The 144,179-nt window shown below is 42.2% G+C and overlaps 2 protein-coding genes across 2 annotated transcripts; one reads left to right on the top strand and one right to left on the bottom strand.

The window, feature by feature from the left end:
• Positions 1 to 29,036: 29,036 nt before the first annotated feature.
• OS9 (ER lectin-like protein) lies at positions 29,037 to 100,675 on the top strand. Its single transcript, XM_087400727.1, has 9 exons — positions 29,037 to 29,315; positions 60,985 to 61,064; positions 77,708 to 77,911; positions 78,129 to 78,200; positions 79,194 to 79,309; positions 86,316 to 86,382; positions 86,485 to 86,594; positions 100,012 to 100,168; positions 100,272 to 100,675. Exons 1-8 carry the CDS (start codon positions 29,222 to 29,224, stop codon positions 100,151 to 100,153), a joined length of 885 nt encoding a protein of 294 aa, XP_087256853.1. The 5' UTR covers positions 29,037 to 29,221; the 3' UTR covers positions 100,154 to 100,168; positions 100,272 to 100,675.
• Positions 100,676 to 117,436: 16,761 nt separating this feature from the next.
• Positions 117,437 to 118,187, bottom strand: LOC147882338 (uncharacterized). Its single transcript, XM_087400265.1, has 2 exons — positions 117,980 to 118,187; positions 117,437 to 117,897 (listed from the first exon to the last, which is right to left on the bottom strand). The coding sequence occupies exons 1-2, from the start codon at positions 118,050 to 118,052 to the stop codon at positions 117,464 to 117,466; spliced, it is 507 nt and encodes a 168-aa protein (XP_087256391.1). The 5' UTR covers positions 118,053 to 118,187; the 3' UTR covers positions 117,437 to 117,463.
• Between the last annotated feature and the right edge of the window lie 25,992 nt (positions 118,188 to 144,179).

Raw genomic sequence — 144,179 nt, forward strand, 5'->3', positions numbered from 1 at the left:
TGCCCCCCCCCCACTACTATCGGGGGGGGGGGTCCAAGGGAGGCCGATGACATCTATTTAGGTCCCCCTTAGTGGGGGTTTGGGAGAAGTTCCCCCAAAGCCAAAAATACATGACAATTGGTGCATTAATTGTGTGATCAAATACTATCAAAAGGCCTCTGGTTCACATAGCATGAGAGTAGTGGATATACTGCTTGTATCTAGATCTTCTCACTTACTAGATAAGAAAAACGCAGGACTGGCTATTTATCCATGGACGTAGCTCACACTAGGTGAACCACATATATCGGTGTCTCTCTTTCTCTTTCATTCTGTGTGCTTTCTATATCTCGTATTGTTGCTCCATTATCACATTGCTCCTAACAACAAGTATCAGAGCGTTTGTTTGAGCAATGCCAATTTGACTCATTTGGAACAAGGTTCCAGTGGATGTAATGATAGAACAAGGCAAGTTTAAAATCAACAATTTTAATGGCAAGAACTACTAGCAATATTAGAAGATGTAGATTGAGGATTATCTGCAATACAAGAAGACCTTTCTTGCTACTAGGCAAGATCGCTAAGAATCCTACGAGTACGTGAGTCAAAAACTAGGAGGTTCTTAAGACAAAAAGGCATTAGGAATGATACAACTGTGTCTATCAGCGTTGGGGGCTTGATGAGCACATTGGATACATTGTAAAAAAAACCATGAGCTTCTAACAAGGTATTTCTTATGAAGCATTTATTCAATCTGAAGATGTTGGAAGGTAGGTTTGTAGTAGCTGAGCATTTGACTCACTTCAATATGAATACGAGCCAACTAGTTCTATAGGAGTAACCTTTGATGATGAGGTTTGAGCTCTCTTGATTTTGTGCTCATTCCTAGAAAGCTGGGATGGCTTGGTAATAATGGAGGCTATAGGAAAAAAATTGATAGTTATTGTTTATATAATTGAATTCTTAGCAAGAAGAAAACTCCAAGAAGACCACAAGAAAATCCTATGTCAGAGAGGATGAATAAAAAACTATGGATCATACAAGAAGCATGAGACTACACGTAGGGTTTCCCTTTCAGCTTTAGGCTCAAGTAGTGAATACAATTGTTTACTTCATAAACAAATTGCCTACAAGTTCCTTGGATGGTGGCATTTCAGAAGAGACATGGACAGGTGAAAAGGTCAACTATTCTTTTTAGAATGTTTTTGTCATGTGAAGCATTTATCCATGTTGATAAGGAATTGAGAGCAAAGCTTGAGGCAAAATCCAAGAAGTATGTTTTTATTGGATATGGAGGTAGTGATTTTGGTTGTTTATCTGTGGGATTATGAAAGTAACAAAATCATTAGGAGCAAAGATGTTGTATTCAATGAGACTATTATGTATAAATATCACTTGTTTGCAGAAAAGGAAAAAAGAAATTGCAGACACAAAATTCACAACTCTTGATAAAGTAACAGTAGATGATATTCCAAAGGTTGCAAAAAATGAGAATACGTAGCAATAACAGTAGCAGCAAACCTTAAATTCTTATAGGTGCACTTAGAAGGCCTACAAGGATAAGTAGACCACTTGAGCGATTCTCTTCTTCTTTCAATTAGGTTCTGTTGGCTGATTTTGGTGGACCAAAGAAGCAATGAAGGTAGAATACAAAAGGGAGCAAGGCATGAAATAGGAAATGGACTCTTTGCTACAACTAGACTTGGGATTTGGTTTGCTTGCCTATGGGAAAAATAGCACTGCAAAATACATGGTGAATGAAGAAGTTGGAGAGAAAAGGGGGTACAAGGCAAGGCTTGTTGTAAAGGTGTTTGCACAAAAGAAAGGTATAGACTTTCATGAAATATTCTCTCTTATTCTTAAAATGACTTCAATCAGAACTATTTTGAGTCTTGGTGCCATAGAAGACTTGCATCTTGAACAATTAGATGTGAAGACATCTTTTCTTCGTGGGGATTTAGAGGAAGAGATTTATATCCAGCAACCACAAGGATATGAGGTCAAAGGAAAAGAGGAATTGGTATGCAGGTTGAAGAAAAGACTATGACTTAAAGCAAGCTCCAAGGCAGTGGTATTTGAAGTTTGACAGGTTTATGGTAGAACAAGATTATAGTAGATGTCATTCAAACCATTATGTTTATTCTTAGAAATTAGACAATGGCAGATACGTGATCTTGTTATTGTATGTTGATGACATGCTTTAAATTGTAGGCTCTAACATGTAGGATATAAATGTGCTCAAGAGAAAGGTTGTAAATGCATTTGCAATGAAGGATTTGGGTGCTACAAAGCAAATCCTTGGCACACGAATAACAAGTGATATGAAAAATCACAAATTGACATCTTAGAGTGAGTACATTAAAAAGGCATTGCAAAGGTTTGAAATGCAGAATGAAAAAACTATTTCTATGCCTTTGGCTAATCATTCATAAAACAACTACAATCAAAACTATTTTGAGTCTTATGCCTATAGAAGATTTGCATCTTTTCTTCAAGGGGATTTGGCAGAAGAGATTTATATGCACAACTTTTCTTCAAGGGGATTTGGCAGAAGAGATTTATATGCACAAGTGTTAAAGGTGCCTCCAAGATCACCAATAGTATTTGTGGTGTCTCCAAAAGACTGAAAAACACCTACACATATCCACTCTTGGCAATGGGAATTCTAGGGTCGAACTTAAATCTGACTAATGTCAGAAAAAGAAAAAGGTAGTACAAAACATATAAAGAACCAAGACAACTATGTAGAGTAGAAATATTGCAAATAGTTTGTATTTTAGTAGATACCAACAACAACCCTGATGCAAGAGATGATGATCAGCTTATAATAGCATGACTTCAGTTGGGTAAGAGTCAGAAACATACATAGTTCCAAAAATGATGTGGTGGATAAGGCCCCTACTACTGGTTGTTAGGGACAGTTATAAATTTCCCTACAGTTATAAAATTATCCACTACTTACTATTGTAACCCCCCTTTACTAGAGGTCTACTAACCCTCCTTGGTTGAGGTCCACATGGGTGGAGAGGTCATCCTCAACAACAAGCCACAAGGATATGATGTCAAAGGAAATGAGGAATAGGCATGTAGGTTGAAGAAAAAACTATGTGGCTTGAAGCAATATTCAAGGCAGTGGTATTTGAAGTTTGACAAGTTTATGGCAGAACAAGGTTATAGTAGATGTCATTCATACCATTTTGTTTATTCTCTAAAACTAAAAAATGGCAAATACATGATCTCGTTATTGTAGGTTGATGACATGCTTATTGCAAGCTATAACATGCAAGATATAAATGTGCAAGAGGAAGTTAGAAAATACATTTACAATGAAGGATTCGGGTGTTGCAAAGCAAATCTTTGGCATGAGAATAACAAGAGACATAAAAAATCACAAATTGACATTGTCTTAGAGTGACTACATTGAAAAGTTATTGAAAAGGTTTGAAATGCAAGATGCGCAACCTATTTCTACATCTTTGGCTCATGACACAGGAGGAGATTGACTATATGTGAAGGGCTCATTAAGGGCTTCATATCCATCAGCAATAATTGGTAACTTGATGTATGCAATGGTATACACAAGGCTAGATATTGCACATGGAGTGGGAGGGAGCAAATTTATGACCAATCTAGGTAAAGAACATTGGATGGCTATAAGGTGGATTCTTAGATATTTGTGAGGTACGATTGCTCATGCATTATGTTTTAAAGCTTCAAACATTTCTCCACAAGGATATGTTGATTCAAATATGGCAAATGGTAAATATGGACGAAAAAGCACCACTGGGCATGTTTTCACTATCTGTGGAATAGTAGTAAGCTTGGTTTCAAAGTTGCAGAAGTTTGTTGCACTTTCTACAACAAAAGCAGCATATGTTACTGAGGCTAGTAAAGAGATGATTTGGTTGCAAAGGTTTATGGAGAAACTTGGGAAGAAGCAAGAAAATTGCAGCTTGTATAGTGATAGCCAGAGCGATATTTACCTTGCAAAGAATTCAGCCTTCCATCCAGGAACTAGACATATATAGCTCAAATATCATTTCATCTGATCTATTTTGGTGGATGGATAGTTGAATCTAGGAAACACACACCCTAACCAAAATCTAGTAGACATGTTGATTAAGGTGGTAACCAAGGAGAAGTTGAGCTCTTGCTCAAATTCAATTGGAATTCAAGGATAAGGAACAATATGAGAGAGAGCCAAATCCAAAGAATTTGAGTGAGTGTAGTAACAGTGGAGTTGCTATGACCAGTGTCCAAGTGGAAGATTGTTGTATGTGGAACCTGATTTTTTTTTTAGAGGCTTTTTTGGGCAGTGGTTTGGACCCAGGCATGTTTATACCCACTCTACGATGGGGGTGTGTGGGGGGGGGGCAATGCCCCCCTACTACTATTATCGACAGGTTTCAAGGGGGGCCGACAATGGCTAGGCTCCCCCTTGGTGGGGGTTCAGGGGTAGTGTCCTCGAAGCCAAAAATCCATGAAAATTGGTGCATGAATTATGTAATCAAATTTTGTATAAAGGCATGTGGCTCACATAGCATAAGAGCAATGGATATACTGCTTGTATGTTGTATCTTCTCACTTGCTAGATAAGAAAAACGTAGGACTGGTTGTTTCTGGTGGACGTAGCCCACACTGGGTGAACCACTTATATCAGTGTCTCTCTTTCTCTTTCATTCTATGTGCTTTATGTATCTTGTATTTTATTCATTTCACTTCTCGCATTGTTAATCTGTTATCGTGTTGCTCCTAACTAACTGGTATAAGAGCGTTCATTGGAGCAATGCCCATTTAACACATTTGGAACAAGGTTCCAAGTTCAAGTGGAAGCAATGAAGGAAGAAGGCAAGTTCAAAATTAAGAAACTCAATGGCTAGAACTAAGTGCCTTGGAAGATGCACATTGATGATTATCTATCCTAGAAGGATCTTTTCTTGCCATTAGAAAGAAGTCTGCAAGAATGTCAGTCAAAAACTGAGAGGTTCTTGATGGAAAGGCACTAAGAATGATTTGATTGTTTTTGGTAGCATCAGTGGCTTTCAACGTCCTTCATCAAAAGACAACCCTTAGACAAAAAAGGACTTCATGAGCACATTGGATACATTATACCAAAAACCATCAACTTCTAGCAAGGTATTTCTTATGAAGCATTTATTCAATCTAAAGATGCAAGAAGGTGGATATGTAACTGATCATTTGGATCAGTTCAATATGAATACATGCCAACTAAGGTTTGTAGGAGTAAACTTTGATGATGAGATTTGAGCTCTCTTGATTTTGCGCTCATTGCCAGAAAATTGGGATGGCTTGGTCATGGTTGTGAGTAACCGTGTCTCTGGGTCAGACACTTTAAAGTTTGATGATGTTGGTGGTGTTCTCCTTAGCAAGGAAATGCAATAGAAAAGAATAGGTGAAACATCAAGTAATGCTTTGAATCTTGAGAATAGGGAAAGACAAAGGGAGAGAGGAAAGAGCCTAGGACATTGCGACAAGTCAAGAAGAAGCACATCCAAATCTAAAGGGAACTCGGAGTGCTGGCAGTGCGGGAAGAGAGGACACTAGAAGGAATACTATCAGTTGCAAAATAAAAAGGAAGGAGATGGAAAACAAGAATACACAAAAAACAAATGTAGCAGGTACTATGTTGCAAGATGAGCACGTTGGATACATTGTACCAAAAACCATCAGCTTCTAACAAGGTATTTCTTATGAAAGATTTATTCAATCTAAAGATGTCAAAAGGTGGGTCTATAGCTAATCATTCAAATCAGTTCAATATGAATACAACCCAACTAAGGTCTGTAGGAGTAAACTTTGATTATGAGGTTTGAGCTCTCTTGATTTTGTGCTCATTTTGCCAAAAAGTTTGGATGGCTTGGTCATGGCTACGAGAAACTCTATTCTTGGGTCCAACATTTTAAAGTTTGATGATGTTTTTGGTGCTCTCCTTAGTAAGAAAATGTGATAAAAAGGCACATGTGAAAAATTAGATAACACTTTGACTCTTGAGAATAGGGGAAGACAAAGGGAGAGAGGAAAGAGCCAAGGACATCGCGACAAGTCAAGAAGAAGTAGCTCCAAATCCAAAGGGAACAACAAGCTAGAGTGCTGGCATTATGGGAACAAAGGACACTTGAAGAAAGGCTATTGGTTGTGAAAGAAAAAGGAAGGAGATGGACAATAAGAGAATATGTAGGAAGCAAATGTAGTAGGTATTGTGCTGCAAGATGCCTTAATTCTATAATTGGATAACATTATTGATGCATGGGTAGTAGACTCAGGGGCTTCATTTCATGCTACACGTCACAAGAAATATTTTCAAGACTATGTTGAAGGTGATTTTGGAGAATCTCAATTAGGTGATGATGAAGCATTGAAGGTTGTTGGAAAGAGCAGGGTGTTGATAAAATTACAAAATGAAAACAATGGTTGCTAAAGGAGGTAAGACATGTTGCTGCTTTAAGAAGAAACTTAATTTTAGAAGGACAATTGGATGATGAATGTTGCATAACCACATTTGCAAGAAATTTTTGGAAGGTCACTAAAGGATCAATGGTAATAGCAAAAGGAGCCAAGGTAGGTACGTTGTATTTATGTACTGCTAATGCTTACTTCTCTATTGCTTTAGCTTCTACAGGAGGAAATACATCTTTGCGGCATCATACGATTGGACACATGAGTGAGAAAGGGATGTCAATTCTTCACTCAAGAAAGTCGTTGCTAGATTTGAAGCAGGTTGATTTGGGCTTTTCTGAGAACTGTGTTTATGGAAAACATTAGAGAGTCAGATTTCTCAAAGTTGAGAAACAAAAGGAAAGAAAAGTTAGAGCTTGTGTATACAATGTATGGGGTCCTGCTAATGTATTATGTCTTGGATGTTCTCACTATTATGTTACTTTTATTGACATTGCAACTAGAAAAACTTGGGTTTATTGCATTTTAATAAAATATGATGTCTTTGAAACTTTAAGAAATGGATAGCTTTCGTTGAGAATGAGGTAGGAAAGAAGTTGAAGGGTCTCAGATTAGATAATAGAGGCGAATGCGATGGCAAATAATTTGATAGTTACTCTTCATATAATGGAATTTGTAAAGAGAAGACAACTCCAAGATCACCACAAGAAAATCCTGTGTCAGAGAGAATGACAAAATAATCATGAAGCATGCAAGGAGCGTGGCACTACACGTAGGGTTTCCCTTACACCTCTGGGTTAAGACCGTGCTTATGCCTATTTATTTGATATAAAAAAGCGATCGAATTCTTTGGATGGTGTTATTATAGAAGAGGCATGGATAGGTAAAAACAAATTGAGAACAAAGCTTGACGTAAAATCCAAGAAGTGCATCTTTATTGCATATGGAAGGTAGTGAGTTCTTTTATTATTTGTGGAATTATGAATGTAACAAAATCACTAGGAGCAAAGGTATTGTATTCAATGAGACTGTTTTACAGAAAGATCACTTGGAAAAAAAGAAAAAAGAAAAGGCAGACACAAAATTCACAACTCTTGATAAACACAATACTTGAAATTCCAAAGGTCGCAAAAAATAAGGATGTGCAACAACAGTAGCAGCATCATGAACCTCAATTCTTCTAGGTGCACTTAGAAGGTCTACGAGGGTAAGTAGACCACCTGAGTGATTCTCTTCTTCTTTAAATTAGGTTCTGTTAACTGATTCTACTGGACCATGAATGTATGAAGAAGCAATGCAGGTAGAATCCAAAAAGGAGTGGGAGCAACACATGAAAGAGGAAATGGACTCTTTGTTACAAAACCAGACTTGGGATTTGGTTTGTTTGCCTATGGGAAAGTTATTGTATGTTGATGACATGCTTATTGCAGGCTCTAACATGTAGGATATAAATGTGCTCAAGAGGAAGTTTGCATTTGCAATGAAGGATTTGGGTGCTGTAAAGCATATCCTTGGCATGAGAATAACAAGGGATAGGAAAAATCACAAATTGACATCTTAGAGTGAGTACATTAAAAAGGTATTGCAAAGGTTTGAAATGCAAATGAAAAACCTATTTCTACACATATGGCTAATCGTTTCAGATTATGCAAGGATATGTGTCCCAAGACATAGGAGGAGATTGACTATATGTTAAGGGGTTCCATATCCATCAGCACTTGGTAGCTTGATGTATGCAATAGTATGCATAAGGTTAGGCATTGCACATGTAGTGGGAGTTGTGAACAGATTATGAATGATCCAGTGGATTCTTGGATATTTGAGTGGTACGACTACTCATGTATTATGTTTTAAAGATTCAAACATTTTTCTACAAGGATATGTTGATTCAAATATGACAGGTAATAAATATGGAAGAAGGAGCACCGCCAGGTATGTTTTCACTATAGGTGAAACATCAATAAGCTAGGTTTCAAAGTTGCAAAAGGTTGTTGCACTTTCTATTGCCGAAGCAAAATATGTTGCACTTACTGAGGATGATTTGATTGTAGAGGTTTATGGAGGAGCTTGGGAAGAAATGAAGAATATGAGAGAGAGCTAGATCCTAAGAATTTCAATGAGTGTAGTAACGGTGGAGCTTCTTTGATCGATCTCCAAGTGGGAGATTGTTGTATATGGAACATTATTTTCTTTTTAGAGATCATTTTTTGTCTTGCTTTGGACTCAGAAGTTTATACCAACAGGTTCTATAGGGGGGCATTGCCCCCTCTACTACTATCATCAAGGGGTTTCAAGGAGGCCAATGGAAGCTATTTCAAGGCAATGCCCCCAAAGCCAAAAATACATGAAAATTGGTGCATGAATTATGCGATCAAATTTTGTAAAAAGGCGTGTGGTTCACACAGCATGAGAGAAGTGGATATATTGCATGTACGTTGTATCTTGTTGCTTGCTAGATAAGAAAAATGTAGGATTGGTTATTTCTCCATGGACATAGCCCACACGGAGTGAACCATGTATATCAGTGTCTCTCTTCCTCTTTCATCTTGTGTGCTTTTTGTATCTTGTATTTACACATTCTATTCCTCATATTGTTGGTTCTTTATCATGTTGCTCCTAACAACATGAATCCCATAGGTATAGTTCACACTATAATATGGCATTAATGAAATGCTTTTCTATTGTGCATGCTTTTAGTAAGAGGAAAGTTTAGGGGAAAAAACCATATTATGCATTTCACTCTAGTTCGTACCTGAAAAGTAGCGAAAAAATCCCTTTACACTTTGCATGAAAGAATGGCACCCCCACCATGCCCATGCTTATGATACCACAATTTCATAGCTTCTCGGCTTGATAGAAATCATGAAAGCGAATTGAATGAGGTTTCTCACCCAAGAGGTGGAGTTCTTATAGACTTTTCAAAGGAGCCAAATTGTATGAGGTTTCTTGCCCAAGGGGTGGAGTAGCTATAAACTATTCAAAGGCACCAAGCTATTTTCATGCAATTTCTTTTTAATTTATGGAAAACTACCTAAGCAGATGATTCATTCACCTTGATATACTAGAATATAATTGGTTACTTAAGACCCACTTTTACACTATTGGAAAAGGAGACGTCCATTTATAAATTCCTAAGATTTGGTGACAAACTTAGACCAAAATATCTTTGCAAGATCTCTAAAGAGGAGGAAAAGTATTTAAACATTAGACCTATATGAATGAAACTTTTTTCCACTAACACAGTCCATTGCATTATATTCTTCAAATTTAGAATTCTCTACAATGAAAACCCATTTAAAGGTCCTAGTACTCGGCTCATGGGTCAAGAGTAAAATGATTTGGGGAATTTAGAAGGTGGAAGAAGAGCATTTGGTTGTTTCATTGTAGTAGGAGATAGCTACGAAAAGAAGACATCTTAAACACTACCTCGTAGTAGTTGTAGATAGATGTGGAAAAACGTCGCATTACAAAGGAAGCAAAAGAGAAAATGTAAGAGGGAACATATCACCCATGCCATCACACAACTAGGCCATGTTGTAGAAAATAAAATCAAGGTGAAATATTTGTAGTCATTGGTGTATGAATTACAACCAAGACTACCATCATGGATGCCAAAGGCAAGTTAACAACTCTTTCTTATAGATGTTGAAGGAGTCATTACATTGAAGCATTTTCAATGAACAACACTTGGGAAGATTGTCAATAGCTACCTCTATTATTGCACAAAGTATGAGGACATCAACCTATGGAGTTCACAATTCTTCCCAAAAAGAAGGCTTTGAGAAAAATAACAATTTCTACAATAGAATTAATACAAGCATTCAATGGGATCTCATGTTGGCAACACAAAGGGAATTTACAAGAGCATGATGGATGTCGTACAAAGCTATTAGTGTTTTCAATTCTCACATAAATAAGCAGTATAAAATATACATGTGCATACAAGTATACATAAATTGAATGTAAACCCCTTGTAAATCCTTGTTAACATATTCCATATTACATCCACATTATTTTGTCAATAGTGATTGGTTGTAGTTTAATATCTTTCTTTCAATATAACTATCACACTTCTTATCAAAAAGTATATATGTTTAGGTGTGGCTACCTAATGGTTCTAGAAGGTGCAAATTACTACAGGATTGCCATCAATATTTCCTCATCACCATAAGATATTGCTCAGATATTACCTTTTCTTATGTTATTGTTGGTACCCCCTTATGAAGAGTTAAAATAGCAAGAAACAAAGGTGAGTCCAAATGAAGGAATAAAGCTAAAGCCAAAGATGAACAATGAAGGGAGCCAATAACCAAGTGCTAAAAAAGGGAAGATCAGTTGAAGAGAGAGGTGATTCATTCTCCCAATTCAACATAGTGTTCACTAAACCAAGATTATCATTTCTAGAGTGTGCCAAGACAATCAGCACGGGCTATTTATGAGAGCATATGGGAAGGTACCAATGAAGATAAATAAAGGCATGTGGTACCCATCATTCCCTATCAATAGAGAATGTATATAAGGGAACGTACAAGAAGTAGATAGGGTCATCTTATTGCCACTTCAAATAGTGGGTATGTTGGGTTCGGCCAAACAGCTAGGCCTACTATGATTTCATGATAGAAATTTGTAATATAAAGAATATTTCTATCTTTCAACTATCTTTAGTACTTCCAACCCATTTCTTACTCTCTCTTTCCATTTGTTCGAAGAAATTAGTTGTACTTGTTTGCAATTTGATGCTTCATGCATTCATTGGAACCCAAGTAGCACTCAATTCCCATCTGCTCACATTAATTTGGTAATACATCAAAATGGTAATCTAGCTTGCAACACACAAAAAAGACACAAATTATAATAGCATGACTAGATGGACTATTAACTTATTAATCACAATTTGGTATTGACATTTTTGGGTGGTCCTACTACTATGGAATGAAGTTGTCTATAGTGGATGATTCTATGAATTGATGGGAACAAAGAGTGAAAATCAACTCATAACAATGTATATTATTACTAGAGGATGCAAGAGCACATCATTGACAAAGATATTAGTAGCAAAGAGAAAAATGGAATGTAGGATTACAATTTGGACTATGAACAAAGAAGAGACACAAACCAAGGAGGAAGGTGGACAAATTGAGCAGTTTGAGGCCAAATACACCATTGAGGAGAAAAGAGGGGAAGACCAAAAGAGTCAATAATATACCTCTCAAGAATTGGTCAAATTTTGGCAAGAATTGGGAAGTAGATCTCTACTAACCTCACGAATGCAAAGAAGTCCAAGTTTAGTAGAGCAAGTTCAATAGTGCAAGCCATAATGCAAAGAAGTCAGGACTTCTAGTTGTTAATGTTGAGCAATGATCCTCCATTTCTATTCATTGGGTTTCTTCCTCTATCTCTATTGGAGGCTATAAACTCTTATTCAATTAGTCTCCTTTCTTGGCTTGAATTTGCCAATGTCCTTAATTCTTCACCTAATAATACTGATCATAGTTTTTTTAGTATTAGCACGAGCACTTGGATTTCTATGCTTTGAGCCAAGTTCTCATATACTTCCCCAACTCCATTTAGGATGTCATAGACTATTCTTTTAGGTTTCATAGTATCTCTTGTTGTGTATTTATGTCTTTGAGCCTTGATACTTATGCATGACTAGTTTTATTACTTGTCAGAAGCTTTGATTGATTTGATTCCTTTAGCCTTAGTATAAAAATTATCAAAGTATTATTCAATTCATAGACGTTTTCAAACAAATTGCATACTTATTTTGGTGTTCTCACTTATTCAATTGTCCAACCAATCTAACTCTGCTAAAATCTCAAGATTGATGCTGTTGCAAATGGCACAATGAAAATAAAATAGGTAAAAAATGATGTCTTAAAATTTTGAAAAGGTCTTAAAATTCTTGGTATGCCTTTGGAAATGTTGCCTTATACTTGCTAAACCTAATGGTGAAGTCACTCCAAAGTCAAGAGTCTGACTGAATTTTGATCAAAATTAATCAAGATATAGCAAAAATTTCCAAAAATAGTGTCCCAAATTGATGTCAAAATATGCAACAATAATGATCTTGTCCAAAATCAATGTCAATATATGCTACAATAATGATGACAAAAAATGGTCTAATTTGCCCAAAATATAATACTTTCATGTATGGAACCATGGTCTAAAGTGATTCAAAATTAGACACATACTAGTCTTGGTTAGGGCGACCATTAGTCCCAATTAATGACAAAGTTCATGGAGACAATATGTCTTAGTTAGTCAATGATATTTGGCCTTTTTGGAGTTGGTTCTATAAACTAATCTAGAGGTTTAAGTTGGCCTAACCATCCACTAAAACTACTATCAAATCAAATTGAAAAAAACGCATAGGGCAAAATATGCAAATCATTGCATCTACCTAATCTCCATCTTCTATTTATCTTGTTGGTTCCCTTCCAAGACTGCTTTTGAGAAATTTATCAGACTATGTAGATATTTCCTTTAGGGAAGCTCTTACAATAAAAGAAGAATAACCAAAGTCAAGTGGTCTTACTACATGACACCAAAGAATGAGGGGGTCTAGGAGTCATAGGCATTCAACAAGCCACATTCAAACTAGCATCCTCATGGGTGATAAAAGTAGTTCCCTAAGGTAGATTGGGCTAGCCTCCTCCTAAGAAATTTCAAATTTCTCATACCTGTAAGGACTCCTAAATGGAGAAATTACCTCAGACTCTCTGCCTTGTGCAACCCCAAGCCTTGTCAGACCAATGGTAGTCAGCTTTGAAGATCACTCTGGCATGCTTCTGAACAAGTCAAATGACAGATAGTCTTCTCTAGCAAAGGTACTTTCATGGGCATTGATTCTATATGGGTTTCAATTTTTTCCAAGCAGCCTCCCCTTAATGATGCACATTTGGTCAAATCTTGGGTCCTCTTTAAGAAAGAGCTACAGACATGGGGACAACTTTGGCAAAAGTAGAAATTCAGGTGGAAAACCTAGCCTGAGATTAGAAGGGTGTTCAGATTATCCAACTAGGATTAGGTTCTAGTGATGGAGTAGGATTCTTTTGTGGCAGTAAGAAGTTACTTGGAAAAGTGGTCACATCCTAAATCTTGCTAAAGATTTTAGCAGGGTGGGGAGCTCTCACCTTTATGCTATACCAACCCCCTTCAATGACACTGAAGAGATTGCTAGAGCCCTTAATCCAAAATGCCATACCCAAAAAGTATGCCACTCTCCTCTAGGTCATTCTACATAAAGCAGTTTGGACCAATTGCAGAAGTGAGAGGATGGGGAAAGGGACATGTTTCTATGAAAGATGCCCCTCAAACAAAGAAGATGTCTTCCACCTCTTCCTCACTTGCCTTGAGGCTAGGAAAGTTTGAAAGTATGCACAAATGCAGGTTCAAGAACCCATAAATTGGAAAGCAATCTTACTAGGGGACTCATGCAAAATGCCTTGCTCATCTTGGATCATCTTGAGAGCACATGCACTTTGGTCTATATGGACTGCAAGGAATGTCTATCTCAGAATGACTCTGTCAATGCCCTTGATTCTTTCTCACACTGGTTCAACAAAAATCTTTCCCCCATTCAAAAGTAATGATCTAATTACTAACATCTCTACTTATCATGTGAGCTGGTCAAGCGCCTTCTTGATTGACAAATCTACAACTATAATGAGGCACTCTCCCATCTGCAAGAAGAGGCAGATAAACTACAAGGCATTTAACAGTGGCAAAGGATTTTCAGAGCGCTTGCAAAACCAGGACATCCCCCTCTATTCCCTATTAAAGAAGAAGCTCCTTGAAAGACTTAGGATACACTTGCAGGCTTCCTCATGCCTTTTTTGTTCTAATATAGATCTTTTGTTGAAGGATCTGTTTTTTGTTTCTTTGCTGGACTCAAAGGATGTACAATGTACAAATCTTCTATAAATATATAAACAAATTTTTTTGGCAAAAAAAAAGAGAGAGACTCTATGGTGGGGGAGTATCTTACACAGTTAACTAAGGTGTGGGTGTGATTTTTCCTATATGGTGTAGGTCCCAAGTAGTTTGCCCATTATAGGAGACCAAATTTTGTATATTATAAAATAAGCCAATCAGTCTTAAGATTCCAACCTTTGCAACCTCATGCACTTGTGAATTTTGGCTATGAATGCATCCACCTTCTTGTTGAATTGGCCTAAATGGTCGAGGATGAAATTTTTGCCACAGATAGTAGTTGGGTGACACTTGGTTAGGTACTCATAGTATCATGAATTAGTTTTGACCTCCAAGGAGTAAGGTTTTGTGCGGCATCGTTTCTTTGGTTTTGTGTGGTGCTAAAAAATTAGATATCTTCTAATTCTTTTGAGGCATTAATGTTCATCCAAATCTTTTTCACTTCATTGGCCATAGCCAAATCTCTTCTTCCACCCTCTTTGATATTCTACAGCCAGGCTCCCAAGGGTACCTTTCTCTGCCCTTCCAACATACATCAATCGAATTAGGAAATCTAATCAAAAGATATTAAGGGTCAATACAACTACTTGCTACTTATGGTCTTTTCTTTGGCTTGTCCACCATCTAATATAAGGGCCTTTTCCCATCAATTATTGTGTTATGTCAGTGAACTTAAGGTAAGTTAAAGATAACCTTAACAAGGGAATTGCATTCCCCTTAGTACCCACTATGTTATGCACTAAGTGGCCTTGACTAAACCTTTTGAGGCCTTTTTCATACAAATGATTTATTTCATCAATCCAAAGTGTATTCTTTAAAGTTAAGGTTACAATGGATTCTTCTCTTCAAGACCTCTCAAATGCGTACCCATGTGGTATACTTCTCAGTGGATCTTGACCATGAAAATTCGTTAACAAGAATCTTGCTTAAAGTGGCATTCCCACTGCTCACCCTTAACAATTAAATTTCCAAATTCCAACTTTTTTCTCTTCACAGAACAAGGGGTTAAAGTTACAAGCTTTTTTTCCAAGACCTTAAGAAATTTAAGTTAACTAGACTCTCTAAATGCCAATGGGAATACACATTTATGTGAACACTCCATTAGGTAGGAGTCCTGCATGGACTGGGCAAGTTGTAGAGCATAAATGCAAAGATGCTTGGTCTAAAATTGGAGAGAGACTTGGAAAAATTGCCTATTTCTGTCTATATTTGCCTAGTCTTGTGCAGCGACTAGAGCCAGCATGTAATTCAGAAGACTTACCTAGTCTATGAGGGACTCAACCTTTGATAGCATTACTAGCCCTAATTGTTGGTGGGAATAAGCTCCAAGGGTATTTGGACATTCGTCTCACATATGATCATCGGAGTGTCCATTGACATGGCAGGTTACTATTCGAGATGGAAGATGTTTGACGACCCCCCTGCCCCCTTGTCCAAGTACATTGGTCAGTTGTGCCATAACTAATTACAGTTTCGTACCCATAAAGGGACCCAGCGTGGGAAAGGTTCTATTGTCACTCTATTGAATATCACACCAGGCACTCTAAACCTAACCAAATTCAATTGTTACTTTTCTAAGAAAATGATATCTTTACAAAATAGTAGCAAAAGGCCACACTAGGCAGTCCGGACCTAATCAAAGTCGATTGTTAGTTTTAAAAACAAGGTGTGAATGATATATCTATCATCATTCATTAGGCCTGCCTCTGCGTGATTGAAATGCCCACAGAGAGAGAGTAAATGAGAATGGCCCAAAAGTCAAAAAAGGGACCCCAAATCATCAATACTCTTTGCCACCATGGTTGGGAGCAGCCAATGGGAATTTAGAACACCCAAAATAACAATGAATGCATCAAACACCTGCACAGGCCACAAGTTAACAAGTAACAGAGCATAAATAATAATAATAATTTTATTTTATGCATCTCAAACCACAATGGCAAGCCAAAAAATGGTATGTTAAAACAAGGTGGAGGGTCCATCAAGGCCCTGCTTTCAAAAGGGTGTAGTAGGTTGTTAAAGAGACATGTGATCGACACTAAGCCTAGTGTGTCTAGATGAGCATAAGAACTATGGAGGCTCAAAGCACACTGAATAAGACATGAGAGGGAGATAGCAAACTATATCTCTTGCAATGTGTGTACTCAACAATACATGATAGGCTTCTTATATAGAGAGAGCCTTTAGAATAATCAAAACAATATGGGATCCTCTCATCCACATCTCTCCTTGTGGATATCCTCAATCCACATCCTCACATCATGTAGTCCACATTTTAGGGTGGCTGCTTTAATACATTCCTTATCACATACCTTTGCCCTTTAATCTATGTGCTCATGGCATCATATCTCTCAACATAGGTTTCATTCCTTTGAGGGTGTTCCTTTCTATTTTCGTCTATTATCTCGTCTACGTTTAACTGCATTTTGATGTGAATTTGCAAAGTTGTTTCGTGTACGTCGAACTGCATTTCCATTGTAAAGATTTGCTGGTTAGCTTTCAGCAGACGTTCTTTCAAAGAGTTTGGTGGTTGAATTTTTGGACGAATGTTTGCCGGGTATAGGCCAGAAATGGTAGCTTGAATTGTTCCAAGTGCGAGCGTTTTCTTTTTTGCTCTAAGTTTTTTCCATGGATCGTTCCAAGTGCAAGCGTTTGTGCTTTGTAAGCTTTGGGAATTATTGCACTCCGCTACAAGGAGTGAGGTCTAAAGCATTGCAAGCTTTACAAATCATAAATTGAGTGAGGTTTGAAGCTTTGCAAGCCCAATCAAAAGTTGAAGTGGCAATCGTTTCATGGGTCCCTGCATCAATATAGAAATGGAAGAAGAATCCTATTTCAACCAGTACAGCAAGCCACTGCAAGCAGAAGATCCCTTCTGCTAGCACTCTTGCTGCGAAGCCTCCAAAGCTCCGTAAATATTTCATGTGCATCTCATTGCAGGGCGTTACTTGAATCACTTTTTTACAGATGACAGAGCTGAGGGGGGGAAGAGAGGTGAGAGGTTGAGAGGTGAGAAAGAGGGCCGATGGATTGAGAGTTATAGAGGGTCCAACAAGCACATGTCAAGCTTTGTGAGCATTGGCTCGACAGTAGTAATTATTGACATTAGATGATGGAGGAAGCAAAATTCTGAGTTCGCCCTCAGGTAGCTGTCATAGTTGTGAATGGTGGGTGCAGCTCCTTGATTAAGACATGCTCCATTGGGAGTTGCAACTACTGGTGTGAAGGCCAGATGAACTTGTAGTTCTCTATCTCTGTGGACAAGCGACTCAAAAGAATTTTCCTCAAATCATCCACTAGCACGCATTGCTTCTGTCTATCTTTCACTCGTGTGATAGCAAGGTCCTTGTCATTGTAGATGCAAGTTTGATAAATTAATTTTTTCTTCACGTATTCCAGAGTCTGTTGGTGACTCTTGAAGTAGCGCACCAAGATATCGATGAAGTATCCAGCTTCACCACTGAATTCCACCAGTATCTCTAGATTGTCTTCATTGATGAGAATCAAATCCTTCTCTAAATTAAACTATACTGAGCCAGTCTTATTTGGTGGCTCAAAAACTTTCTGGAGATGAACCTGCACACACAACACTACACCAAATTCAGAATTTGAGAAATGTGGAATCCCCATATCAACAGAGACAATATTACACATGAAAGATAGAAAGTCAAAGTCTTTTCCAAAGAGACTCGTAGAGCTTTAATTTTGTGCAGGTTTTGCATCTAAGATAGAATTGGTTGTTGGACAAGAGTGATAGAGAGTTTTTTGCATCTTTGTTGGGTTCGCATCGGCAAGAAGTGGAGCATTGTTTAGGAGGGAGGGAAATCGTTGTTGGGTGAGAGAGATAGAGAGGTTTTTGCATCTGAGAGGGAAATCATTGTTGAACGTTTGATTCCTTCTAAGCTTTTAAATGCCATTTTTTTTAAAGTGCGTCTTGTGTGCTTTGGCAGAGGTCAATCCGTTTGGCTTCAATGAGGGAGGGGCCAATCTTTGAAAAAACTGTGTTGTTTGTGTGCCTGAATTCCACCTAGGATGGGTCCTACGGTAATATGTTTCATTAAATTGCACGGGTTTATCATTTTTTCCTGTGCGTGAAGAAGGTTCATCACGTGAAGAAGGTTAAGATTGTACCTGTGGATTGTGTTTTTTGGATTTATGTTGGATGTTCGAATTTTTCTTAATTTTGGATTAGAATGTTCGAGCATCTAGGGATGTTATGGGGATGGAGCAGAGGATCGGAGGAGAGCATATTGTGTGGGTGTGGGATTCTCTCAAGCTTAAGTGTTTATGTTGGCCATGTAATGCTGTTATTTAATATGTAGTACTATTTATTATAATTTGAGCTATTAATGTATTTGTACTTTATTAATATTGTATTCAGTTATATAAGTACTTTATTTATATTTATGATATTATTATATTATAAGCTTTCACGTGTTTGATGTTTAATGATGTTGACATTGATGTTGTTGATGTTGAACTCGTATATTATTTTTTATTAATGGTGAACTTACGTATTGCTTGTTGAAAGAACCAACAAACGGACATGGAAAGCCAAGGTAGCAACGATGTTTCTTCATCTCGTTATGCTGTAGAAGATGAAGTCATTTTGCAATGTGTTCCTCGGCAACCCAAGATCATTGTACTTGAAATTGATCGATTGGAGAAAAAGCTTAGTGTTCCACAACATCAGCCTAAAGTTATTATTTAGCAGAGGGATCAATTGCAGAAAAAATTGTGGAAAGGTTTGCAAGATTACAAGGACCCACAGTTTACAAAGTATGTTGCTGAAGGCTCTCACTACTGTCTATGTCATGCCACTATACTGAAAGCTTTGATTGAGCATAAAGTTATTCAAAGATGGCATAGTTGATCTCTTGGAACTTCAGCTACATTGTGTTTGTTTTTCCACACTTTTTGTTTATATTATGAGTTCAATCTTGAACTGGTTTAAAATGTGTAAAAGTACATCTTGAATATATATAGCTCAGATCTTTTGCAAAAGTTGAGTACTCGTTTGATAAAAGATAATTGGGCACTAATGTAGTAATTAGTAACATCGTGGAATGTTAATTGTAATTATAGCATTGGTAAAAGATAATTGGGTATCAATGTAGTGTTTATCGTATGAATACTATATAATTTGTTTATTTAAGATTCAAAATTTGTTTATAATTAACTCATTTAGGACTTTACATAGATTCTTCTAGCATTATTTTATAACTAAGAGAATAATCTAAGTTGTATTCCTAAAATTTTCTTGAATTATAGAACTATTACAAGTATATAGCATACCTACAAAACTTTAGAGTGCTTTTGTTATGTGCAGTAAATAAATTTTGTTCAAAATTAGACTTGGAAAAGATCTTGATATTTCAAAACTTTAATTGTTATTTTTTTTTGTAGAGCATAATCTTTTATATCACATTGTGGCACTATATATGATATTATGATATTATAAGGTTCTAATTATTTGTTATTTAATGATGTTGATGTTAATAGTTTTGATATTAAATTAATATGTGGCTATGTATTTTAATAGTTACATTAAATATAGTTGATCTAGAATTATTATAGCATGAGAAATTTGATGTGTGATGATGAATGATGATCTATATCATCTCGGTTACATGATGCTATTACATTTTTTATGTTGTAAGTCAAGCTAGCTTGATGATATGTCTTTAACTACTAATAATTAGTGATTAGTGTTAGTTTCAAAGCTCCAAAGATAGATAACTATTATATAGTGTACAATCAATTTATACTACTATTAAATACATAGCGTTATTTTTTTGTTTCTAAGTGGATGTACATTTTTTTGATATCCTATTTAGTTATATAAGTACTTCATTTATATATGATATTATCAAGTTCTAAGCTTTTGATTGTTTGGTGTTTGGTGATGTTAATATTAATAGTGTTAATGCCGAACTCTTAAATTTTTTTTCACTGGTGATGAGTTTACATGTTATCTAGTTTATATATAAATTGTTGATATATAAATGGTTTTCTCTAGTTATCATGATGTAATTGCTATATAATTCGTGTATTTAATATCCACAATTCGTTTACAATTTTAAGAGTTCATGTATGTTCTTGTAGCGTTATTTTGTAACTAAGAGTGCATTGTAGTTGCAAAAGTTTGTAGACGTATACAATTACTACTACGAATCTATAGTATGCCTAGGAAACATTAGAATGCTCATGTTCTATATAGTGGATAAATTCTGTGTAAAGTTAGAATCGAAGAAAATTTCATACTTGATCATTTGGGAAGTTAATGGCTCTATTTTCTTGTACAACGTAATCTTTTATATTATATTATGACATTATATACATTATTATTATATTATAAGTTTGTGCTTGTTTGGTTTGTAATGTTAATCTTTTTTTTTTTAAGATTTGTTTTTTAGGCTTGGAAATAATGGTTGGCTTTTGTTTTAGGACTACAATTAGTGGGGTTTTTTTTTTTTGTGTGAAGATTATTCGAGATGGTTAGTTATTGACAAGTATGTAGACCATAGAATGGTCTGACTAGTATGCATATGCAGATCCACTATCCTTTTTCTTATTAGGTATGTTAGTCCAAACGTGATCTAGTTGTGAACCATATATTGTTGCAATCAATATGATGGCATTGGAGGTTGTACCCGAAAGTGTTCATAATGTTCTGTAGTGTTTGTGATTGTTTTGTTTGTTGAAGCATGTCAATGTTGAAGTCTCCGATGAGGATTTTTTTGTGTGTGTCAATAATTGTCGATAACTTTGTGTGAAGCAACTAAAAAAATGTTGTTGTGTTTTCAGATGGTGATCTATATATGTTTATAATTTCATATGTTTCATTTTTTGTTTTGATTTTCGTTGTTGTAATCTCAATTCGGAGTAGTGAAATTTTGTTTGAATTGTGAATAACCATGTTGTTTCGGACAAGGGTATAACTATTATGGTTGTTTACATATTGGAAGTCGGATGTTAGATATGATTGGTAGTGTTCAAAACTTGTTTCTTGTAAACATATAACATCGGAATTGATAAGTGACTCTGTGGCTTTTATCTCATCTTTGTATTTGTATAGTAACCTAGTATTCAAAGATTGTATTCATGGTTAGAATCGAAGGCTTGTTTCCATGAACCATGTATTAGTAGCACATGATTTTCATTGTCTTTTAAAGGATAGTATAATAGTAGTTGTTCTCGATGGTAATTTTTTGGATCCTTAACGACGTTGAATTTAACAAATCTTATAATTCTTGTTATGCATCTTTTCCTAATGTTACCATTGTCATAATTATATTCTACTACAAAAGTTGCGAGACAAATGCCATCCATGTTTTTCCTTTTTGTATATTTATTGATGATAGTGTCACATGTTATGTTGGTGGATTGACTGGGGAGTTGTTGTAATTGTCTTTTTCATTTGAGAATGAGTGCTCTATTTTCTTGTTTGTTTGTATTTATAAAGTAGAAGCTTCTTGTTGTTCTATGTAAAGGTAAAGATAGAGGAATAAAAGATGCTAATTGTGTACTCATTTATTGGGCATGTAGAAAAGTGTTTCCCATTTTTCGTAATCTATCATACGTAGTATTGTTGTCTTGTATGCAAGTTTTAATTGTGTGTTGTAGGTTTTTTGTTATTGTGTCGTCCATTTTTGTAATGTATGAGTGCAATATGTAGTGGCTCAATATGGGTCCATGATGTATTGTATATCCATATTTGATTGCCACAGGAAACTCATTTTTGGATTAAAAGCGTTTGTGAAAATGTCCTTTGGTTATCATTTTAAGAATAATGTTGGTTTCCCTATTTGTGATCGTATTGCTAGTATGTATGTGGATATATCTATTCCGATATTACCAATCCAATCAGTGAATGTGAGAGTTGTTTCGGTGTTTATACAATGTAAATGTGTAGCAGTTTGTGTATAAATCGCTTTGTTAATGTGGAGATCTTTGGTGTCTAAAGGAGTTAGAATCATTGTTTCATGTAATGGAGGCTTCGGATAATGGAATCTACAAAGGTTGGTTGTATTCTTGTGGCATGTAGGGGTGTGCTTATGTGTTTGGATGTCCTTGATTTTCTGTGGTAGTAGGTTTCTCTCACATGTTATGTAAGTATCAACAAAAGATGTAATTGCATCGTTATCATTAATTCCGTAAATTGGTGCTTCTCGTATCCATATGATACCATGTTCATGTTGGCTTCCTCTGCTTTGGAATTCCATGACAAAGAAGTAATCATGTACTTTTGCGAGTATGTCACCATCTTTCATTATTAGTTTGAGGAATTGTTGGAAGTTCTCTTATTTGGGTAAATGCTATTCTTGGAGCAACTAATTTTCCTCAATGTCGTTAAGAGTTACCACATTTGTTAATGCTGTGTTTCGTTTTATATGACGAGAGACAAAATAATTTGGAATGCTATTTAGTTTTATTGTTGTCTTGCATTCTATGCAAATACGTTGTTTCTTTTTTTCGAAAGGAACATTTTGCTATCTTTTGGTTATTATCCAAGCATGTGTGGCCTCCTTTGTGTATGTTGTTTGCTTTTTAAACAGTAGGCACTTGCAAGACAAGCATTCATATTTAGGGGTGTCTTGAATTGAAAAAATGTATTTCTCTATGAACTTTGAAGCAGTTCCAAATGCTGTCAAGTACTTCTGTAATGTTATACATTCGTCTATTATGCATGGACACTTTCATTTGCGTGTTGTTTTTTTAAGTTGTGGGTCTAAAGTTTCTTATACAATAATTGTGGTTGTTGTTTCATTGGTATATAGTTGTTGATTGTTTAATCTCTTCGTTGTTGTAATTATCTTTGTATTGTAACATAGGTTTGTTTTGTTTCTTTTTAATATCAAGAATCTTATGTTCGATAATGTCACTACAAAGAAATGCTTCTTGCATTTTCTGTTTTAAGGTATGTATTGCATCAACAGTAGAAATGAGTGCGCTTTGATTGATTATATTCATAAATAAGACCGATGTGCTTATTCCAGCGAGTATACTTTGGGGTTGTTATTTCTGCTATTGATGGGAAGATTAGCATTGCTGGCCTTACTAGGATAAGTGTTAATTTTTTTGGCATTTGTATAGGGTTTGTTATTTTGGAAGCACTTGTAGGAATTTGATTTTGGAAATAGTGTATTTCAAACTCAAAACCAAATGTGCAGAGAAAAACATGTTGTAAAAACAAGTCTTCGATGCAATAGTAAAAAGTGTTGTGTAGAAATCCTTTATTGTATTGGGTAATGCTTTTAATATTCGGGTGTAGTTGTTGAAATAGCTTAAACTCGAAGAATTGCTTGCCCCAAATCGCTGATTGAAATTCAGATTGTTTTAAGAGTTCAATGTATTATATGTACATGGCTTTTTTCAGTGCTTCTGGTGTGATATGGAATTCTAACATGTAAGATAAACATAGGAATATACACTTGTTTTGTGGTTATAGATCAAGGAATTCTGAGTCAATCTTCATTCGTTGAGAGCAAATTACACTCATAGTGTTCATTGTTTTAATCATAGTATGTGTATGTTTGTGTAAAGATGTGTAGAGGAGGATGTTTGGAATAGGCAGAGCGTAACTTTTTAAGTAGAAAAGTGTCATAATAAATATAGGTATGGTTGGAACAAAGAGTTGCATGGAAAAGTAGAGGTTGCTCTAATAGCCAAGCTTTGAGAAGAGTGGAGGTAGTAAAAGGTTTGTGGAAGGCATATGTTTTAATCTTCAAACTTAAGAAATACGTTTTTTTTTAAATTTACGACTAAATGACATAGTGATGTTTAGAAACAAATAAAAATACCCAATTATAGACACAATGAACTTAGCAATTAACCTTAAACTCAAGGCAATTAAGATAGGAAGGATGCACCAAAGATTAATTTTACCATTAAAAAACTAAACTAGATGCAATAGCAAACACAAGTTTTTTCTATGTATAGATTTTTTTTAAAATTTTATAAAGCAAGGGCTTTTTACAAAGTAACATGTAGCACCAAAGGCTACTATGCTATGAAATAAGAAAGCTTACAAGCTTATATAGTACGGTAGCATGAAGAATGCTCAGTTACAAACTTGAACTATGTACTAAAGCAAACTGGATCTAGAAAACATTAGGGTACCGGGCTTCTAAAAGGAAATTGAACTGATGAACTTATCAAGCACCATTCCGCCTTAGGGGGATAAAGCCTGCAACCAAACCATGCATGTTGACTAGGAATCTTCCTTCGATTCTCTGTGTGTTATCCTCTAGTAGCTCTATAAAAGGTCAGGGCAAGTCAAACTTTATCAACCCATGTGCCTTTCAATGTAACCTTCATAGTTGCACCATCCAAACTTGTAATGAGTGCCTTATCTTCTCCAAAATCGTAATCTGGTCACATGTTAGACATCGAGGAACGGTATTTTCCTTCAAAATCTTCCCCTCTTTACAAAATGAGCATACAGGCTCGTATAATGTTGAATTTAGGCCCGTAATAGTGAGAATGCCGCTTATCTATAAATAGATCATAACAAGTATTAGCTACCAAAATATTGTGATCTGTAGTCTATCAGTTAAGTCTAGCTTCAGAGTTTTGGGGTAATTAACGTTTTGTAACGCCCAAGTGCCGTACTTATTCAATACTCTACCTTTGAATATTCCATTCGTAACAATCAAGTCTACTTCATGAATAAGTAAAGCCCTCTCATTAGGCGAATACTCACTTTTGATGCTTAAATCATCCGCACACTATATAGTTAACGTATGATGAGCTCTTTCCTCTTGTGGAGACTCTAACTTAGGTCGTTTATCTACTCTATAATCTACCTCATTGTACATTCTTTTCACAGAGCTTTTGTCAACAGTCACATCAGCAAAATTTGATGATTCCCCATTAGACTCGAGATGGACTACTGCATTGTCCTTACTATAGTACCTATTTGAATATGAAAGAAACACATTTGCTAAAATTTTAGAATATTGGATTACTTTAATAAAACTAACATATTAAACTTAACATACTTGCCATATTAAATAGTTTGTAAAATATGCACTTACAATATATAATTAAAACTGGTTTTCAAAAATTCTATCCACTACAAAAAGTGTTACAGAAAAAAGGACTTATTTATAGAAATTTAAAGATACACTCATACCATCTTGTTTCCAAGAACTAAAGAGAGATTTGAGTCTTCACTATATATACACTATTCCTGATTGTATAAATTCATGTGCTTGCTTATAAACTCGGAGAACCCTAAAGCTCTATCATTTTCATAGTACCAAGGTTTCATTACAATCTTCACTTGTCTTTTTTTATGCTTAATTAGCTGCTTCTTTATAAGTGTAGGTAACTGCGGTTTTGAAGGTTCTTTAGTTTCAACGTTTTTCTACACAATTCTTGCATGTCATGCTAAAACCCTTTAAAGCAGACCAAAATTACAATGTGAGTTTTTAGTCCTCAAATTTCCCTACGCTAAACAACTCTACAGCAAATCATAACTTACAGGTATTCTACAGCCATAAAAGTAGAATAAACAATTTTGTAAATAACCATTATATTTTGTGTTGAAAAGACTAATGTAACATAAGATAATAATCATTTACATTTACTTTGCCGAGCAACAGCTTCATGTGAAAATAAAGGGTAAAGACATGTACATCAGTGCGTAGGTTCTGCAAATTCTTCACAACTTATGGGTTATATTCTAGAGCCATAAAAGCAAAATAAACAATTCTGTAAATAAACATTATATATTATGTGTTGAAAAGACTAATGTATCTTCAAGCTAAAATAGAGCATAAAGACATGTACAACAGCGCGTACGTTCGTCAAATTCATTTTTTTTAAAAATGACAATAGCATTTATTACTAAAACAATTGAATCCAACACAAAAATGAAGATAATGATGCTTACATAGTTTGGTTCCAGATTTATGTGAGTCCAAACATTAACTAAACTATATTTGAATTACAAACCTACTTAATAAAACTGTCTAAATATTGGCTGTAGATTTTATTTTAATTCAAATAATAAATTAGATACACCAATGTTTAAATACGTTTATGCTAAAAAATCTATAGCAAAAAAATTGCATAATGAAATTGCGCACAACCTAGATCTCAATTACAACTGGCGTGTAATACTTTAGAAATTTTGGTTTTTTAAATTATATGTAGTACCTAATAATATCGTTTTGTTAAAATGACAATTTGTAGAATTAGTTGAAAATTGTAAGTACATGTAGCAATCCTTAAATATGAATATGATAAAAAAACTTCAGCAAAAAATTGTTTAATGAAATTGCACACAATCTGCAAGTTAATTATAGTTACTGTGAACTACTTTTCTTCATAATGTAAAAGTAAATTATACCTACAATGACATGCTTTTCAAAAAAAACTGTTTGCAATTATAAAAACCATTAAAACTTACAAGTCTTGAAACTTAAAAATCCACTAATACTTAATTTTCAAAAAATTTACTGCACATTTTCTTTCTTGAATGAAAATCAAAAACTTTAAAACGAAACAACTCATTGCAATACTAGTTATCAAACACATGTTTATATACTTTAATTATAAATGCTTTTACTTAAATAAAAGCTAGAAAAAGATTCAATTTTCAAAAGGAAACAACCAATTGCAATAGTAATTGTCAAACACATGTTTATATACTTTAATTACAGATGCTCTTTTTTAAATAAAAGCTGAATAAAGACGCAAAAATTACAAATTTTAGTATAATAAAAGTCTATCTTTCTGTAACAAGGCCAAAAACTGCTTTATTGGCAATACTGTATATCAAAATCTAGAAATTTTACAAGATAATGAAAGAATCCTTCACAAAATATGCCTAGTGGCAATTGCTGGAGAGTCTCCTCTCCTTAAATCCATTTAATGATATACATTCTATTGTCTTCCATAGTTCCCTACATAGTGTTTTGAAAAAATGTGGGGTCTTCCATGAATAATATCTTCCAAACATCTTGGAATTGTACTAGTATGAACACGCACACAGCATCACAATCCAAACAGGTGACTAATAAATAGACAAATCTACTATCTACATATAAAAGCCTCACACACAAACCTATTTACACAATACAAAAACAGACGGGCTGTATTCGACAAACACACACACAATATACCTAGACAGGAGTTCTCTTTGTAAAAGCCTCACAAACGATCTGTATTCGTCAAACATACACAAACTATAAGTAGACAGTGAGTTCTGTAATTGACTTTCTATCTATAAAACCAACCTTAAACAGAGCCACAATCGGCTAAGATAACCTCTTCTACCCTCAATCGCCCATGTTCCAAATAATGTACAGAGTTTTAGAGACCTTGGTGGATAGCCATAGGACAAATTACCTATTTGGGCGTCTTGTATGATATGTATTCTCTTGACCATGATAATGGCCTAGGCCTCACAAATGTTGAAGACGAGAACTAACAAGCAGACTGTATTATAAAGGGTAGAGAATACTTCCCATTTACGGTCCGTAGAGTAGAGGAAAAGGGATCACAGTGCTATCGATCATATCTTACAGCAGTTAAGACGCACACGTACAAGCCACGAAGGGCAATAGAGAGCCCTCCAATATCGAGTAAAGAATCAAAGCAAGAGCTAAGTATATAACAAGGGCGGATATATAAATACTAAAGAATTAGGAAGAGAGATTGGTGTAAGTGAGTGCATAAAATAAACTACAGCATTCTGCCGTTTGGTCTTACAATCTAACATATGATTCATTTAAGAGATGTCAAAATGGAATTGCGAAGCGCAAAATACCTTCTACAGACTCGATTATTTCCATTTCGCAGGTGCTTCCCATCAAAATACAAAGACTTCCCTTTCGCGTTAACGCTAGGCAGTTCTCTTTTGAACTCGACCAACGAGACAATAGTGCAAGCAGCGCGGAACTGCGGATATATATTCACAGTAATAGAGGTACTGGTGGCTATCCTAATAGATACCATTTCACTCCATTCGCGAGTCTTTTTATAGAGGAACTCCAACGAGCAAAAGACGAAATTAACAGATTCTTTTTCGGTCCAACATTCTGCAAGCTTCCACAACCGACTTTGTTCACTCGATAAATCTAACCGACTTAATTCATAATCCACACAGCACATGACAACATTGGAAGGCCCCTTTATTTTTCCCTTTAAAACTGACATGCAACAATACTCTGTAACATGTTCGGTTTCTTTGGGTTCGCAACACAAACAACTAAAACTATGACCATTTCGTCCCGATTCTAAAGCTGCAGGAAGCGCTCAACGACCTCCCACCAATAGAGGAACACAACCTTGTGCATGAATCCTCTTCCAAACAGCAGGGAAACGAGAAATGCGAATTGTTGAGCTGCTACCAGTAGAGGAACACAACCGAAGCATGAATCCTCTTCCAAAAAGAAGGGAAACAAGAAACGTGAAACCATAGACTAGAAACGACTCTGCTAACTGAAGCATGAATGCTCTTCCAAAGAGAAGGGAACAAGAAACACGAAACGATAGACCAAAAACGACTCTGCAGATAGAGGTGCCAAACTAACCCTAAAATTATCTAATATAGCCCTAACCCCACTTACCCGACTAACCTCCCTAGTTCCACTAACCCGGTCAACACGACCGGCTACACACAAAATACCCACTTTGTAACCCAAGCACCCCAAAAACCCACCCATCCCTAAGTCCCTTATTGCAGGGGCCAAAAAAATTAGCAAAATGTCAAACCGACTAGTTTAAAAAAAGAAATGAGATCTTAAAAAAATAGTAGCATAATTTTTTTCTCGAGATTACAGTCCTGCCGGCTTGAGAAGTACTTAACCAAGCAACGATCCGGCTTCAGTAGGACTTCCAAATTCCATTTTGCAGGTAACCGAGCAACGATCTATCGATGGCCGTCAGATCTGCCGGATTGCAATTTCTACTCACATTGACACTCTACCTCAGTTCTCAAGCGGCAGCCGACATACTGCCATCCCATGCAGGTAGAATCTTGCGAATTTCCCTTCCATCCTGTCGCTTCTCTCCTTTCAAGGTCAAATTGCGAATAATGAAAACGAAGGACCTAGTCTCTGAGAGGTTTGTATCGAGTACACACAGAAATGTTTGTAGACCACTCTCGGTTGTATTGTTAACACTCTTCTCTACGGAATTGCTAAGCAGGCAAGTTTTGGTTTTTCCGGAGAAGGGCGCAGGCAAGTTTTAAGAAGCCTCGGGTTTAAGGGAGTCTCTAGTAATGAAACTTTGGTCAAGGTTGGGGTCTATCAAATGAAATGATATATCAATCTCCTCTAGAGGCCCAATAGGATTTATGGGACGTGCCCCATCCTTTAGTATTTGGTTCTTTCAGTCTCATAGACCATTGGGTCTTTTGAAGACTTTAATAAACTTTTTTTGTTTATTTTCCATTTGTCCATTTCAACTGCTGTCCCTTTTCTCTGTTGATTCAGTCTATATTTTACGATCATCTTAGGTTGCTCTAGCTCCTTTGTCGCGAGTACTTTTTTTTCGTTCCTCTGTTTACTTCTCTATATCTATTTCGACTACTCTTTGTGCCTTCCTTTCCCTCTTGTTGCTTCTAGCCTTCTGCGGCTTTCTGTGGCAGCATATTGGATTCCTGTTGATGTGAGATGAATAATTGGCAGACGTCTCTCCTTCTAGAGGGAGCATTCCTAGTTATGTGAGCAGCATTGGGTAAGGAGTTTAGTTACATGGCCAAGCTATTGGGACTGGAATTAAGTTGGTGGGTAGAGGACATAATATGTACTCAAAAATATAACCCTTGGACACCATGATGTCAGTGATAGAGGGAGCTCAAGAAAAAGGAAAGTCTCTCTTTTACTGCTTGGTGGTTCTTCTGCAAGATTTTGAAACGGTGAACGGCAAAGGGATATCAGCTCACATGACAGATAGGGATCTTAATTAGACACCCAATTGAATCGAAACTAAAGGATGGAAGGTGTCAGGTTGCATCATCAAGGATATCATTGATATCGGTCCCAATATCGCCACCATTGCCCTCGATAAGCATAATCCACATTATTATTCTCATCTGTCGCGTCCCTCGCAATGCATTGCTTTGGAGACTTCTTCATTTTATGAATATATAGGATAATTTTGGTAGCCTGGAAACTTAGCAATACACAAAAAGCATGCTCAAACTACCAAGGACTCATCTAGCCTTAGTCACTTTTTCCACATTTGGATTTTTGACTTATTCTTCAATTCATACGAATGGCCATATTTTGAGTTGTGTCATGATGGGTTTGAGATGCTCAAGGCTCAAATTGCAGCTTGCCCTTAGGCTTTAGGTCATAAAGTTGTAAAGGCAAGACTTAAGAGTGTAGAGTAAAGAGAGTTTGGAGAAAATACCTATCGGCCTCAAGTGGTATAAATCTGAAACTTAGTGTCAATCTTCATCATAAAGCGATGAAGGTACAGCCCTCCATATTTGTAATCCGTAACACAATGAAGAGAGTCTGTATAATGTCAACGATACTCACGTTGCAAATTTAATTGATTTAAAAGATATACATTTTGCAAAATATGACACCAGAAGAGGCATTCACAGGAACTAAGCTCTCTATTGGTCACTTGAGAGTATTTGGCTGCCTTTCTTATGCTCAAGTTCCTGACGCACTTAGGAGTAAACTTGATGTCAAATCAATCAAGTGTGTTTTTCTTGGATATGTTGCGTAGTCAAAGGGATACTGACTCTATGATCCAGTCAAGCATAAGTTTATTATATCTAGGGATGTTAGGCTTCATCATACTTTGACGGTTTGACTATAGTTTCTACTCCGCCTCCGCCAGCAGTGCCAATGATACATCAGATTCCTTTGCTTTGCATTTCAAAGTGACCCACTGAGAGTAAAGGCAAAGAAAAGGTACTTGACATAGTGGATATATATATATGTATATATATGTATATGTATATGTATATGTATGTATAAAGTAAATATAGCCACACATTGTGTGGTTGGAGAGACAACCCATTTCCTCTTTGAGAGCTATAAAAACCAGAAATGGGCCCTTCTCTCGTGGTCTATCGGTGTGATGATACATCGGTCCATCAGTTTTTGTGCATTGGTTTTGAATAGTGCAATAGTTGACGAAAGAAGATTACCTTTTTGAATGTTTGTCAGGCTGCAAGAATGTTTGATGAAACATTGTGAGATAGGGCTGATGATCTCCAGTTTGGTTTTGTAATCTACGACACAATCATAAAGCACTACAATAAAAAATAGAAAGCTAGACTACATACGGTGAGATGCACATATTCAATAAACAGTAGATAGATTGAATTTGAATACGGAAGCTGTAGTAGTCGATTTCACGAGCATAAACAATGTATCTGTAGCTAGGTTGGAATTACAATATGAAGACATTAACTTTTTGTATCTATAGCTAGATTGGAATTACGATGTGAAGAGACAAATGTTATGTTTAAATTTCGCATAGTTTCTATCCCAGTAAACTAATGTGTGAAACCATTATGCTAAAGCACTGATTGGACCAAAGGCCATTGAAACCACTGGTGATTGAGAGCCTAGACTTGGCAATGGCTTCCATAGATGAGCTATCTGACCAATTCCAAAATGCTAAAACACTAATTGAACTAAAGGCCGTTGAAACCACTAGTGATTGAGAGCAGACTTGGCAATGGCTTCCACTAATGTAGGACGAAGTGCACTAGAGACGAAAGCATTGAATAACCGAGACTAGATACAACACGGAAGCGCTGAATACTCTAGACGGAAGCGCCGAATAACCAACCATGAAAGTGCACAAAGCCTTCAATGCAAGACAATCGGGCGAATTTAATTTGTGGTTGGCTCATAGACATGGAAAGCCACAGAACCTTACCTCGGATACAATCAACAGAACTGTATAGCGAACGACTATCTCCAACTTTGGTTGAACATAGAATTGCCTTACGTAAAGAACTATAGTAGAAGACCAAAGCCCCAGTTGTGGCCGAAGTTGTGCATGAGGGGACTTGATGCAACGCCCAACAAACCAGGTGGGGGGGCAAAAGGACTGCACAATACATTGGTCTGCGGATACCTTTAGCTTCCAGCTACCAAGGACAAAGCATAAAGGTGCTTCAAATAGCAATGCATAATCATCATGCGATCTGGTGTTGGTAAGTTTGGAAGCAAATGTTGAGTGTGATTGTTGGAAAGAAGCCTCTGATGACTAATACTCATTTGTGGCATAAGAGATTTGGACACCTTAATTTTGGAGCCCTGTTGAAGTTATATAAGGAAGATAACCAAACATGTTTGTGAACCATGCTTGCTTGGTAAGATGCACCATGCTGCGTTTCCCAAGGATGGGAGAGTTGGTGCTTCACGCAAGCTTTATTTGGTTCATAGTGATGTTTGTGGACCCATGAGGGTTATAGCTCTTAGGGTGTTCTACTATTTTGTCACTTTTATTGATGATTTTACCAAGTACACTTGGATTTTCGCATTGAAATCCAAATCTGAAGTTTCTTCATGCTTCAAGCACTTTATTGCCTTGGCTGAGAATGAGAGTGGGGCTGCACATTGCTCACCTTAATACAGACGGGGGGGGGGGTGAATACACGTCAAAGGAGTTTGCTGTTTTTTTGGCTTCCCGTGGCATCAATCATCGATACACGGTGCTTTATACTCAACAGAATCCCGTGGCTGAGCGGAAGAATAGATCAATGATGGAAATGGCCAGATGCATGGCAAACATTTGCCTAATAAGTTGTGGTTGGATGCGGTCATGTGTGCATTGAATAGATGTCCTACAAAGGTATTGCAGACCATCACACCTTATGAGGCTTGGACGGGTCGTAAGCCTCGCATTTCCCACATGAGGACTTTTGGATGCTCAGCTTATGCTCATGTGCCTTCACAGAAACGCACTAAGTTGGATGATAAAGTTGTCAATTGCATTTTTCTTGGGTATAGTTCAGAGAGCAAGGGCTATAAGCTATATCAGCCCCGCTCAGGCAAGTGTTTTGTCAGTCAGGATGTTGTGTTTGATGAATCTTCCACTATGCCTTTGCTGGACTGTCAAAAACAGCCCATTGCTTGATGCCTTTGTTTCCATCCGATGCTCGGGATGATGTTCTATCTGAGGTTGTACCTCCTCCATCTGTTGGTTATTTGCAACCACATGTGCAGCCAGAAATTCAGCCTGATATGCCTATCATTGATTAGGATCATTTGCACAGGGCTCTTGACCAGGAAAGAGCAGAAATTTAGGAGTCCAAAAAGGTACCTTGTTGGCTCCTTGACACATTAAAAGACAACAAACAAGATACTCCTCTGCCAGCCCGTACGAGAGCAGCTGTCCGGAAAGAGCATGCTAGTTTTGTTGCTTATGCTTCGGTTGCTACAACATGCAATGAAGAGCCCTTCTGTCATCAAGATGCCTTTCAGAATGATTGTTGGATGAAGGCCATGCAACCTGAATTGGATTCTATCCATCAGAATAACACTTGGGAGTTGTGTGATTTGCCTCATGGCAAGAATGCCATTGGAACTAAGTGGGTTTACAAAATTAAACGGAAAGCTGAGGGTTTAGTGGACCGTTACAAAGCCGTCTTGTTGCTAAGGGCTATGCTCAGCAGCATGGCATTGACTTTGAGGAGACTTTTGCTCCCACTTCCAAGATTACTATAAGTAGTAGGGTCTTCATGAGCAACCATTGCATGGTCAATAATTTCAAAGTCATCAACACAATCATGAGGAGAACCATGTTCAAAATTAATAGGTAGATCAACATAAATATCAACACTATCATCAGAGGCCTGTATATGTGCATGATACAAATCAAGATTGTCTTGCATTGTTATTGCCTTTGCTGCCCACTTTCATTGGCAGATACATCAGCTTGATATTAAGACAGCTTTCCTTAATGGGTATTTGCAGGAAGAGGTCTATGTTTCCCAACCTCCTAGCTTTGAGGTTGAAGGTTCTGAAAGCAAGGTATGCCGCTTGAAAAAGGCCCTCTATGGATTGAAGCAGGCACCTCGGGCTTGGTATTCGAGAATTCATACTCATTTGCTCACACTTGGCTTTTAGAAGAGCCCTACAAAGGCTACACTTTACATCTGCAAGCGTGGGATAGATTTGCTGATTTTAGTCCGTTATGTGGATGACATGCTTGTGACTGGGACACATGCTCAGCAAATTGCAGATTTTAAAATTGAGTTGCAGCAGACATTTGCTATGTCTGATCTTGGTCTTCTGCTTTACTATCTGGGCATCCAATTTGGTAGCAGTGAGGGGGGCATTTTGATGTCACAATTTAAGTACATTGGACAGCTTTTGCAGTGTTTTCAGTTTCAGGATTGCAAGCTAGTATCCACACCATTAGAGACTAGTTTTCACTTCTCTTTTGAGGATGGCAGCGGTACATGTGATGTCACTCTCTATCAGCAGGCAGTTGGTTGTTTGATTTACCTATGCCATACGAGTTCTGATCTACAGTATGCTGTCTCACAGTTGAGCAGATATATGCATAGCCCATCTATGCACCATTGGCATGCCATGAAGCGTGTTTTCAGATATCTTAAAGGCACTCATCATTTAGGACTTCTTTATGGGGCTGATACTTCACTTGTCATGCATGTTACAAAAGATAATAAGTTTAAAGCTTGCCGAAAAGCCTCAAACTTAGGTCGAGGTAGAGCCTTCGTAAAAAGATCTACCAAGTTGTCTTCAGTGGGAACATAAGACAACTCAATATCACCTGTTGATAATCGCTCGAACCTCAATGTGCTTTGTGCAGTGAAGATGACGGTAGGAGCAGTCTGGCATGCACAAAGATCTGCAAGTAGCTTCCAAAGACAAACACACTCCACTGTAGCTGTAAAAGCCGCTCTGTACTCAGCTTCACAACTAGAAGTAGCAACTGTACTCTGCTTCTTGCTGAACCAAGAAACACATGAAGTACCAAGCATAAAACAGTTGCCACTGTACTCTGTATAGTCATAGGTTGCTATATTCCTACGGGACGAACATGTGCAACCGTGACACTAGATATTTAGGTATCGTGAGCCACGTCCAGGATACTTCAGCCCATACCATGGAGGGCGGTTTGTAGGCCATCTCATGGGCTATCCATAGATGCCACTTATGCCTTGATATGTGCCTTGTAGGCCTAGTTATAGTCAGTTAGGACTATTGGTACAGTTAGTTTATGTGCCATCTAGGTCAGCGAGGACACTTAGTCCAGCTAGGGCAGTTAGCTCTACGGTTTCGTTATGTTGGCTCTCCCTTGAGTCTCCACACTTCAGTTTTGCAGCAATCTATTACAGCATCTCGGTTTTCTTCTTTGTGCTTTTATTTTTGAGCTTCCATTGCTTCCAACACCCAACACAGACGACGAGGGAGGGGGCTATTGTCACGACAATGTAAATATCCTAAGTCAAAATACAATTGACCATTTATTTGATCATAATTAAAGAGTTTTCTTATGTGTTAATTATGGTCAAAGAGTTCTTTTAATGGTCAAAGAATTGATTACGATCAAAGATACTCGACTCTGGTCAAGTAAACTTGACTTCGGTCGGGGAGATTTGGTTTATTACCAAGAGGGTTAACTATGGTTAACCAGAGAACTACAGAGCTGACTATGGTTAGAGAGTGTTGACTTCGGTCAACGAGACTTGGCATGCGCCAAGAGAGTTAACTACAGTTTACCAAGATGTGCCAACTTCGGTTGGAGAGTTGTGCCAACTTCGGTTGGAGAGACTTGACTATAATTAAGGCGTCTCGACCCTTGGTCAAAGCCCCTTAATTATGATCAAGAGGGTTGACTTCGGTCAACCAGAGAATAAATATCTATTTTTATATTTGTTATGTGTGCACATGTGTTCAGTGGGGACGCCCACCATGACTAGAATTAGTTCACAGTGTGTTATTTGCATGCAAAGCGCTAACAATCAATGGGTGCCATGGTGGTGCGCTTTAATTAATTGTTGCAAGTACTAGGAAGAGTGATTTTCCTAAGCACAATGGAGCCTACCAAGAGTCTAGGAGGCGGTTCGCGTGACCAAGTGCTTCGAAGACTCTAGAGTTGCCCTTAGGAAAGTAAAGTAGAAATTGACAACTGGCTTGTTGCCAAGAAGGGGAGCCTGAGAGCTCATGTAATTGAAATTCACGTTTGAATTTTGTATGTACAGCTTCTACGCTGAATTCATATACTGAGTTTTTCTCTCAAGTAATAAAAACCTTCGGGGCGGTCGAGCCCGACGACTGTCCTGGGCCCTAGTGTATCTGTAGAGAGCCTCAAACTGTGACGATTCGAGAAGGTTTGTGGACGTGAAGTCCCTGGGTGATTAGAAGATCATTGCACCTGTTAAAGTTTTAAGTGGGCTGCCTGCAAGATGCGCAAGTAGTAAGGGCTAGAGGGATTCTGAAGCTAGCTGATTGGAGCGAGGTCATGAAACAAAGAGCACAGCGTCCTTCGCACGCCTCTTTTCGCCTAACGCAGACAGAGCACTACTGTTAATTGTGAGGAAAAGAACCGACGCCTCTATACAAACGTAACACGCAGAGCGATAGACGGTAGGCATGCATTATGTCCACGTGATTCTAGACAAGGCCAAGAGAACCATCTCTGTTGGTGATGAAGAGTTACGCTGGTCGACAGAAGCTTTGCTCCTTGAGACGGACCTTCTGAGATCTGGTCACACAATGGCAAGATTGATGAGACACCCTACCATTTTGCGATACATGTTACGATCCTCTATCTCAGCACCCATGTTTGCCATCATCTTTGCGTTTGCATCAAGAGGTGTAGACATTGGCTTGCATGCCGTCATAGGGGATGGGACGACGGAAAGGGGATGGGCGTCGAAAGAGAGGCGACGGGATGAGGGAAGGTTCATTGGTGGATGATGCCTCGATCTCTTCCTGCTAGGAGACCGTCCCCTATGAGATCTCTCTCTCTCTCTCTGGCTGTACACGAGAGTGTGCCTCTGGCATTGGCACATCATAAGCTGCATTAGGCATAGTTTTTGCTTGAAACAAATGCTGAGCTCTTGGATTCTTTCTAAGATTTTCCATCTCTTGCTTGCGAGTGCGTACCATCTGCTCAAATTCTCGCTGATTTTGCTGCACACTTCTCTGTCTTGGATGTACATCCCTATCTTGTGAATCCCTCTGGATAGGTGATTGAACCATTTTCTTACAACTTGTGTGAGATCTGCAAGTTTCTCACACACAGTGTGTGTGTAACTGATGCACGTTGCCTTTGCTTTTCAAAGAGAAAATTACCTCAACAAGAGGTGTCTTGCATTCACAACTTATGCCAGTGCTCGACTGTCAACAAGGCATCAACAACTATATTGCCCCTTTTCTGGCTGCTGCAAAAAGCACTGAGTATGCATCTGATTCCCTTTTCCTGAGCACAAAGGCATGCATCCCTTTACTTGTGCAAATCTCTGAATTTTCTCTGATTTCTGCTTTTTCTGACAGCAAATACTCTCTCAGATAGGTGAAAACTGCTAGCAGAAATAGTCTCTGTAACTGTCATTTTCTTCTTCTTTTTTTGACAGTAACCAGACTAGCTGGCTCTGGTCTGGTTAGTCTGTGACTAGACCTCTTAACCATATTAACTGGATTCTGAAATAACTGAACCAGACTGAAATCTGGTAAACTGAACTAGTCTGATCTGGTTAGGCTGATCAGACTAGTTAGCTATGATCTGGCTAGGCTGACCAGACTAGTAAGAGTAACCTGTCCCTTAACCTGAGTCAACTAATCACAGTTAACCTAACTAAAGGTAACTGCCACATCACCTGCTGCCTGCCCATCTGTCAGCCACGTCAGCATCTGAGCTGGCTGCCACATGTACTACCACGTCAGCACGACATGTGTGTGCACCACGTCATATGCTGACCTGCCACGTCATCTGCTGCTTGGCTAGGGGACACATCAGCGCAGTACACGTGTCAGCCACGTCACCCTAAGGCTTGAGACCTTGGCTGTGAATTGGTCGACATCGCGTGTCACGCCTTCTGGAGCCCATCCGTCGTCACGGGACCTTTTACGTGCACCACGGAGAATCGACGACGGAGAAAGAAGAAACTCCTTTGGTCACGTCTGTCGTCGCACCATCGCGTCAGCGTCCTCTGCATATCCCAGTCCTTCACCATCTACCTCGAGCTTGACTTCTCTATCTTCTTCTTTATCAGATGGAAACCATCTAGGAAAAGAAGGAAACACAATAAGTATAGGAAGAGTAAGTCTTCTAGAGAGACCAAGGAATACAAAGAGGGAGGTAAATCTGTCAAGTTTATGACCTATAATGGACAATATGGTCATACAGACAAAGCATTGCAGTTCATCAGGCAGTTTGATGCTGCATTTGGTACAGAAAAGTTTTCAGAATCCTCCAAGTTAAGAATGGTTAGTTTGCACTTGATAGCGACAACTAGTGCATGGTGGAGTGCACAGACCACAGATGGGTCAGCCCCAAAGAAGTGGAAGGACTTCAAGAAAGCCTTGTACCAGCAGTTTATGCCTAAACAGATTAGAGATCATGTTCTTCAAGATTGGGACAGTTTGCATATGGATGCAGGAGATGCAGTGGATGTGTACAACCAAAAGTTTTGGGATGCTTATTTGCAAGTTGCACCTTTCAAAAAGATCTCCAAAGGAACCCAAATGAGAAAGTACAGAGCAGGTCTCAGTCTAAGAATTCAGGCAGTAGTGAATGCTTTGGGGGCAAAGAACATTCAAGACCTTATGCATTCAGCTTAAGTAGCTAGTCTTGTGCCTTTACAAGATCCATCCACAGTACTATCCTTGCATGCAGGACGTGGTGAAAGAAAGAGAACTGGTTTTTCAAAATTAGAAAAGAAAGAGTATCCCAAGGTTGAAAAGAAAGGGTTTCAGCCTCAGAGGCCGAGGGGTACTCAGTTTTCAAAGATATATAAAGGCAAATCCCCATTCACTCTTGAACAGATAGCAGAATTCCGCAGAGATGGGAAATGCTTTAAGTGTGGGAAAGAGGGGCATGTGGCTGCCCAATGCCCAGAAAAGCCTTCAACTTCGAAGGGAAAAGAGGCAGAGAAGCCACGGGGACCGCAAAAGCCAATGGCAGGAGGAATTCTTGACATACTGGGGTCCAGCCCGACGATTGTCCTGGGCCCTAGTGTATCTGTAGAGAGAGGGAGAGCATTTGAGAGTGTTTCCTTGCTGTAATTTATGAGCTGTTGTAAGATTGCACAATCAGGAAGGTTGAAAACCAGCGAGATGATTACATTGGTATCAGAGCATGGTCCCACAGTTTCCTCAAACTGTGACGATCCGAGAAGGTTTGTGGAAGTGAAGTCCCTGGGTGATTAGAAGATCATTGCACTTGTTAAAGTTTTAAGTGGGCTGCCTGCAAGATGCGCCAGTAGTAAGGACTAGAGGGATTCTGAAGCTAGCTGATTGGAGCGAGGTCAGTAGTAAGGACTAGAGGGATTCTGAAGCTAGCTGATTGGAGCGAGGTCATGAGACAAAGAGCACAACGTCCTTGGTCTTCGCACGCCTCTTTTCGCCTGATGCAGATAGAGCACTACTGTTAATTGTGAGGAAAAGAACCGACACCTCTATACAAACGTAACACGCAGAGCCGACGACGGTAGGCATGCATTATGTCCACGTAATTCCAGACAAGGCCAAGAGAACCATCTGCGTATGCAAAGACTGTTGGAGACGAAGAGTTACGCTGGTTGACAGAAGCTTTGCTCCTTGAGACGGACCTTCACGCAGAGACGTAGAAGATGCTACCTTCACGTAGAGACGTAGAAGACGCTGACGCGATGGCGCGACGACAGACGTGACCAAAGGAGTTTCTTCTTTCTCCGTCGTCGATTCTTGGTGGTGCACGTAGAAGGTCCCGCGACGACGGATGGGCTCCAGAAGGCGCGACGCGCGATGTCGACCAATTCACAGCCAAGGTCTCAAACCTTAGGGTGACATGGCAGACACGTGTACTGCGCTGACGTGGCACCTAGCTAGGCAACAAATGACGTGGCAGGTCAGCATATGACGTGGCGCACACACGTGTCGTGCTGACGTGGTAGTACATGTGGCAGCCAGCTCAGATGCTGACGTGGCTGACAGATGGGCAGGCAGGTGATGTGGCAGTTACCTTTAGTTAGGTTAACTGTGTTTAGTTGACTCAGGTTAAGGGGCAGGGTACTCTTACTAGTCTGGTCAGCCTAACCAGATCATAGCTAACTAGTCTGATCAGACTAACCAGATCAGACTAGTTCAGTTAACCAGATTTCAGTCTGGTTCAGTTATTTCAGAATCCAGTTAATCTGGTTAAGAGGTCTAGTCACAGACTAACCAGACCAGAGCCAGCTAGTCTGGTTAGTGTAACCAGCCAGTTACTTCATCTGGTTACTGTCAAAAAAAGAAGAAGAAGACAGTTATAGAGACTGTTTCTGCTAGCAAATTTCACCTATCTGAGAGAGTATTTGCTGTCAGAAAAAGCAGAAATCAGAGAAAATTCAGAGATTTGCACAAGTAAAGGGATGCATGCCTTTGTGCTTAGGAAAAGGGAATCAGATGCATACTCAGTGCTTTTTGCAGCAGCCAGAAGAGGGGCAATATAGTTGTTGATGCCTTGGCAACCTTGTGGGTATATGCCTTGAGTTGACAGCCGAGCACTGGCATAAGTTGTGAATGCAAGACACCTCTTGTTGAGGTAATTTTCTCTTTGAAAAGCAAAGGCAACGTGCATTAGTTACACACACAGTGTGTGTGAAAAACTTGTAGATCTCACACAAGTTGTAAGAAAATGGCTCAATCACCTATCCAGAGGGATTCACAAGATAGGGATGTACATCCAAGACAGAGAAGTGTGCAGCAAAATCAGCAAGAATTTGAGTAGATGGTACGCACTCGTATGCAAGAGATGGAAAATCTCAGAAAGGATCCAAGAGCTCAGCATTTGTTTCAAGCAGAAACTATGCCTAATGCAGCTTAAGATGTGCCAATGCCAGAGGCACACTCTCGTGTACAGCCAGAGAGAGACAGAGATCTCATAGGGGACGGTCTCATAGCAGGAAGAGATCAAGGCATCATCACCGATCTCCCAGTCCTTCACTATCTACCTCGAGCTCGACTTCTGTATCTTCTTCTTTATCAGATAAACCATCTAGGAAAAGAAGGAAACACAAGAAGTTTGGGAAGAGTAAGTCTTCCAGAGAGACCAAGGAATTCAAAGAGGGAGGTAAATCTGTCAAGTTTATGACCTATAATGGACAATATGGTCATATAGACAAAGCATTGCAGTTCATCAGGCAGTTTGATGCTGCATTCGGTACATAAAAGTTTTCAGAATCCTCGAAGTTAAGAATGGTCAGTTTGCACTTGACAGCGACAGCTAGTGCATGGTGGAGTGCACAGACCACAGATGGGTCAGCCCCAAAGAAGTGGAAGGACTTCAAGAAAGCCTTGTACCAGCAGTTTATGCCTAAACAGTTTAGAGATCATGTTCTTCAAGATTGAGACAGTTTGCATATGGATGTAGGAGATATAGTGGATGTGTACAACCAAAAGTTTTGGGATGCCTATTTGCAGGTTGCACCTTTCAAAAAGATCTCGAAAGGAACCCAAATGAGAAAGTACAGAGCAAGTCTCAGTCCAAGAATTCAGGCAGTAGTGAATGCTTTGGGGCAAAGAACATTCAAGACCTTATGCATTCAGCTTCAGTAGCTAGTCTTGTGTCGTTACAAGATCCATCCACAGTACTATCCTTGCATGCAGGACGTGGTGAAAGAAAGAGAACTGATTTTTCAAAATCAGAAAAGAAAGAGTATCCCAAGGTTGAAAAGAAAGGGTTTCAGCCTCAGAAGCTGAGGGGTACTCAGTTTTCAAAGACATATAAAGGCAAATCCCCATTCACTTCTGAACAGATAGCAGAATTCCGCAGAGATGGGAAATGATTAAAGTGTGGGAAAGAGGGGCATGTGTGTCATGTGCACGGATTGGTATCTGACGTGTACTGGGTACACAAGACTAGCTCAGGTAGCCTGGGGAGGCTTAGAGCTAGGCAGGCTTGATTCTCGGGTTGAGTGGCAAGGGTACAAACCAGTTAGAGGTCTTCGCTATTTTTGGCGCTTGGGGCCCGAGTCTATAAAAGGGGGCCAGAGGTCCAATTCTCAGGGAGCTGATGGGAGCAAGTTTCGTTCCCAGGTGCTAGGTCTGATCCTGGATTGAGTCGCGGACGCGCGCCTGCATCATAGCATAGCCCAAGGCCCAGTAGCAGATCCCAGGCTTCACAGCGCCACCTAGTGGTATGGGACACCAGGCTGGTTTGGATCTGGTTGGGAGTTCGTGCCAATAGCTCAGCTCGTGGCTCGGAGGGGACATCTGATTCGGGATCACATCCCGTAGATGTCATGGTTGGGTGGTGAGCAGCCTGCTCAGTTTTCTCACGTTGTGTGCGTTCTTGTGTTTGCTTGCAGATCAGAGGTTTCAGGAGTTGGTATCAGAGCCAACTCCTGAGGTAGGAACTTCTGTTCAAAGAATTCTGGACGATTTGTTCCTCCAGGTATGCCCTAATTTCGAAATTCGCGCTGCAAGTTCTTGTTTGGTTCATCAGTTATGGGAAGTGGTCAGACTTTAGGAAAAAGGTAGGAAGAAGAGAGTGAGGATGAATGCGAGATTGTTGAAGGTTTAGGTAAGAAAGGGTATGTTCCTTCCATATAATCTGAAAATTGTGGGTTTTAAACCACTCTATTCCGATTAACAAGTCCACATGCTCCAAGTGCATAACATAGCACGTAAGAGCCCCTGTGTATTCTTGAATCCGGATAGGAAGCGCTTCAATCTTGCGATCCCAAAACTGCTTGCCAGTTGGAAGCTGCACCTCATAGGTGTGATCGCTAGGTATCATGGACAGCCCCTTCTTCTGCACAAATTTGTAATTAACAAAGTTGTGAGAGCTGCCCGGGTCAAAGAGAATGCAGATTGGTATCTGACGTGTACTGGGTCCACAAGACTAGCTCAGGTAGCCTGGGGAGGCTTAGAGCTAGGCAGGCTTGATTCTCGGGTTGAGTGGCAAGGGTACGAACCAGTTAGAGGTCTTCGCTATTTTTGGCGCTTGGAGCATGTGGACTTGTTAATCGGAATAGAGTGGTTTAAAACCCACAATATTCGGATTGGATGGAAGGAACATACCCTTTCTTTTTTGGATAAGGACACCTAATTTTGTATTCAGTGTGATAATATTCCCTCTTCTTAGGGACGTATTGTATCTGCGATGCAACTTTGGAATATATCAAACACTTCTCATTATGATGTCTATCAGTGTGTTTTGATTCCGCTTTCTTCATTTGTTCTGTAAATAACAAGAATGATTTAAGTGTGTTTGAACACCGTGAATTGAGAGTGTTGTTAGACGGTTTCATGGATGTATTTCCTGCTCAACTGCTGGAAGGTTTACCTCCAGAACAGGCAGTAGATCATCGCATAGACGTAGTACCTGGGGCTCAACCTATTAGTGTACCACCTTATAGGATGAGCCAGCTTGAGGAGGATGAGCTAGCTTCACAGCTACATGATTACCTGAATATGGGCTATATTCGCCCAAGTAAATCACCTTGGGGAGCACCTGTCCTCTTAAGGAAGAAGAAAGATTCTACATGGAGAATGTATATAGATTATAAACGATTGAATAAAGTGACAATTAAGAATCGATACCCTCTACCACGTTCCGATGATTTGATAGACCGTTTGGCCGGAGCAAAGTATTTCACTAAGATTGATTTGCATACAGGTTATCACCAAATCCGTATCTATGCTAAACACATAGATAGAACCGCATTTCGAACTAGGTAGGCCACTACGAGTTTCTTGTATTACCTTTTGGTTTGACCAATGCTCCTGCTACCTTCCAGCAAATGATGAACGATTTGTTCTGAGATTTTCTAGGCAAATTCATTGTAGTGTTCTTAGATGACATCTTGGTATATAGCCGAACGCTTGAGGATCACATAGGACACCTCCGGATTGTCTTAGTTATTCTAAGACAGCATAAGCTCTATGCCAAGATGAGTAAATGTGACTTCTTTATGAAGGAGATCATTTACTTAGGACACAAGATTTCTTCTGAAGGTATTAGCATTGATCTGGATTGTATCCAGAAGGTTTTAGAATGGCCTATCCCTCAGACTGTGAAACAACTTCGTTCTTTCCTAGGATTTACGGTATTTCTACAGAAGTCTGTGCGTGATTATTCACATATCACGGCACCCCTAACAAACATATTGAAAGGTCGTGGATGCAGGTTTACCCAGCTGATTTCTTGGAATGATGCATTGAACAAGGCTTTTGAAACCTCGAAGTTTTCTATCAAGGAAGCACCCGTTCTTGTATTACCCAATCCTACCCGGCCTTATGTTTTAGAGGCTGATGCGAGTGATTTTGCGATTGGGGCAGCTCTATTCCAAGAGGGCAGACCTGTAGCTTTCGAGAGTAAGAAGCTAGACGACACCCAATATTGTTGGCCCACACTAGAAAAGGAACTCTATGCTGTAGTGTATGCCCTTAAGGTTTGGAGACACTACTTGTATGGTTCGAAGTTTCTTGTATTGACTGATCATCAGTCAATTAAGTATGTGTGTGATGGATCTGAATTGAGGGGACGGAAAGCTAGATGGGCAGAATTAATGCAAGATTTTGATTTTGAAATACGTTATCGAAAGGGTTCGTTGAATAGTGTGGCGGATGCTTTAAGTCGAGTCAAGATTGCAAATGCTATGTCATTTACGAAAATATACTCAAACCTATTTGAATCCTTGAGAGGGCTTTACGCAACTGATAGTCATTTCAGTTCTTATTGGCAGAGAGTCCAGGATGGGAGCTCCATGGTTGACCAGGACTCAGGGATTGTGCCACCTACGGTACAGGTGGCGGGAGGTCAGTGGATGATTAGGAACGGCTTGCTGTTCCGGAATGGAAAGATTTGTGTGCCAGATGTTCTGGAACTTAGATCCAAGATTCTCTGGGAGTGTCATGATGCTCCTAGTGCTGGACATCCGGGTATACATCGGACTCTGTCTCTTGTGAAGCATACCTTTTATTGGCCTAAGATGCGTGCATTTATTGAAAACTATGTAGTAGGTTGCCGGGTTTGTCAGGTTACTAAGGCAGAACGCCTTAGAAGCGTGGGTTTATTACAGCCATTACAGATTCCAGGTAATAAATGGGAAAGTATTTCCATAGATTTTATTACTGGTTTGCCTCGAACGCGCAAGGGTCATGACTCCATTTGGGTCATAGTCGACCGTCTGACAAAAATGGCTAGATTCTTACCTACTAGAACAACTATTTCAGCTGTTCAGCTGGCTCACGAGTTTGTGGACCACTTGTTTAAGCTGTATGGTTTACCCTCTGACATAGTCAGTGACAGGGACTGAAAGTTTACAAGTAACTTCTGGATACTTGTTTTTGAGAAGTTAGAAACTACTCTAAGTATGAGTTCCTCAGATCATGCACAATCCGATGGCAGTACAGAGAAGGTTAACCAATTGGTTGAAGATATGCTTCGGGCATATGTATCTAAGAGACAGTCTTCATGGGAAGATTATCTATCTATGATAGAATTTGCTTATAACAGTGCAAAGCATTCGAGTACTGGTTACAGTCCTTTTATGCTTATGTACGGGTTTCAACCTAAGTCACCAGTTATGGTTGGGTTAAAAGGGATTCAAAATGATGCTGCAAAGAACTTCTTGCAAGACATGTAGGAAATGTTGCAGTTTACCAAGGAGTTAAAAGGGATTCAAAATGATGCTGCAAAGAACTTCTTGCAAGACATGTAGGAAATGTTGCAGTTTGCCCAAGATCGGGACAGATTTTATGCTAATAGACATCGTTCACCTAGAGAGTTCTCTGAAGGAACGATGGTATATTTGCGAATTCCTAAGGAATCCAAGAGCCTAAGTACTGGTTTGGTTCCGAAATTATCCTCCAGATACTGTGGTCCGTTCAAGGTCATTAAAAGAATTGGACCAGTTGCATATCGACTAGAATTGCCTCCTGATGTTAAAGTACATCCAGTCTTTCATGTCAGTAGACTGAAAGAAGTCTTGGGTGCGGATGATCAACTTGTTTCTCCTCACGAGATAATAGAAGTTACAGATTTGACTTTTATTCCACACGAACTTGAGTGTATTCTTGAATTTCGTGAAAGATAGATTCGAAATAGAACTCTCACGGAATACAAGATCAAGTAGAAGGATCGTGTTGAGGAGGATGCAACATGGGAGACATTACAAAACCTCTAAAGAACATTTCCGGGTTTTTTAGCGAACTCAGGAGTGAGTTCTTAGAGGAGGGGGAGTATGTCATGTGCACGGATTGATATCTGACGTGTACTGGGTACACAAGACTAGCTCAGGTAGCCTGGGGAGGCTTAGAGCTAGGCAGGCTTGATTCTCGGGTTGAGTGGCAAGGGTACGAACCAGTTAGAGGTCTTCGCTATTTTTGGCGCTTGGGGCCCGAGTCTATAAAAGGGGCCCAGAGGTCCAATTCTCAGGGAGCCGATGGGAGCAGGTTTCGTTCCCAGGTGCTAGGTCTGATCTTGGATTGAGTCGCGGACGCACGCCTGCATCATAGCGTAGCCCAAGGCCGAGTAGCAGATCCCAGGCTTCACAGCGCCACCTGGTGGTATGGGACACCAGGCTGGTTTGGATCTGGTTGGGAGTTCGTGCCAGTAGCTCAGCTCGTGGCTGGGAGGGGACATCTGATTCGGGATCACATCCCGTAGATGTCATGGTTGGGTGGTGAGCAGCCTGCTCAGTTTTCTCACGTTGTGTGCGTTCTTGTGTTTGCTTGCAGATCAGAGGTTTCAGGAGTGCTGGGACGTGTCAATGTGGCTGACCAGTGCCCAGAAAAGCCTTCAACTTCGAAGGGAAAAGAGGTAGAGAAGCCACGGGGACCGCAAAAGCGACTGGCAGGAGGAATTCCTGACATCCTGGGTCATGTTTCAAACTCAGAAGAACGAGAATTGCTGCTATCATGGGGCAAAGTTAGAGACCAGCAAGCGCTAATTTTATTTGATCCAGGGGCAACTGATAATTTCATATCAGAGAACCTAGCCCTGAGACTGGGAATAAAGACGGAGGAGTTGGGCAGGGCTTTGGATGCCGATTAGATGTTCTGTGGGAACCCTGTGCCAGTCACTCCCTTGATAGGGAAGCTCCGTCTTCATGTACAGAGTTATGTGGATTAGGAAGACTTATTCATTTCTCCACTGAAACACCATGATGTAGTCTTGGGTATGCCTTGGTTCCATCGCAAGGCAGTGAAGTTGACTTTTCCTGAAAGAGTGATGGAGTTTGTACATAGGGGCAAAGTATATCGTGTGGTTGCTAGGAATAGAGGGGAAACTATTCCCATTGTATCAAATAGTTCTGTTGGCAAGGAAATAAAGTCTGCAGTTTCAGCTTACATGATTTTTGTAAAAGAGAGAGATGTGGAAATGTATGCTGAAATAAGTGAGGCAGATCAGAATAAATTTTAGTTCCTTGAAAATTTTAAAGATTGCTTTTCTGACACTTTGCCAGGGGAGTTAACCCCCGAGAGACCTAAAGATCATGGCATAGAACTCATTCCTGGCAGCGAGCCACCCAATAGGCCCCCATACAGAGTTAGTGCAACTCAGCGAGAAGAGATTATGACTCAGGTGCAGGACTTGTTGTCCAAGGGGTTGACTCAGCCTAGTTCTTCTCCTTTTTGTTCCCCTGTACTGCTAGTACAGAAGAAAGGTGGCTCATTCCGTATGTGGGTCGATTACCGCACACTGAACAAAATGACCATCAAGACTAGATTTCCTATTCCGCACATTGATGATGTGCTGGACCAGTTAAATGGAGCTTCAGTTTTCAGCAGGATAGACTTAAAGTTTGGCTATCACCAAGTGAGGATATAGCCTCAGGATGTGCACAAGACAGCGTTCCGCACTACTTTTGGGTTGTATGAATATTTGGTGATGCCTTTTGGATTGACAAATGCCCCAGCTACTTTCAATAGGATGATGGATTGTATCTTCCGACCCTACAGACAGTTCACTGGTACCTTCTTCGATGACTAATTGTCTTTTCTAAGTCCGAAGAAGAGCACAAGGAACATCTTGCTATAGTGTTTCAAGAGCTAAGAAATCATCAGCTCTATGCAAACAGCAAGAAAAGTGAATTCTTCTTGGAAGAAATCCATTACTTGGGGCATATAATATCTAAAGATGGGATACGGAGGGATCCGGCAAAGATCCGTGCCATTCACAAATGGCCAGAGCTGAAAACTGTCCATGAAGTTCGAAGTTTCCTAGGCATGTGTTCTTACTACAGAAGATTTATTAGGCATTTTGTGGATATAGCCGCTCCGCTCCACGATCTTACTAAGAAAAATGCAGCTTTCAGATGGGGAATTCCTCAAAAGACAGCCTTCACCACACTCAAGGAGAGGCTGACTACAAAGCCAATCTTAATAGTTCCAGATTTGTATCAGCCATTTGATGTGGATTGTGATGCTTGTGGGGAATGTGTTGGGGTTGCATTGCATCAGAATGGTCATGTAGTGGCCTATGAGAGCAGGAGACTCCGGGATGCAGAGAGATACCTGGGAATCTATGAGAAAGAGTTATTGGCTGTAATCCATGCCATGGAAGCATTATCTTTTGGGTGCAGATTTTACAGTTAAAACAGACCACCAAAGTCTAAGATACTTTTTGACTCAGACAAAGCTTTCTGAGAAGCATATGAAATGGGCAAACATGCTGTCAATGTACCATTTTCAGATTGTCCATACTCCAGGAATTTGGAACAGAGTGGCAGATGCCTTGTCCCGAAGACCCCAGGTCAACAATGTAACTATTGCTTATCATCAGGACTTGGAAGGCATGAGGAAGCAATATGCTAATGATGCAGATTTTGGTGAGATTTTACAGCAAATGCAAGAGGGGCAGTCCACCAGTCACTATTCCCTGAAGGATGGGTATCTAATGAAAGATGACTGCCTATGCATCACCCAGGAGATGAGGAAAAAGATTTTAGAGGAATGCCATGCACCTCCCTATGCTGGACATAGAGGAATTACAGCAACAACTCTAACACTAGAGAGGTATTTCTTTTGGCCGGGAATGCGGAAAGATATACATCAGTTTGTTACTGAATGCTTTACGTGTCAGAAAGTGAAGTATGATAGACGGAAGGCACTTGGCCTACTTATGCCTCTTCCTGTGTCCAGGAACCGTGGTAAAGTATTACAATGGACTTCATTTTTTATTTTCCAAGATCAAAGTCAGGGAATGATGGGATTCGGACTATCATTGATAGATTCAGCAAGCAAGCTCATTTCATTCCAGTTCGCAAAACCATAAAGGCAGATCATATGGCTAAGCTTTTCATAGCACAAATCTTTAAGCATCATGGTATGCCTAAGTCCATTGTCAGTGATCGAGATCCCAGAATGACCAGTCTATTCTGGAGAGCTTTATTTGATAACATGGGGACGAATTTGAATTTTTCTTCTTCTTTCCATCCCCAGACAGATGGTCAAAGTGAAGTAGCAAATTCTATAGCATTGGATATGTTGAAATGCTACGTGGGTGACGAAGGTTCAGACTGGGAAAAGTACCTACCATTGGTAGAGTTTGCTTACAATAATACAGTACACAGCTCTACAGGGAAAGCTCCCTTTGAGGTCATTTATGGAAAGGTGATTCTGCCACCTATCCTGAGAACCAAGGATGAAATATTTGCAGCTGATCAGTTTGTGAGAGACCTCCAGACAGCTTACAGCCAAGTCCGGACAGCAATTGAAAGGTCTCAAGAGAAACATAGAAGAGCTGCAGATAAGCATAGGAGACAGTTAGATCTGAAGGAAGGGGATTGGGTACTTTTGAAGTTCGAGAAAGCTAGGCTTTGCAAGTTTAAAGGCTCACAAAAGGCATGCAATGCATCCAAGTGTCTCTGGAGCCCCTTGGGAGAGGAGACATCCTATGTGTATAGGATGATCTGAACCAAGGTACCAGCGAGAGAACAACCAGCCCCCCCTAATGTTCTCATAATGGTCTCAAGCTCGTCTATGTAGAGGCCAAACAAGGTTGGTGACAGCGGGGGTAACCTCGTTTGACTCCGATGGTGCTCTTAATCTCCTCTGTCCATCCGGCACCTGTTCGAACATGGCCTGAGACATAAAAGCCCATATGATCTCCTGGTCATACTTTCCGTGATCTAGCCTCCTGCATGATGCTCCAGAGTGTAAGCACATGATCCATGGTCCCGTCGGAATCCTGTTTGCTCCTTGCTCCGAGTCCTTGGATCTTTGCAAACTGGCTAACCTCTGTGTCAAGTACTGATGCATAAATCTTGGAAATGACATGTCCAATCATAATGGTCCTGTAGTTTCCTGGGTTCATGGGATCCCTGCCTTGTGAATAGGAGTGATGGTGTTAAGGGTCTAGGCGCATGTAAAGCCAAGGCAGATTGCATCATTGAAAAGCTTAGCTAGGATCGGGGCTAGGATATCAATTCCATATGCAACAAATTCAGTGCAGAGCCTTTCGTGATGATCTACCATTGTGAAGTTTCAATTCCGCGTCCTTGACGCCACCTCTAGTGTTATGCTCTAGCCGAGATAGCATGACCTCGGAAAGATCGGTGGGCATTTTCTCTTAGATGACCAACTTTTGTAACAGTTAATGTGCGTAATTGAAATGGTCAAGAGAAGTAACTGCCAAGGTCCTAGGTGAGGGTGAAATGGCATTGACTAGGTAGTTCTGAGTGCTAAGGCCTAGGTGCTGTGCAATAATGCCAAGGGGCAAGTGGTTTTTAATGTGCCCCAAGAGAGGGGTAAAAAGGTGCACCAAGTGGAGAGGCTAGAATGATGACATTTGGCAAGGAGAACTATCTAGGGAAATGAGGGTCTCGTGGATAAGCATGAGAAAAACAAAGGAACGAATTAATTAGAAGATCTGTGATCTACGAGAGTAGGCTGGGTGGAACAAATCAAATGCCATCACCCGTGATCTGTGTCAACGTAGGAATAGCGCTTCATTAAGAAGAGATAGAGTCTTTGATAGTTGGTATCAGAGCGGAGGCTATGAAGGAGATGGAAGCGGGATCGTCGAATGACCTTAGCGTCAAATTGACGAACTGACTGAGGGGGCAACGTGGTGACGACGGGTAATTGACCTTCGACGCACGAGGCTTCTGTTTCGTGGCTGGAACTTAGGGGTCACGCAAGGTAGCGGCTGGTAGCGGGTTGAGCGCAGAGGTGACGCAAGGGGTGAATCAACTGTTCGTGACGTGCGAAGGCTGTAGGTGGGGGGACCTGGTGGACGGACATCTTCAGTAAATGTTCTGCGGGGACGACGTGGCGTGGTGTTGACGAGCACTTACGCTCAATTATACAGACCTTCGATCGTTCCGCCTCCTATTTTCTCTATGCAGCAATCCGTCGATGCTGGTCGTGTGAACTACCAGTTAACGCTGTGCACCGTTGGCTGTGGATGCTGCTACAAACATTGGGTCCGTAAATTCCACGCACGTGCGTACTACGTTTAGGTGGAAGGGAAAAGCGAACGAGAGATGAATACGACAGGAGTTAATTGACATTTCGAGAAGAAGATTCAGGGAGCATTTTTTCGATACAGCTTTTACAGCTTTATATATAGTCCTGTTATTCCTGCACTGTGAAAAGGAATGTCCAAAGTATAGTATATTTGGGAGTTTAGTGTGCAGGATAAAGAAGAGAAAAAAAAAAACCCCCTGAAAGTAGAACAGAAAACAAGTGTATATATATATCTTTTAATTGGGTTTTAGAAAAGACTGAAAAAAAAAAAAAACCCCCCCTTTCCCATTGTGAAACTATGGAGGCAGAAGGGCAGAATTCTAGAGTGAATCCTAGTGAGTCTAGAGTACAGTCTACACAACAGATGTCACATCATGCAGCACCTACTTTGATCGGTAGGATTTCGATATTAGAAGATGCTTTATAGCAGATTATGAACCAGCAGCTTCAAGTGAATGTTGGTCAAAATGAGATTAGGGAGATGGTACAAGCCTTGTCGGCTAGACCGTCTAGAATTGATAAGGGCAAAGCTCCAGCAGAGCCAGAGCCCAGTATCCATTCATTAGAGCGCGCAAGGGTCAAAGTGCCTAATATCGCTAATTATAGACCGGAGAAGTACGCTGGTCGGATGACCGAGCGCAGCTCTGATGTGATCGAGGTTTGGTTACACAAGTGGGAAGAAGCCTTCGCCATTTGTGAAATTAGATCTGATCTAAAGAAAATCCGTGAGGCCACACACCTGTTTATTGAGGCAGCGGATAGATGGTGGATAAAGCAACAGAAGGATCAAGTTGCTCCTACCACCTGGGAAGGGTTTAAAGCTGAATTTAAGAAACACTTTCTCCCACCTGATGAAGAGTCCCGAGCTTGGGATGCTTATAGAAATCTTCGTCAGAGGAGTCTGTTGGTGGTAGAGTACACCGATAAATTCAGGGAATGTGTTATGAAAATAACAGACCCTCTCCCTATGTCGGTTCAGTTAAAAGACTATATCTATGGACTGAACGACAAAATCAAAATGGAAGTTTGGGCTAAATATGTGACTACATTAGATGAATCTATTGCAGTAGCCCTGAACTATGAGGATGCCAGGGGCAGATCTGGTGGATTTGTGTAGGTAGGGACTCAGTAAGAGTACCCGAAAAAAGGGGGATTTCAGAGGAAATGGGTTTCAAAGACAAGTGTCTCGCAGCCAAGTGGCCAAACCAAGCAGGTGAAGCTGGTTGAGGGACCAGTAAAAACAGGTACCACCGTTGGGGTGAAAAGGAAAATAACTCCAATGGCAGCCCGGGCTTGGTCAAAGTCCTCGTTGACCCCTGAACAAAAAGAGAAAGCTAGAAAAGAAGGATTGTGTTTCGGCTGCCTTCAGCGACATCAGTGGAAGGATTGTCCACTGAATAAAGACCGTCGCACGGCTAATATGATAATATCTGAATGCGACGTGGAAATGCAGGAGAGTCCCAATGCGGAACATATGCAGATGCAACTGGCGGGACCTTCTCAGAGGTTAGTACCTTGTTTGTTATGTGTATCTGTTGCTAAGTTAGTGACGAGTGCACCTGATAACATCCTATCTAAGCCCGCAGCAACGGGGTATACGGCCTTTAATGATACGGAGTTAATTAAAATGAATGGGCAAGTGGCCAGTCATGATGTCATTGTGTTGTTTGACTCGGCGTCAACTCACAATGTGATTAACTCCAAGCTCGTGAAGAGGCTGAAATTCAAGACAAGTCCATCTGACTATGCGTATACATTCAGAATGGCAGATGGAAGTTTAACTGAAGTATGGGACGAAAGGGTTACCCAGTTGGTGCTTCGGATTCAGGACTATGCTGAGAAGCTTGATTTTGAAATGACCAAGCTTGCTCATGCAGATATAGCCCTGGGTATGGCGTGGCATTCTAGGAAGAATCCAGCCATTGATTGGAAAAAGCACGTATATCAATTCAAGATGAATGATGTGCTTTATGTCTTACGAGGTGAAAAAGATATACCTCAGGGACCGTTGGTTTCCGTGATGGAAATCAGAAAAGCTCAAGTAGAGTTTTTATTCCTTTGCACAGCATCGGTAGAGCCGGTTGATGATTCTTCGGCTAGCACTGATGTTACGCAAAGTGGTGAGATGGCCAAGCTGGCTAATCTTATAACAGAGGAGTTCTCTGAATGTTTTAGGGATGAACTACCTTATGGGTTACCTCCAGAGCGGAAAGTTCAGCATAAGATTGAGCTGATCCCGGGGGCAGAACCTGTAAATAGACCTCCCTATAGAATGAGCTTTACTGAAGAGGCGGAGGTGCGTAGACAACTGAAAGAATACCTCAAGTTGGGGCAGATTCAACCAAGTTTCTCACCTTTTGCTTCGCCAGTGATATTAAAGAAGAAAAAGGATGATACGTTTCGCCTTTGTATAGATTACAGAGCATTGAATAATATCACTGTTAAGCAGAGGTATCCGATGGCTCGGATTGATGATTTGCTAGATGCATTACATGGAGCCGTGATTTTCAGCAAGATAGATCTTAAGTGCGGCTACCATCAAATCCGGATTAGAGCCGAGGATGTGCATAAAACCGCTTTCAGAAGCAGGTTTGGTCATTATGAGTTTTTGGTAATGCCCTTCGGACTTACCAATGCTCCAGCGACCTTCGTCATGCTTATGAACGATTTACTACGTCCGTATATCGGAAAGTTCGTAGTACATTTTATTGACGATATCCTGATATTCAGTAAAAGTGTTACTGAGCATCGTGAACACTTAAGAGTAGTGTTCAGTACTTTGAGGAAAGCCAGTCTTTATGTGAATAAAAAGAAAACTATACTGTGTATGGTTAGGCTTGAGTATTTAGGGTTCATAATTACTCCACAGGGGGTAGAAATGGATCCGAAGAAAGTGGCTGCGATACTAACTTGGCCAATCTCTCAGAGTCTGACCGCGTTGCGATCATTCTTGGGATTTGTCCAGTTTTATAGAAGGCATATCAAAGGATAGTTTGGAACAGTATCGCCATTGACTGATCTGACCTCAGATAAAGTACCTTTTATTTGGGGACAGAATCAACAAGAAAGTTTTAACACCATAAAACAAGCTGTGGTCACAGGACCGGTGTTAAAAATAGTTGATCCCCAGAAACCGTTGTTCCTAGAAACCGATGCAAGTGGCATTGCGGTAGGAGCAGTTCTCCTTCAAGAGGGAAGGCCAGTAGCCTTTGAAAGCAAGAAGCTTTCTCCCTCTCAAAGGAATTGGCCAACTCATGAATTGGAGTTGTATGCTGTTATCCATGCTTTGAAAACATGGAGCCATTATTTGTATGGTTCAGAGTTTTATGTGGATGTGGATCATGATACTCTTAAACATTTTTGTAAACAGCCTGACTTGAGGGGCCGCCAAGCTAGGTGGGCAGAGCTCATGCAGGAGTTTAATCTAACGATTCGGTACCGAAGAGGAAAAGACAATAAGGTTGCTGATGCGTTGTCTCGCATTATGCACAACCTGAGTTTCACGGTATTAGAGAGTGCTCTAATGACCGAAATTAGAGAAACTCAAAAGGTGGACGAGTTTGTCCAGAGCTTATGGCCTAAGGCTCATGTGTTAAAACCCGGGGAAAATGAAAAGGATGACCTGGCATCCAGAAAAGGCCAAACTTATGCAAGATATACCATAAGGGATGGTATGCTAGTTAGAAATGGCAAGGTTGTAGTACTTGGTCAGAATGATCTCAGGCAGAGAGTCATTCGACAATGACAATTTCTTTTGGCCAAAGATGAAAAAGCATATTCATGAATATGTGACACGGTGTTTCTCGTGTCAGGTAAGCAAGGCCGAGTGGGTGAAGCCACCCGGACTTTTACAGCCCTTGGAAATACCACTAAATAAGTGGGAGACCATTTCCATGGACTTTATTGTAGGATTGCCTACGACACAAGGAGGGTATGATTCTATCCTTGTGGTGGTTGATCGTCTAACCAAGATGGCTCACTTCATTCCGACTAGAGAGTCTGTTAGTGCCCCGCAAGTGGCGGATTTGTTCATTAGACATATATTTCGTCTGCATGGATTGCCTAGATCCATAGTGTCAGACAGAGATGTCAGATTTACCGGTCATTTTTGGACAGCGGTATTTGAGACACTAAGGACTGAGTTGGGAATGAGTAGTGGGGATCATCTCGAGACGGATGGTCAGACGGAGAGAGTCAACCAGACTTTAGAGGATATGCTGAGGGCATATGTGTCATTGAGGCAACATACGTGGGACAAGTGGTTGCCATTGTTGGAGTTTGCCTACAATGATAGAAAACATTCATCTACCGGGTTCAGTCCGTTTGAGCTGAACTATGGTTATAGACCAGCCAATCCAACTATTGTTGGAGTACCTCAGAAAGTGCCTATTGCTGCGAACTTTGTAGTTCAGATGCGGGAGATGCTAGAACTTGCGAGAGCTAATATTCGCCAGGCTATGGATAGAGCCAAGGTGTATGCGGATGAAAACCGGTCTATAAGGGTATTTAAGGAAGGAGAAAAAGTTTTTCTCAGAGTTCCTTCGCACTCAAAGTCATTGACTTCAGGGGAGTGTGCTAAGTTATCACCTCGATACTGTGGGCCGTGGTTAATTCTAAAGAGAATAGGCAGTGTAGCCTATAAATTAGAATTGCCACAGGGGTGTAAGGTGCACCCGGTTATTCATGTTTCGCGCTTAAAGAAATTTTTGCATACAGGTGACTCACTAATCGAAGGTGTGGTTTTGTTTCAGGAGATAGAGGATATTGCGAGGCGCAAGCCAACAAGAATCCTGGACCGAGGAACAATGCAAATACGAAATCGAAAGATACCCACGGTATTGGTTGCATGGCATGGTCAGCCTCTATCAGAAGCTACCTGGGAATCCGTATACCAGTTACGGAGAGTGTTCCCAGATTTCATCATCGAGGACGCTGATGCTTGAAGAGGGAAGGAATGTTATGCTCTAGCCGAGATAGCATGACCTCGGAAAGATCGGTGGGCATTTTCTCTTAGATGACCAACTTTTGTAATAGTTAATGTGCGTAATTGAAATGGTCAAGATAAGTAACTGCCAAGGTCCTAGGTGAGGGTGAAATGGCATTGACTAGGTAGTTCTGAGTGCTAAGGCCTAGGTGCACCTAAATGTGCAATAATGCCAAGGGGCAAGTGGTTTTAAATGTGCCCCAAGAGAGGGGTAAAAAGGTGCACCAAGTGGAGAGGCTAGAATGATGACATTTGGCAAGGAGAACTATCTAGGGAAATGAGGGTCTCGTGGATAAGCATGAGAAAAACAAAGGAACGAATTAATTAGAAGATCTGTGATCTACGAGAGTAGGCTGGGTGGAACAAATGAAATGCCATCACCCGTGATTTGTGTCAACGTAGGAATAGCGATTCATTAAGAAGAGATAGAGTCTTTGATATCTAGTGAATAGGGTGCAAGTGGTGGGACGGGGTGAGTATGAGAGATCCGGGGCGGGCTGGTGTGGGACATCATAAAGGCTGCATGCATATGTGTGCCAAATTCGGGTATCGGTGAGAGGTGAGGGTGATTTTCGCTCAAGCAACTTGCACTAAAAATCCTTGGAGTTGTTACTAAATAGTGTATTCAATAACTCTTTTTGATTTTTGCGGATAAATGCCTGCTTTTTCTGACATACTAGATGGCGGTACTCGTGTTTCGTGTCTGGACTATTCGGAAGATTATGTTTGGCTTCGAATCGGAGCTGTTGGCGAAGGGCCTTACACTGCGCATCGTACCAACTATTGCAAGGCACAAATCCAAGAGGCAGAGGTCTATTGGAGCGGTTAGTGTAGGGAAAAGCGTGCAAGGCAGCGTTGTGGAGTGAGCGGCTTATCAAGGCAGCATGTTCCTCTAAGAGGGGTATGTGATTGATGTCTGTGAGTAGTGTGTAAAGCGGTGTAGAGTAAGTTGGAGCTAGGTCATGATCAAAATGTATATCATGTTAAGTAGCGTGAGTGATCGGAGCGACAGACGGCACTGTGAGACGGGAGGTAGAGATGTTGAAGAAGACATAAGTGTGGTCCGCCCCCGGAGGAGTGGTGAGACAGCGAAGTCAGTGATGTGTGATGCGAAGGTAGGGGATCCCATGATATAGTCAACTATGCTAGAGCCCCCCCCCCCTGAAGACCATTATAAATGACAAGATCATGCATCCTACCCATATTCAGAAGTGCGTATTCATACGATGTGACTGGACCCTGTCTGTCAGCTGATACTCGTGTCATACCTACCTCATCCAAGTCAATATTGGGTAGTAGAACGGAGTCATCTATAAAATCTAGTAGTGGCTCTGGTGTGTCTCTGTGGAGAAGATTATGTCACACTGTGTGTAGGATTCCAAAAAATTCTCTCAGTCTGACCATAAGGTACCGTCGCATTTCCAAATGGCACATGCAAGGGATTCGGTATCCTGAGTCTCATAAACCCCACCCCCCTATTTGGAAGGCCTCATGGGCCTATGGGACAAAATGCAAAATGTCAAAATGACTAACAACATTTGGATAAACCAGAGATTCAAGGAGTGCATATAGCATCTCAGCTCGAGGTTATTTTAGCACACATCTGAAATCTGGTACTATCATAAAAATGGCCTTCATTACATCAATTTAAGACTGAGGGTCTGTGGGTGTAGATTTGAAATCTCTAATTAATGCCAATCCATCTCGATAGACTGCCCATTTTCCAGCTTTGCATGCATTCCTTCACTTTAGTAAGTTTGATATTCCTTGTTTGAGCTGAGTTCGACTAAGCTCCTATCCATACCCGTGTACCCTTCAGCTTGTTTGTTTGGTAGAGAATCTTACTCTTCTTGCCCTCTCATTGAAATAAACTTGTAGCTGTCTCCCTTTTTTAGTGATACAACGAATGCCATTTGCATCCCATTCAACTTGTGCTACTTCCTTCTTGAGGCATGTGATGCTCTCCTCTTCATTGTATCCTTCATCATCTTCAAAGCAGCCAAGCCAATCTTCTGATAACCCCCCAATGCATTGTTGTTGGCCACGATGGCCATCTCTTGTTTGGCTGAAGTGATCATCTCTTTGACCGTGGAGACAAGTGTTGATGCTGGTGGAGCTGTGCTGCACTTTTGTATGACCTCTGCAATGATTTCTTGTTTACCATTTCCTGCCATCTCCTTTACTTTCCTATCAAGAGCTGCAACCATAAGTCTGAGCTCTCTCACTTCTTGTTGTAGAAAGTATATTTGCTCTTGTGGATCAGATCCAATCCTATGCTTCTAATGCAATGCAAATGGGCTGGGTGTCAATGCCAAGGCTGCAACGTTAGAGTAAGAGCGCTTTCTAATCGGTGTATGGTAAAAGTCTTCATCTTCGGGAATTCCATAGTGGCTTGTGCAGACTTTGATAAGCCCTTTTGCTGAAGCTAAACCCCAAGCTGAGCCAAGGGCTTAGCTTGGCTCAGCTTGGAGTGATCTCAACCTTGCTGCTTCTCTGCTGCATTGTACAACAAAGCTCTATGGAGGACGAGTTGTACGGGCAACAAAGAGTATGGGAGACGAGCTGTACTACTATATGGAATTATGGAGGTACAAACAATGAGCTGCACGGGCGACGACGACCTTTACTATACAGAAGCACATACGATGATGAGCTGTACTGTATAGAGGTACGGACGGGGAGAGACGAGCTGTACTGCTATACAGAGGTACAGACGACGAGCTGTACAACGAGAGAGAGAGAGAGAGAGAGAGAGAGAGGTATTAAGGTATGCAGGAGGCCTCGCGGGCCTATGAGACAGAGAGAGAGAGAGAGAGAGAGAGAGAGAGAGAGGTATTAAGGTATGCAGGAGGCCTCGCGGGCCTATGAGACAAAGGTACAAAACCAGAACTAACTCATACAAGCTGCCGTGGGCTGAAGCAAAGGGCTCACGAAGGCCCTTGTTGAAAGCTAAAGTGCTAAAAGGTGCTCAGAGCTAATGCTGCGAGTACGCACACAGGCTCCACATATCTAGGTGCCACAGTGTCTCTTTGATGGGATGTGAGGAGCTTTCGTATCTGTTTGTCGAGCTTGTCTCTCCAGGTGGCAGAGGGCTTGGTCTCCTCGATCTCTGTATCCGATGGGCTACGTCAAGGGTGACGCCTCATCATTGGCGGTCTCCTTTGAGGAGGGCTGAAATAGACATGCTGACCTCGATCGTGCATGTCTGGTCACTCTCTGTGCCGCATGTGGAGTGTGCATCTCTCGTCTGGTAGCATCGGGCGACCGATGACTCTCACTGCTAACCCACCCTGAGAGTTGACTCAAATGTATAGAAGTCAGTGACGTGTGTCTGTGCTCGGTCGATCCTAGTGGCCTGTGGCATAGTCTCCTGTTGCTCTTTGGTCTGTCTCATCAGTACATCTCTATATCGCTGCATCTCAATCAGATAGAGCCCAACACATACTTGGTCTGGAAAGTGGATCAGTCGTGTAAGTGGACCAAAGCCATGCCCCTTTTGAAAGAGACAGTGATATCACCCTTGGATCTCATAGTAGACTTGGTAGACACATAGAAAATGTTCCTCTGTCTCGATCTCCCCCATCGGGCATAGTCTACAGATTCTCTGCTCTCTGGATATGCCTGCAGCTCTCCCCGCCTCGATGTGACGGCCGCAACTATCCGATGGTGATCCTCAATGCATGTGAGACTATCCTATCCTCGAGATATTGAGGTCTGATGACAAGACCATGCTCCGAGATCCTCAGGAAGTGGTCATGGTAGAATTGGATCTTGGTGGGGAACTCCTGGTACCCCCCCCCCCCCGCCCCATCAAATGTCCGAGACGTATGTAGCTGGAGGAGGTCCAACTGTATAATACGGTTGATCTCATCTCGTGGGACATCTCAGGTCATGCATCCATGTTGTACTAAAAGGCGGAAAGTCTGTCCATCTTAATGCCGTGGCTACCAAACTATGTGGATACCTTTGCGCACCATGCTGTACCGAGAGAGAGAGAGAGAGAGAGAGAGAGAGAGAGAGAGAGAGAGAGAGAAAGAGAGAGAGAGAGCATGTGTTGCATATTCTCTAATATTGTTTGTAATGGTTTTGCAAGAGCAGCTATTGTGGGTTTTGTGCAAAGCATCCAAGATCCGAGATATAAAATTGAGTTCCATCCACTAGGGTCAAGTTTTGAAAAGGTATGAATCTTGATTTGGCTGGGATTCTACTGGATGTGGGTACACAATTACATCTCACATGCATATGAAAGTTCAGCTAACAAACCTAATCTGAAGAACCCTGCAGATAATGGTGCCCAAGTAAAGTTTATAAGAGAGATCAAAATATAATATTGTATGGTCTTTTGTTGGTCTAATTTCACAGTTAAGATATCAGGCTAGTAATAATTGGGCATAGGGACTCTCTCATCCAAGAAGTCTACACTGTGGTATTTGTTACTTTTGGCTAGAAATTGTTGCCTGAACTCTTTGTCTGCAAGATGCTGTTGAAGGTCAACATCTCCTGATGTCACCATAGAGAGAGAGGGCCTGTTGTGGGTGTGCCCACCTAGAGAGAGGTAGGATAGGGTATAGAGAGGGTCTTGGTGTGGGTGAGCCTGCCCCCCGTGAGCGTAGTTTAGGGTAGGATGGGTGCCATGTGTCTTGCTGCTCCTGTGGCGCCCTTTCTCAGGCTGAGGTGGACTGACCTGATAGTTGGCCACCTAGGCCTGCTGGTTGGGAGGCATAGGGCAGGAGGTAGGAGGAGCCACCTAGGCCTGCTGGTTGGGAGGCATAGGGTAAGAGGCTGTGTAGTAGTCTCTTGTAAGACTGCAGGCAGTGGCAGTGTAGGGCCCTTCTAGGCCTGTCTTGGAGCCCCTTTTGTAGGGTTGTGCAGGTCGGTTAGTGGAGCCCCTAGTTGGGCTAGGCACAGCAAGGGAGCAGCCCCTTGATAGGGTCCTACAGCAGCCCTTGAAGGCTGGTAGGTGAGTCAGCCCACCCTGACTGCTGGTTGGCCCCTAGAGCAGGGGGTCAGCTCTATTGCTGCAGCCGACTGAGGGAGGGGATGGGGCTATATATAGGCCACCCTCCTTGCCTTCCATTTCATCTCCGTGTGGTGCCTCTTGAGCAGGGTTGTGAGTTCTTGAGCAGTCTTCTATAGCAGAGGTTTTCCCCACCGGTTTGGGGGTTAGTTTCTCTCATCTCTCTCTCCCCTTTCTTGTTTGGTGTGTGTGAGGTTGGCTCTCTCTCTCTCTCTCTCTCTCTCTCTCGTCATACAGCCCCGTCTCTTCTGTCATACCTGCTGTACAGTCCCGCCATACTTGCCGTACGGTCCTGTCGCACTTGCCGTACATCGTTAGCAGGTCCGTACAACTGTCAACTTCTCTGTACAGTCCCGTACAGTCCGGCGTGCAGTCCTGTTAGTCGTACCTCCGTCTACAATTTTTTTTTTGGGTAGTAGAGTAGTTTCCCCAAGAAGGCCCCCAAGATATTTCTATAGTCACCTACCAGTAACCTCGCAAGGTGGTTTTTATAATTTCAAGAAAACGATTTATCATTATTTTTGGAAAGGGGTTCCATTTTCCCATAGGATGAGAAAATTTGAAAGTGTTGTGGTCTTGTAAGGTCACTTACCTATAGTGAAGATGGAAATGACTTTGTCACCTTCTTAGTGTCAAAGGAACTGGGCTCACCTATAAAGGATATCTCAGTAATTGAGATCAATTATGATTTTGATAAAGTTAAGCCTCCTTTATGAAAGTAGATATAATGGGCGAAGTAAGGACCTGTTAGATATCAATGCTCCACTCTCGTGTAACTACGTGGGAACCAGCTAACTCTACATGTAAGCCCCCCATATGAGGAGAAGGCATTTGAGTAGCTTGGTTATCCGGTAGGTCCTGGTTTGGACACGAGATGGGGGCCATGTGTGGCTTGATGGCTGGACCCCGAGGGGTTCACTATGTATAAACCCTCTATATCACGTGCGTTCAAGGACTATTTGTAAATTCTCTTATCTATAAAATTTTCAGTAATAAAATGTACCCTTTTTCTATAGAAATATGTAAATTCTTTCCAAATTTATTTTAAAAACTCCCTTATGTATATTAATTTGTGTAACTTTTAGAAATTAAAAATATCCTTTTGTTGAACTCACGTGATAGGGTTACATATGATGACCGACCCCCCCGATGGCTGGACGGCTTTAGATAGAGTTGGCACACTGCCAACTAGGCTACATGTAAGTGCGGGAAAGCATCCCATGACTGACCGCACTGAGGGTAGGTGGAGCATTTCTCGGGGATTATGGAACTCTTGAAGATGAAGACTTCCACCTCTATACCGATTAGAAAGCCCTCCTAGTGTGACGTTGCAGCCTCTATATCAACACCCAGCCCCTATGCATTGCACTACAAGCCGAGGATTGGATCTGATCCACAAGAGCAAATATACTTTCTACAGCAAGAAGTGAGAGAGCTCAGGCTTATAATTGCAGCTTTTGGAAGAAAGGTGAAGGAGATGGAGAGCAAAGGTAATCAAGAAATTATTGCAGAGGTTATGGAAAAATACAACACATCTCCAGTAGCGCCAACACTTGTCTCCACGGTTGAAGAGATGATCACCACTCAGGTAAGCTCACCAAGAAAGAGATGGCTATTCTAGCCAACAACAAAATCAACAAAGCAGATCTATATATGGAGGCAAAAGAGTAGGAAGCCATAGCAAAAAACAAGAAGAGATTGCGGATAGGGGGGCTTCCAGAGGATTGTATGGGCTGTCCTTCTGCAGATGATCTTAGGGAGGGATACACAGTAGAAGAGAAGATCACAAGTCTCAAGAAGGAGACACCACAGATAGAATGGGATGAAACGGACATTAGTTGGATCTCTGAGAAGGATCACAAGTACAAGTTGAGTTCACAGAGAGGGCAGATAGAGTCAATATTCTCCGACAGACAAACAAATTGAAAGACACATGGGTGTGGATATTTGAGGAGCTTACCCCGATTCAGCTCAAACAAAGGAATATTGAACTTACTGAAGTGAAGGATGCACTCAAAGATGGAAAATGGGCAGTATATAGGGATGGACAAGCCTTGATCCGTGATTCCAAATCTCTCTCAGTCTTAAACTGATGTTGCTCAAGCCGTTTTTCTTTTCTAAGAGAAAACCAATAGCTAGTTATGCATCTAAATAAACTAGGGCTGAGCTGATATACTTCCCCAAAGACTCTCAGTCTCTAAATAATGTTGATGATTTTGGTGTGTTTTTTTTGTTCCATAGACCCGGGAGGTCTCCTATGGACGTTAATATATATTTCTTTCTTTCTTTCTTCACTTCTGTTCAGTTTTGTTGCACTTTTCACATGGTATCAGAGCCACAGTTGGCTAGAGACCCGAGGTGCGGAGGGAGTGTTGAGCCAACACACAAAGAGGAGGTTTAGGGCTGGTTTTTGGAGGTGTTCGTGAGGAGGATTGTTTTGGCGTGGACTTTTTGGGAGTCAAGGAAGTTACGCAAACTTTGAAGGGTGTTTTTAGATTCGAAGGGAGTGTTTTCTCAAGGGCAGGACAGTGAGGTGTGAAGGTCTTGTAGGCTCCTAGCCTCTTCATCACCATATCCAGCCCTCTTCTCCACTTCTTTCCGTCCATCCCCTTCTCTCCTTCTATCCCATCCACCCTCTCTTCTGTGTTTCATTCCCTCTTCACTCCGTCATGGTGACCTTGCTGAGATGGCAGAGGACAAGACAAAAATTCTAGTTTTTCCCACCTTTCCAACCAACGGTCAATTGGATGGACTCAATTATGGAGTTTGGCGGGTCATAATACAGTCTGTGTTAATAGTTGTATGATCTGGTAGATTTCATATTGGTGGGGGTTAATAGGCCCGATCTCCTTGCGGCGAATCAAGGGATCCTGCAGCAGAAGGAGTCTGAGACCTTGGCTCAGTTGTGGGACCGTGTCAATGCAAGGGTAAGGTCATTTATCTATTTGCATTCATTGTATATTCATTCAAACCTTAATAGCATGCTTTGGGTAAATTTGTTCTATGAGAGATTCAAAGGTACTTCCTAGAACTCACAAGGGGAAGTGTTGGTGCTACTTCAAACATTGATGCAAGTTGGTGGAAGGTGGACATGGTGGATCTATTGAAGTTGTGATGGTGGATCTATTGAAGCTGTGATGGTGGAAACATGAACATGTATAGGTGAAGAGCGTGTGCTGAAGCCAGAAGAGTACTTGCTTGAGAGCTCAGGTGAAGCTCATGGTCTAGGCCATTTGGAGATATACTTGGACTGGGAGATCTGTGTGGATCAGCCACTAGAGTCTCGCTGCTCAGGTTATTTGCTGGCTGCAGACTTTGCTAGAGTGGAGATGGTTGAAATGGAGGTCTGGAGAGCGGTGCTTGGAAGATTCTAGGCTGTTCACTAATTGTGAAGGGGACAGCTGGATAACAATTCTAGGCTGATCATCGGTGAGTTCATGACCGTGGTGCCATGGACCAGTGGTACTGCCAAGATTGTACCTGTGTACCAAGGTGGTTCACTTGCATGGGACCGGACTTGGAGGAGTAGGAGCTGTTGGTTGAAAGACTAAAGAACAACGATGCCTCCATAGAGTTCCAGAGGGCTTCTCTATGTGAGCTAATGGAGCATCTACATCGACAAGTGGGGATTGGGCCATAGTGTGTCACTGAGAGGCTGGAGTAGTAGGGTCAATGCCCCACCTGTAAGCCCCAAATGAGGAGAGCCTCAGCGGGTTGACACCTCAAAATGGGTAGAAATATATTGTAGAGTGATGGGCTAAGGCTGCCAAGTGGGTAGCAAGATGGCTGCCACATGGACAGAAGAGAAGGATCCAAGTTAGGGTGTGCTTGGAGCAGCATCCTAGCAAAAGAAACAGTACGAAAGTGTTCTACTAGTACTCGGCTTTTGGTTGTATGCTGCAACCAATAGTCCATGAATGTAGCATATGGACACCTCCCAAAGCTCAATACAGAATCGAATGTTCAACAAAGGAATGTGCCAAGGTTTTGTGATTGCTTGTATCGCAAATCAAAAATCGTAAATCACCTTGTTCACAATTTTATGGAGAACCAGTTGGATGGAGCGGCTGAACTCATTTGTGATCAATCTGGAATCTTCTGGGCAGAGATGTTGGCGTTAAACTCTCTCTCATCCCCGCTGTCCTCAACAATCTTCTTGGTTTCAGGACCGTTGTCAGCAAGGAAAGTGACAATCCTAAGCTCTAATACCACTGAAACCTCTACCAAACCTGAAACTCAGCTTCCAAGAGCAAATCACAGCTCAGGAAGCCATCCACTTGACATTGGAACAAATTGCACTAAGAGGAATTCTTCGTCAGGTGGCTGGAAAATCTTGAACAACATAGGGAGAACTTAGCAATTGGCGTGGAACACAATTCACACTAAAGAGAGAGTGTAGGAGAGGGAGGGAGAAACAGAAGACACAGCAGAAATAAGGGTTGGACACGCGAAGGACTTTATTGCAATAGAATAACTTTGTACAACTGGCTCATAGAGGGAGCATGAGCCTGAGTACAACTCTCAATACAATTTATAGACTAGGCCAGCCAACTGGAAAGCATGTGCTTTCCAAAAGATGGACCTAATTTTCTTCCCTAGAATAGGTGATTTTCTCTTGAAAGTTGAGGTTTCTCCAAGATCTTGTGCTTTCCCCAAAAAGTAGGCGCTTTCCTCCATAGAGTGGGGCACATTTAATGTTAGCTCAAGTGGGCCCTTCTTTGATTGGCGCGCTGCTTATCTTGTGCTTTAGTGGGGGAATTTAGCACTTCCAAAAGTCCTACACCTTGCACAAACAATATCCAACACTTACCCATTAAAGGTTAGCTACATGCATGCATTCTAGTTCTTGGACTAATCCTTGTCCCTTGTGGGCGTCCCCACAGTTCTAACCAATGCAAAGCAAACTAAATAAAACTTATTCTAGTTAATCAAAGCCAACTTTCTCTGACCAAAGGGAATCTAATAAAGATTCCTCTCTTATTTCTTGGGAGAGGCACTGATTGGCGATAACTTCTCATTTGGTGCCGCTAAAGTACATACCATAACTTCCTATTGAGAAGTTCTTGGCTTCACATTTGCAAGTGTGGTACTGTCACTATCGAAGATCATTGCCTTTGGGACCCTCATCTCCATTATTGATGCCGTTTTTGAATAACTGATGTCGGGGCACTAAACTACTTCTTGCTAAACTCAACTAACTTTGTATCGAAGACTAGTTTTTTAAATGGTTTGGACCAATTGTGGTTACAACGTGCTTAGCTCAACCTTCTAGACTAACCCTCGTGTTGGATATGGTAATGACTTTAAAAATGGCCACATAAATTTTAAAGTGCTTTTGGAATGAAGTCCTAATGATACTTGATCTTGAATTGAAGTGTTCACACTTTTGTGAAGGGGTCAAAATTAACCTTTGGTGGAAATGATGATGTGGTACCTTGAACTAATTGGATCTTTCTTTTGTTCAATTTAGTATCCTTTTTTCTACCTTGAGCTACCTTAACCCAATTTGGATTACCTTGGTGGATCTTGGTTGAGTCAAGTTGACTAGAGGTTTTTTCGTGAAGCTTCTAAGCCAGCTTTTTCAACCAAACCATAGAAATGGGAATGTGATTTTGTCAAAGTCATTTTGTGTGAGCTTCCTTGCCGCCGACATGAACTGTGCAAGTTTATCCTATTGGGATGTAATAATTCAATATCCATTCAATGATTCTCTGAATCATACATCTCCTTATAAATTAGAGTCAGTAGTAGTATTTGTAAAATAGTATCTATATGACTTATGCAATCTGCCTAATTACGCTCTGAGTATCATGAGATGTAGAAACTTAGAATCATATTGAAATCAATTACTCCTCATGTATTTTTTCAACTCTCTCATGCAAGAAATGAGTAAATCAACCATGTGGTGACCCTACTAATATTCCTGATCCATTTGGAGATCATTAAGGAACGCTAGAGCTAGAGGGTACCAATCATGGTACATAACCAACTTTCAAGATTATTTTTTAAATAGACTTACGTACTTAAATGCCATACCACAAGATTATTGATATGAAAAAGATACCACTTTGTTGACTCCCATTACCATCTATTGGAATATCCAACCAACTTGTATGCTCCAATATTTGTGCATATGATATCCTTTCTAACCAATCATGATCTCCAAGATTATCTAAAAGTCTCATACCATTGTACCTAAGAATTACAGCACTATTATGATGAGTACTTTTAATAGAAGCATAAGTACCTTAATGCCATCCAGCCACTTTGGCTGAGTTAGGTGTTTGAAAGACCCTTTCCATGCATCCTTAGGTACGCAATCCTTTATACATCATCTGAATACTACTCTTTTAAGACTTCTAAGTGATATCCTCTGCATGATCTAATACCAAAAGGTCCACCTTCTAATAGAGAGTAACTATCTACAATGCGGACTTCTAGCAATCTTCAACGTGAAATACATTGCTGACTCCAATACATTCAATGTGGTGTATCCACATGATATGTATTCACCATATAACCTTTGGTAAATCCAAGTTGCGCTTGTCAGAGTCTCACATTCGTAAATCTTGAGACAATTCTCAAGCAATTCTTAGATGTCACAACCGGCTATTCTCCGAAGTCACGAGACTTAAAAAAAGGGAATCAAACGAGAAATCATTTTCTTCCCCCCCTTTTGGACCAGGTCGTATGAAGAAATTGACCCAAAAGATACTTTCATGAATCTAACCTGATCCACGACCGTGCACATTATTCAAGTGGAGATTAACAACATTAGTAACATTGAACAACATATACGCGTTCCGGATCATACATCTTGGCATCTCATACCACCGATATACATTATCTAGGTAAATCCATTAAGCACCAATTTTGAGGATATATCTTATATTTGTTGGATAAATAGGTCAATGCCCCACCTTCTCACCCCCGAATGAGGAGAGCAATGGGGCTTGATACTTGTAGCAATATGGGTGAACATGGTGCCACATGGGCACGTGTAGAGGGTGTGTGAGAGATTATCATGTGGGCAGCTACAGACCATCCTTCTTGGTTCAGTTTTTGTTGTGAAAATATTATAATATTTAAAGCAAGGGCCAATGTATCAGTTTCAAGCTTTCCCCCCCCAACCACAATTAGAGGAATAGTCAATTTTGACTCACCCGAGGCTTACCCTAGGATTTTAGAGTTTTGTTGTGTTGACAACCCTCTTGTACTTCATTCTTGTAATCTCATTTCAGCTGAGCTCCACGGTTTTGAGCTCTCTATGCTAGAAATGTTCATATTTCCTAAGGCAGCGGCCAATGTATAAGGGTTAAAGGCATTTTTCCCCTTTATAAAGGTTTTTCCTCCTAGCCTCAGTTAGATGTTGAGATTGTGGGTGAGCTAGTCACCACACATGTTTTGACCCTAGTTAGGGTCCATCCTAGGGTTTTGTCTCTTTGACTACCCTAGCTTTGTAGTTCATTCTTGTTGTTGCAATTTTGTTTAAGCTTCCTTCAGCTCCATTCTCGTATGTTCTCTCACTTCGATTTGCAACATTTGTTATCAAAGCAGGTTGCCCTCAGCAAACCCCCTGCGCTCGTGGAGCATTTTTGTTGCGAAAACCGTGTGTTTTGTTAGGAAGAAAGTCTGAAATCAGTTCATTTTTTCTGTCAGCCACCATTTTTCAACTTAGGAGAGCTCCAGGAGCTACTCCTAGCATAGGCGACTGATTCTAGAGCTGATTTGCATTCTCTGGTGTTCTTTTTTGTGCTGGTTGACCTGTTTTCGCCAAGTTTGAACCTATTTTTATTGTACCAGAGTAGGTGCCATTTGAGCGACCTGATTTCCAGCCCGTTGGCAGCATTCTAGGGCAGATTTTCAAACAGGCGAAGAAACATCTGCCTGAGGATTGGACAGCAATGCAGCAACCTCTTCTTCAGGGAAGAGGGTTCTGCTAGCTGTCACTGCAGCCCATGTGATTCCAATTCCTGAGTTGACCTTTGGAGAATTTCCACTAGAAGAAAAAGAAAAAAACAGTCCCGAAAAAACAGCCCACAAAGAAGAAAGAAATAGTGTATTTGCAAGGAGAAGAAGAGGAAAGAGATAGTTAGGGATTTAGAGAGAAGAAAAGATAAGTTCTGGAGAAGGAAAAGAGAAAAAACCAGAAAAAGATCCAAGATGAACTAGAAATCATAGAAAAAAGAGAAGTTCGGGGGATGGAAAGAGTACACAAGACCTAGGAACCAAAAAGGAGAGAAAGGAGGAAGAGAGAACCCTCAGAACCAGCGTTTAGAAGCAGCCCGTAAGCAAACCCGGTACAACAGCAATCCAGGAGCAGGAAACGAGCCGGCAGCAGTAGCTTGAACAGGGCGGAAATGTCCGTACAGGTCCGTACACCTGTATGGAATTGTATGGAACTATGGCAGGCCCGTACAGCAGGGAATTATGATGCCAAACAGCTGTTTTGGGTCGCTGATTTAGAGCAATAGGTAGCTGAGGCAGACGGGCTTGTTTGAGGAGGCTAAAGAGCTGATGGGAGGGCTGGAGCAAACCCATACATAAGCATAAAAGGACTATACCCAGTACTCGAATGCTTTGCATTGTTATAAGCAAATTCTATCATAGGTAGATAATCTTCCCATGAAGACTGTCTCTTAGAAACATATGCCCGAAGCATATCTTCAACCAATTGGTTGAGCTTTTCTGTATTGCCATCAGATTGTGCATGATCTGAGGAACTCATACTTAAAGTAGTTTCCAACTTCTAAAAAACAAGTGTCCAAAAGTTACTTGTAAACTTCGAGTCCCTGTCACTGACTATGTCAAAGGGCAAACCATACAGCTTAAACAAGGGGTCCACAAACTCGTGAGCCAGCTAAACAGCTGAGATGGTTGTTCTAGTAGGTAAGAATCTGGCCATTTTTGTCAGACGGTCCACTATGACCCAAATGGAGTCATGACCCTTGCGCGTTCTTGGCAAACCAGTAATAAAATTTATGGAAATATTGTCCCATTTATTACTCGGGATTTGCAATGGCTGTAATAAATCCATGATTCTAAGGCGTTTTGCCTTAGTAACCTGACAAACCCGGCAACCTACCACATAGTTTTTAATAAATGTACACATCTTAGGCCAATAAAAGGTATGCTTCACAAGAGACAGAGTCCGATGTATACTTGGATGTCCAGCACTAGGAGCATCATGACACTCCCAGAGAATCTTGGATCGAAGATCTAAAACAACTGGCACACATATCTTTCCATTCCGGAACAGCAAGCCGTTCCTAATCATCCACTGACCTCTCGCCGCTTGTACCGTAGGTGGCACAATCCCCGAGTCCTGGTCAACCATGGAGCTCCCATCCTAGACTCTTTGCCATTAAGAACTGAAATGACTATTAGTTGCGCAAAGCCCTCTCAAGGATTGAAATAGGTCTGAGGATATTTCCGTAAATGACATAGCATTTACAAACTTGACTCGACTTAAGGCATGCGCCACACTATTCAGTGAACCCTTTCGATAACGTATTTCAAAATCAAAATCTTTCATTAATTCTGCGCATCTAGCCTTCCGTCCCCGCAATTCAGACCCATCACACACATACTTGATTGACTGATGATTGGTTAATACATGAAATTTTGAACCATACAAGTAGTGTCTCCAAACCTTCATAGCATACACAACCACATAGAGTTCTTTTTCTACTGTGGGCCAATGATATTGGGTGTCATCTAGCTTCTTACTCTCAAAAGCTACAGGTCTGCCCTCTTGGAATAAAGCTGCCCCAATCGCAAAATCACTCGCATCGGCCTCTAAAACATAAGGTCGGGTAGGATCGGATAATGCAAGAACGGGTGCTTCCTTGATAGTTAACTTCAAGTTTTCAAAAGCCTTGTTCAATGCATGATTCCAAGAGATCGGCTGGGTAGACCTGCGTCCACGACCTTGCAATATGTTTGTCAAGGGTGCCGTGATGTGTGAATAATCACGCACAGACTTCCGTAGAAATACCGTGAATCCTAGGAAAGAACGAAGTTGTTTCACAGTCTGAGGGATAGGTCATTCTAAAACCTTCCAGATATGATCCAGATCAATGCTAATACCTTCAGAAGAAATCTTGTGTCCTAAGTAAATGATCTCTTTCATAAAGAAGTCACATTTACTCATCTTGGCAAAGAGCTTATTCTGTCTTAGAATAACTAAGACAATCCGGAGGTGTCCATGTCCAATGTGATCCTCTAGCGTTCGGCTATATACCAAGATGTCATCTAAGAACACGACAACGAATTTGCCTAGAAAATCTCGGAACAAATCGTTCATCATTTGCTGGAAGGTGGCAGGAGCACAGGTCAAACCAAAAGGTAATATGAGAAACTCATAGTGGCCATACCTAGTTCGGAATGCGGTTCTATCTGTGTTTAGCATAGATACGGATTTGATGATAACCCGTACGCAAATCAATCTTAGTGAAATACTTCGCTCCGGCCAAACGGTCTATCAAATCATCGGAACGAGAAAGAGGGTATCGATTCTTAATTGTCACTTTATTCAATCGTTTATAATCTATACACATTCTCCACGAAGTATCTTTCTTCTTTCTTAAGAGGACAGGTGCTCCCCAAGGTGATTTACTTGGGCGAATATAGCCCATGTTCAGATAATCTTGTAGCTGTGAAGCTAACTCATCCTCCTCAAGCTGGCTCATCCTATAAGGTGAAACACTAATAGATTGAGCCCCAGGTACTAAATTGATGTGCGATGGTCTACTGCCCGTTTTGGAGGTAAACCTTCCGGCAGTTAAGCAGGGAATACATCCATGAAATCATCTAACAACGTTCTCAATTCACGGTGTTCAAACACTCTTGTTATTAACAGAGACAACAAATAAAGAAAGCGGAATCAAAACACACTAATACACATCGTAATGAGAAGTGTTTAATATATTCTGAAGCTGCATCGTAGATACAATAGGTCCTTGAGAAGAGAAAATATTATGACACTGAATACAAAATTGGGTGTCCTTATTCAAAAAAGAAAGAGTATGTTCCTTCCATCCAATCCGAATATCGTGGGTTTTAAACCACTCTATTCCGTGTAATAAGTCCACATGCTCCAAGTGCATGACATAGCACATAAGAGCCGTTGTGTAGTCTTGAATCCGGATAGAAAGCGCTTTAATCTTGTGATCCCAAAACTGCTTCCTAGCTGATGATCTCATTACGAAGAAAGCCTTCAGTGAAATCACCACTGCTCTTGATGTAAAGTTTGAGGAGGTTAACACGAATCAAACGAGGTTGACACAGCAACTCCAAGGGATTCAGACTACACTCACACTTTTGTTCGGGCGCTCACGCATGTGGATGCCATGGCTTCAGTGTTAGGTCCGAACATCACTGTAGATCCTTTTCCCGGAGATCAGAAGTCTCGTATTAAGGAGGTTGTGGACACTTGGTTGCACAAGTGGCAAGTACACTTCCAGTTTCACCCTTATCCAGATGACAAGAAAATACAGCTTGTAGCAGGGTTAATGTCAAGAAAGGCTTTATTGTGGTGGAAGAAACTCCAACCCAAGCCTGCAACATGGATAGAATTCGAAGGGGTCTTCAGGAAAGAGTTTCTGAAGGAGGAGGAAGATTATGATATCGTAGGCAAGCTCAAAGTCCTCGATATGTCGAAGCTAAATCTGACTTTTGAGATTTATCTTCAAAGGTTTTGGGATTTGCAGACTAGAGCTACAAAGATGGATCCAATGATCTTGTTAGGTTTCTTTGTGGATGGTTTGTCTGACTCGTACAAGTTACAAATCAAGAACAACAAGTGTACCACGTTGCAAGAGGCCATGAATTACGCGCGCATCTATGATGATACCATCGCCAGTGCAAAGGGAACCACAGTTGCCGACACGGGTGGGAAGAACAAGAGGAAGTTCTTCCAGTCTACCACTGGTACCGGGGAGTCGAAGTCTATAGACAACGCCTCCAAGAACCATTCGACTCAGGCGAAGAATGGTCGTGCCCGTTTCCTTCATACCTTGAAGCTAAAGAAAGAGGGACGTTGCTTCATATGCGAGGAGCGAGGCCACACTAGGAATGATTGTCCTAAGCGCAAGAATCAGAAGCAAGCGCCAGGACCGAAGCTCCATGCAGGTCCAGGTACCAAAGCTAAGGGAGCTAATCAAGTTTTGATGACAAGTATTTCTGTAAATGTTATTACCTGCCCACTTTCTTGTAATTGCACTTTTAATAATTCGTTATTTGGTTCCCATGATCTTTTCCAAGTTTATGGAGAAGTTAGGGACCAAAGAGTTCACATTCTCTTTGAACCGGGCAGCTCTCACAACTTTTGTTAATTACAACTTGTGCAGAAGATGGGGCTGTCCACGATACCTAGCGATCACACCTAGGAGGTGCGGGTATAGACCATTGTGAGTGACGCTTGCTCCATTGTGAGCTTTATCAACTCCAAAATTAAGCTTCTTGCCATCTTTCGTATCTACTTCGACTTGGAGTTGAAGAATCCATCAAAGACATAATTTTTTGACCCTGGTCATCCTCTGCATGGTAGTTCATATCTTGATCTCCCATCGCAAGCGTGGGGTCTACTAAATCAGCCATATCTGAAATCTGATCTGATGAAGGGAGTAAACTTAGAGAAGTAACAGGTGGGATCAGAGCTAGGAGAGTGGAGCAGAAGAGAAAACTGTCCAGATAGGAGGTGACGAAAGAGAAGAGAGGGTGGACGATGAAAGAGGTACGAAGTTGACGATCAGCCCGAGTCAGTAAACGCGGACACTCCCGCTGTTGGCTGTGCCGTACGGAAGTCTGCTGCAAACCGTACCCAGGTGACGAAATCCGCAAGGGGTGTGGAGAGGTCTTCTCGTGCGCACAAGCATGAGCTGAGGTAGAACTGTGGTTTCGCCAGGCTATAACGTGGAAGGTACTGCTTTTAGAAAGCTAAGCTTTCTAAGACAGCCCACCCTCCTAAACTTGGAGGGGTGGTGCTTTTGTTAGCGTCCAGCCTCCCTGAAACAGCAGTCGGGCCGCGATCCTACTCCAGTCTATGGCGCACCCCTCTACACACTCCTACATGGCGTGACCTATCCTCTGCGCAGCCCCGACCGTACACGGGATCCCCTAGGGTTCCCCTCGACCAATCGCTTGCCTAGCGACTCCTCTCACGCCTCTCCTACAATCCTCTCCACTCTGTCCAAGCTACACCTCTCACGCTCTCTCACCCAACCCCACTTATCAGCCTCGAATTCACCCTGTCTCTCTTCCTCCTTCCTTCTTTCCCAATCCTAAACCCCGATCCTTAACGATGAACCCATCAATCACTTGTAGGGCAATAAACATGAATTTCGAAATTAGGGTATACTTGGAGAAAAAATCATCCAAAATTCTTGCAACAGAAGTTCCTATCTCAGGAGTTGGCTCTGATATCAACTAACACGACCCCAGCACTCTTGAAACCCTTGATCTGCAAGCAAACACAAGAACATACCGAACATGAGGAATCTGAGCAGGTTGCTCACCACCCAACCATGACATCTACGGGATGCGATCCCGAATCAGGAGATGTCCCCTTCGAGCCACGAGCTGAGCTTTTGGCACGAACTCCCAACGATATCCTAACTAGCCTGGTGTCCCATACCACCAGGTGGCGCTGTGAAGCCTGGGATCTGCTGCTGGGCCTTGGGCTATGCTATGATGCAGGCGCGCGTCCGCGACTCAATCCAGGATCAGACCTAGCACCTGGGAACGCGACTTGTTCCCATCGGCTCCTTGAGAATTGAACCTCTGGGCCCCTTATATAGACTCGGGCCCCAAGTGCCAAAAATAGCGAAGACCTCTAACTGGTTCGTACCCTTGCCACTCAACCCGAGAATCAAGCCTGCGTAACTCTAAGCCTCCCCAGGCTACCTGAGCTAGTCTTGTGTACCCAATACACGTTAGATACCAATCCATGCACATGACATTTGTGGACATAGGTAGCTGTGTGCTCTTTGTGACTGTAGTCTTAGTGTTCTTTGTGAGCATGAAATTTTCGTCTGATCTCCCATTTCGGCTGAGGGAGGGTTTGTCAGGTATTCATCCTCATGGGTGATTAACGTCTAGGAGGGATCTTCTTATTGTGATTTGATGGTCGTGATGAGTGTCATAGGCCTTTGTGATTGGTCCATTAGTAATCCCACATGAGTTGTTGCATTGATTGCAACGTGGCTTCTTTGCATATGTAGTAGGAGATGGAGTAGTGTCTCCATTCCAGGAAGCTCCAGAAGGCGGTTTTGAGAGTCGACTCCTGTGAAATCAGTGGGTGAGCTTGGCTCTTGGTGTCTACACACAGTCGAGGTCGCGTGTACGTGAGGCGGCTATTCTTTGATGCTGTTGGTGATTTTGGTGACAATATATGCTGAGTACCTGGTCATATTGAGTGTAAGTCGTAGCTGTGCTTGGTATGAGCCTTTGTGGCTATCTTTAAAGAGCAACAAGCCCCCAAGGGATGAGCCCGGTGCTTTGACAGTAGTTTGAACTGTTTTTATGATAGTTATTGAGTCATTTGTTGTCTCGGTTCTTCTTCATTTCTTAAGCTCTGCTTTCAATTCTGAAACAATTATTGCATGCATAAATAATTTGAGGCAATAAACCAACACTCACCTCGACATCGTAGTGTGGAATATATGACTCGGCATGAACTCTGGTTAAAGCTCATGCCTTGTCAATTGACATGCTGCTTTGTCCATGTTGAAGCTCGACTTTTTTCTTGGTACCCTTGTCTAACTAGTAGCCATGTACACAGCCAAAATGTGACGTGTGGTTGCAGTAACCTAGACAAATCGCACGACCTAGACTAGTCTTGATTTGAATCCAGCAAATCTGTAGTCCCATGCCAGATTATGCTTGTGGAGCTTGCTCCTACATTCTTGCGCCTTGAGGCATTTTTAAAATTTGATTTTCCTGCAGCGGACCATATTGTTTGCCATACAGCATCAGATTTGCTCCCTTTGTTGGCCTTGGTATCCTCTATTCAGCTTTGCCAGGATGGAAGCTTTTCCTGTTCGTATGCCCTATCGTTGATGTGGTACTGGGATGGGATGCCTCACTTTATATATAGCTCAGATTGCCCCATGGCATGGGTTTATCCAAGTTGGTTATCATCCATGAGAGTAGGTAACAATGTACTGGTCATATCAGTTGGCCAGTTCAGCATAATGACCAAGATAGGATGAATTATGCCACTTATGTAAGATGGCTGAGACGTATTTCGCATTGCAGGAAATTATTTGTGACGCCTATTGTCACGGAATCGTCTATGAATGCTAAACATCATGAGTTGATGCTGTTTTTATTGAATGTTCTCTTGGGAGATGCTGTGGCTACTTCTTGTAGGGATCTTTGATGTTTTACATCCCAAAGTTGCTTTAATGATGTCAACAAACTCTTTACATCTTCTTTCTTATTGATCTTGTTGTTTTGGACATGCTCCTCAAGTCCGTTCTTTTCTATTTTCAGAAGTTGATGACTCGCACGCTTCCTCTCTTTCTTTCCTGAGCCTAAAGAGCAACCAACTTATGCACTTATTTTACAATACGGGCACCATTTCACCCTTAATGATAATATTATTGCATTGTTTGGAATTTCTGGTCCTTATCACAGCAATTAAAACATTGAAAAATTGTATACACATCAATATATGCACTGCAAAAAACCCAAAGAGCCTATTATTTCACCACCAAATTTACAGGTTCAAATATTGCAAATACTTATGCTCTGTAAATTGATGCCAATGTGTTCTCAAAGAGCTGAATTGATTTGCTGCAGGATCCTGAGCAGAAAACAGTTGTGATGACTGATGGAGAAGGGCGGAAATATGAATGTGCCTTACCCAAGCCAACAGAGGAGCAGAGCTTCAAGACCGAGTCATTACAGCAGAATAACAGCAGCATCAGCGTGACGTCAGACAGAAGAAAAAAAAAAACTCCAGATGATCTACTTGCAATGTTGAAGGATCAGTGTTTTGTTAGGGTGGGTTGAGAATTTCAGTCATGTTTTGTGTTCCTCATTATTGGACAGTATTATCATGTACATACTTCAAAGGATAGGGTTAGTCTTTTGGCCTTTATTTGTAATGAGGTGTATTCAGCATATAAGGGATTGACTCACAAATGCATGTTTCATGATTTGATTGGCAGGAGTTCTTTAAGTGCTTATGCTTGATGTATTATATTGTTTTGGTTTGTAGCATGAGGGATGGTGGACGTATGAATTTTGTTACCAAGAAAAGCTGAGACAAATACACATGGAAAATAAAAAGGTTGGTCTTGATTTATTCCAATCTTCTGTCTGTTCGACCAAGGGAAATGAAAGGGAGTGGTGCTTATCGCTTCCCCACTTTTATTGATCACTCTGACAGAAAGATTTGGGGTTTTTGATGGATATTGTGGCTGACTAATCAACCTGAGATTGAGCTCTGCATCTAAAGTGTAACATTTCAAAATAAAAAGTGCACAGCAGAGAACCCCAAGAGAGAGAGGCATCGCTGTGCTGAGGAATTCTGTATTGTACACACGCACACCCCCTAGGTGCTATGATATGGCAGCAAGATGTGCTGCCCACATGACTGTTTTTCAGTCTGTTGCTGATGTGTCTATGGTGGGAATGTGAGCTAGATGTTTGATCTTTACTTTGTCCTGCGAACTCTCAGCTAGGGATCTACGAGGAGTGGTTGGCGTGTTTGAGGGCCAGACCACACACAAAGTGTCATATGTACATACACACATACATATATACATATATGCATACATCACACATGCATAAATGTCAGATACATACATATGTATGAATGCATGCATAAATTCATGTACACTGTATAGATATTTAAGTTATAAATGGTTAAATGTATGTATGTTCATGTGTACCTTATTTAAGCGTATGCATCACGTGCGTGCGTCTACACATGTATCTTTGCACGCGCTCGTGTGTGTCTTCCTTTTCAATCTTTTACTTTTTTTAATATTTATTTCTTTTTAACCTTTGTTAAAAATGAAAATTATAATTGTAGGATTGTATATATGTTAGCCTTATTAAGGACTTGAACTCCTATTAAAGTTTAAAGGGTTGTAGTATAATCATTTCATTTTCTTAATCAAATACGGCAGTGGAATGTATACATGGTACATACATGGTGCATGGGATATTTCAAGCTATTCATTGTGTAATTCTTCTCATTCACTGTATAAGAACCTTTTTTGTCCCTCCTTTTTTAGTTGAGTAAATTTTTGTTGCTTGATATGTGGGCTTTCTATAGGTTGTTCAAGAGTTTATATTGGGTGTCTATGATGCTGATGTGACCACTGATTTGCACCAAAATTTGCCAAACGTATCGCTACAAAAGGATCATCGCTCTAAAAGTGCTGCTCAACGGTGAGTCAAAGAAAAATATATGCTTCAATGCCACTTTCTACATTGTTTGCGATTGCCAATGTGTAGAAATGTTTTTTCAAAGGTTAAGGCAGAAGGATAATATTTCTGACATGTGGATAATATTCCTGACATGTTCGGTAATCATTTCTCCATAAGCTAAAGTTTGGTGTATCCTTGCATTAAGTTAATCTAGAACTTATGTAGTGATATGTCTTTGTTCTTATTTACGTTTTTGTAAATTGCATTGTTATGGGCTGTACATATTGTACCCACCCATGCATTAACTTAGCCTAACCCTATCCTTAGTTAAAGCTTTGCTAAGTCATCCACATGTCAGAAATATAGTGTTTATGTAAGTTGCATTGTTATGGGCTGTACATATTGTACCCACCCATGCATTTACTTAGCCTAACCCTATCCTTAGTTAAAGCTTTGCTAAGTCATCCTCATTAGAGTTGCACTTACATAAGTTTTGTGTAACATAATACGATACGTGTATAGCATAGAGTGTGGCTTGTTGGCACACTTATTGACTGCTACCCTTGTTGCGCTTTTCTGGTAGGGGTGTCACATGTTTGCAAGAGCTCGTCTTAGAGGCCCTTAATATTCTTTGGATTTTTGGATAATCTTTGGCTAACTTGTGAGTCACCGTTTGAGCTCCAACTCATAGTTCAACATGAAGCATTGTTAAGGCTTGCAGGTCGTTTGCTTGCCTCTCATCAATACGTTACTGAGGTATTCTATGCATTGATGCTGACAATCATCTCCCAAATGACTTCCTAAGAGAATTAAGGTCGGTGTCGTGAGGGGGAAGAAGATGTGCATAGTGTGGCGAATGATCCTCAGTCCCATCGATCTTGTAGCCTAGAGAAACTACCTCATCCTCGATTAGTGAGAATGTAAAAAGTGCTCGTAGGCCATGCCTTACAGAAATGATCACGCCTTTGGCGCTCTCCATACCTTGCTCCCAGTGGCTTGCAGTGTAGATGATAGCATGCCAAATGTTGCCGAGGTTGGCTACAGGCCGTTTGCTTGCCTCTCATGCATTGCACTACCCAGGTATTCCATGCATTGATGCTGACAATTGTCTCCCAAATGCCTTCCTAAGAGAATTGAGGTTGGTGTCGAGAGGGCGAAGAAGATGTGCATAGCGTGGCGAATGACCCTCAGTCCCATCTATCTTGTAGCCTGGAGAAACTATCTCAATGTGGAAAGCATGTTGGTCCTCTGTTAGCCAAGCTACTGTTCCCTGGACGTAAACCTGTTGGACTTGTTGTATCTTGCAATCTTAGCCTTAGCTGTCAAGGTAGTCATTGTGTAGGGACAATCGTCTAGCACTCCACGTTCAACTCGTTCCTTTTCTTATCAGGCATCTTCACACCTTGATGGCTAAACTCTACCTTAATCCCACTCTTGGTAGTAGGATGAATGGAGAGGATTCTTGTACAGTTTGGGAACTAGAAGCACATTAGTAAGTACTTTGGTAACTAGAACATTGAATTTGCACCCACTATGACTGAAAATCTGGGATCCACAGGTTTGGGTTTTTTTGTACTACTCCTCCTTGTTGGTCATGTGTTGGGTGGCATTACTGTCAACATTCCATATGTCTTTGGTTTTGATACCACATTGGCTATGAAGGGCATCCCTCAATGATGAGAAATAATTTGTCAATGACAAGCGTTGATACCATGCTTGGGTAGCCTATTTCAGCCTGTAGAGCACCTTCCTCAGTCTGCACACCATGGTCCTCTTGGTCTGAAATCCTAGTGGCTGCTCCACATAGCGTTGAGTATTCCTCCTTCAAGTTTCGATTGAAGAGGGCAGTTTCACATCTATGTGGTAGATGGGCCACTTATAGTGGGAAGCTAGTGCTATTACTGTTCAAATTGTTTCCATCCGGGCCATTGGTGCAAAGGTCTCGTTGTAAATGTAGACTTTCAGCTTGTGAGTAACCTGTAACATGCAGAGGCTTTTGACCGTAGTTAAACAACCTTAGACTAACTGCAAGTAAAGACTTGATAGCACAGAGAGATAGAGAGAGATGAGAGAATGCAAATCTGACACAAGACAAGCAAGTTGGTATGCAGTCCCATGTGTAATTACTAATATGAATGCTGTGAATGTCTGAATAAAATGAGCCCCTTCACATGCTGAGCTATGACTGACTCTTCTTGCAAGGCTACTAAGGCCTAAATGCTGATGTAGAGGCTATAACAAATGTTGATGTAGATGCTGTAACTTATGCTGGGGCAGAGCCGAACTGTGGAAGGCCTTCTGTAGCTGAACTGGCACCTTGTATGCTGAACTGATGCTGACTTTAGTATGCTGGACTGCTGCGTAATGCTGAGACTAAATGCTGGTACTTGCTGTTGGAACTGAGGGCTTGACTGCTTGGAACGGATCCTGGAATAGCATGAACGGAAGGATGGGCAGACACCTCCTTGTATAGGCTTTTGGGGCAGATTGGCTGACCCTGGTTGGGTGGTCAACACCAACCGTTGACCCTGTTTGGCTGGTCAATGCCGACAGTTGACTAGGTCAAGCAAAAATCAGTGTCGATAAAAAATTCAATGCGCTGATTTTTGATTGAAAAGTCAACTTTGCGTGTTATGACTTGCATTGTCTTTTGCTGCCTAGAACCATGCGAATTTTCTACTAATTGTGTTATAAAAGGGAAATTCCACTAGAGGGTATACTGCAGCAGGAGACTGATAGATGAGCCCAGGAATTATATGTGGAAGCCTTTTACTACGGAATCAAACTTCATTAACTGTGTGTACTTCACAACCATTTGTGTGTGTGTGCAAGCCAGAATAGACAGTGCATCCAAGACAAATAGGCCGACTCAGCCAGACCCTGTAGCCGGCTCAAACAGGCCTCCGCGGACCCCTTTCTGTGCAGCCTATAAAGCTGCATTCCTGCAGCCTTTGGCTGGCCCTGCTTGGCCATGTGGCAGGCTGGCACTGGCCCTGGCAGGCCTGCCCAAATTCAGCCTCATTCTCAAGTCCCTTGGCCCTCCATCACAGCCATGTTTTCTGTCTTTTTTGTTTGCAACAGATCTGCCTCTGTTCTGCCTTGTTCTAGGTCCTCGAAAGCTTCTAACCAGTCCGTACTAAGGTTTCCTTGTTAAGGAACATAGTAGGGAGAGGAGGTAGGGTAGGAAGGGAAGAGAGCTATTGAGGACGGAAGCAAAGGAAACAACTAGAAAGTATGAAAGGCATAATGAAAGAGACTCCGCGGGTCTTTAGAAACCCAGTATAGCTGCTTATGCTTGGGCATTGATGACGACATAAGTGTTGCTTTGCTTGCTAAGTATGTCTTCCTTTTGTTTTTCATAGAAGTTTTTGTTTACCTCTTTTTTCTTCTCTTTCATTTGTGTATATTTTTTATCTTTATAACAACAAAAAAATCTAAATTTGTATGATTGGACTTATTGTAGTCTTACAAAGGTATATAATGAAAGAGCATGAACCAAAAGAAAGTACTCACATGTAGACCAAAGTGCTTGTAGGCTTGATTAGATTGAATGATTTGACAAGTGACAAGTACAAGCCTTTATAGGATAGGCATACACACTAGATTGCACAAATGTATATGGGATGGCTCCCAATATGACACGTGGCACTTACACATAAGACTACTAGAATTCCTAGTAGAACAAACTAAAACACACTCGACATGTTCTAACACCCCCCCATGAAGGAAAGGTGAGGGACTATTGGAATGGAACCAAGAACAGAACATGACAATGACGGACTCCTAATCTGTGTACCCCATGTAACTCAAAGGCTAAAGTTTGAGCGTGTTCAAAGGTTGATCCAAGCACTCTCATGGCTTCAGACTCAACATGACTCAAAGGCTCACGTCGCAGCATGGCTACATGACCAGCTCATAGGTCTAGGAATACACCAATATCTTGAAATTCGGCATGGCCTGATAAAGAGACCCTATCAAAGCCAATACATGGCTCCCACAATACATCCCTCTCTTGGCTCCAAAATAGGGTGACATGGAACCACACACCATAGATAGCAAAACATCATTCTAGGAGGATTGTCCAAGGCTGAACTCTTGCACCACTTCTTTCCACCATGGTGGACCTGATCTGCCAGGTATATACCTTCTCTCTCTGTTGCCTACATGGCAGCCTATGTGCTGCCCACGTGGCAGCCCCTTGCTAAATCCTATTCTATGGTCCACCCCCCTGATGCACTCCTCATATGGGGGCTCACAGGTTGGGAGGTGACTAACCCTATTCTAACAAATTGATGATGGAAAATGATGATTGTGTAGCCTGTTAGCTTTCGTGATGAATTAGTAAACCTCTAAGGAGTAGTGGTCTTTGCTAAGATTGTTGAAGGGATGGAGGAGCTGTGCCATGTGGCACAATCTGAAAGGACCTTCTATGTGGTTCCATAAGAAGGTGACGGTCATCTTCTCTGAGGCGTATGCAAGCATGGAAGGGTCGTGAGCCCTTCAACTCTCATGAGAGTCAACCTTCACAAGACTCTAGGGGTGGCCAAGGTGTAGCACCTCTTCATGCTACTGGATAGAAACGCTGGTTCGAGTCTTTGCCTCTTCACGACTGCATGCAGATCTTCCACGCTTCTATATTTACAGCGACCTTGGAGCAGTCGTTTGTGTGTGTGTGTGGATGAGCTTGTAGTGCTAGAAGCTCATAGTTTTCTCTTGTGATAGGAGATTGATTGTACACAGATGCAACAAGCCCTGTAGGGATGAGCATCTGTTAGAGTGAGTGGAGTGCTTTTGTATCGTGAAGATTGGAATAAAGGATTGCCACCTTTCATGTTTCACCTTCTTTGATTATTGCATGCATGTATCAATTCTAACATTTGGTATCAGAGCAAGACGACTTGTAGGGAGAGTGTTGAGGATTCTCTGAGTAGTCGAGAGTAGGCCTCGTGCATTTGAGAAGTCGGCATCTACATGTGAAGAAAACAGTTCTCAGAAGGTCACCACGTTTTGAGATTATCAGAGTTCCTAGACATCTCAAGAGACCTTGAAGCAATCAAAGGAGAAAGGTTCCTGCAGTCGACATACTTGCCGATCTGTGTGGACAACTAATATTGCAGTAATGGATGCGTGGTCGAAGCCCACCAAGTCTGGTCTTCCCGATACTTCGGTGGTTAAGTTTGATGGTAGAAGTTTTCCCTCTTGGCAACTGTTTGTTTGCTTACTATTCATGGAGAAGGGCTAGTGGGGGGTCGTGTCTGGGTCAGAAAAGAAGCCTGCAAACAATCAAGGGCTCGAAAAAATGCAAGCGTGGGATCTAAAGAATGAAAAGGCGTTAGGTCTGCTGGGTCGAGCAATGCATAAGTTATGGGTCATGCAAGATACCTAAATACAGAAAATTCTCTGAACACTCGGGATGGATTTCTTTCATCATGTCGATATTACCAAGACTGTTGCTCAAAATTGGAGCATGCTTGAGACGCTATTCGGAGCTAGAGTATGCAATTCGAAGATAATGCTAAAGCAAGAATTGTTTGCATTACAAATGGGTGATGAAGATTCTCTGGCTACTCATCTGATTAGAATGCAGGCCATTATGAAGCAACTGCAGGCACTCAACGTACGTATTGAGGATGATGATGCTAAGGCTATTGTCACAATTCTGAGGCTCAACTCAGATTCGCTTACCTTTCATGATATTGTAGCTATGCTATTGAGCGAGGAAAGGCGGGCAGAAATGATTCAACAAGCTGCAGGAGATCAATCCTTCTTAGTGAAAGACAAGGCCAAAGGTAAGAAGAAGGACCTTACGTGCAACTACTGTGGACGACGAGGACGCACTAAGAAAAATTGTTACAAGAAAGCTTTTGATCTGAAGCAAGGGACGAGCAAACAAGCGTGTCTGCAACGCCAGTGATCGATTTGGAGCACGACAATAGTTTTACTTTTTGATTGAGAGCAGTTCTTTTGCTATAGGTGGCAATTGTAGGCGTATCACAAGAATCGCTAAGGAGGCTGTGATACCATGTCAAAATTTCAGAGACTCAAGTATGGACCTGTGCACAACAGAAAACGCAGACGACTCTCTCCAATACACAACATCAATTAAAACAGGACATCCAGCAGGGTGCTGACAATATACAGTCAAGGAAGAGTGAAGTATAGATGTAGGTAGAGGTGCAACAGAAAGTCCGCTCCTGTGCATGCCTTTGGAAGGACTTCAGTGAGCTTGCAGAGAAGGAGCAATGGACTCCTATATATAAGCCCAGCAGGACCATTGTTGGCCGACGACTGGCAGCCCACTGACTGGGTCTGTCCAGCCGACCAGACCAGGCTAACCTTATCTGGTTTTGACGAGACCTGTCCGATGTGTGCAGTTCCAAAAGTCTGCCCGCCCTAATCTGCTCCTGACGGAGGTTGCAGATAGAAACCCTAATTTGCAGAGTATTTCTCAAATGCAGCTCAGCCTAGCCTCCCCTGCCTGCCCTCATGTCCTCCTCATAGGGGGGCTCACAGGTGGGTCAGTGATCTTTCCTAACACAGAACCTACCATGTGGCCAACCTTTCTGTACTAGGAGCTGACCCTCGAGAGTCAAATGTAGCTGTATTAGAGCCGACTGCAAATGCCATTGGCAATCCTTTTTTGCCTCATACATGACTATTGTGCTACATGTCATTGCTGCTCGTCAGGTTTAAGGCAGATATCAGGCCCGCTATTCTCTGGCTTTTATGCTTGGCTACAATGTGTCTTGCACATGGCTGATGTCTGGAGCATACTTCTCTCAGAACGTGTTGTGACAAAATCATTGGATTCTTCCGCACAGATGATCATGATTTGTGGATATCTTTAGTAGCCTTTATGTTGTGTGATTTAGCATTGTACTCTTTGCTTAGATTGAGATTTTGGGATGTATCCTTGTTCATATAATCTTTTTGCCTTCTTTCTAGGGTGAGAAGTAATCTTTCCTCACTTTAGCCTAGCAAGGCTTCTACTACTGATGTTTGCTTGAATGCTGTTTTTGTGTTGTAGGTATCACTCTCATTTGTACACAAATGGCACATTGTGTGATCTTACAAATGAGCCACGAGAAACGGAGGTATCAAAGAAATGATTTCAACTATGGGCAGTTTTAGGTTCATCTCTTGTACATGTTTGCAAAACCTTTTTTAAAAAATTGATGTGTGGCTCGATTGTGTAGGTGAGGTTTGTTTGCACAGATACGGGAAACAATATTATCAATTCAATTACAGAAGCTCCAACATGCAAATATACACTCATTTTTCATGCACCTGTTCTATGCAAACACCCGTAAGATTGCTCTTCCTTACTCCATGATTGCAATGTTAGGGTCTTGGACCATCATTGATATAGCTTATTCTCCAAAGCTGTGGTTGTCTAGGATTATGTATTTTGGAATAAAAAACATTAAATTTTATGATTGGAATAATCGCAATGTTTTATAGGTTTCAAAACAAGTATGAAGGGTTTGAATTTAAAAAAATTCAAATCTCATGATGGGACCAATCTCAATGTTTAAAGTTTCCAAGGATTTGAGATGAGAATTTGAATTCTTTGTCTAGTAGGTGGTAGTCTTAAACTATGATTCAACTAGGCTTTATGCTTCAACTTAAAAACATAGATTTCCACTATCTCATCCCGTTTATCTTTGAAATTTGATCTTGACCTTCGATCTTGTCATTGTTGGAGAATTCTCTTGTGGAGTTGTAGGTGACTTCTTGGAGGACTTTCCGTGCTCGTAGAGTGCTTTGTGAGACTTGGACCACTCCTTTGCTTTCGTGGATTTATTGGGCTATTGCTTCCAGGTCCTTTATGCCGCGATACACCCGATTTTCCTTCATAGACAGAGCCTTGACTCATAGCGAAGGAGGCAACTACAAGAGCATACCAAAGGGAAGAGGACGCGAATTGAGGAATTGATTTGTTGAAAGAAAGATTGTCAAAACCCAAATAGAAAGCACGTTGAGTACAAGAAATAATGGGAAAGTTGGATGAAGTGAGCAAAGAAAACATAGAGCCAATGAAAGCCAATGAAGCAAGTCAGGTACAAGATATGAGTGTCAACTCAAGGAGGGTGCTAAAGCCAAGATAAAGTAGGCACAAGCCAAGGCAGAGTAAGCACACCTTAATCTGTTGCAAGCATGAGAGTAAGTTAAGGCTATTGAGGAAGTAATGGAAGCTAAAAGGTTGATGGAGGAGGAGAGAGAGAGAAGACAAGAATTAAAAAGGCATATGAGGCGTAGGCATGGGAGGAAGATGAAGTTATGGGTGTGTGGAGTGTGGCAGTGCCACTTGTATCTCACAGACTCTCTCCAAATTCAATCTAAGCCTAGTGGCAATGTATGCACTAAGCTCTCATGTATGAATTCACATACATCATTATCTGTCTTTTGTGCAAACAAACAATCTTCAAAGGGTGCTGCAAACATGACAAATCCATCCTATGATGAGCAGCCTCTTGTGTTAGGCCATTTGGTAATGGGTGTATTTCCTTTGTGGGGCCCAGAGTGTGGGCTACTTGAATGCATGTTTGAGTGAAACCGATCATTAATTTGTTGGGCACAATTCGACAGCCTTTTCCCATCTTGGTTTATGTTTTTCTTCAACACTTTCTCTTTGAAAGGCTTTACCGTTTCCCCTTTTGTGATTTTTTATTTTTCTTGGAGGTCTCTTGTCTAAAGATTTAAATCTAGTCCTTTAAAAGAAATAAGGGACAGAGGGTGCTACAATACGTGCTATCTTGTTTTATTTTAGCAAGGTGATTGATGAGTAGAAAACTAGTCCTAACTTTCTAGTATTAAGAATATTGTGTAGATAGGTTGGAGATCAAGAAGACTTTGAAGAAGCGTTGGCAGCGTTCTAGACCTGGGGAGCGCGAGAGGGCAGGGTGAGAGGCAGCTTCCCAGTCCTAGGGGAAGCAGTTGGAGGGTGCTCGAGGAGGTCGTCCTCAGACTCCGGAGAATGATACTTTTTTTTAGTGTTGCAATAGACCCCTAACAACATGGGTCTAGAGCACTAGGCGCCTACCTAGCAACATGTCTCTAGAGTTCTTGGTGCTTCGGCAATCGCAACCCCTTCTGACCGCCCTTCCCCTATTCTAGACATCTCCCGCTTCTTCCTCCTCCTCCCTCCCCCTAGTCCACTCCCCTTATTGTAGCCACTCTTAGTACATTTCCTCCTGCCACCTCTCCGCTTCCCTCCTCTCCCCTTCCCTCTGTAACAGTTTTTACCGCTCCCCCTGCTGTAGCCACTCTCACTATCTACCTTCCTCCCACCACCTTTACGCTTCCATCTTCTCCTCACCTCTCTATAGCAATTATTCTATCTCTGGCCCTCCCCTTAGACTCAGCCTGGGCGAGGCTGACCCCCCTCGGGCTGCGGCTTCCTCCTCCGAGTCGCAGCCCACCCTCCCTCATTTGCAGGATACCGTCTCGTTGAAGTAGCTAGGATCCGGTGGTTTGTTCTCCCAGATTCTAGGTCCGAGGCCCTGCTTTGGGCAACCCTTGTCAAGGGAGTTTTGGGGGCTTGGACTATGGGACTTCTGGATGAGTATTCTCTTGCCTCAAAGACAATGGTGATGATCTTGCAGCCCCAAAAAGGGGGCTCCAGTGGAGTGGTTGGTTCTCGCACTCATTCAAGGAGTTCCACTTTGCCTCCATGGTAGGAAGTGAGCCCAAAATGCTGTCCAAATATGGGATGACAAGCTGTAAGCCTATTTCAGTTCCTTTGGAGCAGAATGAGTCTTCTTATCAATCTTTTTTTTTTCCCAAAGAAAAGAACCTTCTATTAATGCTTGAAAGATTTCATACAAGACAGCAGCCCCGAAGGTGCTGAGTATGGAAGAAACCGGAAAGGCTGAAAGAAAGAACTGGCCTATTCCAGAGAAACCCAGCTCACTGCCTAGGGAATCTCTGGTATTGGGGCTAACAGCCAAGTGGGGGGACTAAACAACTAGTGAATCCCTCGCGAGGTGAAGATGTAGAAAACTTCTGCAGGCCAAGCCTTGCAGAAACGAGCACGTCTCTCGATAGTCGCCTCGAAGCCTGGAGTTCCACTCTCCCAGGTGGATCGTAGTGTGTAAATGATATCCTGCCAGATGGCAACTAGGGTAGCCGAGGGTGGAACTGGGTGCTCACCCATCACAAGAGTGCAATGAGCCACCCAAATGTTCCACGCCGTCATGCTGGCTACCACCTTCCAAACGCCGTTCTCCCTAGGAGGAGGAGCTAGGCTATCAGCAGGGACTGCCTCATGGAGTGCTATCCTTTGGATGCTGTGACCTTGTATCCGGTAGGCTGGGGAGATCTCATCAATTTGAAACGCATGTCCTCGCTCTGTCAACCAGGCCACCATTCCCCAGGTGTAGTCTCTCTGAAGACTGTGCATACACGTCATGATCCTGAGAGCTCCCATCCAAATCCTTGCTGTGCTACGGCAGCTCCATAGGCAGTGCGGGATAGTCTCCAGGAGACCATCGGAGTAGCAATGGCACTATCTCTCCATGCGCATTTGCTCCAACCACGGTCCCATGGGCAAGCCTCCGTAGGCGACCAGCAAAAAGTAGGATATCTTTCTTGGCCGCAAACTGGACCATAACCGCGTCCAAAACCTAGTGTATATTAAGAAAAACAAGAAGAGAGATATAGGAAGCAACCAGGAGGGAGCAACAGTCTCCTCCACACTCAGCTCATATTCACCCCACACAATACAATTGAACACTACTAAGGTCACACCCATACATAGTAGATAAGAACTAACTATGGTTGAGTCAGTGTGACTCACCTTATTCACCTACTCACACAAGAGGAACAATAACAAAGAGCTTGATTCCCAACACTCCCCCTCAAGCTCAAGTAGGGAGCATAACACCAAGTAGCTCTTTAAAGTATGTAAACTTATCTCTGCCCAATGACTTGGTAAAGATATCTGCAACCTGATCTTCAGTCTTCACATGTATGAGATCAATCTTCTCTGATAACACCATCTCTCTGATGAAATGGTAGTGTACCTCAATATGCTTAGTTCTAGCATGATAAACCGGATTACTACTCATGTTATCACAGTAAAGTCTGACTGGTTTTTCCACATGCAGTCCCAAATCCTACAAAAGCTTCTGAAGCCAAGCAATCTCACATGCAGCCAATGTTGCACCTCTGTACTCTGCTTCTGTACTAGACAATGCCACTGTGGGTTGCTTTTTACTACTCGAACTCACCACTGCACTACCAAGGCTGAATGCATAACCACTGGTGGATCTCTTGTCATAGGCACATCCTGCGCAATCTACATCTGTGTATCCAACCAGTTCTATATCCTTTCCATACTCATAAAAGAGTCCATACTGATATGTTGCATTGACATAGCGCATAATCCTCCTCACTGCATCCAAGTGAGACTTTCGTGGCTTCTGCATAAACTGACTAATGAGTCCCACAGCATATATTAAACCAAGCCGGGTAATGGTCAGATAAATCAAGCTTCCAACCATCTGCCTATGCATGGTAATGTCATCAATCTCAGCTCCAAAATCAGCCATCATCTTCAAGTTTTGATCCAAGGGGATATCCATTGGTTTGCAATCCTTCATGCCAAACCTCTCCAGCATATTCAAGGCATACTGCCTCTGCATAAGCCAAATGCCATCAGGTGTTCTCAACACCTCTATGCCAAGAAAGAACTTCAAGTCCCCTAGATCCTTCATATCAAACTCCATTTTCAGCTTGCTCTTAATTTCAGCAATGCCATCATCATCACTACTAGTCAGAATCAGATCATCAACATAAATCGCAATCACAACATATCCAGCAATTGTCTTCTTTGTGAGCAGTGAATGATCAGCCTTCCCAACTGCAAAACCAAGCTCCTGTAGGTATCTATTGATCCTTTCATTCCATGCTCTAGGTGCTTGCTTCAGCCCATAGAGAGCTTTCTTCAACCTGCAAACATAGTTGGGATAGTCAGGGTGCACATAACCCTCGGGCTGAACCATATAGCCTTCCTCCAACAAGTCACCATTTAGGAAAGCATTCTTGACATCCATTTGCTGCAATTTCCAGCCATTTGCAGCAGCCAATGCTATGACAGTTCTCACAGTTGCCATCTTGGCAACAGGGCTGAAAGTTTCCTCATAATCTAGCCCATACTGCTGTGCATATCCTTTGGCAACCAGCCTTGCTTTATACCTTTCCACTGATCCATCAGACTTGCATTTTACTTTATAGACCCATTTGCAACCAATAGGATTCTTGCCTTCAGGCAACTCCACCAAATCCCAAGTCTGATTAGTGGCAAGAGCATCCATCTCCTCATCCATGGCATTCCGCTAATGACCATGTTGCACAGCCTCACCAAAGATAGTTGGCTTAGTATGTCCCATAACTTTTGTCATATATGCATAATGCCGAGTAGCATAACCACTATAAGTTAACCTGTCAACAGGATACCTGACTCTCTGTGACCTTCTCACTGGAGTGCCTGACTCTCTTCGTTCATGAGGAGGTATGTACTTGCTTCCCTTGACTCCAGGTGTAAACACAGATGGTATACCCAGCTCACTATCCAAACTGTCACTACATGACGAATCATAGCCACAATTTGATGGCCCAGGGACATCATTTTCAGCTTGCGAAAGCACCTCAACAACCTTGGCTTTCCTTTTATCTCTCCCCCTCACTGACATAGAAGTGTCAGTGGAATTGCGTAACCTGCCAGACCAAGGATTCACTGTAGTAGAACCAGTAGATGTAGGCCCAAATATGGATGTACTAATTTGCTGATTTTTATCATATGCATGACCTGCAGATGCATCATTTGGAACAGCTACTTTTGGCTTGCCATACCAAGATTCCAGCTCATCAAAAACAACATCCCGACTCACCATAGTCTTCTTGGTCGATGGGTTGTAGCATTTGTAACCCTTCCGGTTCTGTGCATAGCCAATAAACACACATCTTTCAGCTTTGAGATCCAACTTCCGTCTCTTTTCATCTGGTATATGCACATATGCCAAACTACCAAACACTTTTAAATGACTGACATCAGGCTTCTGTCGATACAATTTCTCATATGGTGTGAGCATATGAATGCCAGCAGTAGGAGTGTGATTCAGCACATACACTACAGTTGCAAGTGCTTCTGCCCAATAATAATCAGGTAAGTTCTTTTCATTCAACATGGCTCTACCACACGAACCAATCACCCCATTCTTACGTTCAGCACTCCATTCTGCTGTGGTGTATATGGGCATGTAAGCTCCCGTCTAATCCCATGATAGGCCAAGAAGTCATCAAATTCATTTGATAGATGTTCACCTCTATTATCTGATCTCAAGCATGTGATATATGACCCAGACTCCTTTTCAATATGTTGCTTGAAATGCTTGAAGGCAGGCAGGACCCCATCCTTATGTTTCAAAAAATACAGCCATGTATATTGGTTGAAATCATCAATAAATGTAACATAATATGATGAGCCTCCCATTGAGGTAGTGTGTGCGGGATCCCAGACATCAGAGTGAATCAACTGTAAAGGTCTACTACTCTCCCGCAAATGCTTAGTGAATGGCAACCTTGATTGTTTTCCAAACTGGCATGCAGGACAAACATGCTCTAAAGCAGTATACTTGAACTTTGGTAGGCCAACAACAATGCCTTTATGCGTAAACATGGCAGTCTTTAGTTCCGGCATGCCTGTCTCTAAAGTAAACATTATTCCTCGCCTTTTCCCTTTCGCAATCAACATACCAAACTCCTCAATGAAGCATCCATCCTTATTAAACTGAACTTGCAAGTTCTGCTTAGCGATTTGTCCAACAGACAACAAGTTCTTGGTGATCGAAGGCACATGCAACACTTCACGCAGCTTCTTGGTTTGACCATCATGCATCACCAAAGGCACAATACCCTTGTGTGTAATGTCATGCTGTGTATCATCTCCTGTGCAAACATAACCATGCACACTAGGAGTCATCTCATCAAACCACTCTCCATGCGGTGTCATGTGATTAGATGCTCTCGAATCAATATACCATATATCATCCAAGCCACCATCAATAGGCTTATGATCCTGCACATGCGTCATAGCAAATAGCTGATCTGAGGATGTCTCATGCGCATGACAAGAAGAGGCAAAATGACCATGCTGATTTGCCTTTCCTCTTTGATTTGCTTGCTTCTTGAAACAGCCTCTGACAATATGGCCAACCTTGCCAGAGTAATGACATGTCTTATCACTATTAGGATTATGCACTGTTTGTTGCGGTTGCTGCCAAGTACCTCTACCATGAGAAGCACCTCTCCCCCTATCTCTAAAGGCTCCACCTCCTCTCTGAGGTGACTGACTAGGGGTTTTAGGGACATGCCTGCCATCACCTCTACCATGGAATGAACCTCTGTGTCGTCCACCACAGCCTCTCTGATCAGAGTAGAACACTGCATCACTATTCCTTGAGCTATTGCCATTGGTATTCAGCCCAAGCTTCACTTCTCGTGGATCAAAAGAGCAACCAGCTCATTGAAATCCGGCATATTCTGTCTCACAGAAATAGAAGTGTCAAATGACTTATATTCGGGACCAAGTCCATTCAGAGTAACTGCAACCATGTCATCATCATTCACAGGAGCATCAATAGAGGCCAATTGATCAGCTATAGTTTTCATATCAGTCACATATTCCTGTGGCTTCCATACAGCACTTCCAGGCAGTATAGCCGACCCTTCACAAGTCAACACATAGATCATGGAAACTTTGAGACGCTATTGGTCCCATTGATTGAATGTATCGCTTCTTTGTTGACAGTTTCAAGGTTACTTTAAGAAAGATTATGCTGTATACAGGATGAGTCTGGGCATCGTCCTGGTAGTTTTAAAAGATGTCACATGTCATTTAGACGCCCAAATTCTTGAAATTTTGGACTGCAAAATTTCTTTTTCATCGACTTGAAAATTTGGTTCATGCAAAATTGTTTGTCAATTGCTGCATCCCTCCCTTCATATTGTTGAATTTCTGTTTCAACTGTATCTTTCTGGCACTTGTTGTGGTGCCATAATATCTTATCAAGATATCCCATGTATTCTTGGAAGACTTGCAGTTCAGAATTTGCATAACCATGGTATCTGAAATAGATATTGAAAACCAATGAAGTATCCTCCGTGCTCTTTCCACCCAAGCTTTATGATTCTTAACTTGTTCTGCAGTAGCATTTCTTTCTGGCAAATTAGGCTCTTTCTCATCCCTGTAACCAAATCCCAATGGCCTTTTCCAATCAGGAAATTTTCCATCCGAAACTTCCAAATGGCATAATTATTTTGATCCAACTTCTCTCCAACAATCTGTGTAATGTTGTCACTTCCGCACGTTACCTCAGATGCAAAAACTATCAACTAACAAATTGTAGCCAATCCACAGGTCTACAACTTTCCAGTTTAGTGCAGGTCCAAATTCCATAAGGTTTCACTGTTATTTGCTGCTAAAAACATGCACCTGCACACTTTTGACAGCAGTCCGGAAACTTCCAGTTACTAGTTCAATGGATCAACCGGACTCAAAATGCCACTTTGCTACTATCATTGGCAAGGCATAGCATTTGTCAAGCTACTTGACATTAACATCCAACCACTGGGCATCCAAATACCATCACATATATCCATGAACATTGCAATATCATGCCTACAACTGCATCTGACAATTTGACAGTAAGTTGTAAACTGTGACTTTTTCTGATTTTCCCAAGCTCATAACTTTTGACAGTAAATCCAAATGAACTTGCTTCCAAAAGCAAAGTCAGAGCTTGTATACTTGCCTTCAACTTGTGAGTTCAGACGAGCATCCAAATCCACACAGTTTGAGAAATAAACAGTCCGGAAAGTGACAATTTGATAACTTTTGAACAAAAAAACAGCAGCAGTACTTTTTGTGTTTGGAGGAACACGGGAGTCTTGGTAGCTCACCTCTGCCTCCATGGGTAATCTGCCTCGCCCCTGCCTCCATGGGTAATCTGCTCCATCGGCCAAAAGACTCGGTCGGACCAATGTCCCACTATGCCCAACCAATGTGAGTACGTTGTCCGAGCATACGTTCCTCCTAATCTCTGATCTCTAGGTGCCACATAAGGGGCTGACGCTCAAACTCCTCTGTGCATCTGGGCAGAGCATGAATGAGACCTCTTGCTAGTCTCTGCCAGACCCTGTAGAGGCTGCTCATCAAGGGGACCCTTCCCTGTAAGGGAGGTCTCTGAGGAGATTCATCTGTGTGAAGGCTGCCACTGTCCCCCAGTGCGTGGGTTGTTCCTTAGAAGCCCTCATTGTAAGAGGAGCTTCCAAGGCTCTGCACCTGGGGTGAGGCTGTGAACAACTAGCTTGCCCAGGAGGGCTCGGCTCGGCTCTGCTCTGCATCTCCGGATCAATGATATCCAAGCCTCCCAGTGCCTGCGGCATGATCGGGCTCTAGTGTTCCTCGTGCTGTCCGAACCTGCCCAAAGGAAGTTCCGAACCAACCGTCGGAGCTACCTAATGCATCCTCTGTGAAAGCACCAGCAAGAGGCGATATACCAGGCTGTGGGCAAGAAGGACTTGGTTTGCCACTAAGGCGCGACTTGCTAGAGAGAGTTTGGCCGAGCTCCAATATAGAAGCTTGCGCTGAACACTCTCAAGGACCGAGGCGATCTGTTGCTTTGCTGTAATGTCGATACCAACCTAGCATCCGAGGTATCTCGCTGTCTGGCTCTGCGGTATCCATCTGAAGCTAAAGTCACTCCCCCACTCACGAATCTCTTGTGTCTCCTCAAAGCCTGTGAAGAAACCTATGGACTTTGTCCATTTGATCCATGCACCCAAGGCCTCGCAGTAGATAGCCAGGGCACCCCTGACTCTCTCCAAACTCACTGTGGTGCTCTCAACATACAAGGCCGTGTCATCTGCAAACTCTGAGTCAAGCAGCTGTACGAACCTGGCAACGGTATGGAATCATACGATGGTACGAAGTGTACGGCGCCTGTACGGAAATAGTCCGTGCGGCTGTACATACAGCAGCGTACGGACGATTACAAATTTGACGCCTGCAGTACGGAAGTCAAGCTGCTGTACGGACAACGAGCTGTAGTACGGAAGTCCGTATGTTGTACGGCGACTGTACAGCGCTTGATAGCTGATGCAGATTGTACGGACGATGTAGCGGAAGGCTATACGGTAGAGTGTACGACACCTAGAGGCGTGAGCTTGGGAGCTGAAGTAGAAGATGCAGCAGCTAGTCTAGAAAGCAGGAGCTCAAGATCTAAGAGCACTCTCAGACACGGACAATGGCAGAAGTCCGGGGAGAGAAGGAGATGCTCTGATACCAAATGTTAGAAAAAGAGAGTGTGAGAGCAAGAGAGCTGAACGTAGTGCTTGCAATAGAAGAAGCGACTAATACAAGAAGTGGGATGGGTTTTATCTAAGTGTCAAAACCTTATCCTTCACTAACCGTAGTTAGTGAACTAAGTGTGGTTAGGGGGAAAAACCTCTAAATGAGGGAAAAGTGCCCCTAACCTACTTATTACAATACATTGGTCATTGCTGAATAATAATAATAATTCTAACAAGGCTTCTCCAAAACACTTGTACTCAGGTTAGGACTCTTTCTAGCAGCCAAGACTTGGTCGCAGAGTCCCCTGCAAATGCTTCATGTGCCGACTTGTACACCCACCTACTCACTACAGTGAGAAAACGCATATCTACTCAGCCAACACTAAAAGAGCCTAAAACAAAGGGATGACCACCTGCTGAAAAGTCCCCACGTGACAAGAGTTCCAATGGGATCCGCTAGCCCTTCACTAACAGTTTGTAGATAAAGGGAAAGTCCCTGTATGACCAGCCAACTCACCAAGAGTAGTTCATGGTCATCTAACAAAAACACTGACGAAGCCTTGGAAGCAGCCCGTGAGCATCTCACAGAAATAGCCTGTTCACCTCAGCATATTCTGTCAGTACAACTGGCGAAACAGTTTGTGCATATCTCGTACAAAGGGGAGTAAACACACAGCCGTAAGTGTGGCAACCCTCACGTGTAGCAGCCCGTACAATAGTCGTACCCCTGTCAGCAGCATTTATTGCTCCGTATATAGCCGTACCAGCAGCACGTGAAGTCCCGTACACATCTGTACCAGCCATGCTCAGTGCTCCGTAAACAGCCGTACATATTCATTAATACCCTTCCGTACCATCGTACGGCCACATGAATTCTCTCTCTGTAGGTGTCGGCCCCCGTGAGGTCTCTATCCTGCACGCCATATATCCCCTGTGCCATTTTCCCTGTCCAATTTTTGTCCAAGGCCTTCCTTGGCCTTCTTTTCCAAAAGGGGGAGCTCAAACATCAATAGTCATTGGGTTCCAAAATGTTCATCCTCTCAAACGTGTAAACGTCGATAAGTGTTATGAGCATGCACGCACACTTTTTTTTGTGAGGAAATATTTTATTGATGTGAAATAAGTACATTCATAGGTAGTCCAAAAGCGGAGTAACTACTACTCAACCGAAAATCTCTGTATAAGTCATATATACATCATGATCAATCAAATGAGTCTAGAAGCAATCATAAAACGATTGCTGCAGAGATCTTTTGAAAAAAACGAAAGATGGAAAAGTAGGATCACCAAAGACTCTATGATTTCTGTCCATCCATAGAGTCCAAAGTGCCCAGTAGCGCACCCAAACAAAAAATAAATCAAAACCCTGTCTAGCGGGATGAAAACCAAATGGAACCAGCGTTTAGAAGCAGCCCGTAAACAAACCCGGTACAAGAGCAACCTAGGAGCAGAAAACGAGCCGGCAGCAGCAGCCTGAACAGGGCGGAAAAGGCCGTACAGGTCTGTACACCTGTACGGAATTGTACGGAGCTATGGCGGGCTGTAGGCAGAGAATTTAGACCCCAGTTCGCTGTTTTTTGGTCGCTGATGTGGAGCAGCAGGTAGCTGAGGCAAACGGGCTTGTCTGAGGAGGCTAAGGAGCTGATGGGAGGGCTGGAGCAAAGGCTGCAGGTCCTCTCTCTCTCTCTCTCTCTCTCACACACACTCTCACCCTCACACACACACCTGGAGTTTGCTATCTAGAGCATGCACGCGCGCACACACACACTTTTTTTTTTTGTGTAAAATCTTTTAGTCATTATATTACAAAGAAGCTATCCCAGAAAGGGAGAACTATAATACATCAAGAGAAAATATCACTGTAGGACAAATATACATCATGATCAATGACATGAGATTGCAAGCAATCAAAAAGCGATTGGTGCAAAGAGTGTCGGAAGAAAGAGAAAGTAGAAAAAGTAGGATCACCGAAGACCCTATGATTGTGATCCTTCCATAGAGTCCAGAGTGCCCAGTATCGAACTCAAACAAGAAAGAAATCAAACTCCTATCTGGGTGGATGTACACCAAAGAGCCAGAAGAACTTGCCAAAAGCAGTCTGAGGAAACCGAGCTCTCAAAAACTGCCCAAGGAAGTCCAAAAAAGCACGAGAGGAAGGACAATGCTAGAGGAGATGAGGCACAGTCTCTCTCGGAGCCAGACATCTGTGACAAATAGATGAAGCAATATGTCGGCGTGCCAAAAGCTGTCCATGAGGAAGAACACCCAATAAAGCTCTCCACAAGAAAACCTGCTGACGGAGAGGAATCTTAGAATGCCAAATTTGTCTCAAACTTTTCTGCCACCATTTCACGGGACGATCACACACACACATTTTTAAGAATGCCCATTAGCCCCTGGATGGAGCAGATGAGGGTCGATGGCAACTGCCATTGCTGTGCCGACGGAATGTTGGAGACGATCCCCCACTGCCTATGGGGATGTCCAAGAGGAGGGCCATGCATTCTTGATTGATCCACCCTCCCCAGCCAACCTGACCCAGGGCCAGCATGTGGTTAGGATTGAGGCATATGATGTGACGTCTCCTTCCCGCATTCACCTTGAGCCTTCACTATGGAAGATAGTGTATCATTGCTTGGAACATTTGGGTGGGCAGTTGTAGTTTGGTGATGGGTGGTCAGCAGTTTTCCCCAGTAGCCACTCTTGTCACCATCTGGTAGGTCATTATTTACACCCTATGCACCAACTGGGAGCGAGGGCCACCAGGTTCTAGAGCATTTTCTGCAAGGCTTTGTCCTGCACGCATATTTTATATCCTCACAGCGAGAGGCATTTGCTGGATGTATAGTCCACTACCTTGGTTCTTAGCCCTTGTTCCAGAGATTCCTATTCCCTATGCAGTGAGATGAGTTCTCAAGAACAGGTTGGTTTTTTTGACAACTAAGCTTTTTTGTTTTGTCTTTCCCATGATGAGCACCTTTTAGACTGCTGATTTGTATGGTTGGTTTCTTAAGCATGAATAGAAGTTCCTTTTCTCGCAAAAATAAAGAACTCAGTTTTTTTTTTAGGGACAAAGATGTTGAGTGTTCTGGTTATTAGGTCATTATGAGGTGTTTATCCAGATGGCACACGCTGCAAGGGTCTACTGTGAGGTCTATGTAAGGACCACCTATAGTGCTTTATGTTTTTCATGTTCAGGTCAGAAAATTAAGTATTTCATGTTGGAGTCTCAAACAGCCTTATGTGCAATTGAGTCTGCCACATTACTTTTTGAGGTGAAATTCTTTGTAGGTTCTATTATTGTGTGGTGAGAACTTGAATTTAGTGTCCAAATTCTTGAAGAGTGGAATGTGCAATGTTTCTTACAGATCATTTCAGGAAGAAAGACCGCGATCTCTTGTTATCAACTGTACAGAAATGCCAACAACCAATGAAGACGTGGTGGATGACGAAAATCCAGTAGTTATAAGTGGACTACTTCCTTCTTCGGGAAAATTTGAAGAGCAGTAGTTTTTTTTGGGAGCAGTAAGCATTCCTAGATATGGGAATTTCTGCTAGAGAAGTTTCATTATTGTCTTTCACTTTTCTTACAGTCCTGCTGAGAGACATTTGAGTGTTGATTATGCAGGAGACAACATTCCTAGAGCTGTACACATGGATCCTCAATTGGAACTGAAGCAAGAGAAAATGCAGGCACCACAATCCATCATATGAACTCGAAAAACACCATCTACAAGGTCAAACTTGGATTGATTTTCAAGGGCCTTGCCAACAGCTTGTTATACTGAGATAAGCTATGAAACAGTTGGTTCTTGAACCCACAAGATTGATGGCTGGAAGGTTTATGCAGTGTGTGGCCCTGCACATATGGCATGGCAAATTGTTCATGATACATGTATCTAGATTTCTAGGCATGCTTCAATCAGCACATGGGCTCTATGATGAGCTGTGGGCTTAATGATTTAAGGTGGACTTTCTCTGTTGCAGTGTATGGATTGGTGGCAACTGTGTCTTAATTTATTTTCTCTGTTATCACAGGTCCTATCATGTAGACTGATGTTGCTATGATCTCTCCCCAACTAGTGGTTTTCTGGTTTGTTTATTTCCCCATAAATTTTCTGTTGTGGAAGGTCAATGAACATGCCTTAAGAGTGAAACAATAGGCGGCTTCAGTGTACCAACACCTCTCATCCGTAGTAGGTTCAGCTGCATGGACAAGTAGTAAGCCTTCTATGGCAATCTTTGTCCATCTACATTGGTTTTGCCATATAGTCCAGCACAAATGTACAAGCTCGGGATTATTCTATCTGCACATTCAGATATAATCGTCATCACAAGGTTATCATCGCCACGCTAGTACCCAACTACTTGCCACGAGGCTTGTTTGATGAGCTCAGAACCCCCATTGTTAAGAGATACTTGGTCAAAAGAATGTCTTTTTGGTTGGTTGCATTCCTTTTTTAAGAACAATCTTATCTAACGTATCATTTTCAAGGCTTTAATACAAACTCTCAATCCGCATCCTCTCAACCAACAAAAACAGCACAAAAACTTTCCTTTCATAGAAGAAGAGTGTGAAGCCTTGCCCTAAACCTTGCATGTAGGGGACCTAGCTTTTCCAGCAAAACGAGTTCATCATGCTTTCCTTCAGCTCGTGAACAAAACTCGAGGGAGCAAGTAGGGAGAAAATGCCAAAATTTGTAGTCGCAAAAGGGCTCTATAGAAGAACACATGAAGGGGGCAAGGTGTCATGATCTGTAGGCATGAACTAGCCCAGGGTGCAGCATTCGAGTGCTAGTGTCCTTTAGTTCCGTTAACCCATGGGCTAATTGGCAAAAGGGAGAATGGAAACAACTTCATGTTCACACCCATCGATAAGAAGGTGCAAGCAAGAGCTTAGAAGAGAACGGGGAGGGTGATGGTGTTGAGCAAGATTGAGCACCAACCTTGCTTAAAGCAAGGTTGGAGAGAGGCTAGGGTGCGTCGAGCGATGCTAGGGTTCTAGGAAGTGCAGTGATGAGGTGAATTTTTAATGTCTACTTTATGTTGTTTTGATTGAGGGACACCCTTCAAGGGGTTGTTGCTGTGTCTTGAATGTTGGGGAGTCCTAGACCACCATTTTCTCTAGATGCAATGGACATCTTGTGTTGGATGGTATACATCCTTTGAACCTCATCAAAGTTAAGAATGTTTTTAGCTTGATGGACCTTAATTCGAGGGAAAAACATCATTCCAGTAAATTGTGAATGCAATCCAAGTATGCTTTGTGATACTTTTTTCAAACCACTATCTCAATCATGGTGTGGAGTGCATGTGAATTGCCTTATAGAAAGGAGAAATGATGATGCCATATACTTAGTGCCTCTCTTTTGTGTTTGGTATTGTCTTGATTGATGATCATTTGCAATTGTGTTATGTAGCCTACATTTGTGTAGTACTCCCGTACAAGAAATAAGTAACTTGATGTGGCTAAAAATCCCACCCGTATGCATGAGAGTAGTATTTCGGGGACTAGCTTAGCATAATCAAAATACAATATTCTTCCTTATTCACCTTATACTAAAATTATACAAATACCATTTTTTCTAGTATGACTTGAGAAAAGTATTGCTACTCGTTGAAGTATCACAAAGGTAATATTTTTTAAAATTTACAAGCTAGAAAAGGAAACTCTTAGAGCATGAATTAGGGGGGTGTATATATAAATACAAGCACTCTGTCGACTCCATAACCGGAGAACTCAGGATCATGAGGGGTTATGGACAGAGAATTTCATGCATGGGCAGGAGGTCCTAGCTTTGATTTTAGCACAGATGTTCAACCATACTATATGCCATGGCTTCCCACTTTCATGGAGTACTACCTCGATTGTGCCAATATACAAAGCAAGAGACCCCAGGGACATTGGGAACTACTGCACCTTATGATTGGCCACACTTTGGCCAAGATTTATGGGTTGATATTGAGAGGGACATCAATGGCTACACAAAGGCATATGGGCAATAGGCTTTAGGATAGGTAGGATTCTAGAGACAGTTCTCCATCCTAGACCACATCTTCATCCTACGGGTTATCATTGAGGAGGCGACGTCGCTCTAAAACTCTACACTTGCTTTGTAGACTTTTGGAAGGCCTTTGACACGGTCTCACAATCTCATATGATCAGAAGACTTCAAGAGATGCAGATTATAGTGGTCATGATTTGGGGGATAATGAGCGTATATGAGTCCGTAAGAGGGAGATTTGGTGCCCCAAGAGGCTTATCACATTGGGTTGAGAGCATGATCAGAGTGAAGCAAGAGATGCCCCCTTTCACTAACTCTCTCTGGGCTCTACATTGATGAGATGGCATCCTTTATTAATTGCCTAGGAGGTGAGGAATCACTTCTGCGGCTAATTTGATGATATGATATAGACATTGTTCTCATATAATCTTCAACAAAAGGATTGCAGTGACATTTGGAGGCCTTAGAGGTGTTTTGTAGAGAGTGAGAGACTCAAGATAATTTTGGGAAGACTAGGGTATGATCTTCAACACCTCATGTGCAACACTCCATCGATATAGCTTCACTTATCGAGTTGAGCCACTAGAAATAGTACTGTCTTTACACATACTTGGGGGCGTCGTCATATGTCCAGTTTTCATGATGGACCATGTAGCTAGGGCATGACTCACATGAGAATAGGGACCTTTGGATTGACTAGAGAGGTGAGGAAGGACTTTCTTTTTTACACCCTAGTGAGGCTGACTACCATGTATGAAGCACCTTTTTGGGGTAGTGATCTTTTGACAACAGACTCGAGGAGATTTAAGCAGCCACAGGTGATTATGGGGTCTAGGATGATTTGAAGTGAGCCCACGAGAGGGATCGCCATCACACGACTCTAGATTGATGCCATCTTTTAGATAGTGACATTCCTTCACATAGTTTAGGGATTACCCAACTAGAGACTGTCAAGGCTGGCACTAGAGTCATCCAAACGGTTAGTTGAGAGCAGTATCAGTATAGCATAGTATGCACACGTATCCACATGGTTTGCCACCCAACTTCCCCTCTTTCAGTACATCATTCAGATGCACCGCCCAAGTTGATGAGATTAATCATATTATACAGTTAGATCTCCTCTAACTCCATACGTCTTGGACTTGGGGGAGGGACACTAAGATGTAGTTCTACCACAACCACTTCTTGAGAGTAAGGATTGAGGCAAGGAGAACTGCAGGCACAACCAAAGAGCAACAAGTTTATAGGTTACGCATGTTGGGGGAGGTCAAGACAGAGGAGAACTTCTTATGTGCCTGCTTAGCCTGCTATGAGGTCCGGGGATGATACCACTACCTCTTTCAAGAGGGGAATGGCTTTGGTCCACTCCTATGATTGATCCACTTCCATGACCAAGTCTTCATTTTGATCTACTTGATTTAGATATGATGATTTTGATAGATCAGGCAATGGCAAGAGGCGATCGCACCATAGTAGGCTGAGGTAGACTGAGCACAATGACATGTCAAATACTTCTAAGGCGGGTGGAGGAGGAGGAGCTAGCTAACATGGGGATAGTGTGGATAATCGGGGGGAGACAACATGCCGCTGTCAAGCTAGAGACGTAAAGGCCACACACGATATAGAGTGACCAAAGCACGCACAGTCTATCTCAACTCCCTTAGAGGAGACCACTAGAGTCATGGTGTCACTCTTGACAAAGCACATTGGATAGAGAGGTGGAGAGACCATGACCTCCGCCATAGCGAGACAGTTTGACAAACACAGATATGGGACATCTTTGCAACCCATCAGAGAGCCATGACAGCATCGGGTTGTGGCTTTTGAGTTTTGTGTTTGAGACCTTAAAGCTATTTAGCTTAGCATAGCACCCTTTTCTTCATTCCATAGAGGCTTGTATGAGTTTCTTCTCTTGATGTACTTAGTCCCATAGGCCTATGAGGCCGTTTGAGGATGTTAATATCTCTCTCTCTCTCTCTCTCTCTCTCTCTCTCTCTCTCTCTCTCTCTGCTGTGTGTGTGTTGGATGTCAACCTTGAGAAGACCAAGGTTATGATTTTCAACACCTCACGAGCCATTCTTCACTGGCACAGCTTCACTTACCGAGGGGAGCCAGTGGAGATTGTACAATTGTACACTTATCTAGGGGCAATCTTTGCGCATCGAGTCTTCATGATGACTCATGTAGCTAGGGCATGAATTACGCAAGGGTTGGGAGCTCTAGCTCAACTAGAGAGACTATGCTTTCAAGAACATTTCTAGCCCCCCCCCTCGAAGGGATGGCTATTCGATACATTAGTGAGACCAACAACCATGTACATAGCACCATTCTAGGGGGTGATCTATCAGCAGTGATTGAATGGCGGTGGTGTTTTGAGAGGTTGCAAGTTACGATTGGATCCAAGATGATTTAGAGAAAACCCTTGGTCTCCCACCAAATCATACAAGTAGAATTCGGCAGGCCACCACTCTAGGCTGATGCCATCTTCAAGACAATCACTTATCTCCATAGGTCCAGGCCTTACCTAGAGGGAGACTACCAAGATTGGCACTAGAGTTGTCTATATGCCTAATTGAGAGGCGAATTAGCATGTCTTGGTACACATGCATATCCAAATGGTTTCGCAACTAGGGCATCTAGATAGACCATCTCCCCCCTTTCAGTACAACTTAGATGCTCTTGACAACACTAGCTAATTCCATGGGATGAGATCAACCATATCATAGAGTTGGACGTACACCAACTCCACACGTTGTGGACTTGGGTGGGGACCAAGAGTCCCCAGCAAGATCCAATTCTATTGTGATCACTTCCTTAGAGTATGGATGGATGGAGTGAACAGGATCTAGTACTTGGAGGATAGATGAGTCTCACATGCCTTGAGGATCACCATCAGACAGATGTGGGTCTTGTCCCATCAGTGGAGGATGAGGCAGTGAGAGCCATCGGTACACCCAGAAAGCAACAGACCTATAGACTATGCACCTTGGAGGAGGTGGAGATAGAAGAGCCTTTCATGTGTACTTGCCTTGTATATAATGAGATCCGAGGACCGTACCATTGCTTATTTCAAGAGGGATACGGGTTTGGCCCTCTCTCCTGTTGGTTGATTCACTTCGAGGACCAGGTCTACGTTGGTGTCTATTTGATGGAGATGTGGTGACATAGAGAGACCTTGTTGCACCCATCAAAGAGCAGGAGGAGATAGTGATACATGCGAAGGTAGATCAAGCCCAACGACATGTTATAAAATTTAACACTTTTGAGGCTCCCAATGGACATAACAGAGTTGAAGAGGAGGAGATAGATGACATGAGGGTTGAGTGCGTCAGTGGGATGAGACAACGATGTGGAGAGACATAGCCAGAGATGTAGAGATGAATCGGGGCATACACTATGGTCCAACTCATCTCAGCCGTATTCAGAGGGGATCGCTCTGCCAAAAGGGTCACTATCAACATGGCTTGTTGGATATAGAGATCATGGAGACCATGTCCCCCACCGCAAGAGAGACGACCCAATAGACACAGATACGAGATATTTTCACAGCTCATAAGAGAGCCACCTTGGTACCGAGCTATGTATTTTGACCTTGAGCTTTGAGTACTAATTTGTTTTGTTTTATTTGTTTTTGGTTAGTTCTCCACAAAGGGCCTTAGCGAGCCCTTTTTCTTCAATCCATAGTGGCTTGTATGAGTTACTTTTGTGATTATATTCTATCTCATAGGCGAGGCCTCGAAAAGACGTTAATACATCTCTCTCTCTCTCTCTCTCTCTCTCTCTCTCTCTCTCTCTCTCTCTCTCTCTCCCGCTCAGCCCCCCCTCTCCCTCACCCACTCAGCCCCCTCTCCCTCACCCGCCCAGCCCCCTCTCCCCTCACCGCTCAGCCCCCTCCCTCACCCGTTCAGCCCCCTCCCTCACCCGCTCAGCCCCCCCTCTCCCCTCACCGCTCAGCCCCCTCTCCTCGCTCAGTCCCCCCTCCCTCACCCGCTTAGCCTCTCCCTCCCTCACCCGCTCAGCCTCTCCGCCTCAGCCCGCCCCTCACCCGCTCAGCCCCTCCCCCTCCGCCTCAGCCTCTCTCTCTCTCCGCCCCTCTGTCTCAGCCTTGTCCCCCCAGCCCGCCCGCACAGCCCCTCTCAGCCCGCAAGCCCACTCCCTCCCTGTGCAAGCTTCTGTTGGAAGGGAAGGGGGTTTAAGGAAAGTCTTAAACTCCTCTCCCCCTCGTGTGAATAGACCTACAGCAAGTGTCCTTAAAGTGCAGGAAACAGAAAACAGAGTAAAAAGGGACAAAAAGAGGCAGTTTTGAGAGCAGAGAATTCAGCAACTCCACCATGGCCCTCAGAGGCAGTTTTGAGCAGAGAATTCAGCACTTCCAGGAGTAAGGAGATGCCACAAACAAGGAGCTCCACCATGGCCCTCCAAGGAGCAAAAGTAGAGAAAGATAAAAGCATAGGCAGCAGTACAAGAGCCGAAGAGGCAAGTTCTTCTTTACCCTTACCCTTAACATCTCCTTCCCCACCACCTCCAACGACCTCCCTTGCCTCCACCCCAACCCTTTCCTACCCACCTACTTTACTCAATCCTCCTGTGGCTCCGACCCCATCTCCTTTACTTCCATCTCCCCCATCACTTCCGGTTACCTCCCTTGCCTCAATCCCAACCCTTTCCTACCCACCTCCTCTACTCAATCCTCCTCCTCCCCCTCCTTCAGCTTCACCTCCTCCTCTTGCTCCCGTTCATTCCTCCCTAGCCCTTTCCCTTGCTTATTCCTCCCCTCTCCTAGTCCCTACCCATCCTCTTCCTTCCTCTTCCTCCCCTCCCCTAGTCCCTACCCATCCTCTTCCTTCCTCTTCCTCCCCTCCCCTAGTTCCTACCCATCCTCTTCCTTCCTCTTCCTCCCCTTCCCTATTCCCTACCCAGCCTCTTCCCTCCTCTTCTTCCCCTCCCCTAGTCCCTACCCAGCTTCTTCCCACCTCTCCCCACCGACCCTCCCTTTCAGCCCCTTCCTCCCCTAGTGTAGGCTCTTCTTCGGTCCCTGACTCCCTACTTCCTTCTACCGGATCTCTCTCTTCAGGACCTCCATTTTCTGCACCCCTCCTTTACTCACCTTCTTACCCTCTTACCCCCTCATCCTTGTACCCCCTCTCCCCTTCACCCTCCACAGTGGAAGCAGTCCTGGCAGATAATCTGCACTTGAGAGATTTAGTTATGCAGTGCATGGAGACTTGCAGACTTCAGGGCGTTGCGATTCAGTCTCTCACAGCACAGATACACACACTGACTGATCAGCTATCGACAGTTGAGAGTCATAGATCTGATCAGGACTCCCATATTCGCCAGCTTCATACCAGAGATATTCATCGAAACATCCAGTTACGGACACATGCTGAGCGCATAGTGCAGCTGGAGGCATGCATTCAGGAGCATGTTGTGGCATGCGATGATCGCCTCCAGCAGCTGCATGTAGCTCCTCCAGCTAGTGCAGCAGTTGAGGAGAGGTTGGCCACACTGCAGACAGAGGTACAGAAGACCTCAGAGTGGGTGGACGTTGTGCGTAGAGCCCCACAGGCCCAGCAGACCACAGTCTCTGAGACTATTGCCGAGAGTCAGCGGCGAGCTCAGAAGGCCCTCAACATCCGCATCCGCGGAGTTGAGCGATCAGATACGAGATCAGCCATGGATCAGGCGACAGATTTCATATCTGGGACACTCGGAGTTCAGGATCATGGCATAGTAGCTGCATATCGAGTGGGCCGGGATCCAGCACGGCACCAGCCACTTATCATCAGATTCAGAGATGCTGAGGCCCGTCTCGTAGTATTACGAAGGAGATCCAGATTGAGGGACCATCCACAGAGTCACATGGATGAGGACCTTACAGCTCTTCAGTGGGAGGAGCATAGACGTCTGATTGCACAGAGGGATGTTGCCCGTCGTGAGGGCAAGTGGGCCGTGATCAGAGAGGGCAGACTTTTGATAGGAGCTATGCGATCTAGAACGACTGGAGCCCACAGTTGACGACACGAGGCCTCTGGGACATGTAGCCTGCCAGATAGCTTGAGTTTCGCAGTTTGGAACTGTAATGGTTCCCTCACAGCTCAGCCTGGCAACTTACGAGAGGCCTTTTTTGATCAGGACATCGTCTTCTTTACAGAGACCCATGAGAGCCCAGAGAGAGGCTTGCCGCAGGTGATAGGGTATGCCTGGGAGTTTGTCTTTCGACAGCAGACTAGACGATCAGGAGGAGTCAGAGGATCTGGCGGTGTGGCAGTTCTTTATAGAGAGCATCTCAGATCGATACTCACAGTCATGAGGAGAGACCATCGGGCCAGATATCTTTGGGTACAGATCAGGAGACCCCCCCTGAGAGACTTGTTTATTGCAGTATGCTACTTTCCCCCGAGACAGTCTCGTTATGCCTCAGATGGACCAGGACAGTCACCTTTTGAGGATTTGTCAGCCGATGTATTGGAGTACTCACGCCGCGGAGAGGTCATCCTTTTAGGAGACTTCAACGCGAGGACATCAGACAGACAGGCAGAGATTTTGGACTTTGCTGAGGATCCAGTCTTAGTTCCAGCTGCCCCAGATGAGAGTTTTCCACGCTTATCTTCAAATAGAGGGGTAGAGGTGACAGATCAGGGACATCACCTATTGGAGCTTCTCTCATCGCACGGCATGGTCATTTATAATGGACTTCAACAGTGGCCGCATTCATCCACTGCCACATGTTTTCCCTTCGCGGGTGGTGGTACGAGCGTCATTGATTACGTCTTGGGTCCCCCGACTTTAATCCCTTTTGTACATAACCTCACAGTCGACCCTTTTATGCCTTCAGCCGATCATGCACGTCTGCACTTTATTCTTACCCAGATTCCTCATGCCCCCCCTTCTAGACATCATGAGCGTCAGCCATACTATGAGGTTCATTTTGACCACCAGTTTGATGATATTTATAGCCAGCACCTGAGTGGTCTTCTCCGTCCGCACCTTCTCGATGCCCTACCCTCCACACAGGATCGATGGGACCTTGTACATACCTCCATCATCTTGGCAGCCCACAAGTCCTTCCCCGTCACTTGCCACACATCCAGTCCTCCACCAATCGGTCTTGTGCCTTGTAATGGATGGTATGATGAGGAGTGTAAAGAACTCTGCAGGAAGCTTCGCCTTGAGACACAGGAGAAGTCTCCCCTCCTCATTGAGACCAAGAAGAGTTACAAGCGTTTGGTGCGATGCAAAAAGTGCCAATTTCTAGCCCGAAATGAGGAGGAGCTGAGAAGTTTACTTTTCAGCTGTGATTCCAAGGAATTCTGGAAGAAATTCCTTCGCTGGAAATCTCAAACTCCTCTTACAGACCTGCAGGCCAGAGATCGACTTATCCCATGTGCCTAGACCCACCTCCTCTGCCTTATTCTCATCCAATAGTGTCCGAGCAGCAGCTCATCGTTTGAAGACTGGGAGAGCTAAGGACCATGATGGATTGCAAGCGGAGTATGTAATCCATGGGATTGATGCCTTAGCTACAGTCCTCTCCCGTCTTTTTAACGAGTCCATTTGTACAGGTCTTCCACCTAGTTGGCTAGAAAATACTATAGTACCCATACACAAGTCAGGGGATCCTTTGGAGGCGTCGAACTACAGGACCATTATGATTGGCCATGTCATGGCCAAGATTTATGCGACCATTCTAGAAGGACATATAAATGACCATGCCGAGGCGACAGGCATGAGAGCTAGAGGGTAGGCAGGATTTCGTGCAGAGCACTCGACTCTAGATCATATCTTCACACTCAGGGCTTTGATTGAGGAGGCGAAGTCATGTAAGCAACGGCTCTATTGTTGCTTCGTGGACTTCAGAAAGGCATTTGACACTGTGCCACGTTTCAGACTCTTCCAGCGACTTCGTGACTTGGGATTCAATGGGGAGATTCAATGGGCAATCATGGCCTTGTATGAGAGAGTCACAGGTAGAGTCAGGACACAGGCGGGGCTGTCGGGGGAAGTACGCAGTACGATAGGGGTGAAGCAGGGGTGTCCTTTGTCTCCGACACTCTTTGGTCTCTATATCGATGAGTTAGAGATGTACATACAGACGATGGGTGGTACAGGTTCTTTACTGGCAGGATCCACGATACCGATTCTCCTCTATGCAGATGACGTGGTTCTTATTTCTTCCTCCCAAAAAGGTTTACAGGCACATCTCCATGCACTCCACAGCTTTTGTCAGGACAGAGGGTTGTCTGTAAACCTTGGGAAGACCAAAGTCATGGTCTTCAACACGTCATACCAGGTTTATAGGAGAGGCGAGTTTTCTTTCACATTTGATGGGCAGGAGGTGGAGCTAGTCAGGGTGTATACATATTTGGGTGCCACATTTAGAGGTCCAGTCTTCACCATGACGCATGCAGCACGAGATAGGATCAGTAGAGGGTATGCCGCCTTGGCTCTTCTCGAGAGGCAGTGTGCACAGTCACATTTTCAGCATCCCGACACGAAGTCCTTACTTTTCGATACGCTGGTGAGACCTGCAGTCATGTATGCTAGCCCCTTTTGGGCAGGAGATCTCAGTGTTGCAGATTGGAGACGAGTAGAGAGGTTACAGATCATCATGTTCTCCAGATTGATCAGAGCGAAGCCCACGGTACCGCATCAGATCACATTCGTAGAGTTCGGAGCTACACCCCTAGCGCTAGATGCAGCATTTCAGTCAGTTACATACTTGCATAGGATCAGGGCGCTCGGAGACTCAGCAGCAGGCAGAGCAGCACAATTACCGTGGCTTGCACTGACATCCTCGCAGATGTTAGCGGAGAGAGGTCATACTTTTTGTTGGTACCACACACTCTCCACATGGCTCACCTCGCTGGGCTTGGATATGGATAGGCTGCCACCATTTCGATACAGCATAGATGCCCCTCGCCTCCCTCTCACTCGACATGAGCTCAGCCAGGTTATCAGGGCAGATTTGTTGCAGCTACACACGTTTCGCACTTGGGTTCATCCCACGGAGCTTCCTACGAAGATGGCCACATATCGTGACCATTTTCTCAGGATTTCAGAGGATGGCTTCATCATATCCCCAGGATATATCGGCGTTCATATGTCGCACTCACTCAGGATTGCCTTGGGCCAGCTCAAGGTATCTTCCCATAGATTAGACGTTGAGGTCGGCAGGATGCGTCGTATAGCTATCGGACATAGACCCAGGCGAGAGACTAGGATATGCCCTTGTTGCACTATGGGGGAGGTGGAGACTGAGGAGCACTTTGTTTGCAGATGCCCTTTATATTATGAGATCCGTGGCAGATTTCACTGTTTATTTGGGCACGGATTTGGACCTCTCTCTCGGATTATGGAGTATGAGGATCAGTATTGCTTAGCGTTGTTCATCAGGGAGATCACCAGATACAGAGAGAGATTCCTCAGAGAGCACCGTCGCATCCCTGCCAGAGACCTGGTTATTCATGAGGAGCAGGACGAGGCGCAGGACCATGAGCATAGAGATAGCCCATCTTGCCAGAGAGCACCGATGGTTCCACCCCGAGGATGTACATATGACATGATCCGGCAGCACCGCAGGATGATCTTACACAGACGTCGTTCCCGTTGCTTTATTTCTAGACGATGGAGGATGATGGCAGATTTTCGGAGGAGATTGCTCCATGGAGACTTGGCACCGCCAGCAGCCCATTTGACACTTGCCCAGATCTTCACACTCATGGCAGGAGGCATGGTTGATGGCCATGACTTCCATCATTTCTTTGGATCACAGACCCCTTAGGGAAGATGATGTTCCTCATATTTCATATTTTACATTTTGTATCTAGGCATTTTTGGTACTCTATTTCATTTCATTTTGTATCTAGGATTTTTGTAGCCATTTTTGGCATCTTAGCGGTATTACGATGAGGCCACCTAGTTGGCGCATCGTTGATGATGTATTTTCCTTTCGGATGATTTTGTGTCCCATAGGCCATGTATGGCCTTCCGTGGACCTTTAATAAAATTTCTTTCTTTCTTTCTTTCTCTCTCTCTCTCGATTAGGGTCTAATTGGCCCTAGGCAAAGGCCTGCGAACAACCTGGCTAGGGAGATGGAGTTTGTGAGACTCAAAGGATGATGCATTCTCTTCTAAATAGACTCATCAGAGCCCAGAGCACCCACTACCACTAGTTTGTGGGTAGACATGGGAGTAAGCCTATTGGAATAAGACTAGAGAGGTCACCGTGGGAGGAGTACAAGCATTGGGTTGGGTCGCAGTTCTAGATTGATCATGTCTCACAAGGATGAGACTGTGTGATACTGTGGAGTAACGCGACCCATATTCTAGATTCTTTGGATTCAAATGATGAGCACATCATCAAGGGATACTGTCATTACATTCTATTACTTCCCCTAGAGACCTCACATTTTGCTAAGGAGCTTTGGGGGCATCTCCATTTGTTGCCTTATACCTAGATATCATGGACTTTTTGAGTTGCGGGAAGTTTTCCTACTTAGAGTCTTCAATGTTAGGACCACAAATTGCTATGCATAGATCATTGATTTTTTGCATGACTGAATTTTGTTGCATGCCATTGATTTAGATGGGGCAAGTATTTCCCAAGTTTCCATAAACCGACGATCTCTAGTTGCTTCACATGAGCATACCTTCATAGATATGGTCAAGATGCCTTCTAATTATATACAATGGTATGGAGAGATGTCCCCTCTATTAGTGGGCTCACTGGTTTACCACATGGAGGAGGGTTCATTGTAGTTGACTATCTCATGGGCTCACTAGTTTCCTACATGGAGAGTCTAGTGTAGTTGAATATCTCATGGGCTCACTAGTTTCCTACATGGAGGGTCTAGTGTAGTTGACTATCTCATAGTATCCCCTATCTTTTCCTCTCACATCATAGACTTTTCAATCCCCATGCCCCCATTTAGAGCTAATTATACATACCTATTTTTTAGCTTATCCATCCCCACTTGGCACCACCAAGATCATCCAATCCTACATACATCTCTTACCAGAAGATTCACTTTGATCATCACAAAGTGCCCCCACCTATGATGTTCACCTCTCTACTAGAGGATAAAGCCACTCTTATCACCCACTCCCTACATGATACCACTCTTCAGTCCATCCCTCATACTACCATATACCCCCTCCTACCATGCATTGGATTCGTTCCCCCCTGTAATAGCCGATATAATGGCCTTGCACCATCAACATAGACTTGAGACCAAGCATCATCTTTCGATTGAGACAAAGACAAGCTGAGAGTATCATCGTGTGGTTGGAGAAAGAGAGACTTCATGCATCAAAATAAGGAAGAATCGCTAAACATTTTGTTAAGAAATAACTTCAAGGATTTTTAGCAAAAGTTTCTCAAGCAAAGGCCCACATCCCCTCTCACAGACCCAATAATCTGGCATGCTTATGCACACACCCTTGATGACATCCCCACTAGCCTACACCAGACCTGTCATAGCACACACAACTCTCAAGTGGCACAGTGGGCCAAGAAAAAGATCATGAGGGGACATGCATTGAGTATATTGCATGTGGGCTTACTACCCTAGCTCCAATCTTGGGAAATCTATTAAACAAAATGATTTTTCCTCATACTTGGACCTTAATGCCATTGTCTTGATCCATAAGGTGGTAGGGGATCCCATGAGTTTGAAAAACTAAGGACCATCATAATTGAGCTTGTTATTTCTAAGATTAATTCACCAACACTTTAGCACTTAGAAGAGTCAATTTATGGGTTGAGGGATTGAGAGGTATAGAGGATGCAAGTTTCTGGACAAATCATACTTCACTAGACACATTTTTCACATTGATAGATGTCATTGAGGAGGCATGAGCACAAAATCAAAGAGTTTACTATTGCTTATTTGGCCTATATATTGACGAGATCAAGTCCTCAATCATGACATTGGGAGGAGCGGTTCACCCATAGATGATTCTTTAACCCCAATTCTATTATAAAAAGATGTTGTGGTCCTACTCATTAGTGAGTAGAACCATAGTAAGGGTCTCGAGTGGCATTTGTATGTCTCCTCATTAGTGAGGGTCTCGAGTGGTATTTCGATGTGCTCGAAACTTTCTATGAGATTCAAAAATTGAAGGTCAATCTTGGTGAAACCAAGGTCATGATCCTCAACACATCTCGAGAAACTATACATTGGGAGCATGTTACCTTCAATGGGGCACTATCTGAGATTGTTGCATCCTATACATACTTTGGGGTTCCTTTTTCAGGCCTGATCTTCATAATGTTCCCAACATGCATGCTTGTTTAACAAGAGGGTATGTTGCACTAGCCAGACTCAAGCATTGGTGCTTTCAATTGCATTCCCAATACCCCAAAACCAAGTATCTTCTTCTTGACTTGTTTGTCCATCCAACATGGATGTAGGCTATTCCATTTTGGGGATAGATCTATCGGAGGCAAAGAGAGACTATAGGCTTTTTTCTTGTTCATAGAGAGACTATACTATAGGTAGATTGGTCTCGCATAGAGACTAGGGTTTACTTCTTGCTCGCATGATCTATAGCAAGCCATCAGTACCACATCTTCTTCTGCTAGGAGAGTTTGGGGATACCCCATACAGGAGAATAGGGTCTCAAAAGTGCCTCTAATTCATGTTTCATAGCTTGAAGGAATTAGTGACAAATTTGAGGGTGCTAGGGACCACATAAAGCATTCTCCCCCCTTTGAACCTTTCTTGACCCTCCTCACATGTGCACATATCCTCCCAAAACCTCAAGACTCTTACGCAACTACTCCTCAATGTGTTGCATGTCTTCCCCATCTTTTTGTGCTCCTCTATTCGGGTCTAACTATTTTCTCCCTCTACTTTTTATTTTTGGTTGCAGCAACTCCTACAAATCTTTACCCCCTCCTTTGATTTCCTATACTTTTGGCTCCTTCTCCTCAAGTCCTTTTCTCTTTGCTCCAGTCCTCATGTTTCTCCCTTCATCTTATGACTTTCCTACAACATCTCCTACGGTTACTCCTCTACCCCTTCTATCTCTGGTTCTACCCTATGTCCCCCCCCCCCCCCCTCTCTCTCTCTCTCTCTCTCTCTCTCTCTCTCTCTCTCTCTCTCTCTCTCAATATTGCTACAATTTTCTATAACTACCAAGGATTTTCAAGAATATTTGGCAAAATGTCAACATGGGGAGGTGTAGAAGATAACTTGGGGAAAGCGAGGTAGTCAATAGAGCGAGCGAGAAAAAGCGAGCGGGCCCAATGAAGCGAGCGAGTTTTTTTACAATTCCTCCGATGAGAACAAATTTGAAACCGAACTTACTATAGCAAGATGTTGTCATAATAAGCATACCAATAATCAGACTTACAATCCACCCTATCTTTCACTTGAAGAACATAAACTAATTACCAAACTCATAACATAGATGACTATTGAAATACCACTTCACCCGCAAAATGCACTAGACCAAAACTTTCCAAATGTATCCATGGTTCACCACAACAATTATCAGTCTATGAACAAAATGGTGTTTTAAACCATGTTCTAATCCCCCTGACATTCATCATCAAGAAAGTAGTTGCGCGCATGTGGTTTATCTAATTGCCACTCATCATATCTCTTGTCGGCTGTCATGAATCTTGCCATTTTTTCTGCATAGCATGGCAACAAACTACAACAAAACATACATTTCAAAGGAAAGTAAGTCAAAGTGGAACAATGAAAATAATTTCCAACAAGAAGAAAGTCTTGCCATCCTTATGTGTTATACAAAAGACAATTCGCTACCAACAAAAAGCAAAAAAAATCAATTGCTAGATCAAGGCCTTACAAACACTATCCAAAGCATCAAAATTTGTACTTTCTTGATTCAAAGGCACCCGTAAATGTTCACTATCTACCATATTATAAAGATGCTAAATAACACTTTCAAAGTCCTCAATTTTAGCATTCAAAATATATAACAAAAAAACTCAGGGCCAGTAGCATACTACTCATCAAAGGGGTTTGTGACAGGTTCCACTCTCTCTTCTTCCCCCTCTCCATCATGCTCTGACCTGATCCGTTTTCCAGAATGATCTGCCACAAGTGGCTCAACAATGCTAGCCATAATACTGTTGTCTGAATCAAATGAAAAACAAGGCCTGCCAATGGCCTGACAAGCACGCATAAGAGGGGCTGTACCACAACCCATCTCTAGAACCAGCCCTCCAGGAACACAGAGAAGAGACATAATGCAACCTACAAAAAAACTACTCCTCTCTAGTCCACCTCGTGCTAGCTGAGAAGACATCGGCATGATTGTCCTTGCAGAGGGAGGTATGTAATGAGTCCAGACATCTTCACGTGGATCAATCAAAAGCTGTTGGAAAAGTGGAAAGCTCTCCTCCCAAAAAACTATTGGATTCTTCTTTGCTCTACGTATTAGAGCTAATACTGAAGATTGCATCTGGAAACCACATGGAGAAAAACATGTATAGTATATTGACTTCAACTAGCAAGCATTATAGCATGAAAGATGGCAAAGATAGCATGCATAGGACTTATCCTTCCAAACATAGCATGCATAGGACTAACGAGGAGACATTTGTCAAAGACACTTTTATCATGGAATGCAAACATAGAATGCATGGAATGGTAGCTTACCTTAACACTTTTATCATGTTCTCTACAAAATCCATATGGAAACTTGTCATGAATGATCACACGTCTGACAACCTCCAAGCCCTGAACATATGCAAACCGTTCCATCCAACCAATACATTGTCCTACAAGCAATTAATTTTATTTAAAACTAGTAGAATGGAAACAAAAAATGTGAAATGTCAATTGTGGTATTGTGCCTTACCTGCCAAAGGACATATGCATGCCAACCAACCACTATCAGACAAAGAAGCTGATGCAACTGCAAGCCCATGCCGCACATGGTCCTCGAGCAAGACATTCCAAGTAGGAGTGGATCCTCTCTCATCAAGTGGATAGCCAGATGGAAAATCGAGCAATATAAAATCTGAAGCCCACTTCACCTTCTTACCCATCCTCTTGTAGTCCTGATCTCGACTAGCCACTGTAATAAAAAACTCATGCAAAATAGCATACTTATCATTTCTTTTAGAGTCAGCAAAGTCTTTGCCCATTGCAATGTAATCTCCAACTGTACAAGCAAACAAAGGTGTGATGCCACGGGCCAAGGAAATGTCAGGTGACTGTGATCGATGGAACACGTATTGCTTCACAAGTCCCGAGATTGATTCTCCACCTATATGCAAAAGCAAATTAATTACAAGTAAAACTAGTGTTAAAGGAACAACTACATATGCAGAACACAACAACACCCTTACCTGCACTCTCTATGTGATCCATTTCATGCCGCATAGGACTAGATGGTCCCTCATCTAGAAAGAGAACAATCATAAACTTATTAATGCAATGTCAAAACAAATTGAAGACAACATCAACAAACAATCATATTGTATCTTCCTTACCTTTTTCTGTAGGATGTTCTTGTTTCTCTTTCTCTTTCTTATCTCTCCTTGAGCTTCCCTCCACTTTGTCCTTACTTGCTTCATTGGCTTTTTGTGAAGCATAAGTATTGTACAAGTCTCTTTCTCGCACCAGTACTTGTCCTTTAGGAAAATCTATCCACCAGGGACAATGTGCTAATTCGCATTGAGAGAGACGGTGCATGCCAGGTGGATACATGCATGCAGCATGACCAATCTCCACCCAACTCTTGCACAAATTTGGAATGTCAGAGATCCTTTTCTCTATTGCCAAGTGGGAGAGATATCTATCAACCAAGAAACCCAAAAAAATTGGATGTCCCAAACCATCAAAAGGTCAAAAAATCAAGTGGAACAACCATCAATGATTGTGTAATTACATGAATCAATAGCACAAAAATAGACAAATGAAAAATGAACCTTCGAATGAATTGACAACATACCTATAAACCACCCTATGGGCAGCCATGTCCAACTCAGATAGTCCATCTCCTTTTTTTCCACCCTTGCTCTCCATTTTTGTTTCCTTTGATCTTAGCACCACAAACATATGTTTTCTCCCCTCTAGTTTTATATCCTCCATGTATTGCTGCAATGTGTAATCCTTAGGGGTATCCAAAGGCATGCCCATTGTTGTGATCACCCTCAAATCTTCAAGCACTTTCAACGACTGTCTCTCCACCTTCTCCAAAAATATCTCTCTACTAATCCACCTAAACAGTAAAAGTTGACGCAATTTTATAATAAAAAAATAAGAGTCATGTTATTGGCAAGAAACAAACAAACACCATGAAAGATGATTTGTATTGGTAGAAGAAACACACCCTCTATACTCAAGGTCGCCCACAGGCATGAAGTACATGTCTCGCATAGGTTTAGTGGCTTCTAACAAAGAAAGGAAAATATTTTTTTTTTCTAATCTCAAATCAGACTTTGCAATGAGTTGGAGCTTCTCCAATGTCACGCAAGAGTCCGCACCATCAAAGCGCAAGGCAAACAACTTTTCCAACCAAGCCTCTCCAAGACCAGGATCTATACAATTCAACACCTATCCAAAGATGACATGTCAGTCACTTAACTTCAAAATAAATGCAACAAAGTATAGAAAATTCAATTCACACCTTTCCCATCCTATCAGCAATTCTCTTTTGAATTATGGTACGCTGCTTTCCTTCTGCCTCTCCCCTTTGATCTAAAGGTAGCTTTGTAGATATTTTGTCCATTGCTTTTTTAAGCTCTGTATTATACTCAACCTACATACATAAGTTCCAATTAGAGAAAGCAAAGGAGTGATAAAGAAGTAAGCATCAATACAAATGCAACATTCTACCTGGAAGACAAGCCTTGCCAGATAACCTCTTGTCAATGGAAACCATGGCTTCTTCCCTTTACTCTCTTGAGCCCTCCAATTCTCTATTGATTTGATCTCACTCAAAGACAATGTTTTCATAAACACCATAGAGTCACACTCACAAATGTTGTGTGCATTTATGAGTATGTCCCTTAGACTGGGTTTGATAATGGCATGTTCATTCATGCTAGAAAACAAACAGTAAAGTACACAACCCAATCAATAAATGCAAAGTAGCATAAAACACAAATGTGGAGAAGATTCAAAGAGTCCATGTACTTACGAATTCATTCGTTGTAGCCCTGCCAAGAGAGCAATCTCACTAATTTTCCTTGGGTCAATTATTGTGCATACCACTCGTACATGTCTTTTCTTGTTTGTAGGAAAGATTTCCTTGATAACACTCATCCATGCAGTGGTCCTATGATTGCCCTCCCAAACAAATAACATCTTTTGCGACATAAAATGAAAGTCAGTGTTAGACATCACATCTTTCTCAAACTCCTCATCCACCTCTCTCCAGGTGGGAGACCAACTCTTCCTCATATCATCTGTCACAACTATCTCCCCTCCATCACTCTTGCAGACAGATACAATGAAAGACCCTTTCTCCGGGAGATAGCCCTCCACTTGAAATGTACTTTTGAGTGAAGATACATCATCACGAAGTCCTCTCACTCTTGCATAAGGTATCAACCTACACAAGGGAATGCGAGGACACTGGTTTGAATCAAACATCCTACATTTGCCAATCACATCACCTCCTCCTTCCACCTGAACTTCACTATCATCCAACTCATCCTCCTCCACTCTTGGTGGACCTTCATCTCTTTGAGTTGATGATACTTCAACCTCTAGACCCACCACACTTTCTTGCTCTTCGGTTCCACCTACTGATGATTCAACATTGTGATCTACTTTTGTTCCTCTTGTCACCTTTGTAGAATGTGCCACTTGAACTTTTCTGCCTTTTTTTCCTGTCATCCTGAAAAGACAAAAAACAAGGCATTTTTCCAATCATAGTTCTCAAAACCTTTTCAATAAAAACCAAAACTAAAAACAAGAAACAACATGTAACAACAGATAGAGTATAACCTACGGCAGGTTCAAAGGTCTTCTCAAATCTTTTCATATGCTCAAAAAAACATGAGAGCTTTTTCACATATATATATGATAAAGGGTTTGTTTATGAAAACATATGCAATACATATCACGAGGGCAAAGCCCCAAACAGATAATGAAGTGTGTACACCTCATAAGGAAAAAGCTTCAAACAAATATCTCAAACTGCTGACATATATGAATGCAAAGGTGTGTAAACTCGCACTTATGAATAAATATCATTTTACATATCTAGACAAAAATACATGTATCTACCAATGCAATTGATTTCCAGTTTAGGGAACATTCACCCACTTGTGTCCTAAAAGAAAAAGTTTCATCTCCAATGCACATAGTATTTCAACTTGCAGTGGTATCTATACACTTAGATATATGGAATTGCAGTGGCAAATATGCACTTCTATGCCTACCCCTTACCCTCATGAAAAGACACCTTGAGAAGCGAAAAAGGACAGCGCGTTAACGTGCTGTCCTTTTTGGCATCTCAAGCTGTCTCTCATGAACGCTTTTCAGCAAGGCTTTTCTACTCAATCCTCCATGTATCAATACTCACAAGAGGTTGTTTCGACTATTTCATCTTTTGTCTCCAAGTATGCTTTGGTATACAGGTCTTATGGTCTTTGGAATGCTATTGGACTCTTGGAGGGATAGGTCACATGGTCTTTTGATCGCTATGCAAGGAGGGGACTATTGGACTGCCCGAGGGACCAAAATAGGCAACGCGTTAACGCGCTGTCTCTTTTGGTCTCTCATGCAATTCTAGAGCATAAATAGGACTGTCTTCGAAATGCTACCTAGATGCCGATGGTCTACAAGGTTTTCTAAAAATTTTCCTCTTATCTCTACACTTGAACATTGGACTTGCACTCGCTCATTTGTTTTGTGAACTTCTTTCATCCGTTCAAGAGCTGAATATCACTTGAATGCCTCACATGGGAGAGGGTCTGTGTAACTCTAGCAACCACATAAATGCCTCGTATATATGGTTTGTAGAATATGGGCACAAATTTTTGACGGCAAGTCCTATAAAATGAAATGATACCTCGGGCTGCTACACAACCAAGTCAACAAAAAACCTGTGAACACCATCGAGTCCTTAGCAACAACCACCGAGCAATGCAAGCAAAATGGAGTAACGAAACAAAATGGAGCAAGCAAAAATCGTGAAGAGCCCGAGGAGATAAAATCCGACACCAAAATGCAGACTAATTAGACTATACAGAAAGGCGTACATCCCATAGCCTGGGGCAGCAAAAGAGGCAGCGCGTTAACGCGCTGCCTCTTTTGCTGCCCCAGGCTATGGTGTGTATGCCTTCCCACACTTCCCATAGTTCAACTGCTGTGGTGGCAGTTGGACTGCCTGGGGCAGCAAAAGAGGCAGCGCGTTAACGCGCTGCCTCTTTTGCTGCCCCAGGCTATGGTGTGTATGCCTTCCCACACTTCCCAGAGTTCAACTGCTGTGGTGGCAGTTGGACTGCCTGGGGCAGCAAAAGAGGCAGCGCGTTAACGCGCTGCCTCTTTTGCTGCCCCAGGCAGTCCAACTGCCACCACATCCAAGAGAGGGCAGGAAGGTACGCCGACTTTGGAGCAAAGCCGGAGAGGGGATCCATAAAATAATACCTGAGTGCGACGTAGGTGATGAAGGAGGCCTGGGGAGGGAAATAGGAAGCGAGAAGGTTGACGATGGAGGGGGGGTGGGCGATGAGGGCACGGGGTAGCGATGGTGACGCCGAGGAAGACTGGAAGCGCAGCGATGGAGAGGCGAAGGAGGAGCCAAGGGAGGAGGGCAAGGAAGGCGAGCTGGGGGAGGTAAGCTTGGAGGAGGGAACGGATGATGGGGAAGGCGAGCTTGAGGAGGGCAAGGAAGGCGAGCTTGAGGAGGGCAAGGTGATCGAGGAAGAGCGCCAACCCCGTTTCTGCCTCTAACAGACCACAGATACGATTGGCGACCGTGGCCTCTCCACGCGCTGCATGCGGCAGCAAGGATTCGCTGCTGCTGGTTGCGAATGGTGCTATCTTCTTTGCAGGTGCTATCTTCTGGTTGCGTCCAAGTCTTGCTGCAGGTGCGTCCGGGTTTCATGCAATCTCTAAGTTGACCGAGGTGCCGCAATGAAGGAGCGCCTCCGGGCTCAGTTTATTTCCTCCGTTCCAAGTACTTGGAAACTCTGACGGAACGCGAAATGAATAAGAAGGTTTTTCAAACCTGCGAAGATCTCAGAAAGAGAAGTAATCAACGCGAAATTTGCCGAAACAGCGCGAGAAGAAAAGATAATCAATGAATAGAACAGAGGCGAGCCGACAGCTATTTATCTGCAGCGAGCGTCTGCTAGGATCAATTGCTCATCGTTGCGATCTTCTTTCGCCCACACAATGCGCTAGTAAATGTATTTCGATCTTCTTTCGCCCACACAATGCGCTAATACTCAGAGCTAAAGCAATATGCCAAAGCAAAAAGCTTCTAAACAGCAGTAAATTGTGTACCTTTGTGGAGGGTGTCGCAAGCAGCGTGCCTTCAAAGTTTGCATGTTGTCTCTGTCTGTGAGCCTTCCTGTCTTCATCGATTCAAGAAGCCGCTTCTGATTGCAAGGTAGTCAGTGTGGGATTGGTGCAGCTCATATTATCGGAGGGAGCAGAGGCAGCAACGGAGGTGGGATTGGGGAAGGATGGAGGATGAGAGGGGAGAAAGAGGGACATGGTAGTGAGGGGGGGAAGAAGGGGAGCAAGCTATGAAGAGGGAAAGGTGGTGGAAGGTGGGTGAAAGGAGGCAAAGACGGTGGGAAGAGAGGTTATAAATGTTTGGAAGAATGAGGAGGAGGAGGGGAGGAAGAGAAGAAGGTAAGCGAAATGGAGGGAGGGAGGAGGGAGAAGGCGAGGAAGGAGAGCAGGAAGAAGAAGAAGAAGAAGAAGAAGAAGAGATGCTAAGGTGAACACTAAGACTGAGCAACGACGACGACGGCGGTTTTCACGTAAGACTAACATACTCAAAACCGCCTCCCCCTCCTCCCAATACCGCTCTCCGCCGCCTTTTGCGCGGTTTTTCGCCCCCCTCCGTAAAACCACTCGCGGTTTTCTCCCGACTACAAAAACCAAAACTTAACATTAGATTTCAAACGTAGCCACCAAAATTTTCATAATAATAATAAAAATGCGTGGGCATGCATAGGATAGAAAGAGGCTATGCACACAAACAAATCAGTATTAGTTGGGTGTTCCGTTGCAAACACCGGGTCCAAATTCATGTCAGCAAAGCGTGGATCCATTCCAGGTTCCATCACGAAAGCTTAGCAATGCCAAAGAACAGCGCAAAGCGGGAAAGCGTATTTGAGTAAGGGATTCAAACAAAGCGTATTGGAAAGGGGTGCCCTTTCCAATACGCCCTTCCTCCAGGTTAATCTTGTTTTGGAATCCTCTATCTTGTTTTCAAAATGCTACATAGATTGTGATTCAACACAGCCCGATTTCGCTCGTTTTTTGTCAATGCATCTTGGGCATTCCCAGATCAATAGCTTTACCTGTCGCGGAGGTTTTTTGTGCAGTTATTTGTATTTGGGTCGCTTTTTGCGCGTCGCAATTCGTCTTTAATGGCTTCTTTAATGGAGTCTGGACCAAACTGCGATGATCGTCATTATGACATGTTGTAATGTATCCTGACGTCCCATTTTGACATTGCACCTATTGCGTGGGGATCATAAAAAGTGGATTCCGTCCTTGGAAGACACCTTTGCGATGAGGAGAAGTGCCTTACTATCGTGTTAGGCTTATCCCGCGACAAGAAGTTGCTTTCGAAAGGATGATTGGAAGATGCAACGCGATGGGCCAGTTCTTAACTTGCTATGTTGCCAGTGGAAATATGCAAGGAAGAGCGTGGAGGAGAAAGGGAGAAACGTAGAGCAGGAGATGAAGAGTAAAGCACAAGGGAGGACCATGGGGATGGTAAAGCAATAAACTCCACATGCTAATCCAAAGAAAAACATCATACGAGGCGCAGGTTGCATTTCCTCAAACAGGAATTCGAGAACATTGCAAACGGCGGTCGCATTAAACGGCGAGCTGGGGAAGGAAGGCGAGCTGGGCAAGGAAGGCGAGCTGGGAGGAGGTAAGCTTGGAGGAGGTAAGCTTGGGCGAGGAAGGCGAGCTGGAGGAGGTAAGCTTGAGAGACGAGGGGTTTAAGGAAGGGGAGTTGTGGGTTTAAGGTAAGCTTGAGAGACGAGGGGTTTACTCCACTCGAATTCCAATGGACCTGTCACCCCGCCTTTAGAGAAACGATTTTATCAGATTTTGCAGGCCTGGTCATTATTAGACGGTAGGAGAAGACGTGGGTATGGGTAACGCCTTGTAATAGTGAGGAGAACACCTTGTAATGACTCATGATGGAAATAGTAATATTGCTCGTTCATGCAAATGTGAAGTAAACTAACACGTTTTGATAGTTTTCATTTTAGATATGGATTTGAAGATACTACTCATTCTAACTATTACTAGTAAAATATAGTAATTATAAATCTTTAATTTTTTTTTGGATATTTTAGTCTTTCAATTATATAAATTTGAAAGTTACTTCTCTTTTTATTCATTTATATTAAATGTACACCCTTACTGAATGAAATGCATGGAGGCGTCATCCAAGTTACTATATGCATGAAGGCATCTTGTTCAAAGATTACCATTATTGTAAACAAATAAACACATCTTGTTCAATAAAGACTTGCAGTTAAACGACCACCTTGGATGCTAATAGTGACATCCATTTGCATTTGACACTTACAGAGACGAACTTGCTTCTTCTCTTCTCTCCCATAATCCCTCTCAGTGGCTCTTTCAACACTTCTCTTTGCTCCATTCTCTTCGGTCTCCAACACATCTATGCCATTTCTTCTTTTGCCTCCCTGCTTCCGGACCCTTTGTGTAGCTAGCTTTTCTCTTGTTCTTTGGTTGGTGTCGTCTGGTGCTACATCTTGGCTCTAGCATTTGAATCATGCCTTTCTCAGTTTTCATTCGCTTTGGAGAACACGAATCATTGACCATTCGTTTTGATACTCCTTTCCTGGAGGTTTCATTGGTGGAGCTTAAGGAACACTTTCACATTGAGAACGAGGACATTGAGCTGCATCAAGAAATCGGAATAGATGAGCTTGCCATTGTACTTCCAGTGGTAAACTTAGAGGATGGTCAGAAAGGGTTTAAGATTAGTGGTAGCCAACAATCAACCTTAAGAGTTCACATGCCCTATAAAAGAGGTTCTCATGGTGACTTTATGAATCATGAACTAAATAGTGTGGTTTCACTGATAGAGAGGATGCCTTTGAATAGTTCTCTTCATGTTGCGCTCAAATCTGCAGTTCGAGTGGAGAAAGTTACTGAGCTTCCTCTAACTTATGATGGATATATTGTCTTCGAACTTCCACCTATGCCTAAGGGTTCACCAATGTCTGGAATGGAACAGAATACTGATGGTCATGTTTGGACAAAATATTCCACATGTTCGCAAGACTGCTTCAATGGTGTTGTGAGAATGAGTAGATGTTCAGGTTATTTGAGATGTTGTAATTTGGATTGTCCTTTCCTTGAACGAATGGGAGTTTTAAATGATACACAATGGAAAGGAAAGCTTAGGAGACCTCCTCTACCTGGTCCCATTGATCCAGCCTTGGGGTCACTTGTGTGCAAGCATTGTGATGCAATACCAGAGTGTGTTTACCTATGCAGTGCTATTATATATTATTGCTTTCCCCATGAACGAGTGAAGACAACGAGATGTGCAGTGCATGTGGGTTTCCATGACCATCCAGTTGAAAAAGGTAGAAGTCGAGCAAAGGAAATGCAAGTAGATGATCTCATTTCAATGCGTGCAAGGTTGAATGGAAATTCCTCTTGCAAAAAAATCGAGGTGTCTGTGGCACAAGACCTTGTGATGGAGATGATGCTAGCAAAGGATGGGGTTGTTGTGGAGCCGCTAGATGATCAAAAGTTCGAAGAAGTGCTTGAAACCATTACACCAATGACCCAGAGAAGGAGGCTTCAGAGAGTGGTGCAGAGCGCAAGAAGTGAGGCTAGAGGAGGGGATGGTGGAATGGATTCAATACTTGATTTAAAGAGGAGATGCAAATATCCATACCTACAAAGTATCCTATTTCCTGAACAATTGCAAGATGAACAACAGCCACATATCTTCAAAATGTCGACCATTGGTCCAGGATCAGGAGTTGATCTAGTGAATCGCATGCGGCCTGGTGGGAGCTTGGGATCACAATGGGTTCATTTTGACCATGTGCATCGAGTGAGGGGATGGTCAACAATGGGTGCTCATGTGTATGACCCATTCATAAGGGAACTATTAACTATAGCAATATGTGAATTCAAGGTGGAGGATAACCATGCTCAAGTTCGATTCTGGGAGCTACTGAACAATACAATGGAGAAGAATGGTTTTAAAAAACCTGAATTCCGTGGATTCATGGCAGATGGAGCAGGAGCAAATTGGCTGGCTGTCCGCACTGTTTACAATGGGGGACCGGAAAATGTGATGGATGGTAGAGAAAGAACTTGTGTTTTCCATTGGGAGATGAGCATGGTTGAGCACACCAAACGATGCATTAAGCCGCAATTTCAGGAGGAGCATAAACTTCTATGTCGGAAGTGGAGAGAGGCAACAACTTCAACTTCTGCAGACCAATGCAAACAAACATTGAATTTGTATTGGTCCCCAATTCATGTGAAGGAGGGTGAGCTACCAACATTGCATACGTGGCTTGCTTGGTGGGATGTTAGAGTCAACCAGTGGGGGGGAATGTTCTTGCAACAAGAAGAGCACTCTGGATTTGTTCCTACAGTGAACCTTTCAGAGACAAAACATTCTAGCATGAGAGCAGCACATGGATATGCAAAACACATAACATTGTATGATGCTTGTGCAGCAGATCTTGCAATGAGTGTCCTTCAGAGTGCCCACTACAATGCCTTTATGAATGGAAGACACTTGGGTACAGGACCAAATTTGGATGCTCTCCGGCGAAGAATACTTGATGGTAGTGGGTCTGGTAAAGGGGACAGAAATAGGCTTGTGGATTTATCACACATAGTGATTGAAGAGGGTGGGATACAATCTCCTGAGATGAATAGGCCAATAACAGAATCGGTGAGCATAAGAAGAAAGAGGGGTTCAAAATGTTCAACATCGGTCCATGCAAATGATAGTCATCGACCAGAATACATGACAGTGACAACAAGGAGAGTGATAGGAAAAAGAAGACAAATTGATTTTAAAAGTCCATCACAGGACGTGGTTTGTAGAGAGATAGATATTCATGAAGCCAATTGGGCGATCAGGAGAACTGAACCACATAGCGTTGTCACATGCTTTGGCTACTTGGCAGAGAGTCGGAGACGATGTGGGGCACTAATCAATGCACTTGGTAGAAGTGCAAGTTATGGTGTGCCAGCCCCTTGTTTTAAGGGAAGAAGGCAACATTCTCATGGAGTGACAGAGCAGTTTGTATGGTTTTGTAATACTTCTGTCACCCATACATGGAATGTGGATAAATCCATTCAAGGTGTTCCTGGGGTCTCTCCAGGTGTATGGAAGGTTGCAAGTGGGACATCAATGACTGTAGATGAGAGGGGTGCCCTTGTAAGGGCAGGGTTCGTATTTAATAGTGATGATTCTATTGGTGTGATGGGACCTCCTTATGCACAGCAGATCCATACACCTAGCCATGTGCGCCCTTCTCATCGTGATGGAAAGCTTGTTTCATGGAGAAGTAAGTTGAATAAAGATTTCAACGAAAGGATACACAAGGCAGTTACAGAAAATGGGGAGGTGGTGAGAGAGAACATCATTATTCCACATGAGGTGCATGTATTCCATGTTCGTACAACAGGATCAATGTCTAAGGGGCTAACATATAGTGTCTTGATTTCAGAGTTTCCACGTTGCACATGCCTTGATTTCACAGAAAGGGAAGCAAGAAAAAGTCCCTACATGCCTTGCAAGCACATATACTTCGTGTTTATTGTTGTCTTGGGCTTAACTGAAATGGTGCATCAGTTTATGCATCAGGCTGCATTGACAAAAGTTGAATTGTTTCAAGCTCTGGGTGGTAGAAGAAACCCATCAAGTATGTAGTGTATGGCTTGGATGCCCTTTTTTTTCAATTCCTTCAGAATCGGATAATATATGTAGGTGTGCTTCCTTGCATGATGCTGCACTAAGTTGTATTTTTTGAAGGTGGAAGAAACCCATGAAGCATTTAGTAGGCAGCCTAGATGCCTTTTTTATATTTCCTTTGGAAGCGGATGATATACATAGGTGTGCTTCCATGTTTTGGCAATGCACAAAAAAACATTTTGTACAATCATTCCAAGGGTTGGAAGATATTTTGAAGCATCAAATTTTTCTATCAACTTTTTTTTGTATGACATATGCTTTTTGTGCTATGGAGTTAATAACTTTTAGAAAAAAGGTGACTTCTGACAACATGAAGAGCAGTTAATGTAATATGTTACTATTCTCATTATTGAAAGCATTCAATGTTTTATTTTATCATTACTTTTTCATAGCAAAGGAAACATGATTTGAACATGTACTTCTGGAAACATGCTAGCCAAGATGCAGGCGAGTGGTTAAGCTTTCTTAGAGCATAAATTGTGGTAATTGGCTGTCCTGGATGAATATGATGTGGTTGTTATTAAACAGATAACACCTTGCATTGTTGTTTGTCCACGCTCGCTTATTTGGCCTCGCTCGCTTTTCTTCGCTCGCTTTTTGGTAATCCTCGGGGAAAGCAAGCCTTGGAAACAGCCATGGCATTCATCTCAAATGGGATAGCTTGTAAGGGTACCACAAGGTGCTCACTTGCCCCAACAAAATATGTCTTGTGTTGATCAAAACAATTGATAGTTTGGAGGCGACAAATGTGGCTATATTAGATGAGAAAACTCATGTGGACAAGACACTAGCTGAGATTTAAAAAAAAGAAGGGGAAGTACAAGGGGAGTGGAGGAAGGAAAGCACCAAGAAAGAGGAATGGGAAAAGGAGGAAGCAAGATGGGAAAGTGAGAAAACAAAGATCCAAGACAAGGTACATGCACTGGGGGTGACATGCAAATGACCTTGGAGGCGGGTTGCAAAGAAATGGAAGAACACAAAGCAGAGAATGCAACTCTCAAGAAAGAGATGGCTTCCATGCAAGTCACAATGAATGGCAAACTTGCTGAACTACACAACAACTCACTAAAGGGAAGGAAAAGGTGCTTGAATAGGCAACAGTGGTAAAAAAGGGATGAGCAGCCCATAAAAAGTGCATTTTTGAGGCTCTAGAGGAAGAGAAAAGGAGGGCCAGCAAAGCATTGAATGTCGTGGTAGGAGGCTTGATAGTGGGAGATACAATGGCAGATGCCCAATTTTTGTTCATTAATATGGATGTCAATCTCACGTGAGAGATAGCCTGGAAGGTAGGCAAGGTGGGGATACCAACAGCAAGGCCATTAGTGTTGAACCTTCCTACTACCATGAATAGGTCTACCCTCATGAGTATGAGGGAGATTTGAAAGGGATAAGAATATACTTGGATGATGACCTCTCTCTCTTATAACAAGATCACAGAAGGGAGGGAATGGTACAAGTAATGGCAAGAAAGTGGGGTGCCTATAGAGATGGCAAAGTGATTATTCGGGAAAGAGTATACAAGGGGGAGAAGGAAGATGTGGAATTATGATAGCGTTGGGCCAACGGCTTCCGTGGCTGTTAGCCCCTATTCTTGAGGCAACTTAGGCAGTAAGCTGTTGCCCTCAGAATAGGTTGTGTTTTTTAAATAGCATTTTCATTGTAATTACTGTCTTCAGTCCCTTTATGGAGGCTAGAAGCACAGGTTTTTTTCAAGCATTAAAACAAGTTTTCTTTTAATATCCAACGAAGCAATGAGCAGAGGAAGTGTAGTGGGAGATAGACTATCCTCACTCTCTCTCCTGCTCAATACTAACTGCAACTGCAAGATGATGCACTCAATAGACAAAGTGAGCTGTGGAGCTACCCTGTTGGTCTGCTACGGGGACACCTGACTCTGCTGCTTTGAAGGCTTGAAGGCCTGAGGAGTGGATGAAGAATGAGGGCCAGAGGCTGCCCCTTTATAGGTTGATAGGTCAGCCTGGCCGACCAAAAAATCGACAGATTGACTTTTGAACAAAAACTCAACCCTGTGTTTTCTGACCTGCGATGGCGTGGTGTTGACTTTTCGTTGACTGTGTGCTAATTGTTGATTGCGTTGGGCTGCCTGAGTGGCTATACGGATGCCTACGTGGCTGTTGACCTGGCTGCCTACGTTGGCACAAGCTAGCATGGCCACGGGCGTGTGGATGCCTGTGACATCCCCTTCTACTGAAACTTGAACTAGGGTAAGAAAGAGGCTTCCCATCGTGCTGACTGAGGTGACTGTTTGTTGTATACTTAGATAATAAATCCTAATCCAAATGCCTGGTTCTTGAATCAAAAATGGTTGCTAAACTCAGGAATCCTGATCTGCAAGCACTGAATGCTTGGATTTGGTACTAGCTTCTGGTATGGATATTTGCTGTGGGTTAATATTCCAAGATGATGCTCCCTGTGGTTTTCCTCGGTGCATATAGGTGATAGGGACGGAGGAAGATTGGGTTTGAGAGAGGCATCCTGGTCTTGGTGTAACCCTGTTGCCTACTGTAATGCTATATCTTGCTGTAACATTGTATCATGTTGTAATACTGTGTCTTGTTGGTGCCAACCTTGAACCCCTTGAATGACTGATAAAGGTCGAGGTGGAACACCCTTGGCTCTATAACTAAAGAGCTCAGGATCATGAGGGACTATGGACTGTTGAGCATTCGTCCTAGCTCTGATTTTAGTGAAGATGTTCAACCATGCTATATGCCATGACTTCTTATTATTATCTACTTGAGCACTACCACATTGTGGCCTTACACAAAGTAGGGGACCCCATGGACAATGGGAATTGCTGCACTCATATGATTTGCTAGACTCTAGCCAAGATCTATGGGTCGGTACTACAGAGGAAGACCAACATCCACATAGAGGCACGTGGCCAATGGGCTCTAGGACAGGCATCGATGATAGCACTCCACCCTTGACCACATCTTCATATTGAGGGCCATCATTGATGAGGCAAGATCGAAGTGCCAGAAAGTCTACATTTTCTTTGTAGACTTCTAAAAGGCCTTTGGCACGGTTCCATGCTCCCATATGATCAAGAGTCTTCAAGACATGTAGATTCCAGAGGATTTTATTTGGGGAGTGATGAGCCTATACAAGTCCATCAGAGGAGAGTTTGTGCCCTAGGGGGTTTATCAAAGAACATCATCAGAGTGAAGCAGGGATACACTCTCTCATCGACCCTCTTTGGTCTCTATATTGACAAGATCACATCTTTTATTGAATGCCTAGGAGGTGAGGGATCACAACTCGATGACTTGATAATATATATATTGCTATATGTAGATGAAAGTCCTGATATAATCTTCAATGGAGGGTCTATAAAGGCATTTAGTGGCACTAGAGATTTTTTTTAGGGAGAGAGACTCGACAGTCATTCTTGGCAAGACGAGGGTCATGATTTTGAACACGTCATGTGCTATAATACTCCGACATAGTTTCACTTACCAAGGTGAGGCAGTAGAGATAGTATAGTCCTACACATACTTAGGGGTAGTTTACAGGATTTTAGATGCGACAACACATGTGGATAGGGAGCTTGGCCAAACCAGAGAGGCAATGATTTTGGGCCCACTTTCAAGACTCGCCAATGAAGGTGAGAGTGCTCTCAACGGAAGCAAGAACAGAAGAGGGAGAGAGAGAAACAGAGAGCCACAAGAGTTTTGGTGGGTGCAGAACCACCCTAATCTTCTTTTTCATTCATTTATATATGTGTTTGAGTATTGTACATAACCGGGGTAAAGGCACAGTGACCTTTAACCCCCACAACCTCCCACTTAAAGGAAAATGTGCCTTTAAGGGAGAACAACCAGTGAGCATACTATCCAATGCCCATCAATACATGACAATACTCAAACCGCTAACTAGGTAGACTCTTCGTCAGCATATCTGCAGGGTTATCATCTGTATGAACCTTGACAAGCTCTATGCGCTTGTCCTCAATTATCTCCCTAATGAAATGGTACCTAACCTTAATGTGTTTGGTCTTTGCATGAAAGACCGGATTCCATGCTAGCTGAATAGCACTCATGGAATCACTATGCAATGTCGGTACACCTATATGAATCCCCCAATCAAACAGTCTCAAACAAAGGCAAGACTTTCCCATGAAATAGAGAATTATCCCCATCAATGATGGGGCCTCCCAATGCCTCTTTCCTGGATTAGCCATATACTGGCTACCAACTCCCACTGTAAATGCAATGTCTGGTCTAGTAGCTATCATAGCATACATAAGACTCCCAACCGCTGATGCATAAGGAACCTTGGCCATCATGGCCCTCTCCTCATCTGATTTGGGACTATCTGTATGACTCAATTTCACATATGGAGGCAATGGAGTACTCACTGACTTCCCCCCCTCCATATTGAAACGTTGCAATACTTTTGTAACATACTCCTTCTGTGAAAGCCAAAGGAGTTTCCTACTCCGATCACGCATGATGCACATACCAAGAATATGACCTGCAAGTCCCAAATCCTTCATATCAAAGGCCTCATGCAACTTGGCCTTTAATGCATCTAGCTCATAAGTATTCTTGCTAGCCAATAGCATATCATCCGCATATAGTGCCAGGATTATCAGGCTATTATCCTTAGCCCTTTTAGTGTAGAGGTAGTTATCAATTTCACTCCTAAAACCCTAGGACCGAATGAAAGCATCAAACTTCTGCTACCATTCTCTAGGTGCTTGCTTAAGACCATAGAGACTCTTCTTAACCTTGTAAACTAAATGCTCTTTGTCCTTTTCTTCAAAGCCTTCCGGCTACACCATGTAAATTTCCTCATGCAAATCCCCATGCAAGAAAACTGTATTGACGTCCATCTGCATAGAGCAAAAGGAAATACAAAAACAAGTGGAGGAACTTATAGAGAGAGGATTGATAAGACCCAGTAGTTCTCCTTATGGAGCACCTGTCTTATTAGTCAAAAAGAAAAATGCAACCTACTGAATGTGCATAGACTATCGTGCACTGAACAAAATCATAGTGAAGAACAGATATCCAATCCCTTGGCTTTTTGTAGAATGATTCTCTCTCTCTCTCTCTCTCTCTCTCTCTCTCTCTCTCTCTCTCTCTCTCTCTCTCTCTCTCTCTCTCTCTCTCTCTCTCTCTCTCTCTCTCTCTCTCGCATGCGCACATGCACACGCATGCACGCGTGCGTGTGCACACACACACACACACACAAACACAAAGTTCTACACTCATGCTATGCATTATGATATGTTGCATAGACCAAGAAGTCATCTCCATAAATGCAAAGTACAATGACACCCATGAGTTCCATAACTGAGTTCTAATTCTCAAGAAGAGTCAATATACTGAAAACTTTTTGTCAAGGTAAAAAGCCCCAATTTTTAGTTGACTTGGTTAACCCTTTCACAAGCTAAACTATCCAAAATAGCAACCAGAGATAGCAGCACTTAGGAGGGCTGAATTTGCACAACTGGAAGAGCTAATGAAGGGGATTTTTATGCCAAAATAAATCTTATATACGAAATAATATCCAACCCAGAGGATAGCTAAAAATATATGCCACGTTGCCTGTGAGAATTGCTTCAAAATCAACTCATTTTTCTTTGATTTCTCCCTCGTTTGTGGACCAAATGTGCTCAAAATTGAACATCAGCCAGCTCATAAGGTCACCTAACTCATAAGGTCGCCCAATTATACCTAGGAGGGCTGGTCAAAATTTTACTTCTATAGGTCATATGTAGCAAAAGTTGTCAGGCAGTAATCATGTTGGCACGAGCTGAGAAAGTACAATTTTATGGGTGGGGAAAAAAGATTAAGACGGGTGGGAATGAAGAGGGGGACTATGGCACAAGGGGGAAGGAAGAGGGGGAAGAGGAGCATGTACATGATGGGAGGTGGAATGTAGAGATGGAGACATCAAGGAAAGAGAGTTATGCTTTATTGGGAAGATGGCGGGGGAAATCAAAGTACTAGCTAGGTGGCTTTACAAGAATGAGCATGTTCCAAAGAGAGGGGCAATGGAAACATGATGGAGAAACAAGAAGATGGAAGAATCTTTTTCATTCATGAGAGAGAGATGGCCAATATATAGGCAAGTGAGAGATACAATGTACCTATGAGCTCAAGAGAGCATCTAGATCCACAAATTTCTCCATGAATCTCTCAATCACATACCACACTCCTTCAATCACACCTAGTGACTAATAGAGCATTAGTCACACCTAACTCAGGCACACTTACACACACACACACACGTGTGTTCACACACTCACTCATGTGATTGCACTCACAATAATAAACATATATATGTATGTATATATGTATATATATATGTATATATACATATACACATACATATATATATATATATATACACATATACATATATATATGTATGTACGTATGTATGTATATGTATGTATATATATATATATATATATTTATGTATGTATGCATGTATGTATGTATATATATATATATATATATATATATATATATATATATATGTATGTATGTATATGTATGTGTGTGTGTGTGTGTGTGTGTGTGTGTGTGTGTGTGTGTGTGTGTGTGTGTGTGTGTGTGTGTGTATGTATTTATGTATGTATGTATGTATGTATATGTATATATATACTTGTGTGTGTGTATGTTTTAAAAAAAACCTTTTAACAACATGGCACATGAAGCTCAGATAAGGGTGGATAAAAAATTATTTATTACATGGTTTGTTTTATCAAACCAAAAGTTGGTACAAAAAGTGTAAAAAATAATAGCAATGCCGGTGCAGTCCTGACAAGCATCTTATTTACTGAAGAGGAGAATATGCATACCTGCCACCATCCAACAAGAAAACGTGATAAGAACCAAGTTAACTTAAGTTGGGAAGACAGGTGTCATAAACACTCCTCCCTTGTTATCGAGGTCACAATAAATTTGAAGCTTAGCTATAAAGTTACCCAGCACGATGTAAAAATTTAATTGAGAAGAATATGGGTTTGTTCAAGTGTGGCTTGGGTCAACTATATAATGTACCTGGTTAGGTTGAGTGGTTAGGTGTGGAACCATGTAGAAAAAGAAAATTATAAACTATGAGAAAATGGAGGGTAAGAACAATTACTTGGGGCAATCAATCAGGGGGGAAATTTTTAATTGGGATATATCAAGGGGAGAACGAGGTGAACAAAGTTTAGAGGGGCCCTTGAAAGACAAAGGGCCATTTACACAGACTGCTCAAACCATTTAAAATCCCACATTATGTACATACCAATGGACTCATAAGCAACGTAGCTAGCATCAGTTTGTAGATATTAGGATCTTCTAGAAGCATGTAGAGTACAAGAATATACATACAATGTTAAAACATAACTTTTAAAACATCATTAATGTAGAGAGAAGAAATTTAAAAGAGAGAGTAGATCATGAGTATGTAACCAAGCTAACAGTCGTCCAATGCACAATATGAGATGAAGGGGGAATTATAAAGAGAGTAGAGGGGGAATTGGTAAAAATTTGAGGGTAAGGAGGGAAAGAAAGATCAAGGGCATAAGCTAGAAATATGTAGAAAATAAGGGGGGGAATAGAATTAACTAGATAGGTTAGAAATATAAAGGGGGTTGTTTTGTTTTTAATAAGGGGCAAATTTTAAAAATAGATATATAAGTTAGGGTAATAAAGGGGGTTGTTTAAACCAAGGGGGAAAAAATAACTGGGAATACTAGGAGAGAGGCAATATGGAGAGAGGGGGGGTCCAAGGAATGTATGTATTAAGGAAAAATAAATTTAGATAGGGGGTGAGGATAGCCAAAATCATAGAGTTTATAATATGAGATAAGTACATAGGTAAAGAACCTGTGTCCATGGTCGCATTGCGGAGTAGCAGCAGTTGAGTAGCCTAGTGTTGTATCCATGCATGCGGTACATGTGTAGTACCATAAAAGGCAACACGACATGCAGACTTAGCAAAGCAGGGCACTAGGCTCGAGTGATTAGAATGGGGGGCACGAGTGGATAGGCATAGAGGGGCGTGCTATCACGGGACACTAGGCTAGAGTAATTAAAATGGGGGGCACAAACGGATAGGCATAGAGAGGCATGTTGTCACGGGGCAGAAGACCCAAACACAAAGCACCAAGCTTTTTTGCAGAGGGCCAACGTGCATGTGAGGGAGAGTTTAAATAGGGGGTGATAGGGGTGGTCGGGAGGGTTAGGAGGGAGACTAAGGAGAATGGGGTGGGGAACCCTAGGATAGCATACACCTCGAGGCATGCACAGTGGAAAAAAGGTAGTAGTGCAGTCAGCAGTGCAGTTAGGGTAGGTACATTACAAACATTAGGCCATAGGATAATTTAGGTAGATAGGGAAATTTTATATTAAGAGAAAAAGTGGAAGCTTTTAAGAGCAAATACATATTTAGGAGATAAAGGGATCGTAAATTTTTTAAAACGAAATTAAATATTAAATAGAAAAATACTAAGAGAAGGGAGGGTTAGTTGGGGAGGGGAGTCAAACGATGGGGAGCAATTTGGGAAGGCGGGTTAATGCCATGTGGTGTAAGGGGGAAGAAAGGGCTATGGGGGTTAGTTTAGATTTAATAAAGAGGTACTTTAGGAAATAAGTTTAAAATATGTTTAAAAATTCGGAAACAGATAGAAATAATTAGAGAGAAAAATGAAAGACCTTAGGAAATTTGATAACATTTCGGAGAAAGGGAGAATACTAATAAAAAGTAGAGGAATTTAGAAAGGAAATTTAAAAAATTGTAATGAAATTAGCATAAGAAAAAATTAAAGGAAAAAAGAAAGAAAAGTACTTATAAAAAAGTTAAGAATTTAACAAAATTTTTAAGAATTAGGGACAATGTGTGTGTGTGTGTGTGTGTGTGTGTGCCCACCCTTACCCAGGGGGACACCACAGGATGGGGGCAAGACACCCATCAAGTGGTGTCCTACCTCACACCCAAAAAGAGGAAGCCTCTTTATAATTATTAAAAAAGGGATTATATCGTAAGTGTTTCTAAGTGGTTTTTTCTTATGTGATCATCAAATCATTTAATGTAATTTGACACATATTGAAATTACCATAACTATCTTGAAACAATCATGCACCTGGCACCACGATTGCATAGTTATGACAATTCCACCAAAGAGTGCAGCTTGAAAGGGATGTCTTACCTCAAGAAGAGTTGTATAAGAATCTCATCCCTGATAAAGGTTTAACGAGCAATGTGGCACATGGCATGTGCCATGTGGCAACCCAGCCAAGGGTTACCAACGTGGCACATGGTTAACCCGACCAAAGGTTAACAAGGTTTGGGTGTGTGTGTGTTTGAAATAAAAAACCTTTTAACAACATGGCACACGAAGCTCAAATAAGGGTGGATAAAAAATTATTTACTACATGGTTTGTTTTATCAAACCAAAAGTTGGTACAAAATTGTAAAAAACAATAACAATGCCGGTGCAGTCTTGATAAGCATCTTATTTATTGGAGGAGAATATGCATACTTGCCACTATCCAATAAAAAAACGTGATAAGAACCAGGTTAACTTAAGTTGGGAAGACAGGTGTCATAAACACTCCTCCCTTGTTATTGGGGTCACAATAAATTAGAAGCTTATCCATAAACTGAACCAGCACGATGTAAAAATTTAAGTGAGAAGAATATGGGTTTGTTCAAGTGTGGCTTGGGTCAACTGTATAATGTACCTAGTTAGGTTGAGTGGTTAGGTGTGGAACCGTGTAGAAAAAGAAAATTATAAACAATGAGAAAATGGAGGGTAAGAACAATTACTTGGCAATCAATCAGGGGGGGAAATTTTAATTGGGATATATCAAGGGGAGAACGAGGTGAACAAAGTTTAGAGGGGCCCTTGGAAGACAAAGGTCTAGTTACACAGACTGCTCAAACCATTTAAAATATGCCCACATTATGTACATACCATTGGACTCATAAGCAACATAGCTAGCATCAGTTTGTAGAGATTAGGATCTTCTAGAAGCATGTAGAGTACAAGAATATGCATACAAAGTTAAAACATAACTTTTAAAACATGATTAATGTAGAGAGAAGAAGTTTAAAAGAGAGAGTATACCATGAGTATGTAACCAAGCTAACAATCGTCCAATGCACAATATGAATTGAAGGGGGAATTATAAAGAGAGTAGTGGGGGAATTTGTAGGAATTTGAGGGTAAGGAGGGAAAGAAAGATCAATGGCATAAGCTAGAAATATATAGAAAATAGGGGAGGAAATAGAATTAACTAGATAGCTTAGAATTATAAAGGGGGTTGTTTTCTTTTTAATAAGGGGAAAATTTTAGAAATAGATATATAAGTTAGGCTTATAAAAGGGGTTGTTTAAACCAAGGGGGAAAAAATAACTGGGAATACTGGGAGAGACGGAATATGGAGAGGGGGGGCAGGGTTCTAGGAATGTATGTATTAAGGAAAATTAATTTTAGATAGGGGGTGGGGATAGCCAAAAACATAGAGTTTATAATATCAAATAAGTACATAGGTAAAGAACCTCTGTCCATAATCCCATTGCGGAGCAGCAGTCGAGGAGCGTACTGTCGTATCCATGCATGCGGTAGTACCACAAAAGGCAGCATGGCATGCAAACTTGGTGAAGCGGGGCACTAGGCTAGAGTAATTAGAATGGGGGACATGATCGGATAGGCGTAGAGGGGCGTGCTATCGTGGGGCTGTCAACAAGAGAGAAGACCCAAATGCAAAGCACCAAGCTTTTTTGCAGAGGGCCAGCATGCGACGTGGAAGGGACTTTGAGCATGTGAGGGAGAGGTTTAAATAGGGGTTGATAGGGGTAGTCGGGAGGATCAAGTGGGAGACTAAGGAGAGGGGGTTGGGGAGCTCGAGGATAGCATACACCTTGAGGCATGCACAGTGAAAAAAAGGGCAGCAGCGCAGTCGGGGGTAGGTAGGTTACAAATGTTAGGCCATAGGATAATTTAGGCAGATAGGGAAATTTTATTTTAAGAGAAAAAGTGGAAACTTTTAAGAGCAAATAAATATTTAGGAGATAAAGGGATCGTAATTTTTTTAAAACAAAATTAAATATTAAATAGAAAAATACTAAGAGAAGGGAGGGTTAGTCGGGGAGGGGAGTCGGGACGATGGGGACCAATTTGGGAAGGTGGCCATGTTAATGCCATGTGGTGTAAGGGGGAAGAAAGGGCCGTGGGGGTTAGTTTAGATTTAATAAAGAGGTACTTTAGGAAATAAGTTTAAAAATTAGGAAACAGATAGAAATAATTATGAAATAATTAGAGAGAAAAAGGAAAAACCTAAGGAAATTTGGTAACATTTCGGAGAAAGGGAGAATACTAATAAAAAGTAGAGGAATTTAGAAAGGAAATTAAAAAAATTGTAATGAAATTAGCATAAGAAAAAATTAAAGGAAAAAAGAAAGAAAAATACTTATAAAAAAGTTAAGAATTTAACAAAATTTTTAAGAATTAGGGACAATGTGTGTGTGTGTGTGTGCACGTGCACACGGAGAGAGAAATGTAGGAAGTGTGTGTGTGTGTGTACATGCATGCATGTGTTTGTGTACATGTGTACATGCATGCATGTGTGTGTGTGTGTGTGTGTGTGTGTGTGAGAGAGAGAGAGATGGAGGGAGAAGAGAGAGTGAGAGAGGAGAGAGGGAGGGAGAGAGATAGATGGGAGAGAGCGATGAGAGAGAGAGAGAGAGAGAGAGAGAGAGCATTGAGGGATAGACACTGAGAGAGGAGTCGCAGAAGGAGGGGTGGTGAGCGGAGGCAAGGCCATGAGAATAGAGGAGGTGAGGAGAGGAGCCACAAGGAGTGGGGAGGTGATGGTCAACCACGAGGTGATGTGAGATTAGGGAGCAATGATGAGGAGCGGGGATGTGAGGAGGCTAACAATTCATTAGTTGCAAGGAGGGGAGGGAAAGGTGGAGCAAAGGTGAGGGGGGTTGAGAGAGTAGTTACTACAAGGAGGGGGTGACGGTTATAAAGGGAGAGAGACTAGAGGGTCCATGAAGCTATGAGGGGAATCGAGAGAGGTAGAGAGGAGGGGGTGGCTAGATAGCTAGGGAGAGAGGAGAGAAGACAGAGAATCCCAAGTTGCAATGTGCTTTAGCCAATTTTGGATTCTCCTTACCAAGATCTTGTGAAATGTGCAATCAATATCATACAAGCTTAAGGACCACATGGCTATGTCCCCACTCTAACTAGACAAGGCCCCTTAGCCATCGTCGATCTTTGTCACCTTGAGCCTAGGATTGCCCTAGAGTTATTATTTTTTCTCGTCTGAATGAAGGGTTAGGGGAGAGAATAGACCTACCAATGATGCATCATGCCATTGATCCTAACGATGATATATAGGGCGGAGAAGAGGAGAGGAATTGAGGGAGGGTTCAGAGGATCAGGGTCAATCCATGGAGACCAGACAGGAATGAGATTGCCCCAAAGTTGTTACCATTGTTGCTCCTCCTACTACAACCATTGGCTACTTCATTACATGCTACTATTACAGGTGCCTCTTCTAGCTACGGCTATGGGGGATGACAATTCAGTGGAAGTCATGCAGATTGCAGTGGCAATTGCAAGCTATAGGGAGAGGAGATATAGGGATGCCAATTGTGGAATGTGATATGGAGAGTTGATGATAAAGATTTACAAATGTGGGAATTCGGACATGGAGATGGGAACTGCAAAGGTAGAAAGGAAGAAGGAGGAGGGAGGAGGGAGCTAAAGAAATGGAAATGGAAATGCTTATGCTTGAAAGGCAAGAAAGAAGAAGAAGAGAAGGCAAGTGTCCCTACACACGTGCATGAGCACATGTGTGTGTATGTATATCTATGCACGTGTGGAAGTTTTTTAATCTACGTATGCATACACATGTGAGGGTGAGGGTGTGTTGACACATGTATGTTGCTTCTCTACGCATGTGTGAGTGTGCCTCTATGTGTGGTGTTATTATGCATGTATATCTCTACGTGTGTATGTTTTGGTTCATATGGGTGAGCAAACACACAAGATATCCACAAGATACACACACATCATTGACCCTAATTTTGAATTCTCCTTACCAAGGTCCTGTGAAATGTGCCATCAATATCATACAAGCTTATGGACCACATGGCTATGTCTCCACTCTAACTAGACAAGGCCCCTTAACTATCATCGGTCTTTGTCACCCTTGAGCCTGAGATTGCCCTAGAGATATTATTATTTTTCCTTTGAATGAAGGGTTAGGGGAGAGAATGAACCTACCAATGATGCATCATGCCATTGATCCTAACGATGATATATTGGGGGGAGAAGAGGAGAGGAATTGAGGGAGGGTTTAGAGGATCAGGGTCAATCCATGGAGAATTGAGGGAGGGTTTAGAGGATCAAGGACAATCCATGGAGATCATAGAGGAAGGAGATGAGGATTGAGATTTCCCCAAAGTTGTTACCATTGTTGCTCCTCTTACTACAACCATTGGCTACTTCATTATGCTACTATTGCCGGTGCCTCTTCTAGCTACTGCTATGGGGGATGGAGCTATGACAATTTAGTGGAAGTTGTGCAGAATTGCGGTGGCAATTGTAAGCTATAGAGAGAGGAGCTATAGGGATGCCAATTGTGGGATGCGATATGGAGAGTTGACGATGGAGATTTACAAATGTGGTTATGGAGATGGGAACTGCAAAGGTCAAAAGGAAGGATGAGTGAGCAGGGAGGAGGGAGCTATGGAAATGGAAATGGAACTACTTATGCTTGAAAGGCAAGAAAGAAGAAGAAGAGAAGCCAAGTGTCCCTACACACATGCATGTGCACATGTGTATGTATGTATATCTATGCACATGTGGAGGTTTTTTAATCTACGTATGCATACACTTGTGAGGGTGTTTCGACACATGTATGTTGATTCTCTAGGCATGTGTGAGTGTGCCTCTATGTGTGGTGTTATTATACATGTATGTCTCTACGTGTGTATGTTTCTATCTATATGGGTGAGCAAACACACAGGATACACACACATGATTGACCCCAATTTTGGATTCTCCTTACCAAGGTCCTGTGAAATGTGCCATCAATATCATACAATCTTATGGACCACATGGTTATGTCCCCACTCTAACCAGACAAGGCCCCTTAACCATTGTCGGTCTTTGTCACCCTTGAGCCTGAGATTGCCCTAGAGTTATTATTTTTCTCCTTTGAATGAAGGGTTAGGGGGGAGAACAGAGCTACCAATGATGCATCGTGCCATTGATCCTAACAATGATATATTGGGGGGAGAAGAGGAGTGGAATTGAGGGAGGGTTCAGAGGATCAGGGTCAAGCCATGGAGATCATACAGGAAGGAGATGAGAATTGAGATTTCCCTAAAGTTGTTGCTCCTACTACAACCGTTGGCTACATCATTGACCCCATGGACACATAGATAGAGATGTGCACACTAAAACATGCCCAAAGGACCAACACACATATGTGTAGACACACTATGACCTATGCGCATACATAGGCACACATACACATATGCATGTATAGACACATTTACATGAGCATACATACACTTGAGCACGTGAACACATTTTGTGATATACAAGTGTGTGTGTGTGTGTATCATATATATGCATATGCATATATATATATATATATAGATATACATATATATACATACATACATGCATACATAGAGAGAGAGAGAGAGAGAGATTATCAGTATAAAAAACATTTTATTTGAATAAATGCACTATTAGGGTTTGATTTGAAAACTTACTAAAAAGCATCCGAATGTTGAGATTTGTAAACGTTCACATGGAGAAAGAGAAAGAGAGAGAGAGAGAGAGAGAGAGAGAGAGAGAGAGATGGTACCAAAATCACTTTTTCCCAACTGAAAATAATTTAAAGATCCAGTTTGAAATTTCATATATTAAGATTTGTAAATAAAAGCTATACTTTTATTCATTGAAATTAAAGGCACCCTAGGATCCAAACCTTGAGACCCACTGGAGTATGTCTCTAACCCCATCATAAACAGATATTTATTTATATTTTAATATTTAGTGGGGGGTGTGTGTGTGTGTGTGTTCAAAAGTTTGGTTTAATGAATGACAATTGAAAATTCTTGAATGTGTGTGTGTGTGTGTGTGCACGCGCGTGCATGTTGGTATGTTTGTATAAGTTCTTCACAAATTGTCTTAAAGTTCCTCAAAGTTTGAGATTTATAAATGAAACCTTAAATTTTATTAAATGCAATCTATGATCGCATCCTTGAGATCTAGCAGAGTGGGTCTATAGCCCGTCATAGATGGGTCAGGTTACTCGTTCCAATAATGCATTCGCTAAACACTGCTTTGCATTCCGCTTCTTGATGTAGCTTCTCAGTGTCCACACTGAGTCTCCATTGAG

The sequence above is a fragment of the Dipteris shenzhenensis genome, chromosome 29 (assembly GCF_047967505.1).
Source record: "Dipteris shenzhenensis isolate YYH24624 ecotype China chromosome 29, Dip_SZ_1.0, whole genome shotgun sequence".
Taxonomy (NCBI): domain Eukaryota; kingdom Viridiplantae; phylum Streptophyta; class Polypodiopsida; order Gleicheniales; family Dipteridaceae; genus Dipteris; species Dipteris shenzhenensis.

Coding starts and splice junctions, on each gene's coding strand:
- OS9 (XM_087400727.1), top strand. CDS start 29,222: ATGGCCGTCAGATCTGCCGGATTGCAATTTCTACTCACATTGACACTC. Junction 77,912..78,128: donor AGGATCAGTGTTTTGTTAGG/GTGGGTTGAGAA, acceptor TTTGGTTTGTAG/CATGAGGGATGGTGGACGTA. Junction 86,595..100,011: donor CCTGTTCTATGCAAACACCC/GTAAGATTGCTC, acceptor TGTTTCTTACAG/ATCATTTCAGGAAGAAAGAC.
- LOC147882338 (XM_087400265.1), bottom strand. CDS start 118,052: ATGATTGTTCTCTTTCTAGATGAGGGACCATCTAGTCCTATGCGGCAT. Junction 117,898..117,979: donor GGATCACATAGAGAGTGCAG/GTAAGGGTGTTG, acceptor TTTTGCATATAG/GTGGAGAATCAATCTCGGGA.